Genomic DNA, 144,179 nt, shown 5'->3' with positions numbered 1-144,179 from the left:
GTTTTATGAAGCCAACCTCACACTGATACCAAAACCATGAAAGGATGTAAGAAAAAAAAGAAAACTACAGACCAATATCCCTTATGAATATAGATGTAAAAATTCTCAACTAAATCCTAGCAAACCGAATTCAGGTGCTTATCAAAAAAAAAAAATTCATCATGACCAAGGGCTTCATTCCAGAGAAGCAGGGATGGCTCAACATACGCAAATCTATAAATGTAATTCACCACATAAACAGAAGCAGAAAAAAAGACCATATGATCCTCTTAATAGACGCAGAAGAAACAGTCAACAAAATTCAATTCCCTTTTATGATAAGAATGCTTAACAAAATAGGCACAGATGGGACTTACCTAAAAATGATGCAAGCCATATATGACAAACCCACAGCCAACATTATACTGAATGGAGAAAAATTGAAAGCATTCCCACTAAGACCTGGAACCAGACAAGGTTGCCCTGTATCACCGCTTCTATTCAACATAGTGCTGGAAGTCCTAGCCAGAGCAATCAGACCAGAAAAGCAAATCAAGGGCATCCAAATGGAGGCAGAAGAGGTCAAACTATCATTCTTTGCTGAGAATATGATCTTATTTCTAGAAAACCCCAAAGATTCTGCCATGACACTACTGGAATTGATAAATAAATTCAGCAAAGTCTCAGGTTACAAAATCAATGTACAGAAATCAGTAGCATTCCTATATGCCAACAAGAGTCAAACTGAGAATGAAATCAAAGACTCAATACCCTTCATAATACCAACAAAGAAAATAAAGTACCTAGGAATAACTAAGGAAGTATAAGACCTTCACAGGGAGAACTACAAAATACCAAGGAAGGAAATTGCAGAGGATTTAAACGGGTGGAAGACCATACCATGCTCATGGGTCAGCAGAATCAACATTGTTAAAATGTCTGTACCATCCAAAGTGATCTACAGATTCAATGCAATCCTTATTAAAATACCAACATCATTTTTCACAGATACAGAAAAAATAATTCTACGCTTCATATGAAACAGAGAAGACCCCGTATAGCAAAAGCAATCCTATGCAAAAAGAACAAACTGGGAGGCATCAATTTACCAGACTTCAAACTATACTACAAGGGTATAGTAACCAAAACAGCTTGGTATTGGCACAAGAACAGAGACACAGACCAATGGAACAGAACTGAGAACCCAGATATAAAACCATCCTCATATAGCCATCTAATCTTTGACAAAACAGTCAAAAACATACACTGGGGAAAAGAATCTTTATTCAATAAATGGTGCTGGGAAAATTGGATAGTTGCATGTAGAAGACTAAAACAGAATCTGCACCTCTCACCTCTCACAAAAGTCACTCCACGATGTAGAACAGACTTAAATCTAAGACATGGAACCACAAGAATTCTAGAAGAAAACGTTGGAAAAACTCTTACAGACATTGGCCTGGGCAAAGAATTTATGAGGAAGACGCCAAAAGCAATCACAATATGAACAAAAATAAATAAATGATACCTGATCAAATTAAAAATCTTCTGCACAGCCAAGGAAACTATCACAACAGCAAACAGACAACCTACAGAATGGGAGAAAATATTCGCATGCTACACATCCGATAAAGGGCTGATAACTAGAATCTATATAGAACTCAGGAAAATCAGCAAGAAAAAAAATCAAACAACCCAATTAAAAAGTGGTCAAAGGACATGAACAGAAACTTTTCAAAAGAAGACAGAATAATGGCCAAGAAACATATGAAAAAATGCTCAACATCTCTAATCATCAGGGAAATGCAAATCAAAACCACAAGGAGATATCACTTAACTCCAGTGAGAATGGCTTTTATTAAAAAGTCCCAAAACAACAAATTTTTGCATGGATGCAGAGAGACAGGAACACTCATACACTGTTGGTGGGACTGCAAACTAGTACAACCTCTATGGAAAGTAACATGAAGATACCTCAAAGAACTAAAAGTAGAACTACCATTTGATTCAGCAATCCCACTATTGGGCATCTACCCAAAGGAAGAAAAGACATATATAATAAAGACCTCTGCACTAGAATGTTTATAGCAGCACAATTTACAATTGCAAAGATGTGGAAACAACCCAAGTGCCCATCGATACATGAGTGGTTTAATAAAATGTGGTATATGTATACCATGGAGTTCTACTGAGCCACAAAAAACAATGGTGAGCTAACACCTCTTGTGTTATCGTGGATGGAGCCCTGAGCTCATTCTCCTAAGTGAAGTATCATAAGAATGGAAAAACACATATACTAACCATCTAATTGGTACTAATTGTTGATCAATTAGTACCAATTGATCAACATATATGGTAGTAACATTCATCTGGAATGGGGAAGGTTGGGGGCAGGGGATGAATATATTTACACCTAATGGATGCAGTGCACACTGTCTGGGGGATGGGCATGCTTTTAGCTGTGACTTTTAGCAGGTGCAAATGCAATATGTGTAACCAAACATTTGTAGCCCCATAATATTCTGAAATAAAAAAATAAAGTTAAAAAAATATGTAACACCATATGGAAATGAAGGTAGATATTAGGGTGGTTCTTCTATAAGGCAAGGAATTCCAAAATTTCCAACAAACTTCTAGAAGCTAGGAGAGATGTCTTGAATAGTTTCTCTCTCACAGCCCTCTGAAGGAATCAACCTGCTAACACCTTGATCTTGGACTTCTGGCTCCATAACTGTGAGTTAATAAATTTTTCTTGTTTAAGCCATCCAGTGTGTGGTGGTTTGTTAGGACACTTGTATCAGTCAGGGTTCTCCAGAGAAACAGAACCAATAAAAGGTTTGTGTCTGTCTATCGATAGAGAAAGACACAGACAGAGACAGAGAGAGATATTCATTTTAAGGAATTGACTCACAGAGGATGTAGCATTTAAGGCACCATTTTGGAAGCAGAAACTGGTCCCTCACAAGACACCAAACTTACGAGTTCTTCATCTTGGACTTCTGAGCCTCCAGAACTAGGAGACATGAATGTCTGTTCTATATAAATCACCCAGTCTCAAGTGTTCTGTTATAGCAGTAGGAATGGACTAAGACACTACCTGTTCTCCATCCCTAAGGACTTCAATGGGCTCCAGAGCATGCATACAAAGGTGGCCTTTGAGCTCACCACTCCTGGCTGGTGACAAAGATGAAAATTAGTTCGCATCCATTAGGTGTCCTAGGATCCTCCAGGGTATGTTCAGCATTGTTCCTGGAGCGTCCAGACTTTTATGTCCAAGGATATTGCTGGGTTGCAGTTCAGTGATCTGATGTGAAATTTCAGATGGCATGTCCACAGTGCAACTGCTTGAGTCTAACTTATTCATCTAACAGAGGATGAGTAGACGTGAGGTGTGTAGGGGCTGCAGTGCTAGGGTGGTCCCTAATCTTACACCATAACATAATGCTACCCAACAATGTCACCTGGCAGTGTCTTGGCCATCTACTGAGTCTTGCACCTCCCAGGGTGGGATCAGAAGTGCACTGCCTCTCAGACACAAAGCCTAGCAGGGTCTGGCCTTCTGTATTCCCCTTTCTCAGAGCCAAAGACTCATTTTAGGTCTTCATATACTGGATAAGTTATCTATCGCTATGAAACAAAGCACCTCAAAAATGGGTGGCTTAAAGCAGCAGTGATTATTTATTTTTCATGGTTCTGTGGGTTAGATGGGTGGGTCCTCTACTGGTGTCTCCTGGAAACCACAGCTGAAGCTGTTTTCATCAGAGGGTCAGCTGGGCGGGTCAGTCCCACATGGCCTCACTCACAGGTTCTAGCTCTGGGGTAGGGCACCACCTCAGGGCTCCTCCATCCAGCCCAGGTCAGACTGGGTGGTCTCCCAGTTCCATCAAGGCAAGAGTGAGAGCTGCAAGGCCTCTTGGCTCTGAAACAGGTACTCTGTCCCTTCTGTCACCTTCTGTTTGTAAAAGCAAATTGCACAGCCAGCCCAGGTTCATGGGTAGAGAAATACCTCCACATCTCAATAGAGAGGACACCACCACCACTCAGCAGAGAAGCCTGGACATGGGAAATGTGATTCATTGTGGACCACAACTGACAGTCTCCACAAATACCAAGAAGAGATCTCACCCTTTTTAGCAAAGAATGAAGCTTCATTGCCTTGATGGAGTCCTGGCCTTCACAGCCCACTGGAAGGCAGCTGCCAACTCAGGGTCAGCATGCCTCATTGAAAGACTAAACTTGTACTTTTGTTGTCTTTGCTCCATCCAGAAATGTAGTGACTCACTCTTGGAGCATGAAGGTTTATTGTGGGAAGCACACAGAAATTTTTTGTTTGTTTGTTTTGAAACAGAATCTTGCTCTGTCATCCAGGCTAGAGTGCATGGCATCAGGCTAGCTCACAGCAACCTCAAACTCCCGGGCTCAAGGAATCCTCCTGCCTCAGCCTCCCCAGTAGCTGGGACTAGAGGCATGTGACACCACGCTTGGCTAATTTTTCTATTTTTTTTTTTTTTTTTTGTAGAGATAAGGTCTCACTCTTGCTCAGGCTGGTCTCAAACTCCTGACCTCAAGCGATCCTCCCACCTTGGCCTCCCAAAGTGCTGGGTTTACAGGCATGAGCCACTGTTCCTGTCCAGAAATGTCTATTTTTCTTAAATTCCAGTGTGACAAAGCATGGGCAGTGGGGGGGGGGGGGGATTGGAACAAATTCCAAAAAAATGTAAAGAATTTTCATTTGGACATTGGAGCGAAATCCAAAACAAGCTGCCATTGGAAGTCTAGGATCTACCTTTTTGGTGGTCTTTAAATCTAAGCTAGCGAGCTGCTGGTCTCTATAGAGAACTGAGAGCATGGATCCTTAGCAGGGCCAGTAGCTAGCTTAAAGGCTTGTGCACTGGAAGCAACTCAAGTGTCCACTGAGGGTGATGGAGGGATAAGCAAAATGTGGTCTATCCATACAATGAAATATTATTCAGCCTTAAAAAAGACATTCTGACACACGCTAAGACTTGGGGGAACCTTGAGGACATTACACTAAGTAAAATAAGACAGTCACAAAAAGACAAATACTGTATGACTCCACTTGTGTAAGGTACTTAGACGAAATCATAGAGACAGAAAGCAGAATGGCTGTTTCCAGGGGACGGAGGGATGGGAAGTCACGTGTGTGTACCGGGAATGGAGTTTTCCAAGACGAAAAGCATTCTGGAGATCAGTGGTGGTGACGGCTGCACAAGGTGCATGTCCTTAATACCACTGAACTGCTCATTTAAAATGGTTAGGATGGTAAAATTTATGCTATGTTTCTCTTACCACAATAAAAAAATTGGGAAGGAGACCTCTGCAATCTACCCATGCAATGCTTGCCGATGGTCCAGTAGTCGCCGTAGACTTCTTTCCGACGCGTGCGTCAAGTGTGCTTACTCGGGGTGTAGCCACAGCGCAACTGTCTCTCTTAAAAGCTCAGGGGGTGATGGTTTGTATCAGCCAGCATTAAGCGCCCCTGGCACATAGCACCATGTGAACGCGTGTACCGGAGGGGGCTGGGGGCTCGGGAGGCGGGCAGAAGGGAGAAAACCCAACGCCCACAGGACACAAGTCCCAGCAGTCGTCCGGCGAAGCTCTGCGGAGGCAGGCCGGAGGCGCCTGGCGTCCCTCTGACCTTCTGTCTTCTCACCAGCATCTCGGTTTGCTACCCTGCTTGCTTTTCAGGTCTCCTTTCCCGCGGACTGCCCAGGTCCCCTTGCCGACCCACCCCACGGCAAAGCCAGCCCAGTTGCGTTCCCCTAGCTGGGAAGCGAGGCGCACGTCCGTCTGGTGCACGCTCTCACGGCTGGACGTGCGGCTTCGCCCGCCCCGCAGAAGCGAGCGCCCGAAGTGCGGAGCCCGCGCGGCGCCCCGCACTGAGGACGGCGCTCAGCCTCGCCGAGCGGGCGGGCTCCGCGCAGCCGAAAGCGCGCTCACGCGCCATTGCCACCTCTCCGGTTCTTGCAGAAAAGAAACCGGCCGATGCCCCAGTCGCGGAGCAAATCGGAATACTGCCGCGCAGGGGTAGGTGCTGCCATGTCCACGAGGGCAGCTCCGGCGCCACGGCCACGTGGGGGGCCGGTGCCGGGGCTCGGAACCGCCGCCCAAACGGGTGGCTGCGGCACATTGATTACCTTCAGCTGAGGGCACGTGAGAAGCAGATGCAGGAAGGGCTTTCGGACTCCCCCTTTCTACCAAAAAGCAGGTCATAAAACTTCCCAAGAGAAAGGTTCCCTGTACCAGGAAGAGAACATTCTCGTCACCGCAGACTGGGATTCTGGTGCAATGGACCTGTAAAACAACCTACAAAAACAATTTTTATCTCCCACTAGTTTCCCTCTCATATTTCCCAGTCACTGTCCCCTAATCTGCGGCTTCTCCCTCAAGCCTTTTGTCTTGTCACATGCCCACAATTTATCACTCTTTGTGTAAAAAATGTATATAAGCTTTTGGGCCTGATGGCCTCTTCAGGTCTTCATTTTCCTTCTGCAGATTCCATGTACATGCAAAGTGTTAAATAAATTTGTGTGGTTTTCTCCTATGAATCTGTCTGTGTTCGTTTAATTCTTAGGGCAGTCACAAAACCTAAGAGTGTAGAAGGAAGTGTTTCCTCTCCTACGTGGGCAAGCAAAGCAGAACAGTAAGAAAGCTGAAAAGTATTATAAAAGTGATGCCAAGAAGGCTCTCTTCTTTACACTACAAGAAAATTAATATGTTTATAATTTTAAAAACCCATCGTAGGAAACTTGTATAATCAAAAAAAAAAAAAAAAAAAAGGACACAAAGTGGAAACTAAAAATCACCATCAACACTGTCGTCATGCTAACAACTCTCTTTCCAACATGTGACTTTTCAGAATCTTTCAAAAGCTCCTTCTTAATTAGGTGGGTAAAAAGGAAAACAAAATTGGAGAAAAGAACACAGAGGTCTCTAAGACAAAAATATGCAAAAAGTGAAATTTAAATTGGAGGAAAGTGACTGAAATTTAAGAAAACACAGCTTTAAGATATAATTTACATACCACACAATTCACTCATTTAAAGTGTACAATATAATGGTTTTTAGAATATTCACAGGGTTGTGAACATACCATCACCACAATCTAACTTTAAAACATTTGTGTCAAAAATAAATAAATAGGACCCGATTAAATTAAAAATCTTCTGCACAGCCAAAGAAACTGTCACGAGAGTAAATAGACAACCTACAGAATGGGGAAAAAATTTTGCATGCTACACATCCAATAAAGGACTGATAACTAGAATCTATATAGAACTCAGGAAAATCAGCAAGAAAAAAATCAAACAACCTTATCAAAAAGTGGGCAAAGAACATGAACAGAAATTTTTCAAAAGAAGACAGAATGGCCAACAAACATGAAAAAATGCTCAACATCTCTAATCATCAAGGAAATGAAAATCAAAACCACAATGAGATATCACTTAACTCCAGTGAGAATGGCCTTTATCAAACAGTCCCAGAACAACAAATGTTGCGGAGAGATAGGAACATTCATACACTGCTGGTGGGACTGCAAACTAGTGCAACCTCTGTGGAAAGCAATATGGAGATACCTTAAACAGATACAAGTAGACCTACCATTTGATCCAGCAATCCCATTATTGGGCATCTACCCCAAAGAACAAAAGACATTCTATAACAAAGATATCTGCACCCAAATGTTTATAGCAGCACAATTCACAATTGCGAAGATGTGGAAACAACCCAAGTGCCCATCAATGCATGAGTGGATTAATAAAATGTGGTATATGTATACCATGGAGTATTACTCAGCTATAAGAAACAATGGTGATATAGCACCTCTTGTATTTTCCTGGAAAGAGTTGGAACCCATTCTACTAAGTGAAGTATCCCAAGAATGGAAAAATAAGCACCACGCGTACTCACTATCAAATTGGTTTCACTGATCATCACCTAAGAGCACATTTAGGAATAACATTGATCCAATGTCGAGCAAATGTGGATTGGGGAGGAGATGGGTGTATACATACATAATGAGTGCGATGCACACCGTCTAGGGGATGGACACGTTTGAAGCTCTGACTCGGCCGGGGGTGCGAAGGGCAATATACGTAACCTAAACTTTTGTACCCCCACAATATGCTGAAATAAGAATAATAATAAAGAAAACATTTGGGGCCCTTCAAAGAAAATCTTTCCCCGATCATCACTCCACATTGTCCCCAAAACCTTAGCTCCATGTGACTGCTAATTTATTTTCTGTCTGTATGGATTTGTCTGGAATTTCAAAAAATAGCATCATAAAGTATGTGGTCCTTTATGACCAGCTTCTTTCATTTAGCAAAATGTTATCAAGGTTCATATGAGCTGGAGCATGTATCAGTACTTCATTTCTTTTTATTGTTGAAAAAGTTTCAACTTTATAGTTATACCACATTTTGCTTAGCCACTCATCAGTCGATGAACACTGGGGTACTTGATGAACTTTTAAAATTAATTTCTAGGCTACCTTTCAAATATTTTGACCAGTATGCCATATTTCAATTACCTTTTAATAGTTTTTAAACTGCTTTGAATACTACACAACTGATATGGGCCCATGAAAAATTAAAACACTATGTTATAGTTGATGATAACAACTGAAAGTCCCCTCCACGTTCTCCAATTCCCTTTTCCTTCTGTTTCCAGTGGTTTTCTTAAAGTTTTTTCTCTACAGTTATAAACATATACAGGTGATACTCATTGTTTGTGGATTCTATATTTGCATATTCATCCATTCAGTAATATTTATTTGTAGCCCCCAAATCAATACTTCTCTGTTCTTTCCTGGACATGCGCACAGAGGCAAAAAATTTGAGTCTCTCAGCACACATGTTCACAGCTGAGGTTGAACAAGAAGCTCTCCCTTCTTGATTCAGTTCTCATACGGTAACCTTTTGGAGTCTGTTCAGTGCCATGTTTTTCGCATTTGTGTGCATTTGCTGGTGATTTTGCTGTTTACAGTGGTCCCTAGACATAGTACTGATGGGCTGTCTGGTGCTGCTACGTGCAGAAAGGCTGTGATGTGCCTTATGGAGAAAATACCTGGGTTAGAGAAATTTCATTCATGTATGAGTGTTATCGCTATGGCCCATGAGTTCAAGGTTAATGAATCAACAATATGTATTAAATAAGGTATCTTTAAACTGGAAAACAAGGTTACATATTGATTGATTGACAAAAATTTTGTGACTAGAGGCTTGTAGGAACCTCACTCTGAACTTTCCCTAGGAGCAAATGGCTAGTTCACTTTACAGAACATAGCTACTGGAATAACAATAATCAACTATATATGTGAACACGTTCACATATCATTTTCAAACATAAGTAACATCATAGGATACCTTGTTTTCCAACTTAATTTTGTAAACTAATGGTTCATGGAGACATTTTCATATCAGTACATGTAGATCTAACACAGTCCTTTAAAATAAGGCTAGACAATCTATGGCCCTTGAGTCAAATCCAGCCAGCCACCTCTTTTATAAATGAAGTTTTATTGAAACACTGCCACCTTCATTCATTTAAGTATTGTCTATGGCTGCTTTTGTATCACATTCGCAGACTTGAGTAGTTGCAGCAGAGACAATAAGACCCCCAACCTAAAATATTTACTACCTGGCACTTTTTAGGAAAAACTTGCCAACCTCTGCTCTATAATGTGCCAGAAGATTCCATGGTGTGGATAGTCAACATTTCACTCAGTCATTTCTCTAATTGAAGGCATATAGGTTCTCTTTCTTTCTTTCTTTGTTATTTTTAAGTAATATTACACAGCTCAGTGTGAATAGGTGCAAATACTTTTGTCAAAAATGTTCTTAGAAAGAGAATTGCCAATTGAACATGCATGTGCATTTGAATATTTGAGAGATATTGGTAAATACTCTTCCAAACAGCTTATAATTTACACTTCTACAAGAGTATATTTCCCTTTGCTCTTGCCAAAACTCAAGATTATAAAAATAAATATTTGCCAAAATGATAGATGAATAAATGTTTTTTCTTTCTTGTTTTATTCTGCTTTCTCCTAATTGCTAATGAAGAAGTATTTGTTTTTTAAATTTGCTATATTCTCAATTTCAACACTGCCACTTATGCCTTTTATAATTTTAAGAATCGAGATATTTATGCTTACTCCCCTACCTTTCAAGTCAAACTCACTAGTGGTGTTGTTTTTGTTTTTTTAACTATCCTCATTCCTTTTTTTTTTTTAACCTCTTTGTTTCACATTTCACTGAAGTAGTTGGGAGCTGCAGGTCCAGATTATCTTTTTTTTTTTTTTTTTTTTAAAAAAAACCTCATGCTTCTACTTTTTTAAAAAAAATATTTTTTTTCAAAATATTAAGACGGTACAAGCATTTTTTTTTTTTTACATGGATGAATGATATAATGCCAAAGTCAAGGCTTTTAGTGTGCCTGCCACCAGGACAGTGTTCATTGTACCCGATAGCTGAGTCTTATCCCTCACTCCCCTCCCACCCTCCTCCCTTCTTAGTTTTCAATGTCCTTTACACCACTTTATTACCATGTGTACCCATCGTTTAGCTCCCACTTGGTGAGAACATGTGGTGTTTGTTTTTCCATTCCTGAGATATTTCATTTAGGATAATGGTCTCCAGTTCCATCCAAGTTGCTGCAAATGACATTATTTCATTCCTTTTTATGGATGCATAATGCTCCATAGTATATACATGTACCACATTTTCTTTATCCACTCGTCAATTGATGGGCACTTAGGCTGCAATTGTGAATTGTACTGCTATAAACATTCAGGTACAGGTGTCTTTTTGATATAATGACTTTTCTTCCTTTGGGTAGATACCCAGTAGTGGGATTGATGAATCGAACAGTGGGTCTACTTTTAGTTCTTTGAGGAGTCTCCATACTGTTTTCCATAGCAGTTGTACTAATTGCAGTTCCATCAACAGTGTATAAGTGCTCCTTTTTCACTGCATCCACACCAACATCTATTGTTTTTTGATTTTTTTACTAATGGCCATTCTGATAGGGATAAGGTGGTATCTCATTGTGGTTTTAATTTGCATTTCCCTGATTATAAGAGATGTTGAGAATTTTTTCATGTTTGTTGGCCTTTTGTCTATATTCTTTTGAAAAAAACTCTGTTCATGTTTTTTCTCCACTTTTTAATGGGGTTATTTATTTTTATCTTGCTAATTTGTTTGAGTTCTTTGTAGATTCTGGATATTAGCCCTTTGTCATTTGGATAGCTTGTGAATATTTTCTCCCATTCTGTAGGTTGTTATTTACTCTGTTGATTATTTCCCTTGCTGTGCAGAAAGTTTTTGATTTACTTAAGTCCCATTAATTTATTTTTGCTATTGCTATATTCACTTTTGGAGTCTTAGTCATAAATTTCTTTGCCTAGGCTGATGTCTAGAAGAGTTTTTCCTACAATTTCTTCAAGAATTTTTATGGTTTCAGGTCTCATACTTAAATCTTTAATCCATTTTGAGTTAATTTTTATATATGGCAAGAGATAGGGATCCTGTTTCATTCTTCTGCTTGTGGCTATCCAATTTTTCCAGCACCATTTATTGAATATGGCATCTTTCCCCCAGCGTATGCTTTTGTCTGCTTTGTCAAAGATCAGTCGATCATAGTTATATGGTTTTATTTCTGGGTTCTCTGTTCTGTTCCATTGCTTTATATCTCTACCTTTATGCCAGTACCATGCTGTTTTGGTTACTATAACCTTGTAGTATAATGTGAAGTCAGGTAATGTGATGCTTCCAGATTTGTTCCAATATCTCTTATGAACACAGATGCAAAAATCCTCAACAAAATACTAGCAAACCCAATTCAATAGCACATCAAAAAGATAATCCATGATCAAGTAGGTTTCATCCCAGGGATGCAAGAATAATTCAACATATGCAAATCAATAAATGTGATTCATCACATAAACAAAAGTAAAAACAAAGACCATATGATCATCTCAATCAATGCAGAAAAGGCATTTCATAAAATAAAATAATGCTTCATGAAAAAAACCTTCAACAAACTAGACATAGAAGGAACATACCTCAAAATAATAAAAGAAGTATATGACAAACCTACAGCCAACATCATACTGAATGGGGAAAAGTTGAAAGCATTTCCACTAAGAACTGCAATAAGACAAGAGTGCCCACTATCACCACTCCTATTCAACATAATACTGGAAATGCTAGTGATAGAAATCAGGCAAAAGAAAGAAAACAAAGAGCATTCAAGTCAGGAAAGAGGAGGACAAACTATCCATATGCTGATGATATGATCTTGTATGTAGAAAAAACTGAAGCCTCCACCAAAAGACCTCTAGAATTGATAAATAAATTCAGCAAATTCTCAGGTTACAAAATCAATGTACACAAACCAGTAGCATTCCTATATACTAATAACAGTCAAGCCAAGAGTCACATCAAGAATGCAAAAACATTTACAGTAGCTACAAAGAAAATAAAATACCTGGGACTATACTTAAATAAGGAAGTGAAAGATCTCTGCACAGAAAAACTACAAAACACAGGTAAAAGAAATCACAGATGACACAAACAAATGGGAAAACATCCCATGTTCATGGATTGGAAGAATCAACATTGTTCAAATGTCCAAACTGCCCAAAGTGATTTATAGATTCAGTGCAATTCCCATCAAAATACTAATGTCATTTTTCACAGATCCAGAAAAAATAACACTTGACTTCAGATGGAACCCCAAAGAGCCCAAATAACCAAAGCAATCTTAAGTAAAAAGGACAAATTTGAAGGCATCACATTATCTGACTTCAAATTATAATGTAAGGCTATAGTAACTACTTTTTAAGGAGTCCTTAGTCAACTACTGAAGCCCACTTTATAGCCATATCATCAACAATTATTAGATATAATCCTAAGTTATTTTCATTTCTTTGCTCACCATTATTCTTTGTGTTGTGTGTCATCCTTTTTCCTGAACTTCTTTTTATTTTATTGAAGTATATTCTCAAGTAATTTTTTCAGAAGGGATACAAAAATGTGTAGTGGACATTGTTATATGGCAATCCAGCATCCATTTTCCCTGCCGTCTTTCCTTCTTTTGCTCAGGTCTTTGCCCCTCTCGCTTAGACCATATAACTCAGGTAACAGTTTGTGGATTAATCTGACAGTCAGCACATGCTATGGTGTGGAGGGCACACACAGACTGAGTCGACCCCATTAGATTGAAGAGAAGGCTAAAATTCCATACCTGGAAGTAAAGTTTCCCATCTTTCTCTTCTGATACACATACTAGGAAACGTGCTGCCACAGTTGGAGCAAGTCTTAGAATAAAGTCAATGCTAGTGATGGCAGAAGGGGGAAATGGACAGGAACAGGGTCTCTCGGCTGCGTGTGGCTTCTGCCTTACCTCTGGGCATCCTGGTACTTGCAATCGAACCTTCATGCAGTCAACTTTCCAAGTACAAATTTGTCTTTATTTTCCCTCACACTTTATTGATATTGATATTGTACAGGAGTCTAGGTTCAAAATAACTTCCCCTGAGAAGGAAACCATTGTTTCTTTCCTTTTTTTTTTTTTTTTTTGAGACAGAATCTCACTCTGTTACCTGAGCTAGAGTGCCGTGGCATCAGCCTAGCTCACAGCAACCTCAAACTCCTGGGCTTAACCGATCCTTCTGCCTCAGCCTCCCAAGTAGCTGGGACTACAGGCATGCACCACCATGTCCAGCTAATTTTTTCTACATATATTTTTAGTTGTCCAGATAATTTCTTTCTATTTTTAGTAGAGATGGGGTCTCAAACTCCTGACCTCAAGCGATCCTCCCGCCTCAGCCTCCCAGGGGAGGACAGGTGTGATTACAGGTGTGAGCCACCATTCCCGGCCAAAAGCATTGTTTCTTTATGTTCAAGTGTTTTTCTTCTTTGAAAGTTTTGGGATTTTCTCTTTATCTTTGATGTTAGCTGTTTCTGCTCCATGTGCATCTTTTATGTCTTTTTGCTTGGCACCTGGAGGGTTCCTTAAATCACAAAACTTGAGTTTTTGTTAATTTCCAGGAAATTTTATTTCATAAATATTGTTTTTCTATTATTTTCCATCTAGCTATAGACTTTATTCTCTTCTTCAAAGAATCTAATAGATTTGTTTGACTTCCCTGTATCTGGTAGGTCCCTTAAAAGTTTTCTCTCATTTCTAATTTCCTAGATTTTGCCTAACAGACCACAATTCCATCTTTATTTATGTTCAATCAATAATTCAAACTTGCAAATGAAACCTTCCATTTTAATGATCATACGTATGCATAATTTTATAACAAAAATATAATTTAAAAATGTCTAGCAAATTTTTTCTGATATCTCTTTTTTCATAGCAGCTTATTTTTATTTTATTGCTGCAGCATGCACTTGAATCTTTCTAAGGATCATGCTGATAATTCATACTGATCATGTTTTTTTCAGATTAGTCAAAAGCCACTATATGTTTTTTTTAGTTTCCATTTTGTGTTTGTGTTAAGGGTTTTAATATGAAGAATTAGGAGCTCGCATAACTATTAAACGATAGGGGAATAAAAGTGAGTGAAGTATCTATCCAATAGAAACTTTAGCCTGATACCCCAAAGTGGGTGATTCTTGGGATATTCCCAGAAAGCTGCTGCAATTCTCATGAATCTTTGGAATCTCCCATCAACTTTTGCTCAGCAGAAGTAGATGAGTGGTTCTGTATAGTAACCTGGGGAGATATCCTTAACCAAACATCTAGCCATATGTTTCATTACAAACATCACCTCTGCATAATGGTCTCTCTTCGTGTTCCTAATCTCTTGCAAGTGTCTTTTGTGGGCAGACACTACTTCAGAACCACTCAAGGAAGGAGATTCTGGGAAGTGTGGTTCCTGGCTCTTTTGCAATGCAAAGGCTATCAAGGGAAGTGTTGGTGATGCCTGGTTCACAAAAGGCAGGCAGGCACACATGGCTCCCTTTAGCATCTCTGTCTCCTTCCAAATTTGTTGTGTTTGCTCATCTTGGTTCTTCTCTTTCATGCATTTTCAATGTGCTTTAATGACACAAAGTGGCCAAGGGAGCCTTCTGTGTGCTTCCTTTGCAGACTCCCCATCTGTCCCCTTTCCTATAGGCATGATTTGGGAACAGGTGAGCATGACAGGGATACACATGACTCTCAGTGGGGAGCTTTACTCAGGGGGCAGGAGGTGACATAAATTCATACATTTTTTATTTCTAGAGTGAGGGAAGATACCTTTTTACCCCTTCAATTTCCTGTTAGTCCAAAATTACCTTATTCTTTCTCATGCTTCTCCAAGAGAAAAATACCCATACATCAGAAAGATGTATACATTGTTTAGACTCTAGATATAATTTTGGAGTTTAATTTTGAGACAAACGGCTCTTGTCAGCTGCCACCTTGTTTGAGAGTAGGTAAAATGTTTGATTATCTGATAAGCCCTTTTGCTGTTTTTCAGCAAGCCAATGGATTTGCTCATTTATAAGTTTTGTCTCATTTCAGTGGGATTTATGAGGGAAGAAAGACGATGCTCAGGACACAATCGTGAAGTGGAGACCTGGGCTGGTTAATTTTATGTGTCTACGTATCTGGGCCACAGAATGCCCAGGTATCTAGTTAAAGATTATTTCTCACCATGTCTGTGAGGGCGTTTCTGGGGATTAGCATTTGAATAGGTGGACTGGGAAAGCAGATGCCCCCCGCCCCCGTGTTGGTGGGATCATCTACTTCATTGAGGGCCCGAATAGAACAAAAGGGTGGAGGAAGGCTGAATTCATTCTCTGCCTGACCACTGGAGCTGGGACATTGAGCTCCTGCCCTCAGTACTCCTGGGTCTCAGGCCTTCCGACTTGGAGTGGAATCCACCCACCAGGGAGGCCACTGGCTTGCCTGGGTCTCCAGCTTGCAGGTGGCAGATTTTGGCACCTCTCAGCCTTCATAACTGAATAAGCCAATACCTTCTCATAAATGTCTTTGTGTGTGTGTGTGTGTGCGCGCCTGTGTTTATTATGTTTGTTCTGCTCTGGAAAAGCCCCACTGATACATATTCTGTACTGATCATAGTTTTCTGGAACTGGTTTTCTAATCTGATTAGATTTAAAAGAGCTAATGACTATTTTCAGCAGTAAAATAGAGCAGTAAAGAGAGCACTTATAGTCCGTGGCATAATTGGTAATATAGATATGCAAAATATCTGTATTGGATATTTCTAATCAGCCACTTATAAGAAGCAGGTATTTGATACTTTCAAACACTTTTGGAAAACTAATGATTATAATGACATTGATTGGTTGCTCTTAATGTCATTGGACAAAGTGGTGAAAGAAAAGGATCACCAGAAGTTTGCTTTCAGCTGACAAGGCTGAAACTTTCATTGTCTTGGCTCAGGGTGTATCAGCTCTCTAGCCCTAATTTAGTCATAGTTTAATTTACAAGGATTTTGATCATCTCTCCTTCCCAGAAGACTGCCACTGGTCCACTATACTGATGCCATTATGCCAATTGGACCTAAGAACAAGAAGGGCAAAGTATTCTAGACATATTGGTAAGAGAGTGCGTAATAAATCCAATGCAAGTCTGGGGGCTTTTACCCCAGTGAAATTTCTAAGGGTCCAGTGTTGTGGGACATGTTGAGACTTTCCTTCTAAGGTGAAGGATGAGCTGTTGCCTATGGCCTCTCCTATAACCAAAAGAGGCACAGTGCCTAGTGGGCCTCCTTAAATTTTGGAGGCAACATATTTCTCATTTTGGGTGTTACTCCACTCCATTAACCAGGAGACCAGAAAAGCTGCTAGTTTTGCACAGAGGCCACAATAGAATAAGGCTCTGCAACAGGTCCTGCCTGCAGTCCAAGCTCTCTGCTGCTTGGCACATGACTCAGCAGACCCAGTGGTGCTTGAAGTGGCAGTGGCAGATAGGGATGCTGTTTGGAGCCTTTGGCTGGCCTGTATAGGTGCATCTCAGCACGGTTGTTTAGGATTTTGGAGCAAAGCCTTGCTACTGGGTCTTAGAGATTGAACACTTAAGTGTGGGCCACCAAGTAATTGTGCAACCTGAGTTGCCCATCATGAACTGCGTGTTGTTTGCCTCACCAATTCATAAAGTTGGGTGTGCATAGCAGCACTTCATCATCATGTGGAAATGGTATACACGTGATCAGAACTAAGCAGGCCCAGAAGACACAAGTAAGTTACACGAAAAAGTGCCCAAATGCCTATGGTGCCTGTCCCTGCTATGCTGCCTTCTCTCTCCCAGCTTGCACCTGTGGCCTCATGGGGAATTCTCTATGATCAGTTGACAGAGGAAGAGAAGACTGAGGCCAGGCTTGCAAACGGGTCTATGTGATATGCAGGCACCACCTGGAAGTGCACAGCTGCAGCACTGCAGCCCCTTTCTGTGGCATCCCTGAAGGACAGTGGTGAAGGAATATTCTCTCAGTGGGCAGAACTTAAAGAAGTACACCTAGTTTTCACTGTGCTTGGAAGAAGAAAATGGCAAGTTGTGTGATTATATACCCATTCATGGCCTGAGTCCAGTGGTTTGGCTGGGTGGCCAGGGACTTGGCAGGAACAGGATTGGAAAATTAATGAAAATTTAGGGAACTGGCATGTGGTTAGGCCTCTCTGCGTGGGCACAAAACATAAAGATATTTGTGTCCCATGTGAATGCTCACCAAGGGGTGACCTTGGTAGAGAAGCATCTTAATAACCAAGTGCATAGGATGACCCATTCTGTGGATACCAGTCAGCATCTTTCCCCAGCCACCCCTATCATCATTGCCCAGTGGGCTCATGGACAAAGTGGCCATGGTGGTAGGGATGGAGGCTGTGCGTAGGCTCAGTGACATTGGACTTCCACTCATGGAGGCCAACCTTGCGACAGCCACCACTGATGCCCAGTCTGCCAGCAGCTGAGACCAACACTGAGCCCCAGATATGGCACCACTCCCTGGGAGGATCAGCCAGCTACCTAGTGGCAGGTTGATTACATTGGCCCTCTTCCATCATGGAAGGAACAGAGTTTTGGCCTTACTGGACCAGACACTTACTCTGGATACAAATTTGTCTTCCCCACACACAATGCTTCGGCAGAGATACCGTAACTACCATTTGTGTAGTCACAGAATGTCTCATCCACCACCACCCAGTAGGATTGCTTCTGCTCAAAAAACTCACCTCACGGTAAAAGAAGTGAAGCAATAGGTCCATGCTTATGGAATTCACTGGTCTTACCCTGTTCTCTACCATCCTGAAGCAGGTGTTTTGATAGAACAGTGGAATGGCCTTTTGAAGACTCAGTTACAGTGCCAGTTAGGTGGCAATACTTGGCAGGGCTGGGGAAAGGTTCTCCAGGAGGCAGTATCTGCTCTGAATCAGCATCCAATATGCGGTGCTGCTTCTTCCATGGCCAGGATTCATGGGCACAGAAATCGGGGGTGGAGATGGGAGTGGCAACACTCTCTGTTACCCCTACTGACTCACTAGCAAATTTTTTACTTCCCAATCCTGTGACTTTATGCTCTGCTGGCATAGCAGTCTTAGTTTCAGAGGGAGGACACAGAACAATGATTCAATTGGACGGAAAGTTAAGACTGCAACCCAGCCACTTTGGGTTCCTCAAGCCTTCAATATGCCAAGAAGGGAGTTACAGTGTTGGCTGGGGTGATTAATTCTGATTACCAAGGGGAAATTGGACTACTATTCCATAGTATAGGTTAGGAAGAATGTGTTGAGAATACAGTAAACACCTTAGGGCATCTCTTCATATTACCGCATCCTGTGATTAAGTCAATGGAAAACTACAACAACCCAATCCAGGAAGTACTACTGCTATGGTTTGAATGTGTCTCTCCAAAATTTAGGTGTTGAAACTTGATGGTCAATGTGATGTTATTAAGAGGTGAGGCCTTTAAGAGATGATTAGGCTTTGAGGGCAACTCTCTCATGAAAGGGATTAGGCGCTTGTAAAAGAGGCTTCACACAACCTTTGGCCCTCCTGCCTCCTGCCTTCTGCCATGTGAGGACACAGTGTTCCTTCCCTCTGGAGGATGCAGCAACAAGGTGCCATCTATGAAGCAGACAGCAGCCCTCACCAGACACTAAGCCTGCTGGCACCTGGATCTTGGACTTTCCAGCCTGCAGAACTCTGAGAAAATAAATGTTTGGTTTTTTAAACAAATTACCTAGTTTCAGGAATTTTTTAATAGTGGCATAAAATGGACTAAGACAACTACTAATAGCTCAGACCCTTCAGGAATAAAGGGTGGGGTCACTCCACCAGGTTAAGGATCATGACAAGTTGCGGTGCTTGTTGAAGGCAAAGGGAATACTAAATGAGTGATGAAGAACATAATTATACATGCCAGGTATGACCATGTGACCAGTCAGAAAAACAAGGACTGTCATGATAATTTTTCCTCCTTAGTTTGTTGTTAATATGTATGTGTGTGTCAAATACCTTTATTTTCTTTCTTTGTATTCCCTTATCATGTAATATAAGATGGATTGACTTTATGTCATAGTATTTAAATTATGGGATATCAAGGAGAAGAGTAAACATCCATCAAAGATTTCACCTATTACAGAGAAGGGGTCAGAGCATTTTTGCCTATACACAGTATGGTTCTATCATGTTAGGTAGAATAATGACCTTGTTATTGGTCTTATTTGGAGAATAAATATGGTTTGAGACTGTCTCTGGGTACCAAGTTAACAAGGGGTATACTCGTGATGGTTAATTTTATGTCTACTTGACTGGGCCATGGGGTGCCAGATGTCTGTTTAAACATTATTTCTGCGTATGTCTCTGAGAGTGTCTGGAAAAGATTAATATTTGAACTGGTGGAGTAGGTAAAGCAGATGGCCCTCCCCAGTTTGGTGGGCACTGCCCAATTCACTGAGGACCTGCATAGGACAAAAAGGTGGAGGAGGGTTCAATTCACTCTGCCTGACTGCTTGAGCTGGGACAGTGATGTTCTGCTCTCAGTGCTTCTGGTTCTCAGGCCTTCAGACCCTGTCTGGAGCCTACACAGACAGCTCCCAGCTCTCAGTGCTCAGGACTTTGAACTACATCACTGGCATTTCCAAGTCTTCAGCTACAGATGGCAGATGGTGGAACTTCTCAGCCTCCATAACTGAATGAATACTTTATAATATATCTCTTTGCATGTATCTCCATCTCTCTCTCTCTCTCTACACACACACACACACACACACACACACACACATATGAAATATATATACACTTACATATACACATATATTTCCTATTGGTTCTGTTTCTCTGGAGAACACTGACAAATACAGGACACTAAAGTGCATTTACCCATAGATGGACTTCTTCAAGTCCTGTTTACTAAGCTTAGGGGTAGCATACTAAGCTTAGGCAGAAAAATATGTGAGTTTGGAGAAGGGCCAATTGGTTAAAGGCTGAACTTACTAGAATTTTCTCAGGAAAAAATAAGAAGAGATTCTTGTTTATATTTTTATTGTCTTATCTAGGGAACATCTGGAAAACATCATTGTTACTAACCACTCCATTTGTATTGTTTGCCCAAAAAAATAAAAAGGAAATCTCAGATAATATTGTTCTTTTTTGCAGAGCCAAATATATCTCCTTATTATAGACACATTTAATTATAGACATTGATATAGCTGTTAACATTTGCTAAGCCATGATTATAGTGACTGTATGTTGTTACAGGTTGTTAAATGTAATAATTATAACTATAATTTACAAGTGCTCAGTGAGTACGTCCCATGTATGCTGCATCATGTGCCAGAATGTGGGAGATACAATATTTAAATGTGGTTCCTGCCTGCAGAGAACATAGGATCTACTTGGAGAGAGAATGTCAGTGGTATTAAATAGTAAATTTTGTGGTTCTGACAATAAGATTCAGCAGGAACTCAGAGCTTTAGGGTACTAAGCATACTAAGGTATGTAGGCTGGTCCTTGAAGAATTGGTTTGGCTTGAAATATGGAATTGAGATATGTGGGATATGTATTAGCTATTGCTGTGTAATAAATTATCCCAAAATTTATTAGCTTAAAACAAACACATATTTATTTTTTGAAAGTTTCTGTGGGTTGAGATCCAGGTGCAGCTTTGCTGAGTGACCTGGCTCAGGGTCTCTCATGGGCTATAACCCAGATGTTAGCCAGGACCAGGGTCTCAGTTAAAGGCTCAAATGAAAAAGAATCCACTTCCAAGCTCACGTCAGTAGCTCTTGAGAGGCTTCAGGTCCTTGAGGGTTGGTAGACTGAGGGCCTCATTCCTTGCTGGCTGTAAGGTGGTGGCCACCCTTTGTCCCTTACCACGGAGTCCCTTGTCCCCTTCAACATGGCAGTTTGGTTCTTCAAAGTCATCAAGAGGGAGAACCTTCTAGCAAGATGTAAGTTAGTATTTTATGTAAGCTAATCATGGGAGTGGCATCACATTACCCTTGCTATAGTCTACTAGTTAGAAGCTACTGCTAGTCATCAGTCCTGCCCACGCTCCAGGGAAGGGGATTACATAAGGGCTGTATCTTCTGTGCCTATGGCTGTGGACCATGCTTACAAGAGAAAGATTACTTCTGTATAAAGCACAGCACAAACAGGCCTGGCGGCATGGGACCATGAGTGGTCGCATCAAGCTAGGCAAGGGACAGTGAGCTAGGGAGCCATGAGCATTTATGGACAGGGAGCAGAGGCACAAGACCAATGGCCAAGGACTGGGTGTGGGAGGCTGTACACACAAGGGTCTCCTGTGGTGTTCTTGCCAAAACCATTCTAACTCAAGTTTCACCAAACCTTTACACTTAACTTCCAGTTTACAGAAAATACAGGGACAGAGGAACAGGTGAAATGACACCAAAAGGAAACAATCTGACAAAATCCTTAAAGTAAGACACTTTGCATGTCAACTGCACTGATGTCTTCAACCAGACAATATCATGAAGAAATAAGGGGTGTGTGGGAGGCCAATGTAGATTAAAGCATAATGCAATAATCAGATTCTGGTTTCAAAAAGCAAAGAAAACATTTGGAGTGTGTAATTGTTAAAATTTGAACATGGATTGAGCATTATATTATATTTGGGTATTATTACCTTTATTAGGTGTGATAATGGGTACAGAGGAGAAATACTTTAATTTTTTAAAGGGTAGGATGAATTGCTCAGAAGTAGAGTGTCATGAAAGCTGCAATCCTTTTTGTAATGGTTTAAAAATACATATACTGCTGACCCTTGAATGATGACGCAGTTAGGGCCCCAACCCCCTACTCCCTGTGCAGTTGAAAATCCACATATAAATTTTGACTCCTCAAAAACTTAACTACTAATGGCTTCCTCTCAACTGGAAGCCTTATTGATAATATCAATAGTGATTAACACATACTTTGTATGTTACTTGTATTATATACTGCATTGTTATAATAAAGTAAGTCAGAGAAAAGAAAATATCATTAAGAAAATCATAAAGAAGAGAAAATATATTTACTATTCCTTAAGTGGAAGTGAATCAGCATAAGGTCTTCATGCTGCGTAGGCTGAGGAGGAGGAAGAAGAGAAGGGGTTGGTCTTGTCTCAGGAGTGGCCGAGCTGAGGAAATCCTCCTCTGGGTGGACCCCTGCTGTCCAAGGGCCAACTGTACGGAATCTTATTTTGGGAGGTCATACCAGAAAAAAAAAAAAAATCTATGCTTAGACTTGGGAACATGGTAATACTCTCAAATAGGCTTTCTTAAAAATTCTAAAAAGCATCTTCATTTTTGCTTAGTCTTGGTCAAACTGTGTATTTCGCTTCAAACCCGTTTAGTGCTTGCTCGGAGCAATTGCTCCATAATTTCTTGTTGAATTGGAAGTGTTCAAAGACATTAGGTTTCCTTCCGCCAAAAAGCAATCTACATACTGAAGGGCATATTTTTCTTATATAACAAGAAGTGCAGAAGCGGCAGTTGTTGCAGTAGGTTCGGAGGCGCCCATGCTGCTTCCAGAAATCCAGTGTCTTCTCTATCTCCCTACTCTTCTGTCTTTGGTGTGACGAATCTCAGATTCACATTTGGTGCCTCGGGGCTGCAGATAGCTCCAGCAAGGAAGAAGGGTGCTAGGGAGGAACTCGCCACACCTTTCGTTATCAGGAAAGCTTCCCACAGGACTTTCACTGATGCATCCTTGGCCATAACTGAGTCCCATGGCAAGCTGAGCTGCGAGGGAGCCTGGGAAGGTGGTATTTAGCTATTCTAACCTCTTCTAGGTGCAAGCGTGGGCATAGAGGGTTATGAATTGGGTTTTGGAGGGGCTAGCAAACAGGTTCTGCCTCCAGCCATTCCGTCAATATCTAAAGGTCCTCCTAAGTAGAGTTCCCTGGCAGGTATCTCTATAAAAATTAAAGTAAAACAAAAAGTTGAAAAAATTTTAATTTGAAAAATTATTGGATTTAATATGGATAGAGCATTAATTCCTTCGGAAAACATTTAACAAGCCACTAACTACACACCAGACACTGGGCTAAAAACCCAGGAGACAAAGATGGAAAAAGGATATTCCATATTCTTAGAAAGTTTACAGTACTACAGTAGCAACAGGCCTGTAAATAAATAGTTACAATGTGAGAGAGAGCCAGCCAAAGGAACACTAAATGGGCGATGATAACCTGGTCTGGGGACTGATAATTGTTTTAGAGGAAAATCAGGTGGAAGGGAAGAAAGCAGCCCAAGCGCAGACACGGGATGGGGCCCGCCTGGCACCCCACGGAGCTGCGCACAGCTTCATGTGACGGCTGGATGAAGGGCTTGTACGTGTTACTAGAAGAATTTCCATTTTTCAGATTTGCAGAAAATGTGCAAGACGTGGAGGCAGAAGTCTTCCTCAAGTTCTGCTGCTGATTAACTGTGTGAGATGGAGTTTGAAATTTAAGTCAGGAAGCCCCTCTATTTATCACCGCAATCTTGCAACATTTCTCTTCGCGCCAGGGTGGCACGTGCTCTATGCACTGTTTCTTAGCAGTGTCGCTGGCATGGTGGCTGGAATTGCTTCCATCTGCTAGCACTTGGTGTATTTTTTTTTTTTTTTTTTGCAGAACAAGCCAGACATAACTCACTATGGCAAATTTGTACCTGGAAATCACGAGAATGTGATGGCAGACAAGCTCCGAGGGCATCTGGGAAGGCCTGGCCAGACTATGAAGGGAACGTGTTTGGTATGTTCCGGGTTTCTGAGGACAGACCAGCTTCCCAGGGACCAGCAGCATCAAAACAAACCTTTAGCAGAAGGAAAATATTTAAGATCAGGAAATACTGAAATAACTTTGTATCTGCCAAATTGGGAGAGAGGATCACACAATGTCATCACTATTTTAAATCTATATTTTTCTAATATTGAAAGCCTTCACTTCTTTTTTGGTCACTTAAGCTTTTGCTGGTGGTTTTTAAAATGTCTTTTATCCCATGACATTATAGGAAAGGCACTTTTCGAGCCATAGTTTAGTTATAAATGACTCTCCCACAACTGTTTTTTATTTCCATTTTGTTTCACTGACTGAGAATGTAAATTGAACTTTAGTGCTATTGTGCTTTGTTCTGCCTCTCTTTGTGGAAATGTGTTCTGAATTAAAGTCCACGAATAAACCAGAGCAGTCCCAGATATTGCCCTTCAGCTTTTGAACAGCCTGAGAGCCAAGAAAAGACAGAGCGCGTGGTTTTATGAGCTGCAGATGGTGTGGTGGGTGTCATGCATGTCTCTGTGTGGAGAGGTCACAGGTTCAGGTTCCATCTGGAGCCGTTGCAGAGACATTTCATAGCTAAGGAATAAAGGTGGGGTTTTGAGCAGAAAACGTAGCCCCCTGTGGGGAGGAGACAGGGTGCCTTTCACCCTAAGGTCTCTAGCAATGCCCATGCTCATCTGCATCAAGCGATGTTGCCTTAGACTGTGCACAAAATATTATCATGAATTTTTTCCCCACAATCCTCTGTCTCCACTCACTTCTTCTTTGCTGAGATCCTTGAATTAGCTTCTTTCCTTTTCATTATAGGAAACCCAAACCATCCTCTCACTCCTGAAGTAAGTAGGAAGGTTGGCAGGAATGTGTTCTGGTTGTCCCTGGGCTGTAGGTCTTGGAGAGGAAATAACCAAAAGACAGTTTCTGAGACTATTTTCTGCTTCTCACCAGAGTGAATATAAATTTAGACTTAGTGATGTTATCTATTTGATTTGGCTTCCAAATAGTACCGATATGGTAAAGCCATAATGGATTTGTGGCCATACTATTAACTGATGTAGTTTTTTCCTTTCATTTTAAGTTAAAATATTTTAAATTGTGATAAAATATACATCATATAAAATTTACCATCTCAACATTTTCAAGCTGCAATCCAGTGGCATTCAGTACATTCACAGTGTCGTGCTACCATCGCCACTATCCGTCTTCCAGGCTCCTGCATCTGACAAAACTGAGTCTCTGTCCCCATCAAACAGCAACTCCCCATCCGCCGCCACACTAGCGCCAGCCCTGAGTCTTGCCCAGGGACCAGCTTCTGTCGGACATGGCAGAGAGAAGGGGGATATCTTTGCCAATTTACGTCCTGCTTTCCTTGTACCTGCTGCTCAGCTGTCTCCAGCTCAAATTGATCCTTATGTCACAGTGGCATATTTTGGGGTGGCACATTCTGAATCTCTTCCCTTACGAGTGAGGAATTTCTACTCTCTTCCCCTGCACCGCAGCCTTTGTAAGGGAAGACGGGAACTTTCTTGCTGGGTGTCTAGGGAGGACATGCTGAGGGTATCTGGTACATTCAAGAATTTGGAAGTAACCAGCCATCCAAGACATAGTCGTTGTGTCCTTCTGCCATTCTCAGGGATTGTGGCTGCTCAGGTATGCTGACTGGATGGAGCTGGGGTAGGATATTAAGGAAAACCCCATTAGAAAGTAAGGGAAAAACCCTTTTCTCCAATCAGCTTTAACCCTAATATTAATAAAACTGACGTTTGATCTCTCTCTGACTGCCTTATTGGTTCAGAAATCAGGAAGAGAAAAGAGCGTTGTTATTAGCTGCCCCCCAACCTCAGTGTGAGGGTGAGAACATTGTGATGTCATACATTTTAAAGGACAAACACACTTTAGTCAACTTGCCTGCATATCTTTGAAGATCCCTTTATTTAGGTTTCTGCTTGTCGTATGCCAGCTCTTGGTGAGCCAGAGCCAGTTCTCTTACCGGCACCTTCCTATTTGGCACAGAACAAAGTAAACACATAAAAAGTCCCTACCACAGCTCTCCTGGGGGCTGCACACTCCCTCTTGGGGGAAGCAGCCAGTGGCAGAGCTGCTGCCAGGGACGTGGGACTTGGGTTCAGGTGGGAAGGCGCCATCCTCTTTGCAGCCAATGCTTCTCTCCTTTATGCCTTTGTACCTCAGCATGAATTAATATTGGATTCATGAGAGTTCCTGCACATCCTCACCTGCTCTCCCCAGCATTAACCCAACGTTCACATCCTCCATAACGAGAGCCAAGTGATCAGAGGCAGAAAATTAGCATCCGTGGGGTGCTACCAAAGAAACTGTGGATCATACTGGAACTTTGCCAGTGTCCCCACGGATGTCCTTTGTCTCTTCCAGAATCCCACCCTGGAGCATTCAGTTGTCATGGCTCTTTAGTCTCCTCAGATCTGGGACTGTCCCTCAGTCTGTCCTTGTCTTTCATGACCCAAACATACTGCTTTTTGCTGTTGTGGTTGTTGATTTTGTTTTTATTTTTTAGAGACAGAGTGTCGCTCTGTTGCCTGGGCTAGAATGCAGCATCGTCATAGCTCACTGTGACCTCAAACTCTGGGCTCAAGTGATCCTCCTGCCTCAGGCTCCTGGTAGCTGGGACTGCAGGCACCACCACACCCAGTTAATTTTTCTATTTTCAGTAGAGATGGGGTCTTGCTCTTGCTCAGGCTGACCTCCTGAAGTGAAGCTATACTCTGCCCTCGGCCTCCCAAGGTGCTGAGGTTACAGGTGTGAGCCACTGCGCCTTCAAAAGGCCCCAAACATCCTTTTGAAGAATATTGGTCAGTTGTTTCTATAGCATGTCCTTTGGTCTGGGTTGGCCTGATGTCTTCTCATGATGCAAAAATAGAGGATGTGCATCTTCAGCAGGAGATGGCACAAACACCGCCAGCCCTCCTTCCAGCAGGGCATCCCTGTCAGGGATCATTGCTCAACGTGGCGTCTTCTTGGCGATTTAACCTCGGTCACTCCGTCAAGTGTCTGCTGGGTTTCTCCACTGTGCAGTGTGATTGTTAAAGACAGAGCTAGTTGGAGACAGTGCAAATGTCTTGTTTCTCCTCAGATTTTTCTCCACCAACTTTTGCATCATCCAGGGGTCTTGCCCACAAAAATTATTACCGTGGTATTTGCCTAATGGTGATTTTCTTTTTCCCTCATTTCTTCTACCTTTATTCATCAGAATTCATCTGTAAGAAGGAGCTGTTCTTTCTTCCCCATTTATTTTTTTATTCAAGTTCTCATCTTCATCAGTGTGGACCCATGGATGTTTATGTTATTCTCAGGGTTATAAGCTGTCACTATCATTATTTATCTTGTTGCCCCCAGCGATCCACTGCTTCTAAATGCTGGTCCTCCTGCTCGAGTGATTTTGTGCAAACCAGTTCTGAAGTCAGATGCAGACTTCACTTTACATTATTTACCATTCCAATGAGTGCTCCATGGAGAAGTCATTGGATTTCTTTTCTAGCATATTAGTATGATATTCCATGAATTTACTTTGATTTAAAGATTATATTTCTTAGTCATCAAAAGTGTGGTATTCATGAGAGTTTTTGCCTGGTTTTGAGTTAAGTAAGTACTTGACAAATTGTAGGGGCTCATTAAATGTTAATCATTTGTTATTGTCATTGTTCTTATCACTCATATGCAGTGTAACTATAAATAGGACAATTGACAAAGATGCCAGCAGAAATTCAGAAGAAATTCTTCATGTATGGAATGGGAATAATACCTATCCTAAAGAATTAAAATATATGTATATAAATTAAAATATGTGTATATATGTTTATTATTATTGTCTTTTAAGTGTCGTGTGTACCTTCGTCAAACATTCGTCAGACATTTCTTCTTTAGATGTTCCTCTCCTACCCACTGAACCAACTCTGTCACTAATTATGCTATTGTTTTCAAGTCTTAATAATAATTTATTGGTTACCTCTGTCAGGCAGGATTGGGGGTGATTTTTGTATGTGATACTTTCCTGAATTTTTAAATTTTTAATACAATAAACATATATTTCTTCTATCATAATAAAATGTTATTTTAAATGTGTGGTAGTGTAACCTTTAAGCCTTGCTCAAAATGGAGTGACAATCTCACTTTTTAGAAGAGATGTGACACTTTCTCCTGTTTTTCCTGTTGAAATGCACATTTGTTCCCCCTCAGGCACACATGCTTGTTTGTCTACACATTAGAATGGTGCTAGGTAGATTATTTTGTTAGCGTGTAAAGTATACGCAATTTTATTCATAATTCTCCTTTTAAAAATAGTACCACCAGAAAAATGTGATCAGTTAAAATTTCCTCTATACAGTGAAGAATTTTAATTTACTTATGCTTTAGCTTTGAGAAACAGGATTGCTAAAACAGACTCCCTCAAGACTTTGGAGTGCTGTGGGCCAAGTATTGGATTGTATTAAACAAGTCGTGTTGCCTTATCGCAGTGTCGCTGTGTGGGGTGTCTGTGCTGTATTAAAACATCCTTTGCTCACAGTGGTCCTCCAAACCTTGAATGGAATTCTCACCTCAACTGGTTTAATGCAGAAAACTCTTTCTTCAGAAAGTCAACCTTAAAAGCATTGTTATTCAAGAAAACCTTTGGAGTAAAGCCATCCAACCTTAATTCTGGTGAAGAGGAAGTGAACTGCGAGGCTGTACTGCTCTTCTGGAAGCTCCCCAGAGTCCCTGCTGGCCCTGGGGGGGTCCCCCGCCAGGCCCAGGTTCCAGGCCCTCACCGGTCCTGGTGATCCAACGGGGCTCCTCTAAGCCCTCAAAGCGCTTATTTTCAGAGAACACACATTCCAGTTAAAAATCTCCAGGCTGTTTAGTTGCTTATCCAGGGCTCACTGTGCCCTGAAAGTAGACTGGTGGGATGTGGGAAGACATGGAAAGACCTGGAGACTCCCTGCTCCTGACTCCTTCATCCACACAAGTAAACTCCGCCCCCCACCCCCACCCCCTCCCCCGCCCCTGGGAGCTCCTGTAGTGCAGGGAGCTCTCTCTCTTCATTGCACAAGGGAAAAAGGAAAGTTGCATCTGTAAGTGTTCTGACTGGTGTCTAAGATTTAGACTGGTAGATTGTTTGGTAAATTAACCTTGTTTGGGGCGATGAGCCCCTTTGAGAACCTGATGGAGGCTATGGACCCTCTTTCAGAGGAAGGTCCACAGATGTTTGACATAGGGTATGTGGTCCCTCCTTGTAGTCTCCAATAGCATTTCTTGCTAACCTTTGGGAGATGTGATAATTTTGGGTGTCATCTTGCCTGGGTTAAGGCATACCCAGATAGCTGGTGAAGCACTATTTCCGGGTGTGTCTGTGAGGGTGTTTCTGGAAGAGAGAGGCATTTGAATTAGCAGACTGAGTGAGGAAGTGCCACACCCAGTGGCAGGCACCATCCAATTTGTTGAGGGCTGGATAGGAAAAAAGGGCAGAATAAAGGGGAATCAGCTCTCTCTCCTGAAGCTGGGACACCTTCCTTTCTTGCTCGTGGACAGCAGGGCTCAGGTTCTCCAGCCTTCGAGTTCTGGGACTTGCACCTGTGGCCCCCCAGTTTCTAAGGCCTTCAACCTCGAGCTGTGAGTTCCACCAGCGGCTCCTTGGGTCTCCAGCTTACAGACGGCAGGATGTGTGACTTCTCAGCCCCGTGTGAGCCAATTCCCATAGTGAATCCCCTCTCCTGTATCTCCCTCTGCATGTCCTCTATTGGTTCTGTTTCTCTGGAGAACCCTGAGTGACACAAGACAGGGAACATGGCCTGGGGCACTATGGGACTGGGAGGAGGACTGCAGCGGACTCTTCCGGTCTGGGTCTGTGGTTCCTCTCACCATGGCCCATTGTGATCTCAGGCAGCAACTCTTTGGAAACTTGAGATGGATGTCCTTAAAATCGGCCTTGGCTGGAGTCCTTCCTTGTAAAATAACTGGGAGTGATTATCGGCTCTTTTCAAATGATCTCCTGCAAGACAGGCTAATATAGTCTAGACAATAGTTTTTGTCCTTTTTCTTCCTTTTGTCTAACTGGATGGTTGTGAACACTCCAGCCAGTATTAATAGATTAAGAAGCAGAAATTGTAGCTTTATCATGCCTGCCCATTCCAGGATGTCTTGGGTAAGTATCCCAGCCTCTTTATTTCTCAGTTTTCTCATCTCATCTATAAAATTGGGATAACAATAGCATCTCTCACACCGCATTATTGTGAGTAACCCTCACAACAATAGGCTAAAATGTGTGAAAATCTCAAAACAGCCTGAGTCCATGGTAAATACTGTCTCAATAACATTCATTCAACGATCAACACACTTTGATTCCTTCTTGCTCTAAGAATCCCTGATTCTTAATAACACAAACTTTATCTGAACGTTAATCAACTGCCATGCCCCCGACACTAATGGGTAGTTGATCTGCTTTATTTCACTCAATGTCTCAAATAATCTAATGGGTTATATCAGTAGATAGCCACAGAGGAGACCAATGTTGAATATGTTGCTTAAGATCACACAATAGTTCAATCTCAAAGATGGTACAGACAGAATTCATACCCTCATCACAGACAGGGAGATTTTATTTGCAACATGGAGAATGAAGGATTATATCAGAATACAAAAGAAACTACATATCAGTGAAAAAAAGAGACAAGGAATTCAAAGTATGGGGAATACATGGACCATTCCTAGAAGAAGAAACCCACGAGGCCAATAAATCTGTGATAAAATTCTCAGTATCACTGGGTATCAGCAAATGCAAACTGAAATGATGAGCTATCATTGCATATCCATAAGAAGTGCCTATGAGGACAGAGGGACAAGGGGACTTTTATCCACTACTGGTGATTGATAGTCTTTCTGAGCTTTAAAGATATCCTTCCACTGTCTTCTCATTTTCCATATTGCCACTGAGATGTCTTGTGCTATTCTTATTTCTGATTCTTTGTATGTGTATTAATTAAGATGACTTGGGCAGCTGTAGAAGGAACTATAGAAGAGGAAAAACTTTTCCACCATTTTCTTAGGTATTGAAGTTGGGATCTGTGAATTAAACTGACAAAAGACAGATTAACAAGAGAAGAGGCATACACATTTTCTTTGATGTTAATTTTTACATGTACATAGAGGCCTTCATAGAATAGAAGTGAAGACGCACAGAGAAGGCTAGACCCAGGGGCTTACATGCCATTTTAACAAAGGGTGATACATTGTGGAGAATGGACAAAGGAAAAGGGTTTGTGCTTCTAGGGTGTGTAAATGGTAAGAAGGTAAATATGTGGGAGAAACTAATGGATGATAAGGGTTATTTACTAAGGTCTGTTCTTGCAGTCATCTCAGTACCATCCCCATCCCCAGTGATAAAGGTTGTCCTTCCCTTCCTTGTATGAGAGTAGGAGATGCCTTCAGAAATGGACATTTATGATCTGTTTTTAAGTAGATGGACAGGGTAGAAAGGTTTTCCTGAGTCTTCTGCTTTCAGTTGCCTTTAGCTCAAAATAATCCTTATGCTAAAGTGGCATAGTTTGGGGTGGCACTCTCTGACCCCCTTCGGAACATAGTATCTGACTAAGAATAGCATGGCTACATTGATTGTTTCCTTAAGGAGAGGTCTGGAAATAAACCATCCCAAGGCTAGATTGGCACCTCACCATGCTCAGCAAGATGCAGGCTCCCTCCAGCTCTCTGGTCCTCCATCCTCAGCACGCTGGTGATGTCATGCTTCATTGAGATAAGACAGCTACACCAGCTCCAAACGTCACTACACAAGTCACCAGGAGAGGAACAATAACATCAAACCATCCTCAGCTGATGTCTACCTGGATTTCCTTGGTTAGGACGTGCCATACCATGCCAAGCCAATAGCTGGCTAGGGGCCCTGGATGACTGTGACTGGCGCATCATGATTCCTCCCTCTGGAGGGCCACGCTGCCAGCCTCCAAGTCTGGGTTTTGTTTTTGTTTTTCCAGTTTTGCATTTTTATTTTATTTATTTATTTAATTTCAGCATATTATGGGGATACAAATGTTTAGGTTACATATATTTCCTTTGCCCCACCCGAGTCAGAGCTTCAAACGTGCCCATCTCCCAGACAGTGTACACCACATCCATTAGGTGTGAATATATCCATCCTCTCCTCCCCGCTCCCATCTACCCGACACCTAATGAATGTTACTACTATATGTGAACTTAAGTGTTGATCAGTTAGTGCCAATTTGATGGTGAGTACATGTGGTGCTTGTTTTTCCATTCTTGTGATACTTCACTTAGTAAAATGGGCTCCAGCTCTACCCAGGATAATACAAGAGGTACTAGATCACAATCGTTTTTTATAGCTGAGTAGAACACCATGGTATACATATACCACATTTTCTTACTCCACATGTGTATTGACAGGCGCTTGGGTTGTTTCCACATCTTTGCAATTGTGAATTGTGCTGCTATAAACATTCGAGTGCAGATGTCTTTTTTATAGAATGTCTTGTTTTCCTTTGGGTAAATACCCAGTAATGGGACTGCTGGATCAAATGGTAGTTCTACTTGTAGCTCTCTGAGGTATCTCCATGTTACTTTCCATAGAGGTTGTACTAGTTTGCAGTCCCACCAGCAGTGTATGAATGTTCCTATCTCTCCACACCCACGCCAACATTTATTGTTTTGGGACTTTTTGATAAAAGCCATTCTCACTGGAGTTAGTTGATATCTCACTGAGGTTTTTTGATTTGCATTTCCCTGATGATTAGAGATGTTGAGCATTTTTTCATGTTTCTTGACCATTATTCTGTCTTCTTTTGAAACATTTCTGTTCATGTCCTTTGCCCACTTTTTAATGTGGTTGTTTGATTTTTTTCTTGCTGATTTTCTTGAGTTCTATATAGTTTCTAGTTATCAGCCCTTTATCGGATGTGTAGCATGTGAATATTTTCTCCCATTCTGTAGGTTGTCTGTTTGCTGTTGTGATAGTTTCCTTGGCTGTGCAGAAGATTTTTAATTTGATCAGGTCGCATTTATTTATTTTTGTTGTTTCTGTGATTGCCTTTGGGGTCTTCTTCATAAATTCTTTCCCTAGCAAGTCCAGGTTTTGTTAAGCAGGAGAGGGGAGACAGCTGTTTGGCAGACCATGTGCAGTGTCTGTGGCCATAGAAGACCTGTATTTTCTTCTTCTCTGGAAGTTTAGGATTATCAGCTCTCTGTTGTGTTTTTGTTGGATGTAAACAACTTTAAGCCTCATTTCCTTGAATACAGACTTGGCTAGAAAATATAACTGAAATGAAAGCATTTAATGACAAACCTTGAAAGAATGGAAATCTGTTAAAAGATACTTTTCAAAGAACAGCCTTGAGCTAGACATTAGCTATTTTTTAGCTAGATAAGGAACAGTTCAGTAACAAACCTGTTAAATCTACACTTATTGTGTATCTTATCATCATAAATATAAGCTTCTGGCTAAGTGTTTTTGCTGAGAAGTGTAAGAGCTTTCTTGTACTATTGATAGCCTTGCATTAATAGTTCCCAGGACTGTTTTCTTGTAACCTTGAGACTAGAGTATGTTTGTCACAAAATAGTTCAAGTTTTTAGACTATTTGATATAGACAAGTATAGACTGGGTTTATTCACATAAAGTTATAAATTATATTTTTTTAAAGTCTAACTTTGTCCATCAATCTTGCTGATTCACTATGATTCATTTACTTAGCTCCAATTAACTTAGCACCTTTAAAATAACAATGCTAATTCTCTTAAAATTAGAAACATCGGTCAAGGCATACCCTTTTATGAATATGTATTTATATAAAAAATAACATGACTCTAACAGAACCTCCTGCCCTCCGTTTTTTGGTCTCTGTTGATTAGTCTCAACTGGTGCATGCAGACTTTTGTGTTTCTAATGATATCCAATCATAGCTGTGTATGTAGGTAGAAAACTCTGTTACCTGAATTGTCTCTGCTGTTTGTTCAATTGTCTGGGCCCTCGGTGTTGGTGATCCCTGCATGTCCGCGCAGCCGACTCTTCGTCTGCGGAAAACCTGAGGCGGGGTGGTTCCCTACCGGAGTGGGCTTGGTAGAAAGCCAGTTCTTTCTGTCCACATATCAGCACCGGAGATCTTTTCTCCAAAGAAGGGTCCTTAGAGAGGGTGGCACTGGGCAGTGAGGAGCTGCCTGTCAGACTCTGTAAGAGAGTGCGCTGTGTGGCAATGTGCAGCCCTTGCAGCCCCGCCAGGCAGACCTCGCTGCCCCAGGGGTCCGCAGGGGTCCGCAGGCGGCCTTCAGCCTCAGCCCCTTGGGTCTGCACCCCGGGCAGCCAGGCGGCGCTGGCGGAGGGGCACGCCTGTCGTCTGCAACTGGCATTGGACTCTGAGCGCCCCGACAGGTCTCTTCAGTGTGCAAACGGGAGAGGTGACACAGCCCGGCAGGGACCCCTGGGGGCCCCCACACTCCCAGGCTCCACGCCCTGTGTGAAGCTGGGAGTCACTGCGGGGCTCGGTAAGCGCGGGGGTCTCCTTTGCACACTTTGCGACCGCCACCGGAGGGGACGCTGGCGGTGCCTGGTCCCCGCCCCAGGAGCTGGAGCTGTGGACAATGGCCAGCTTTCTGCTCACCACGTGGCCTCGTTAAGGGCCCCAAACAGGGCTGGGCCCAGTTGCCGCGGCGGGAACCGTCTCACTGATGACACTCCCTGCAGGGACTTGGGTGTCTCCTTTCCTTTCATCTCCCACGAAAACCGCTTGCACTCCAGTCCCTGTCTCGGGGTCTGCTTCTGCCTGGTCTCCAACCAAGACACAAACCGCAGTCAGCAGCGATCCAGCCAGATGCCGGAGCGCGTCCTCGTGGCGAAGCGGACCTGGAGCGGGGGTGGGGGTGGAGTGGAGGCGTTGGGGGGTGGGGGGCATCCTTTCCTGGGGCCTCCCTCCAGTCGGTCTGTGCTCTGGCCACAGCACTGACGCCCGCCCCAAATGTCGCCTCTGTTGTTCTTCAACGGCCAGCTCGACCCCGTGAAGCAGGGTGCATTATCTCATTTCACAGATGAGGAAACTGAGGCTCAAAAAGTTGCCTGAGGTCACATAGCTAAGAAACTGTGAGGCCGGTCCTGAAATTCGGATCTCCCTGACTCCAACCTCTGTGTTCTCAATAGAGAAGAGTCGGCTCTGCGTGGAAAGAAATCAGACAGAAAGCCATTCAAAAATATCCCCAGGAATATTAGTTAACAAAGAGAAGGTCTCAAGACTATAAACACCTATTCTCTAACTTTGTTGTCTATACAGTCATTTTTGATATACAAAAGAAAAAAAGCAGACACTATAATTTGAAGGGAAACCCCTTATATTTAAAAGCAGAAGGTGGTGGGTAGGACGGGGAATCTTACAGTTTAACAGAACAAAGGAAGTCATATTGGGGTAGAAGGCAAAGGAGATTCAAGGGCCCTTTTGGAAATTACAGTTTTTCTAGGATTTTATCTTCCAGGGCTATTGTTAGCCCGTTTCGAATTGCTGTGTGGTAAACAGAGAAGTACCCGCAGTCAATGGAGTCACAGCCAAGTCTGGGCTGTATCCTGGCTGTGGGGTCAGGGGCAAGTTAATTAGTTTCTCTGTCTCTGTTTTCTCACCTATAGTGGATTCTGTGGGGCTTAAATGAGATGCAGTTTATTAGAGAGCTTTGAGACATAATGCTGCAGATACAAATATTCTATACCCTTGGGTAAATCTTGGGGAGACGAGTGAGGAGATCCAACTGGGTGATGCTAATGTACGTGTATAAATGAGAATCTGACTCCTGATCTAAAGAGGGGGCACAAATTTCTTCTTAGTGCAGAATCTCTTCCCAAAATATTTTTTTACAAAGCCCTTTGCAAATATGAAGGCTTCTTAAAATATCCCATTCATGTGTTTGAAACATAAATGCACTTGGAGTTTTATTTCTGTAAAATTGACAAATGACTGAGTGGTATCATTTCTGAAAGAATATAAAAGAAGAAAACAGATAGTTTGTAAACTCTTTAGATGTCACACAAGTGTTTTCTTCTTTTCTTTTTTTTTAAAACCTAGACTCTGATCCTAAAAATAAACATTCCTGAAATCAGAAAACAGTACACATTAGCTGCTGAAAACTGGGGTTGAACCCAATTTTATAACTTCTTGTTTGACTTCACTTAGGGATGGAATGAAAGAGAGTTTTGTTTTAAACTTGTGGCCACTAGAAATGAAAGGAAGTGACGCGCGCAGGTAACCAACCACAAGCCGCCGCCTCACCTGCCTCCCAGAGCACACCCACGTGTTTTTAATGATAGATTATTTTGGAATAATTTTCCATTCATTTACTAACTATTCATGAATAATCTATCTAGCGTCATTTATGATTCTGAGGGATGAAATTAAGTACTAACAAAATGTTTATTTGTGGTGGGAAGGCCATAATTACAGAAACAACATAAATGTTAACATTCTAAAAATTTATAAAAATGAGGTACTGAAACAAGGTCAAGAATTCATATACTATTATTTCTTAATATTTAGAACCCAAATTAATTTCCCAGATCATCTCAGAATGCAAGGTCTGCCTGCAGTAGCAGTTTCGTACAAGAGTGGATGCTGCACCCCACAACCTGATTTAAAATAATCAAGTCCAGCTGCTGTTGCCAAAAAAGAGATCTACACCACTCACTGCCATGACCTGGATCGTATTTCAAAAGTGGCAAATCAAAGCTGTCCCATCAAAGCCTGATTCCTTAATGAATTCCTTATGTATTTCATCTCTTGAATGCAAAAAGTAGGGTATCTGCTGGGGAATAAAATTCAAACTTAAGAAAACAAAACCTAGTGGATGTGATCCTTTATGAAACACACCCCCGTGAAGTTGGTCTCTCACTGTAGAGTTATTTACTGCTTAATTAAGATGTTTTCATTTAAAAAGCCACCTCTGAGAGTCACCACAATATTTACAGAAAAGGGAGTGTGAGCTGAAGGAGACTTAGTGAAAATCTCAACATTTAAATCTTTAAAAAATGCTGATATTCTGTCATGTTAACCAGCACTATTAAGAGTGAAATTTAAAAAATTTTGTCATTTCCATATGTCCTGAAGAAAGATTCCAGCTAAAGGGGTGTTTTCCAGCCCTAACTTATGCTAAGTATGTCTGAATACAAATAGCAAGTTTTCTTCTTTTGGGGGAAGAGAAAAGAATTATCTTCAAAGTGATTAGATAGATGAATAGATATATTCAGATAGACAGATGGGTAGACATATGGATGGATGAATGGATGGGTGAATGGATGGGTGGATGGATGGGTGGACAGATGGGTGGTATAAGTAGGTAGTAGTGTCCTCAGCTTTTGGGAAATGGCAACCTCTTACTTGTAGATTACCAGTCCAACATGATTTTTTCTCACAAGATGCAGCTTTTAACCCTGAGAAATACTTGTCCAAGAATTCAGAAAAAATAGGGCTCTGTCTTACAGATGCCTTAAGTATACTGAAATTGAAGTATGAAAACTCTGTTAATTAATTCATTTGACAAATAAGTATAGAGTTTCCACTATGTACCAAGGCCCAGCGGGGACTTCTGCCACCATGGAATTTACATGGTCCATTTCCATTTTCATTTGTAAAAGCTTAAATGGCACTTCCAGTCCTAGAACAAGAAAGAATAAACTCACTTTTCCCTCCTCTATGTTTCTGAAAAAAAACCTAAATATCCTGGATATGATTCAATAGACAATGATAAAAGAATTCTGAGTGCTTGAAAGAAGAAAGTAGACAGGTTAGAGGCCTTAGGACTTCAGAAATGGTTTTTCCTTTTATCTTTCATATGACTTCAGACTGGGTGCTAGAGAGGTCTGAAACCTCCACAGACACAGACAGACAGACAGACAAGAAAAGCCTGCCTAAAGAACTGGGAAAGAGGAAGCCCAAATGAGGAGCTCTAATGCCCCGCTTCACAACTGAGCACAAGCAGGTGGCCTAGTTTTCCTTCAAAATCCTGCTGGGCTGACCCAATCCTTTCTCCATATCTTGCAAAGCCTAGCTTCTCCCTGCCCTGAGTCCAGTTGCACAAGATACAGGCCCAGTGACTCCAGTTCCTCTCTGCCTCCCACGGCTGAAGGTGGCCTTGCAGCAACAGGCTGCCCAGGGAAGCAACTTCCACTGCTTTATGCAGAACCAGCAGGGATTGAGTGAGGGTCCCAGAAATGTCAGAAGAACTAGGTAAACCAGAATAGAATTGCAAGGGCTCTGAAAACTAAACTGTTGTTTTAGTCTATTTTCTGCTGCTTTAACAGAATAGCTGAGATGGGGTAATTTACAAAGAAAAAAAATTATTTAGCTCACAATTATGGAGGCTGAGAAGTCCAAGAATGGGGGGGGGGGACATCTGGTGAGGGCTTCCTTGCTGTGCCATCCCATGGCAGAAGGCAAAAGGGCAAGAGAGTGTGTGTGAGAAAGCAAGAGATAACTTGCAGACTCAAGCCCTCTTATAATTGGCATTAACCCATTCATGAGGGTGGAGCCCTCATGACCTCAATGCCTCTTATTAGATCTCACTTCCCAACACTATTGCACGGAGGATTAAGTTTCCAATACATGCTTTTTGGGGGACACATTCAGACCACAGCAACTGTCTTGGTTATTGGAACTACAGCTCACAAAAGTAGGCTGGAACCTAGACTAAATTTAAAAAGGGTAACTGTCTGCTAAAATACATGATTTAAGCAGCATCAAAGGTCTCCTGACAGAAAACCAAAGTGCCCGTGGTACAATAAAAATTTACTTGTTACACCAAGAACCAGGAAAACCATACTTTTAATGAGAAAAAATCAACTGATGCCAATACTGAAATGAATATGATGTTGAAATTATTTGACAAGGACTTTGAAACAGTTGTAATAAGAATGCTTCAACAAGAAATTATTGTTCTCTTGAAATAAATAAAAACATAGAAAATCTTAGCAAAGAAATAGAAGTTATAAAAAAGAAACATGGAAATTTTAGAACTGAAAAAATACAATTGAAATTAAAAACTAATCTGATAGACTCCATACTAGAGTGGAAATGACGGGGAAATTTGAAGACAGATTGATAGAATTAATTCTATCTAAAAAACAGAGAAAAATAGCCTGAAAAAAAATGAACAAAGCTTCAAGGATCTGTGAGATAGATAACCAACAAAAAATCTAAAATATCTAACACTCATATCATCGGAGTTCCAGAAGTAAAAGAGAAAAGTATGGGCCTGGGACAAAAAAGTACTAAAAAAAACAAAAAAACAAAAAAAAACAATGGCTGACAACTTCCCACATTTGTCAAGAGTCATAAAACTACAGAATCAAGAAGCTCAGTGAAACCCAACAGGATAAACCCAAAGAAATCCACTCAAAGATACATCATAATTAAACTTCTAAAAAACTAAACACAAAAAAATTTTAAACACAGCCGGAGATAAATGACACATTACCTATAGAGTAAGACAAACTTGAATGAGAGTAGATTTCTCATCTGAAACCATAAAGGCCAGAAGTTAATGGCATAACATTTTTTCAAGTGATTAAAAAAAAAAAAAAGAAAGAAAACACTAAACTGTCAATCATGAATACTATATCCTGCAAGACTATCCTTCAAAAATGAAGAGGAAACCAGACATTCTCAGATGAAGAAAAATTAAGAATTTGTTGATAGTAGACCTATCCTAAAAATTGGCTAAAGGAAGATCCTCAAACATAAAGAAAATATTATATATTGAATCATGTCCCCGCACCACCAGATTCATATGTTGAAGCCCTAACCCTCAATGGGACTGTACTTGTAGACAGACCCTTAAAGAGGTAATTAAGTGTGGGCCCCTAATTCAGTAGAATTGGTATCCCTATAAGAAGGGGAAGGGACACCAGGGCTACACACACAGTGGGACGGCCATGTGAGGACACTGCAAGCCAACGGGAGAGGCCTCAGGGGAAACCAACCCTGCCAACAACTTCAACTTCCAGCCTCTAGAACTGTGAGAAATACACTTCTGTTTTTTGAGATATCCAGCCTATGGTATTTTGTTATGGCAGTAGTAGCAGACTAAGACAGAAAAATGACAGTAGATAAATGATCAGACCTTCAGAAAGGAAAAAAAAAAATGAAATGGGTAAATATAGAAGTAAACATAGTAGACCACTCTTCACCTCTTGAATTTCTTTAACCATACTTTGTGTTTGAAGTCAAAATTATAATGATATTTGATGTGATGCTTAGTGTATATAGAGGAAACACTTAAGACAATTATATTTAAAAAGTTGGAAAGGCAAAGAGATCTAAATGGAAGTAAGGTTTTTATACTTCACTCAAAGAGGTAAAACACTTCCATGAGTTCAGCAAATTTCTGAGATCAACTTACAAAAATCAATGGCCTTTATCTACACCACCAATAATTGAATGGTAAATATAATGAAAAGTAAGGTACAAATCACAATAGCTAAAAGTAAAAAATATCTAGAAATTATCCCAGAATACAAAATCCTTCTGTGGGAAAACTTTAAAGCCCTAGTAGGTAGAGAGATCACTTGAATAAACACAAAGACATCCCACACTCTCAGAGAGGACAACTTACTATAAGATGTTGAATCTTGATTAATTAATCTATAAATGAAGTACAATCTCACTTAAAATTCCCACTGGATTTTTTTCGAGGAACTAAACTAAGCTCATTTAAATATATATAGAAAGGAATAGAAATCTATCAATTTCTATTCAATTTTAGAGAAAACAAATATGGGTCTGTCCTGCAAGATATTAAGTCATGCTAAAAAGCCATATTTTAATAATGACTTAGTGAAATTGGCACAAGAACAGTTGAAAAGACTAAGAGAACATGACAATTTAGAGACTCACCCATGTTTGTATGAGCCTTAATATAAGATAAAGGTATAAAAATCAATAATGAGTAAACAATAGATCATTTGGTCAATGATTTGGGAAAATGGTCTCACTATATGAAGAAGAATTTTCAAAAACTGGATTCCTTCCTAATACCACATACAGGGGTAGATTCTAGATGGATTAAAGTGCTAAATGTGAAAGATAAACCAATGGAGAACTAAGAGCTGAGGAAATCCTTAAAACTACAAAAGCACAAACTGCAAGGAAGAAAATTGGTGTTTCACACCACATTAAAATCCAGGCTTCTGTTCAATAAGACAGGTAATTAATACATAACAAACATCTGATGGTGCAACTGCATAAAACCTACAATGGGTTACTACCTAGCATAAACCAGGAACTCTTATAAGAATGAAATAAAAGGCAGTAATTTGAACAGAAAAATGAGGAAAAGATATACAAAACAAGAGATCCTAGTTACTGCTGAAGGTTGATAAATCAGAACAGAGGGCTGTAATATTACTTATACAAATGTTTGGTTCTTGGGAAGCAATAAAGAGAACATGGTTTAAGTGGCTGCCTCTTGAGAGAGTGGCTGAAGGTGGGAACGCTTGAGGTGGGAATCCTTCAGTTCCGTTGGATTTTTTAACCACGTGCATATATTACTTTGCTGTTTTTTTCTTCTTATTTTAAAAGAATAACGAATAGTGTCAAATAGCCTCATCTGTATCTTTCAAAAAGTTAAAGGGAGTATCTCACTTAAAAGTCACCCAGACAATAATACTTACACTTAATAAGTTGCACAAAAATTTAAATATAATTCCCAAAACAATGGTAACATACTATTTACAAAATAGAAGGAGTCAAATAGGTAAGAATAAGTGTTTATTTAACAAATAAAACACACATATAATAAAATAAATCTTATATTACAATTAAATATATTCCATTTTACTCTATAAAACATTTTTAGCAAGTTACAAAAATATATTAAACAGAAAAAATTAAATTGAGAATGAAATAGATATGAAATATAAAAACTGAAGAAGAGTGCATAAAATATAAATCAATAAATCTTTAATTTATTAAGTACTTTATAGTATCCAAAGCATTTTCCTTTTCTAATATGGATTTCATTTTTAAAAAAAAAAATAAAAGAAGTATATCATTGAATTCTCAAATGACACCAGAAAATTATAAAGAAGCTAGTATTTCTCAACTTTCCAGCATCTGGAAATAGCTACCGTTAACATTAGCTGGACATCACTCCAGACACCTCGCTGTGGGTGTCTGCACCTAACACAAACACACACACACACACACACACACACACACACGCAGCGCGCAGCGGGGGCTGCTGCATGTGTGTCTAGTGTAAGAAAGCGAGTGACCGAGCCGGCGGGAGCCAGACTGCCTGGGGCCTGGGCTCCCTTCAGAGTTTACTTCTTGCTGGCTGGGTGAACATAGCGAGTCACCCCACCTCTCTCTGTGCCTCAGTGTCCTCAAGCATAAATGTGAATTTTTGGGAAAACTGAATCAGTTAACATGTAAAAGTGCTTAGAACAGCATCTGGTACATTGTAAGCCTCCAATCTAGGACCACTGTCTTCTTCGGGGCCAGAAGGTACTAGGGGAGCAGGAGGGAAGGCTGTCCTGGGTCTGGGCTCTGCACTCTGGAGATTCTGTGAGATGTTCTAAGCAGAGGTTCATCCATCATCTGGGGAGGTGTTCTACTCCCTTGGCTCTCAGCCTTCTTCCTGAGACTTCCAGAGATCCTATGGATCAGATGCCTCTTGCATCCACACAAGCCTTTCACGGGTGGTCAGAGGTGCATGACAGACAGCTGAAGAAGATAGTTTTCACTTGTTTGCTGGCTTTTACCTGTATTTCCACCCTTCCTTTTCATTTCATCAGACACGGAGCTTCACTGTAGTGCATTTCCCTAAAACTCTGCCAGCCCATCACACTCATTGCATCCTTTTGGTGCAAGAATCACCCTGTGCAGCAGGCAGCACCTGTACAACTGTTCCTGCATCATTCATGAGAAATCCAGTTGCCATAGAGGTAGAGCCAATTGCTCAAGGTCACACAGCTGCTATAAGGAAGAGCCCAAGGCTTATGGGTCTACACCAGGAGCTCTTTGCTCTTGTCCTAGACATCCATTTATTAAATGCTTACCAAGCACCTTTAGGGACAGGTGACACACTAGGCGGAGGGGGCAAAAGATGAATAAAGTTCAGTCTGTTTGTAAGGACTTTCTGGCTTAGCAGGTTGAAAGGGACTTCCATCAACATAACTGGCTGGAGCATTTTGATCTCACCAGGCAGTTTGTAACTGACAGAATTAACATCTATGGATAGATATGTGTGCAGGAGGGGTGGGTGCACACACAGCCAGGCTGATTTTAAAACATGATAAGTATATTCTAGAATTCTCCTGGGAAAGAAAAAGAGTGAATGTAAGAAGGGCTGAGTCTTTTGAAAAGAGGACAAGAGACTTGTCTTACCAAATACAAAAACATATTAGAAATCTACAGTAGCAGAAAAGTTTTGATATTGGCCAAGAGATAGACAAGCAGCTCACCACGCAGCTGTGAACAGATGGGAACATTTGGAATTGCTGGGGGAAAGGATGGCTTCCTTATAATTCTTGGGTAGAGATAATTTTATGAGCAAGGCAAAACTCCCACCCACAATGTAAAACACTGGCAGATTTGACCAGACAAAAATTTGAAACAGTTGAGAGAGAGACAACAAACTCAATAACAGAGAGGAAAAAATATTTAGGATACAAGATAAAATATTTGTTGGTATCTATCAAAGGCTTTGCAAACCCTTTGACATGGCAATTCCAATTCTAGGAATTCACATCACAAAAATTATTGCAGATGTACATAAAGTTACATGTTCATTTCAGCATTATTTGTAATAGAAAAAAAGAAAAAATGTGTACAAAAAGAAAGGTGGTCAAATAAATTGTACTACATCTGAACTGCAGAATACTCTGCAAGAGTTAAAAGGAATGAAGTACTGGTGTGGAAATAATCCTACATAAAGTCTTTGAAAGGAAGTTGCTCCGCTGATGTTTTTTAAAAAACCGTTTGAATATAGGTATGTATGTAAATGTCTAGAAACTGTTCTTGGAAGATAGCCAACAAACTGTTAATTACCTCTGGGGAGGGGAGTGGAATTGGTGAAAATAGGATTTTCAAGTTTTATTCTTCATGCTTCCTTACTGCTTGGATGTTTAATGTGAATGCATATCACTTGTGTAATTTACAAAATGTAAACAATGGAAAAGCAAGCCCGCTAGTCTCTAGGGACTACAAGGACGGACCTTGCAGATCCATGTTAAGTAGAGAATTAGATGAATCACACCCTGAGCTGGGAGAGCCCACAATGGAAAATCCAAGGTTACCACCCCGTCTTGCTGGGCTCCAGGTAGGGACTGCAGGAGGTCTGCACCCGGGCAAAGCGAACAAAAGAAATCAGAAATTTTGAGAATGTCGATGTGACAGCCCCAAAGATCTTGAGGCTGTGAAAACGGGAGGCTGAGAAGCATATTTATCTGCTCAGTCCTGTTCCAAGTCAGCGCCCTCTCAGAGACCTTCTCGGGACTCTGGATAGGGATCCACGCGGAGGACGCAGGGCACGGGGCAGGGGCTTCCCGCCGGCGGGGCCCCAGGCGGTCTGTGTGGGGGGCCTGTGGGCTGAGAAAAGGCTAAGCCGCAAATAGGCATCTTGATGACCTGGAAGAGGCGCGGAAAGCCCGCCAGTGCACCCCACCCGCTTCGCCCCTGCGGGCGCCAGGACGGGCTCTCCTCCAGCCCAACTCTCAGCGCCCAGCGCCCTGGCAGCTGGGGGACCGCGCCCTGCGGGAGGTGGGGGATGGATGGGAAACCTACTGCTGGGATATCTGGATTTCTCAGCGGAACATCCAGTAAGCTGACTACTAGGCCGTGCACGTGAATGCAACGGGACCGAAATATTCCTTTTCTCGGAAGTCTTCAGTATTTGCAGTGGTTTTTGTTAAGCAGCTGCAGAAAGAATCATGGACTTGAATTTCATGGTAAAGTTCCTACGAGAGGGACTTCCTACTGGGTCAAGTAGGAAGTAAGAGATATATGGAGGTCTTTTTACCAATCAGTCTTAGTCATGTTATCATTAATAATACTAATTAGCATGTTTTTAGTTCTTACTACCTGTCGGGTGCAATTTTAAGTATTTGCATGTATTGCGTCTCCTAATTCTCACAGCAGCCCTGTAGGCTTGTGCACTATTATTCTCTCTTAGCAGATGAGGAAAGTGAGGCACAGAAAATTTTTTTTTTTTTTTTTTTTTTTTTTTTTTGTTGAGACAGAGTCTCACTTTGTTGCCCAGGCTAGAGTGAGTGCCGTGGCGTCAGCTTAGCTCACAGCAACCTCAGACTCCTCGGCTTAAGCGATCCTACTGCCTCAGCCTCCCGAGTAGCTGGGACTACAGGCATGCGCCACTATGCCCGGCTAATTTTTTCTATATAGATTTTTAGTTGTCCATATAATGTCTTTCTATTTTTAGTAGAGACGGGGTCTCGCTCAGGCTGGTCTCGAACTCCTGACCTTGAGCAATCCACCCGCCTCGGCCTCCCAGAGTGCTAGGATTACAGGCGTGAGCCACCGCGCCCGGCCAAGGCACAGAAAATTTGAGCAACTGTGCAAGTTCAGACAGATGGTGGGAGTTGACGCTGGGGTCTGAGCCTGGGTGATCTGGCTCCAAGCCTGCACTCCGGAGCCTCCTTAGGTACCATAGCATCTGCAGAAATAAACAAACAGCTACTGGAAGGAGCTAACAGGTCCTCTGAAGCGGTCCAGAACATTTTTGGCACCTGGGACTGGTTTCATGGAAGACATTTTTACTAGGGGAAGTGGGGTGGGATGGTTTCAGGATGATCCAAGAGCATTACATATATTGTGCACGTTATCTCTATTATTATTACATTGTCACTTGCCACTCACTGATAGGGTTTTGATATGAGTCTGCAAGAAATTGATTTAAACCTGCATTTGCAGCCGCTCCCCAGCGCTGGCATCAGCACCCCAGCTCCACCTCAGACCATCAGGCATTAGATTCTCATAAGGATCACACAGCCTAGATCCCTCTCATGCACAGTTTACAATAGGGTCCGCGCTCCTGTGAGAATCTAATGCCACTAATCTGACAGGAGGCGAAGCTCAGGCAGTGATGCCAGTGATGGGGAGCAGCTGTAAATACAGATGAAGCTTTGCCCACTTGCCCACCACTCACCTCCTGCTGTGCAGCCCTAACAGTTCCTGACAGGCCACTCCTACAGCCCGGGAGTTGGGGGCTGCAGCTCGAGGGAATGTGCAGAAAGAAGGCAGCTGCCAAGAAATTGCTTCAAAGCTGTTAATCTGGGGAGAGATGGTATTGGGTTTTGGGGGACAGAGACACTTTGAGGAATATGAGCAAGAGTTCCAGGCATTGAACCCAAAGTTTGAAGCTTTCTGGCTCCTGCACTTTCATCAAAATAGAACATAGGTTGGAGTGAGCAAGAATAAAAGGGCCTTGGCACTTTCCTAGAGAAAGGTATGCATAGCTATTTCTCAGCTGCTTAGGTCTGTCTGGGGATCAAAGAGCTTCCCACTGTGTGGTCTGGGGAAAACACTGTGCAAAGAGGAGGATTCAAGATAGTTCTGAACAATACAGTCTTCCAGCCCAAGGGACTGTATTTCACAGGTGAAGACTTGTCCAGTGAGGAGCAGGGTCTTGTCCACAGACTCAGGGCTGTTGAGTAACCGGCTACGGAACAGACTTTGGTCTCTAGAGTTTTCTGTTTTAAAATGTGCCTTGTGCTGCCTCTTGTCTCAGTTCTGGTGCACAGCCCCCTGGTGAATGCCACTCTGTCCTATATCATAGACTTCTTTCTAAATGTTTATCATGAACAACCCAGATAAGAAGGTATTTGCTATAATGACTGAAAGAAAGGCAATTCATTAATACCTATGTTCATTGTCTAAGGCTCATACTTGTACTTGAGTCAGTGTTTTTTCAGTATAGTCACAGGGTTGTGCAAGCATCACCACAGTCCAGTTTTAGAACATCTCTGTCACCCCACAAAGATCCCTCGTGCTGGTTTTCAATCAGTCCCATTCTCACCACCAGCCACAGACAAACACTAATCTGTCTTCCATCTCTTTCAATTTGCTTTTTCTGGACATTTCATATATATGGAATCATATCCCATGTGGTCTGTTCCATCTGGTTTCTTCAGTTAGAATGTTTTTGAGATTCATCCATGTTGTACCATTTTGCAGCTATTTTATTTCTTTTTATTGCTGAATTGTATTCCATTGTATGGCTATATCACATTTGTTTATTCATTCACAAGTTGGTAGGCATTTGGATTGATTCTAGTTTGGGACCATTACAAATAATGCTGCTATGAGCATTTGTGTACAAGTTTTTGCATGAACATATGTTTTTATTTCTCTTGGGAGTGGAATTACTGGGCTAAATTGTCTTAGGCCACTTGGGCTGCTATAACAAAATACCACAGACTGGGTGGTGTATGAACAGTGAGATATTTATTTCTCACAGTTCTGGAGGCTGGGAAGTCCAAGATCAAGATGCCAGCATATTTGGTATCTGGTGAGAGCCTGTTTTCTCATAGATGGCACCTTCTCTTTCTGTCCTCATGTGGTAGAAGAGGCCAGGAAGCTCCCCTGGGCCTCTTTTACCAGGGCACTAATCCCATTCCTGAGGGCTCCACCCCTGTAACCTAATCATCTCCCAAAGGCCCCCACCTCTTAATGCTATCATGATGGGGAGGAGGTTTCAACATATGAATTTCAGGAGGATACAAACATTCAAACTACAGCTTATGTGGTAAATTTGTGTTAACTTCTTAAAGAAACTGCCAAATTGTTTCCCAAAGTGATCATATCATTTTGCATTTCCACCAGTTATGTATGAGGTTTCCACTTTTTTCATATCTTGATGATACTTGGTATTATTATTATTATTTTTTTTTTTGAGATAGAGCCCGGCTAGAGTGCCAGGGCATCAGCACAGCTCATAGCAACCTCAAACTCCTGAGCTTAAGCAGTCCTCCCACCTCGGCCTCTCGGAATGCTAGGGTTCCCGGTGTGAGCCACCGTGCCTGGCCTCTATATTTTTGAGGATAGCTGTTCCAGCAGGCGTGTGGTGACGCCTCATCACAGTTTTAATGTGGACTTCCTGATGATTGATGATGTTGAATTACTCTTTCGGTGCTTATTACCGTGTGTCTGGCTCTCCCGGACATGCCAAGTCTTTCCCACTCATTTGTAAATTGGGTTTTTAAATTCTTATTATTGAGTTGTGTTATCTATATATCTGGATACACATCTTTTATTAGCTATATAATTTGCAAATATTTTCCTATAGTCTGTGGTTTGTTTTCCTTTCCTTCATGGTGCCTTTTGAAGAGCAAAAGTTTTAGATTTTAATGAAATCCAATTTATCAATTTTGTTCATTTATGTCTCATGCTTTTGGAGCTCTATATAAGAACTTCTTGCCTAACTCAAGATTTAAAGGATCTCATCCTATGTTTTCTGCTAGAAGTTTTATTGTTTTAGCTCTTACATTGAGGCCTACAGTCAATTTTGAGTTAATTTTTATATATAGTGTGAAGTAGGGTCTTTGTTTTTTTGGCAAATAGATTTTGTATTAATTTCCTATGGCTTCTGTAACAAATTAGCACAAACTGGTGGATTAACAACAGAACTTTATTTTCCCACTGTTCTGGAGGCCAGAGTCTGACATCGAAGTGTCAGAAAGGCTAGACTCCCCCCAAAGGCTCTGGGGAGCGTGGATTTCTTGCCTCCTCCAGCTCCTGGTGGCTGCTGGCCTTCCTTGGCTTGTCACTGTGTCACTCCACTCTCTGCCTCTGTCTTCACTTTGCCTTCTCTGTGCAGTCCCCTATGTGTCTGTGTGTCATCTCCTTCTACCTCTACCTCTAAGGTTACTTGTGACGGTACTTAGGGCCTACCAGTGTCATTCAGGGTAGGCTCATCACAGAATCCTTAACCTAATCATGTCTGCACAGATCCCTTTTTCCAGCTAAGGTTCCATTTGCAAGTTCCGTAGATTAAGACTTGATTCTCTGGGTGGCCATTATTTAACCTATGACCGTATCCAATTCTCCCGGCAATCTTAGTTGAAAAGATTACCTTTTCCCCATGAATTGTCTTGGCACTTTGTTGACAATTAATTGACCATAAATATAAGGGTTTATTTATTTCTGGACTCTCAATTCTGTTCCATTGATGTATCCTTGTATCAGTAACACACTGTCATATCAACTGCCATATTATACTAAGTTTTCAAATTTGGTGATGTAAATCCTCCAACTTTGTTCTTCTTTTTAAAAATTGTTTTGGCTACTGTAGGGCTATTGAATTTTTATATAAATTTTAGGACAAGCTTATCAATTTCCATGTAAAAACCTGCCAGAATTTTGATAGGGACTATATTGACTCCATAAATCAGTTTGGGGTATCTTCTAGTCCATGGAATGGCCCTCCATTTATTTAAATCTTTAATTTTTACAGCAATGTAGTTTTCAGTGTATAAGTCTTATATATTTTTGTTAAATTTAATTCTTATTTTATTCTTTTTGATATTATTATAAATAGAATTATTTAGAAATTTAATTATCAGATTTTTGTTGCTAATATATATAGAAACAAACTCATTTATGTATGTTGCTCTTGTATCTTCCCATCTTAGTAAGCACATTTATTAATTCTTGTTTTATAGTGCAGTCTTTAGGATTTTCTACATATAATGTAATATCATCTGCAAAAAGGAGTATTTTTTTTTTTTTTTACTTCTTCCTTTCCAATCTGGCTGCTTCTATTTTTTTTTCCCCCTTATTGTATAGGCCAGACGCTCCAACTCAATTTTGAATAGAAATTAAGGATATTTGTGTCCGTGTTCATGAGGAAATATTGGTATGTAGTTTTCTTGTATATAATTTGTCTGGTTTTGGAATCAGGGCATTAATAACCTCATAGAATGAACTGGGAGATGTTCCACCTCCTCTATTTTTTTTTAAAAAGAAATTTGTGAATGATTGATATTTTTTCTTGAAATGTTTCATAGAATTCACTAGTGAAGCCACCTGTATCTGGACATTTTTGTCCAGAGATTTTAAATTATTAATTCAATTTCTTTATTTGTTCTATATCTATTCAGATTTTCTATTTATTCTAGAGTTTGTTTTGATAATTTGTGTCTTTCTTGGAATATGTTCATGTCACTTAAGTTGTCTAATTTCTGTAAGATTGGTAGTGATGCTACCTCTTTAGGTCCTGATTTTGGTATCTGTGTCTTCTCTGTTATCTTCTTGGCCAGTCCAGTTAAGGTTTTGACAATTTTGTTGATCTTTTTAAGGAAAAGCTTTTGGTTTCATTAATTTTCTATTATTTTTCTGACTTCCTCTCTAATCTTTATCTCTTTCCTTCTGCCTGCTTTGAGTTTACTTGCTCTTCTTTTTCTGGTTTCTTAAGGTGGAAGCTTAGGTTACTGGTTGGAAATCTTTCGTCTCTTCCTATGCACACATTTAAAGCCTGGATATATTTCCCCTTAACCACTGCTGTGGTTGCCTCACATAAATTTTGATTTGTTGGCTCGGCAGCAGCTGGAGGGCAGAGTAGGAGCTGTGGTGGGGGTCATGGCAGGACAAGCATTTAGAACGTTTCTCTGGCCCTTTGAGTATTGGTTGAAAGGAGTGCAGCTGAACTGTAGCCAAAGGAAGCATTATGCTTCCAGAAAAATCTCAAGGGACAGTATCACAAGGAACAGTCATAGATGTTGGATTGGGGTCTAAAGGGTGGAGAGAGTCAATCAGTTAGTGTGAAAGTTGGAGATAGGAGTTCTTCTCCCAGAATATGGAGAAACCAAAGTAGTTCTAGATGACAAGGATTATTTCTTATTTAGAGATGGTGACATTCTTGGTTAGTGTGTAGACTGAAATAAATCGCTGTTGAAATGGCACCAACATGCAGCTCACCCACTGGAGTTCTGAAATCTCTCACCATGTAAATGATTTCCATGTCTCTCCTTTATAATAAACGAGTGAGGCCTAATTTTTTTTGATACATTGCATTTAATTCGGTCAGTACATAACATTTTAAAAACTTCCTTTGTGTACTTCTTTGATCCATGGATTGTTTAGGAATGTGCTGGTTAATTACCAGATATTTGGGAGTTTTCCAGTTTCCTTTCTAGTGTGGATCTCTGATTTAATCATGTTGTGGCCAGAGAATATACTTTTTATGATTTCAATCTTTTTAAATTTATTGAGACTTGCTTTATGGCCCAGCTGGTGGTCTGTCCTGGACAATGTTTCATGTGTACTTGAGAAGACTGTGTGTCCTGGGATCCCTGGGTGAAGGTTCTGCAGATGCAAGTTGGTTCCAGTTAGTGGATAGTGCTGTTCAGATCTCTGTCCCCTTTACTACTTTTCTTTCTGGCTGTTCTGTCAACACTTAGAGTACTCAAATTTCCAACTGTTATTATTAAATTGTCTATTTCTCCTTTCAATTACATCAGTTTTGCTTCATCTATTAATATTTTAGGACTCTGTTTTTAAGGCACATATACACCTAAGTTTGTCTACAGTAATATTTCTTATCTTAAAGTACATTATCTTTCTATTATTAAGACAGGCCACTCTAGCTTTCCTAAAGTTACTGTTTGCATGATATATCATTTTTTATTTCTTTACTTTCTACCTATTTGTGTCTTTGAATCTCAAGTGTGTCTCTTATAGGCATCATAGTTGGGTCTTTTTTTTTTTTTATTCAGTCCATCAACCTCAGCCTTTTGATTGGTGTTCAATGCATTCACATTTTAATGGGATTATTGATATGGGTTGGGTTTTTGCTATTTGATTTCTCTTTGTTTCATATCTTTTTTTGTACCTCTGTCCTTTTTACTGTTTTCTTTTGTGTTAAATATTATAAAATTTACTATTTTACTCTGTTAATTATCTGCTCTAGTGATTAGAATTTACATTTTAATTTATCATAATCTACTTTAGAGTAATAGCAACTTAATTCTGGTAAAATATAAAACTTTTCTCTTTTTGTTCCCCACTTTGAGCTATTATTGACATACATGTTATATCTTTATATGTTATAAACCCCAAAAGAGCAGTTTTATAATTATTGCTTTACATAATCTTATATCTTTTAAAAGAGTATAGGGAAGAAATGAGGAACATAATTTTTTAAAAATTTACTCACATATTTACCATTTCTAGAAGCCTTCAATTCTTCGTACAGATTTGATTTACTGTTTGTTTGGTGCTACTTTCCTTCAGCTTGATGAACTTCCTTTAGTATTTCTTTTTCTTCTTTTCTTTGTGTGTGTGTGTGTGTGTGTGTGTGTGTGTGCACGCTCTCCCCCACCCCCCAAGACAGGGTCTCTTATGTTGCCCAGCCTGGACTTGAACTGGAGTCAAGCGATCCTCCTGCCTCAGCCTCCCGAGTAGCTGGGACTACAGGCACATGCCAGCCACTATGCCTGAGTAGTATTTCTTATATGGAATGTCTGCTTGCAATGAATTCTTTCAGTCTTTTTCCAGAAATGTCTTTTCTCATTTTTGTTTTTAAATGATTAGTTTGCCAGATATAGAATTCTGGGTTGACAAGGTTTTCTTTCAGCACCACAAATGTGTCTGCCCACTGCATTCTGGCCTCTATTATTTCTGATGAAAACTCAGTCATTAGTCATGCTGTTGCTCACTTTTTTTTTTTTATTTCATCTTATTATGGGGATACAGAATTTCAGGTTACATACGTTGCCCATGTACCGCCTGTCCCCCAAGTCAGAGCTCCAGGCGTGTCCGTTCCCCAGACAGTGCGCGTTGCACCCATCATGTAGGTATATGTCCATCCCCTCCTCACATCCCCCACTCCCCGAGTCAGCACCTTCAAGGGTGACCATTCCCCAAACGGTGTGCAATGCACTCATCATGTAGGCATACACCCATCCCCTCCCCCCACCCCCTGCTGTTGCTCACTTACACTTGATGAGTCATTTTTCTCTTGCTGCTTTCAAGATTTTCTCTGTCTTTATCTTTCAACATTTTGACTAGGATGTGTTGAGGTGTGAAACTCTTTGTGTTTGCTGAGGTTTTTAAATTGATTTTTTAAAGCTCAAATTGGAGACATTTTTGGCCATTACTTCTCCAAAAATATTTTTTGGCCTTTCCCTTTCTTGTCTCTTCTTACCTGCCTCTTGCTTTATAAACACGTTGGTATGCAATACATTATAAATAAATTGCTCCAAAGGTCTCTGACGCTCTATTCATTTTTCTTCCATCTTTATAGTATCCCTTTTCAAATTGGTTATTTACTATTGATCTATCTTCAAGCTCACTGATCCTCTGCTGCACCCCTTTTGATAAGGGATTTTTTAGTTATTTCACATTTCAACTCCAGAATTTCCATTTGACTCTTTTTAATAGTTTTAGTCTTTGTTGAGATTATTTGTTGAGTCATTGTTGTCATACTTTATTAATAGGGTTTCCTATACTTTTGAGATATTTGTAATAGCTGCTTTAAAATCTTTGTCTGCTAAATTAAACATCTGGTGACAATGATGATAGCTTCTTTCAACTGCTTTTTTTTTTTTTCCCTGAGTATAGGGTGTACATTTTCATTTCTTTGAAAATCTTGTAATTTATGAAACTAATTCATGCTTTCTAATGAATGACCAATATCTGTGAAATTCCATGTGTTTGAAAATAAGTTATATTCTCTAGTATCTGGGTGTATATTGATGAAATGTAGCCTATCTATACTATACATCATACATAAAAAATACACCTATGTGTACATATGTACATATGTATATGTGGATATACATACATATATTGCACATATACTATAAAAGCTTGAATTGGTATATAATCTATCTTATATTGTTTAGGTCATCTAAAGCCCACTTAATTTTTGCCCACTTGACTTTTCTTGGACTGAAAACTCAAATCTCCAGTGTGTTACTATTTTCCCTTGAGTCTCCTATAGTATGCTTTGTGAATGTGGGCTGTGTTTCTTGATGCAAATATACTTGTAACTATTCTATCATTATTTTGAATTGTGTCCTTTAGCATTACATGCTTAATGTCTATTGGCCAGAACTCTACCTTGTCGGATATCAGAATTATCTCTGCTTTCTTTTGTTTCTAATGTTTAGTTTTTCTGAGTCATTGAGTTTAAGGTGTGTCTCTTGCATAGCAGAATTTGAATTTTGCTTGTGAACCAATTTGAAAACTTTTTCTTAAGAGTAGAAATTGAGTGCACACACATTTACTTATATGATTAATATGTCTGATCTCGTTATTTTGTGTATTTTCTGTATAAATATATATATTTCTCTATTATGGTCTAATTTTGCTTTTTAAAAAAAGAATTTTGGAAGGTTTGCGTTTTTATCTTTATATTCAAAACTTCTTACAATGTCCATAATCCCCCCTATTCTTCCATTAGTCTAAATAATATCCTTGCACTGAACTCCACTATTATTTACATCCTGAGTTTATTTTGCATTTCTTGATTAGATGCTTTCCCCTAGTAGATTCCTCAGGAAGGGCTCATGAATAAATATCAAATTCTAACTTCAAATTGTTTTTCTATAATTTTGTTACTTGAGTCTGCTTTGTGCATGTAAAATCTTTGATTCACATTTCTTTTTCTCTTGAATCTATGGAAAATGTTCCACTTTTGTTCGCTTTGTGTATTGCTATTGAGATGATTTATTTTATCTGTGCTCGATCATCCTTGAGGCTCCTATCCCACCCTCCTCTTTGCCAGGCAGTAAGTAGGGAAGGATAAGTATACTCTACAGCCTGTACCGCGGGTGTTGGTTATGGATGTTTTGGTTTCATGCCATCAGAAGGACAGCTGTTTTGGGAAGATGTGTGAAGATATTCACATCAGACAGTCATTATTATCCTTGGACATCTCTGTCTTCTGGGACTAAGGATTTATGTCCACAAGGAAAGATGGCATCAGGCCCACACATCAGATGATTACTGTCTTATTTCGTAGATTTTAAGATGTACCTTCTTCACCCATATTATAATATTTCTAACACTGAAATATATCTTACAGCTGATACCGTATTAGAGTTGTTTTCTTTTCGTGGTATGTAAAATTAAGTACATATGGTACAATTAGTGAAGTTCTGAATTTGATGAAATACTGGTATCTTTTCTGTCTCAACTTTGCCTCAAAGCCTCCCTTTTCCTGAGTCGGAACCTAACCCTACACAATAAAAAGGTCATGTGGTTCCCTTCTCCCTGTGGACAACCCTGTTGAGTGGAAATGGGCTCCATGCCAGTCACCCCAAGCGACTGGCTCTTCAAACACAGGATGCCTGACAGGGCACCTCAGAGCTTTTTCAGTCTTTGTAACAGAAATTTGTAACCTGCTTCAGATTTGAGATGACTGTCCTTTCTCAGCATTTTGCTTCAGTTTGATCCAAATTTTACTGTTCCTAGCAGACTTTTTTTTTGAAGTGCATATTACTGGACTATGGTCACTCCATAGTTTTAATATAAGGACTTTATTTTTGGTTCTTTTTGTTTAAAATGTTGGTGTGTTTCAATGATTGAAGTAATGTGCCTTGCTCCACCATCTTCCCCAGAAACTTCTCATCAAACATTTAGATGTTGCTATTTTAACTTAGTACTATAAAAGCTGAAAAGTTACTATTCTTATCTGTTTATAAAAATAATGACTTTGGCATATATATATATATTTTGAGATGGTCTCTGTCACCCAAGTTGGAGTGCAGTGGTGTGATCACAGCTCCCTGCAGCCTTGAACTCCTGGGCTCAAGTGATCCTTCCATTTCAGCCTCCCATGTAGCTGGGACTATGGGCATGTGCCACCACACCCAGCTAATTAAAAAAAAAAATTCTTTTTGTAGAGACAGGGTCTTGCTATATTGCCCAGGCTGGTCTTGAACTCCTGGCTTCAAGTTATCCTCCTGCCTTGACCTCCCAAAGTGCTGGTATTATAGGCGCGAGCCACCGTGCCTAGCCACGACTCTGGTATTTTTGTAGTCTTAAGAGGCCAACGCTTAAATCAGCAGAAACCTAGGAAATTTCAGATATTATATATTCTTGTATATTCACATGGTTGGGTGTAAAAAAAGGAACTAAGGAATTCAGCTGTTCTTTTCTAAAAAAATAAAAAAATAGGCACACACACAAAGACTACTACCCTGGGTTTGCCAAAAAAAGTTAAAATTAAGAGAATATTCTGTTGAATACATTACATATGCAAATAGACTGATCATCAGGAATGTAGGTTTATTCCATTAAAAGGCAAAACAAAACAGATTTACCCCCAAAGAGTACTGTATCCTTTAAAGCAGCAGCAATCACAAGGCACATACATATGTACGAAATACCTCAAGAAAAATAGAAACTGATCATTAAAAAAATACATGTTATTTAAAAAGATGTTGAAGACATTTGTTAATATGAATATAGATTATTAAAATGACACTTCTAAAATAACTTTATTCCTTCACCTTTAATAAGAGAGGGAATAATGGTGTTATCTTGTGGCACATATCACAAACCTTACACCACTTAACTTGGTTTGCTAAAGAAAAAACAGGTAAAGTACAGCTTAAAATTTTTATTTTTAGTGCTTTCACATATTTTTTAGATATTTGGAATTCATAAGCTGAAAAGAAAAATAATTCTCATTTTTCTTAGGTTAGGAAAAGCCTGCAGTTATACATCCCTAGGCAAACCTACTACACAAAAAAGGAATTCATTTGAGATATTCTAAAATGTGAAGGACGTGATTTATATTTTGGGATCAACATAATAACCAACCCCTTCCTAAAACAGACTAGAAGTCAACACATTAATAAATGTAAAGGTCAATTATATTAAAATAAAATAATATTTGATTTAAATTATTGTTCATTTAGGAACAATTCTCTGATTAGGGATACTCAGGTTAGAAATGGTATAACATTAATATTTAGTGTATATAAAAATTCCAGGATTCAAATATATTATAATGAAAAGTTAATAGTAATCACACAGAAAGTGTCCCTTTTAGCCCCATTTAGCTTCAGATGACGATGACTGGGAGAGATGTGATTGAATGAGATTGTTAATAACACATCTTGTATCGTGTATGTTGAGGTGCTCCTCTGAGCTTTATGTTGCTAAGTCGCTTTTCTATGAAATATTAAGGGGCTAAGGAGTGCTCACAGAATTGTTCTACCAGAGGAGAGAAAAGAGAAACAAACTCCAGTTTTAAATGACAACAATAAAGAATACAAAATACTAGTATAATAAAACATTTAAATAGTACTAAACATACAATTTAAATACCAGTTATACTGTCATTAGTTTTCCTCTTTAAAAAATCAGTTCCTGGGCTTTTAGATGTATTTTCTTTTTAAAAATACTAAGCATCCTTCTGGTCACACATCTGGTCCATATCCACACCATTTGGTAACAATCCCACCAAATATCCACGTGCTTGCACTCTCTTCTGGGCCGCTCCCTGGTCAGCAGGAGGTCTGCACGTTGTGTGGCAGGAGGCCACAGTCCTGGGACTCAGCCTAGAGCAGGACAGCCTGGGTCACCTCCTTGATGGTGGACGCAGCTCTTTCCAGTTCTTCTTCTGTTTGTTCCACTGTGACAACAACCCTAATGCTGAGAAACAGTAAAGGATACAAAAATTTATCAAGAGAGAAAAAAATTTACCAAGGTCAACCATCTGTGGCCAAAGAGCCAAATCGAGCACCACCACTTTTTGTAAATAAAGTTCTACTGCAACTCAGTCTGCCCGTCTGTGTACCTGCTGTCCACAGCCACTTTCTCAGTACCGTGGCGGGTGAGCTGCTGTGACAGGGACTCTACGGCCGGCGAGCCCCGGCCTACACCATGAGCGCGCACACAGCCTGCTGTGGGCTTTGCACCAAGGCCAGGAAACAGTGTCCTGTCCCTCACCTACAGCTTCATGCAGTGCCAGGAGCAGGAACTCAACCTTTCTCAAATCAGTGTGTTTGGTTGTTTGTATTTTTAAGTCAATAAGCAATGTGGAAGTTCTGTAATACTCTGAGGCATGGCAGAAATTTTCAAGTTTTCAGGAAACTGAAGAAATATTAGCTTGACAGGACACCACCACCTTGGTCCCCCTCACTTCCCTTTGCAAACATCTGCTTCATGCACTGTATACACTTATTGAGCTGCTCTGTGCTGGGCACAGTCCCAAGATCACACAGCAAAAGCATGGCCCGCCCATGCATCTGTGGTCTGACCAAAAAGTAAACAAAGGATTGTGCGCTTGGATGGGTGCAGTGACAAAGGACAGGGGCGAGGTTTCTAAGGCACCTCGAGCTGCTGCCGCCAGAGTGACCTTCCTAATCCTCATCTGGCCACCCCCGCCTGCCATGTCTGCAGCATTGCCACCCCCAGAGGGCTCTCCCTCAGCCTCCCTGACCTGGTGCCCGGCCTCCCCCAGGACCTGTCTCTCCAGCCCCTCTGCTGCTCGTGCTCTGGGCTCCCAGATGGACTTGGAAGTCTGCGAACCACTGCAAAATCCGAGCAAAGCTCACACCTCACGTGCTGGAGGTGCCCCTGGTATCTGGCACACACAATTGTTTCTCCAGGCTTGGGTTAGGCGTCACCTGCTCTTAGAAGCGTGGGTGTCATCCCAGGGCAGAGCTGGCCACACCTCTCCTGTGACCGCCTGACCCAGTGCCATGTTTGGATGTCCACCTCCCTCACCTATACTATGAGAGCTCTGAGGGCAGAATCCGGTCTCCTTTAGTATCTTTAAGCTTTGCTGTGTCTTGTGGACTCTGCAGATTTTCTCCACCTTTGCTCTGTGTTTCCCAAGGCGCTGAGTGAGTGAATGCTGGATGAAGTGCCAGCAAGGCGGCACGACCCAGACTGCAGGATGGCCCTTGTGGCAGGAACTGCAGGCATGGCACGTGCCACCTTTGCTTCGAGTTAACTGGGAGGGTCCACAATGAGTCCTGAGGGGCTTTTAGTTAAAATTTAAAAATAACTAGTTTAAAAGTGGAAAACGGGTGACATACTATATTTTAATGACAGACATTCTTCCCGATCCTGTGACAGTCTTTCAGAATTTTTCAAAACATAATGTATTTCACAGAGTTTAAGGTAGGAAAGGAATGTAAGGTCATATTTTAATGCCAACCAACCTGGGAGGAGGGAGGCACTTCTCTTCTTTCTCTAAGTAGCGCGCCTGAGTCAATGCAATATTTCTGTTCATGCACTGTGTGAAGAACAAGAAAGATATTTGCAACCTGGTCTTCATCCGTGGTGGAAATTCAAACAGGAGGGTACACCAAGATCCCTCAACAGCAGTTTTCATTCACTTTTCCAACTGTAACTGCTAGAAGACAATACTAAAATACCACAGCGCAGCCTAGAGCAGCCCGGTTCACACAACTTCCTACAGTGATGACTATGTTGTTCTGCGGTGTCTAGTCCTGTCACCATGAGCCTCATGTGACTGCCAAGCACTCGGAGATGTGGCTGATGTCACCGAGAAACTGAATTTCTAATTTTACTTACTTCTACTTAGTTTAAATTTAAACAGCTGTAGGTAGCTAGTGGGTACCATTTTAGACAAAGCAGAGTTAAACACGGGGAAGTAGTATGAGCAAAGCCCTGCAGGCATCAAGAGCCGCACTGAAGACCACCACCAGCAGGACCGTGTCAGAGAAACATCGCTACACTTCAAATAGTAGCAATAATTTGATTTCCACCTGCTACATTTGGGCAAGGTGCTACCAGGACTAAAGAGTCTGGTATTAAATTTTTTGCACAGCTTTCTCATACGCTAACCACTGTCAATATTTCTTTTTTTTCATTAAAACATTCTCTACTAAAATAAACAAAGCATAAAAACCAGAGCAAGGTAGTAGGACACGGGTTTCTTTTTAGGGTGATGAAAATGTTTTTGGAATTAGATAGCAATGGCTGCACAACTTTGTGAATATACTAAAAATCACCTAATTTTATACTTCAAAATAGTGAGTTTTACGGTATGTGAATTATATTAAAAAAAAAAACCAAACCAGAGTAAGGGGTAGTGTAAAGGAAAGCACAATTATTCCACGTGCCTGGTAGGCAAAGCATTGCCTGAACAGGGGTCGCACTCTAGGCCGCAAGGACGCGGAGGAAGCAACACCAGGCCACGGCCACAGCCTCTCACTGACTCTAGATGCTGGACGTGTACTTCGGAAAGTGAACTCCTGCAAACATCTGGACTAGCTCTGTTTCTGGCCCTGGCTGGTTAAGAGACATTATAAACAATAGCTCAGTTTGTAAAAAATACTGTCCTGCCAAGCAACTCGACATAAACTTGGCAAAACCTCTAGTTCTACAAAGCTTAGTTAAAGCACCATGATTCTTCTTTCAAATATTAAAAAGAGGGGAAGGGGGCAAAAGATTTTGAAGATTTTAAGCAAAAGATTTAGAAGATATTAAACTGTAAGATTTTTCTTTTTTTCTTCCTATAGATGAAAAATGTCCACATAGCATTCTGTTCCCCACCCCAGACTGTTCTCTTCTCACTTACTTTTAACACCCAAGACCACTTCCTTAAGACCCAGGTATCACACTGGCCCACAGATATGCTTTTGGGATCTGACAGTTGCCCATGGACTTTCGCTTTCTCTTTGTGCTACATGGGTAATCTATGCAAACGCAATATATTCATATCGAGTCATTTCATTCACTTCTTCTTCCGTCTCTCTTTGGAACAAAGCAGTGGTAAGACTTTAACCACTGCTGTCTAATGAAAAAAGAACAGAGGTGGATTTACGGAATCAGTGCACTGGCATGTAGAGGAGGCAAGTGTCCGGAACGCTAAGCATGTGCAGAGAGCTGTCCTGAGGCAGCTCGAGGGGAGACTCTGAGAGAGGATGAGGAGTCACTGCTCAGAACGCAGCACAGGTACAGGCCGCTCTGTGTGGGTCTTGGCCATGCCACCGGGGCCGATTCCATTCACCTCTCACGCGAAGGCAATGCAATGAATTCGAATTTTATTGGCTTGTTCATTTAGTGTGTATTTAAGTTTATAAAATTTGTTTTGGTTTTACATTTGTATCAGAACACCAATCATACAAATGTTGCATTTAGTTTTGTGTTAGTATAGATATAAGCAATATTATAATAAAAATACCAAGACAGTAAAGCAGGCAGTGGGATATTTTTTCCCTCTAAGGAAGGTTTGTCTTTCTGCATGTCCGCAGAGCTGTGCCCCAGGGGACATCGGTGACATTTCCTCACCCAGCAAGACAAGAAGGCCACCCACTGTATGAAGTTCTTGATGAATCTGCTACTCCATCCAGATTGTGTGGCTCAAACACTCTAGGAAGTGGGATCGCTGTGCAGCCAGTAGTGGCTTTCACACCTGGTCTGCACACTGCACAGCCAAGAGATGGGAGAGCTCGGGCCGGGCCTGGCCAAGGCACACAATGCGCAATGGCTGTCATCATGACCCCAAGCCTTTGGAAAGAACTGTCAGCAGGACAAGGAAGCGGAATGACACCTATTTTCACCCTCAAGTACATACTAGGCGTATGTCAGATTCAACTAAAAGGCAGCGCCGTTCCAGGGCACACGCATTCACAGCGTGCAGGGCCACCGGGCGCCTCTTTCCAAAGGGAGCAGGAGCAGCCAGATTACCATGGGCGGGGCACTCGGGAGACGCAGAGCTACTAAATGGAAAAGGGCAAGTGGCTTTCCTCACGATGCGATTCTTACAACTAGTATCAAAGTAATAATTAGTTGTAAAATGACTTTTGGAAAATAAAGAAATTTAAATAAATCTTCCCACATAGGCATGTTACAAACATGGTCTTCATTCTTGCTTACAAGAGCGTCTACTTCAGGATGACACTCAATGGACTGTCCCTGAGCTATGCTGCTATGCCGGGGGCTCCAGAAGTCAGCCCGCTGTCTGGGAGTGTGTGCGATTCCTACACACAATGCCTCCCCTAACTACACGTATGAAAGCCTGGCTTTATGCATGTGAGCAAGTGAGTTTTCTGCAAGGCTAATTATTCAGAGGAGAAGCCAAGTATGTACATTTAAGTATAAAGCAGCACAGAATGCAACAACTTCGGAGGGAGCTGAGGACTGATCCATGGGAGGACTACAGCCTGTCACTGAGGCCAGATGCTGGGAAGGACCTGGAGCATTAGGACAATTCTGTGTCATGAGCAGGTGACCAGCAACTTCCTTTACACCCACTCTCTTGGGACAAAGAGATCTTTCTTACAAATGATGTAAAAAATTGCTTGGGGTGGTGGCAGAAGTGCTGTGTGGAGATGCACTCAAGCAACCGGACACTTACCTGATCCACAATTTCCTGAAGCAGCTTCACGTCTTGCTCTCGAGACCCGGTGCTGTCTTCCAGCTGCAGGTGAAAGGCTGGGGAGAAGGACTCCCCCACCACTTTCAATCCAGAGATGCTGAAGGAAACACACACATCCACAAACACCTCCAGGCTTGAAGACAGCTCACAACAGAAACCATTTGAAAGTCTACACTGTTGGGGCCCACAGACTATAACAAACTTGTGGCTGATGGGAAGCATCACGTGGTGGGATTCCACTCCCTACAAAGAAAGGTAAACCATGCGCTCTGGGCAGCACTTTCCTGGCTGGGAAACCGCCTGTGATGCTGTTTCTGTGAGCAAAGCACCAGGGTTCCCAGCCCCAGCCTCCTGCCAGGGGTCTGCGCCCACTGCCTGCTTGGCAGGACCCTGGCCTGTCGTTTCCTTGCCCGACGTGCTCCCTGCCTCCTGCTCTCCCCTGTGCTGGCTGCCCGTGCTGGGTCCCAGCTGCAGGGTCGGTGACTGTGAGGGGCCTCCTTCGTCACCCAGCTCAGGGTGGTGCCACTGAAGCATTTCCTATTACTTGTCCTGTCCTGATTCCTTCGTGGACCATGTACTGCAGCCTCTAATGTTACGCTTCCATGCTTAGCAGCTATGTCTTTACTTGGGTTTTGTCTCTCATAAATTATAGGGATGGTTTTTGACATTAAAAAAAATCATATTTTGACCACCAGCAACAGGTTTGGATTGAAAAAATTCCTTATTTGCATGTTTAGTTTTAAATTTTATGTGGATTAAGATTATCTTCTCATTTAGGATTAATGGTACAGAAATCTGCAGCTTCTCAGGGAGGAAGATTTCCTCAGGGGTGAAATCCTATATTTTTAAATGATTATCACAGATACAATGAGAACTCTGTGACACATTTTATTTAGTCAGTTCATTTAAAGGCCATTTTATCCCATAATAAAAAAATATTGTTTGATTTTTGATCTTCTAGGACACAAATGGTGATATACATCTATTTGAAATTGGGCTAAACATTTTAGATTGCTTTCATTTAGTTTGTTTCACCTAGAAAGCTTTGTCTGTTCCTTAGAATGAAATGATCATAAAAAACACTAGGTAGCACAATTGAATCCTCCCAGTTTAGGACTCAACAAGCTTTTACAGAATGACTACTGTGTGCTACAATCACACGATGTACTGGAAGCTACTCTCACTCGGCTTTCAAAACACTCTTGGACATGAGTAATTTGTGTCTCCTTTCTTTAAATGTAACACATCATGCTAGGATCTCTCAATAAAGCAGGCTGAAGGTACAAATCATGAAATCTTAGAATCTAAGGCATCTGAAATGTGAGGGAGCCTTCTAGATGAATTCCTTCACTAATGTAGAAACTAAGCAATACGTTTCCAAAACCCGTTTCTTATGTGAATCTTGACTGTATTAAACTCATATACTAAGAAGTATCAATTTTTTTAGGTCATGTTCTCTTAGAACTTAAAAGATGCTTTTCAAATAGCATTCACATAAGTCAAATGGCCTGGATTTTCCTCAGTATATACAAGATACCTGAAGCCCAAATCTAACTTGTGCTTTGATCAAATGGGTTCATCTCACATGTTGGGTGGGGCAGGAGAAGGAATTAAACAAAATGCCCTATTTCTGGTTGCCTAGATGTTGAATATTAGAAGAGTTTAACTAAACCCAAAGGGATAGAGAATTGTAGCTCAGTTTCAGAAACTTAGAAGCTGTGTTTCATAGACCATTATATACTCTTTAAAGACAAACTTTGGCAAACATATCATTTTATCCAAATGGATAAATACCGGGCACTGGGCTAGGTCCTGGGCAGGGCACTCGCCCTGGCAGCCATGGCCTCCACTGTGTGCTTACAGTCTAGGCAGAGAGCGAGACGCTCACAGACACGTCTACAACAATCTCGGGAGCCTTCCAGTTTCTGACAAGAGGCAAACTAGCACAGGCTGTTGACTTTCTCTCTCAAACTCAATCTCAGAAATGAGAGAAGTAAATCACTGATTAGAGAAAACTGGGGGGAAAAAATTACTTGGAACTAAACATCGAAGATACTAACTCTAAAAAGGTTTACCTTTAATATATTTATTAGAAAATGAGATAAAACTAATAAGCCAAATGTTAGGAGCTGAAGAAGAGTAAGTATACAATGCAATGAAATAAGAGTATATAAAAATAAGGAAGAAATCAATGCAAGGAAACAGACTATGACAAAAACACACAAAACCAAGCTCATACAAATTAAAAGAGGAAACGATATAGATACAGACTATCCTCAACCCAAAGGCACCAAAGGTAGAGAGCCCTAACAGGGGGACTCCACTTGATTTTGAAGAAACATAAAGCCTGGTCCTAATGGCTCCATGAAGTAAAAAGTAAAAAACGGTCAAATCATTTACTGAAGCTACCATAACAATGATTCCTATGTTGCTTAAAGTTGGCATGACAAAAAATTATGGGCTCATTTAAATTATAAATATCAATACAAAAATTCAAATTAAAATATTAGCTAAATAAACCTGAAACTATGGAAAAATATAATCAAGCAGGGGTCTTCTCAGGAACATAAAGATGGTTTAACATCAGAAGATACACCAAGGTAATTCGGCCATGAGACAAATTTATGATTTATCTTAATAGACATGAAAAACATTAATATTTGACAGAGTTCATCTATTTATGATTTTAAAGAAAGATCTTCAAAATTAGGAATAATCGGATAATGGCCATCCACTAAAAATCTATAGTATGATGTTTGATACTTAATGAAGGAATGCTTCTATACTGGGAATAAGAAAGATAAGGATGTCTGCTATTACTGCCATTGTTCAATACAGTATTAAAGACCCAGAACAATTCAGTAAAAGAAGAAAAAGAACTAAGATATATAAGAATTGGGAAAGAGAGAAAACCATTATTGCAGGTAATAGGACTTCTATGCACAACATCATAATAGAATGAAACACATTACTGGAATTAATAAGAGCTTAGAAACACTGATGGATATAAGATCAATTTAGAGAAAACAGTAATATTCTTCTTAATCACGAATAGTCAAGTATAAAATATAAGAGACAAGGGAACCCAGTTCATAATAGCAACCAAATCTATAGGACATCTAGAAATCCCCTTTAAAGGTTCCATAAAAGCACAAGGGCTTTAAGGAGAAAATATTCAAATTCCATTAAAGGACACAAAGGAAGATTCAAATAAATAGATCACATTCATGGATGACAATTCCCTCTCCTCATTAATCAGAAAATTTAATACAATTCCAATTATAATTTTAGCAATAATTTTGGAGGAACCTGTGCTCTAAAACTTACATAGTGATAAAACAGACACACTGATGAAAACAGAGTCTGAGGACTGAGTAACTACACCAATGAAATGGGAAAGAAAGTTCAAAAACAGATCCAGGTCCAAATGTGAAACTGGTATTATGATGGTATCACCAACCAGCAGGAGAAAGGACGTGTTTGGATGTTAATCAGAAACTGACCCCAATAATTCCTAACCTGAGACATTCTTCTCCAGACTCCACTTCTTCCTCAGCCACCATCCAGTTTCTCAGTTCCTCTTTACAGCAAAACTCCTCCAGATGGTTATCTAAGCTGTGTTCGCCTGCTCTCTTCCCAGTCTCTCTGGAACCTCTGTCAATCAGGCATTTTGCCCACCAGTCCCCTGAAACTGTCCATCAAATCACAATTCCCCCCACATGACGAAGTCAAAGGACAGGTGTTCAGTGAGCAGGCCTGGCCTGTCGGCAGCAGCACATCACAGGTTGACAACCTATGAAAGCACTTTTTTCACGGGGCTTCTAGGACCTGACTCTTCTGGTCTGCCTCCTCCTCACTGGCCACTATTTCTGTCTCTTTGGCTGGATTCTGACCTCTTCACATTGCAATGTTTGAAATCGTTATTTATAGGCTAATGACTCAAAAATTTATCTCTAGCTCAGTACTCTCCCTCACACTTCACACCTGTGTACCAGGCAGCTGCTCTCCACTCACTGTCCACCCAGTGTCTGACGGGCAGATTACCATACCTAGCACTGACCTTCCCCAATAAGCTTTCTCCCACAGTTCTTCCCTCTCTCTCACTAGCAACCCCATCTAGTCGCTCTGATCAAAAACCCTATGCTCAACCTGGAGCCTTCTCTTTCCCATTCACCCGGCATGTGAACTTCAGCCAAATCCAGCAGGCTCTTCCTTCAAAATATATCCAGAATCCAAACACCTCATGGACACCATGAAGGTCAGAGTCACCACCATTTTTTGCCTGCATCAATCTTCTAACTGGTCTCCTTGCATCTGTTCCTATTGTCGTACAGTTTATTTTTTTCACATCATGAAAGAGTAATTTTGCTAAGATGTAAGTTCAGCTGGGCTGTCACTTTTTTGCTCAGAATGATGTGGGCCAAGACTCTCATCACAGCCTACAAGGCCTGCATGGGCTAGTCTGTTATCTACCTGGCCCTCATCTTCCACAAGGTTCCCCTCTTCTTCTTGTCACACTGGCCTCTTTGCTGTTTTGTTTGTTGTTCTCTTTAACCATCTAGACACCTGCATTCAAGTACCTCCCGTAACCTTTTTTAGTGTGTTTAGTATGAGGTGCTCGTGGGGTTCTCCCAATGTGGATACTGAGGAGGCAACTGGAATGAGACCTGGAGCCCTGAAGAGTGGTACAGAGTGGAGACAGAAATCAGAGTGCTGTCGACACACAGGTGGCATGAAACAATGTGAAGCTACAGGTGTGTAAGAAGGCAATTCTTCAAAAGGGTAATGAGAAGAAAAGAGGACCAAGGACTACTAAGCCCTGAAGAGCAAGGTGTTGAAAGAAAGCCTTCCAAGGAGACTGAGATGAAGCCATTCAAAGATGTAGAAGAAAACCCAGAAGTGCAGTATAGCAGAGTCCAAAGGAAAGAGTGGTCACCTGTGCTGAAAGCTATGGAGACATCAATCAGATGAGGTCTGAAGACAGTCCACTGCAGTCAGCACCACGGCAGTCAGTGTGACCTCCACAGCAACAGTCTGGGTGAAGTGCAAAGTGGAAGCCAGATCTCAGAGTTTCCAGTGTAAATGAGGGATGAAGATGTGAAGAACGCATAAATAACTCTTGAGAAGGTTAGCTACCCAGAGAGGCAAAGAAATGGGTAACTACCCATTTGAGAAATGGGTAACTAGAGGGAAATGTGGGGTCATGGGCAAGAGGAAGTGCACAAAGTAGACTCAGATGCTCACATAATGACTCAGGAAAGGGGAGAGTCTGAGGACAAAGCAGGGGTGAGCAAAGGCACTCAGTCCTTCAGAAAGAAGAAGGGCCTGTGATGACTGCAGGGATGTGTCTGGGCTATGACAGGAGGAAGGCTGGTTCAGATATCCATAGGTGTGTCCACTTGTTAGGAGAAACGTGAGAGTTCCCAAGTAGACAGCACAAGGCCAGGCTGTTAGCTGAAAATGGGTGGAGTGAAGACAGAGGGTTAGGGATTTTGGAAAGAAGAAAAGCTATGATAGAGCTGGGGAAGGGGAAGATGGAACTTAGAAAACACCCCACCAGACAGATGAATTTACAGGGACTCCAATGTGCTGGTCTGTGTTGGTATATTACGATTTCACAAACCAACATAACTGGAACCAATACAAATATATCTCTCTACCATAAATCATGCAAGAACTTCTGTTACTATCACACAGACACACCCAGAACTTTAATTGTCTTTGCCCTTATTTTATTGTGAACAGCTGTGTCTACTCATTTATCAACTGTCCTTTTAAAAGACTCTCGCTTCCATATTTGGCAACAGAGATAGGACTTTCATGACCAAAAAAGCTTGTTTCACCTTAGGAAAGACAAAAAGAAACACCTTGGGCAATGTTGAGATCACTTTCTATAAGATCAGAAATATGCCTGAAAAAGTTCCCAACCTCAAATTTTTTCTTCAATTTCAGAGGACTCTTAAATAACTATTTTTGTGTAGTATTTTAAAAAAAAGAAACGTAAGGTTCATATCAATTTCACTTGTTCCTTTTTCTTAATTTAAATCAAAACTTGGCAATTTACTAAAAAGGGAACATAGTACGTGCCCGAGGTCATCTAATTATGGAACACAAAAGGACATCCTTCTACCTGTGCAGTCGTGGAGGGACACGCCAGCCTTTACTCTGGCTATTTCTGGTAGTAAGATGCTGAGTTGTTATTTCTATCTTTGCATCTTTTATATTGCTATAATATTTAATTAATGAGTTCGTTTCATTTTCTGAAAAGCAAAGTCACAATTCTTTAAGACAATGACAAAATGGATGCTCTGGTTTTAAACAAATAAACCAATTTGAGTGAACCAAACTTAGTTGCAATTTGGTCAAACTGACCCAAGTCTATAAAATTTAAAACTTTTCATTAGTTAAGTATGGTGCAGATAAACTTTATGTTGGTTGAAAATATATAAAACTTACCCTTGTAAAGCTTTATGAATTTGCTTGCACTTTTCCTTCAACACTGCAAAAATACCTGAATGAAAAAAATATATTTGGTAGTCAATTTGGAACATTTGATAGTACTAACTTAAAAATATTTTTAAAGGCCCAGTTCAAGTTCATCAGTTTAAAATGCTGCAAATCCTTGCACATACTAACAGAGAGCCAGTAACTCTCACTCCCGAACTTCCCCTTTGGTCTTTGGCACTTACTAACCAGCCCCTTCTCACCTTGCTACCCAGCAAAACAATGGCTCTTGTTCTTATCAAGATTCTACAGATAATCTGGCTAAGAATCAAAAGGTACAAATCTATTACTTATTTCTTGATCCTAAACAATTTGGTGAAAAATCAACTGCAGTGAAGTAATTTTTAAAATCTTTTCTTGATATTTTCCTTTTATTAAACCAGATTCAAAAACAAAGGATCTGGTCAGGAGGTGGGAGTGCCAGGCCAGGTAACAAGCAATTGTGAGGGTGCACAGACACACTCACATTTTCTGGTTCTCTGAATTAATACCAACGATGAACATTCAAAAATATGGTACCAGGTGAGACCTGCAAAAGCCTTTCCGTTTTAAGCTTTGGTAAGGTGGCACTATCACAGGTAAAGGCCACGTTTTAAATTCTTAGCTGACTTTTTATTCTGCCCACTAAGTAAGCTCTTGCTGGTAAACCAGGTTTGGTCTCAGTACCAATTGAGGATTCAAAGCCTAAAGGGGAAAAACAACAATATTTATAAAATTATATAGACTGAAAAGCAGCACACTTCAGCTAACTATAAAAACTATAACTATAATAACTATAAAAACTATAACTATAAAAAAGCGATAAACCAAACAGCAACCGGTTTTCTTACACCAATGGAACATGCAGGCCCAGCACTGATGGAGATGGAGAACCCTTCCTCCTCCCAGCATCTCCACCCACACCTGAGCCAGCCTCATCTGGGCTCCAGTTCCCAGCGTAGGAGAGAAGCTCTGACCCCAAGTGCCTGAGGCAGGGACAGCTTCTTCACTGCCATTCTTCCTGGAAATGCCAGATAATGCAATTAAGGGCCAGAGTCTTGTCTCGTAAATAATTTCCTCTAGCTAATTCCTCCAAAAAGCAAACCAGTAATATGACTAACATAACCTGAGATGTCTTTGGTTTCCTGGGTACAAAAGGTTATACCTGGATTCTCTTCCATGATGTTGAGGGCCTCAATTGCTGCAGCAGCTAACAGGGGAGGTAGCGAAGCTGAAAAGCAGTATCCCTGGCCGGAAAGTCGCTAAGAAGAAAGAAACAAGTTAAAAACATATATACATTTTCTATCCTTTTTGAGTAAACATTAGAAAGACACTGATTCTCTACCCTACCTACTTAACAGTGCATACATGTGGTGAGGGGGTAAAATCCAGCCATAAATAAATGTTATACATATAAAAAAAATCGAAGATGTGTTGTTAAAAAGGAGATAATTTCTAAATATAAATATTTAGAGTGATTCTTTAAAAATTGACTTTTAAATAAAAACTGTCATAAACTAAGAGTAAAATTTTATATTTTGAGGTGACCAATGGAGCAATCAGTTTCAGTTTTTGCTTTTGTTTTTAAAAAGAACCCACCTGATGGTCAATTACAAAAGATCTGCCACAGCAGAAACCTCCAATAGAAGCAAGTGAGTTCTCCATGTTGGCGCTGATAAGATCAATATCATCAATCTGTCAGAAAAGTAGGAGTGAAAGTTATTCCTCAATTTCAAGAAAAAAAGGGCAGCTTCAAGCCTAGAGACAAAATTTCAGCATTAAACACATCTGTCAACATCTGGATTCAAACAAACTACCTATATAGAAATAAAGGATAAACCACAGAAGATCTACCTCTACAGGGATGGATTGTATTTTATGGCCCATGTCTGAATCTGTCTCATTTCATACTTTTTTTTTTTTTTTTTTTACCATTTCATTATGCATTGACTACTTGACTCACAGTGGAAGAGATAAGTTAAAAGGAGATAAAATCCAAAATTATTTAATATTAAAACTAGTCAGATAGAGGTACAAACTAAGATGATTTCCTTACTAAAACAGTGGTCTAGATGGCCTTCCCCATGGAATGTACTTGAGATAAATAAAAATAATCTATCAAAGTTTTGAGAACTTTATTCCTATATTCAATTTACCTTTCAGTATTTCATAAATGAAATCAATTTAGCCAAACCTCATGGCAATGGAATCTCTGACCAAACTGGACAGTGGATGAACCTAATGTGCTCTAATGACCTAAGGGCTTCTGAGTTCCCAAGTCTTTCCAACTGCACGGAAGGCTTTTGGTCCTCATCTTCTGCCCTGGCCTCAGCACCAGGTTCTACTCTGGGTACACAGCAGGCATTTAATAACTACATATTGACAGCCATGATAATGGCTTGTCAGATCACATCAATGTATAACATTTTCTAAGAGTTCCACAGATCCAACAGAGAAACCTCTGTATTCTTACTCTTTAAACGTTTTTTAACCTTTTACTACGGCAATTTCAAGCCTATAAAAAGTAGAAAGAATCCCCGTCACCCACACTCAATTATTAACAACTCAAGGACAAACCTGCTTCATTCTACAGCCCTAACTGCCCTCCATCCTTTCTTTGGAGCAAACCCCAGACTTCACAGAGTTTCAGTTATAAACATTTCAGTGTTATTTCTAAAAGATATCGGGCTCTTTCAAAAACGTAATCACAAAACTGTTATTATACTTATTAAACTTAAGATGGCTCACAGAGTTTTGTTTTTTTTTTAAAAAACATTTGACTCTGGATCAAAATAAAGTCCATACATTCTGCACTTTTACTTCTTAGGACCTTATAAATATTATCTCAGTACCAACTGCTGAAAGCATTGAGAAAACTAGACCAGTGAAGCTTGTTTTCGTTTTTAAAGATTTTCAGGCCTTAAACATGGCTCTCGTGTACTGCCACATTTGCTTGAATTGTGTTTCCATGTATCTTAAACTCCTCCATGCATTTAACTGCCAAACTTCAGTCTGTCTCAGAAGAGTGTGCTTCCATCTAACTTCACGTGACAAGAACTCTGCTTTGTTTTTTTTTTTTATCTAGGACTATATGGATAGTGTGATGCAGATAATCTAAGGTGACTTTCTATATTATAATTCAATTTTGTAACACAGGTTGCAAAGCTTTTATGCACACATTTTGGAGAAAAAGCTTCCTGTGACTCTATCCCACCACAGCTGGTAAAGATAGCTGCTCAAGACTGGCCGACTTCTCTCTGCCCTGAGGCCCCCAGAGCACAACCCACTAAGCACTGTGGGCAGTCTGGGTCCATTTCCCTTCACCAAAAGGAAACATGACAAATTCCAAAAAAGGAGAACTTACACTGATTCCATAGTGTTCAGTGACTCCTCGGCCATGCTCCCCTAGGACTCCAAATGAAAGGCTTTCTTCTAGAAAGATTCTTGCTTTGTATTTGTATTTTAACTTAACCTAAGTGTTATATAAAAGACAACTTTAAAATACTGATGATGAGCAGCATATATAACATATTGTGAAGAAAAGAATCAAACTTAAGATTAAAAAAGTATATACAATCGACCCTCAACATTCAGATTCTCTATTTCCAAATTCACTTACTTGTTAAAATTTATTTGTAACCAAAAACAATACTTGGGGCACTTTTTCAGTCATTGACAGACATGTGCATGTGCAGAGCAGTGAAGAATTTGAGTTACCAACCTCACTTTCCTGGCTGAGGTTGAACAGGCCACTGGTTTCAGTGATACTGTAAACAAGTGTCCTTTTCATGGTTGATTTATTGCCATGTCTTTTGCATTTTTGTGCTTTTTGTTGGTAATTTTGCTGTTTAAAGCGGCCCCTAGTATAGGGCTGAAGTGCCGTCTGTTGTTCCTAAATGCAGGAAGGCTGTGATGTGCCTTATGGAGAAAATCCTTGTGTTAGAGAAGGTTCAGGCATAAGTTATATTTAGTGCTGCTGGCCGATCAATGGTAATGCATCAACAATATATATTAAATAAGGCAACTTTAAACAGAAACAAACATAAAACAAGTTATGTACTGAATGACTGACAAAAATGTTGCGACCAAGGGCTCACGGAAACCTTAACCCTAGTAGCAATAATTCAGTATTCCCTATTGCAGTGTTCATAGCAACTGTAGAACATAACCATGTTGACTATACTTTGGATGGTCTAAAATCATTCAATTTAACTCACCAATAGAGACAGCACAATACCAATTTTTAAAAAGAAATATTATGACATTTATGGATATAGACATGTAATCTATCTGTTAAACACTGGTCTGATCATACATAAAAACTCCTGGGGAAATGCAGACATTCTTCCCTCAGTAGTTCTGTTTTAATTTGGACTCACGGCACTTTTTTAATGCAGAAAAGGTTTTCCTTATTAGGTCTTTCGCTTTGTTTTCAGGCTTATAAGAAAGTCCTTTGCCACCAAGGGTTTGGATGCATACTTATCTATAGGCTTTTCTAATTATTTCATGTTTTTAAAACAAACACAATCCAACAATTCATTGGGAAGCTGAAACACACATATTTGTGTATAGGTATTTATTTCCTATGTAACGGATTTACCCATATATGATTTGTACATAATCATTTGACAACCAAATTAAAATACAGCAATCACCACCCACTAGATTTTTATATGTATGACATAAGAAGCTGTTGGGCTCCCAAATCTTCCTCTGACTCATGTATCTTGATGTCAGAATCATACTTAAAGGCTTAATTATTAAGGTGCTTTTCTACTAAAACTACAGAAATGATGCATAGAATGTATAAGATGGTTTGATGTGCCATACTGTAATACTCTGATGATTTATTTTTTAATTATCAAAAGTTTAAGCTGGGCATGGTGGCTCACGCCTATAATCCTAGCACTCTGGGAGGCTAATGTGGGAACATCTCTTGAGGACAGGAGTTTAAGACCAGCCTGAGAAGGAGCAAGACCCCATCTCCACCAAAAGTAGAAAAAAATTAGCCAGGTGTGGAGGCACACACCGGTAGTCCCAGCTACAAGGGAGGCTGAGGCAGGAGGATCGCTTGAGCCCAGGAGTTTGAGGTTGCTGTGAGCTAGGCTGATGCCATGGCACTCTACCCAGGGCTACAGAGTGAAACTCTGTCTCAAAAACAAAAACAAAAACAAAACTTTACTGGCTACTCTTATGCTAATCAATGTCAAATTGGGGGGGGGGAGTCCTTACTACTGGGCTATTGGTTGGATTTTCATTAATAATGAATAAACTAATTTGGACAAAATTACAACTTTTCAACACTGACTCTTTTCCATCCCTTAATAAAAATGAGGTATTATCTAGTTTCTGAAAAGCATGTTTTAGAAAATATTTAATAATATTACTGGCATACAAATAGACAAATCTGTGAAAGAAAACAGATACCCAGAGTCAAACCCTAATTTTTATCATGTAATCTTTACGTACTCAATGCTTATATATACTTGATATGTTCACATGTTATGCTTCACTGTTCTGCTCTATACTTGTCAATCGGCACTGCTTTATTATTGTAGCCCTATAATATACAGTTCTATTAACAGTATCTTTTGGTCTACCACCACCCCTACGTTATTCTATCAGTCTGTGAGAAGCTTACAAAAACAGGAAGAAGAAAACAAAAGCATCTCTGTTATTGATATTTAGAATGTATTTAGATTTCCTCAGAAATAGTGAAAAACTTTTAATAACATATGAAACCCTTATTTTGAATCTTTGTTCATTTAATGAACTCCTAGATTCAAATCTCAAAGGATGAATGCAAGAGTGGTCCAATGTAGGAAAAACAACTGATGTAATATGCCACATTAACAGACTGGGAGGGAAAAAAATCACATGATCATCTCAATTGATGCAGAAAAGCATTCAACAAAATCCAACAACCTCTCATGATAAAAACATTTCAATAAATTAGGAATAGGAAGGAATTTCCTCAACCTGATAAAGGGTATTTATGAAACACTCACAGCTAACATCACACTCAGTGGTGAAAGACTGAAAGCTCTCCCTCTAAGATAAAGCACAAGATACCTATTTTTGCCATTTCTAGTTAAGATGGTTGAAGTTCTAGCGAGAGCAATCAGGTAAGAAAAATAAAAGGCATCCAAATGGGAAAGGAAGAAGTAAAACCATCTCTATTCACAGATGACATGATCTTACATATAGAAAGATCTACAAAAGTATCATTTGAGCTAATAAATGACTAACAGTAACTAACCTAAAAAAGAAATGAACGAAACAGTTCCATTTACAAAAGAATAAAAAAGAATCAAATACTTAGTGATAAATTTAACCAAAGAGGTGCAAGATGTGTACACTGAAAACTATAAAACACTGCTAAAAGAAATTAAAGATCTAATTAAATGGAAACATATTTCATGCTCATGGCATGGAAGACTTAATACCATTAAAATGGCAACAATTCCCTAAATTATCTACATATTCAATGCAACCCCTATCAAAATCCTAGTGACTTTTTTTTTTTTACAGAAATGGAAAAGCTGATTCTAAAATTCAAATGGAATTTCAGGGGACCCTAAAGAGCTACAATAATCTTGGAAGAACAAAGTTAGAGAACCAGCATGTCCTGATTTCAAAACTTACTACAAAGCTGCAATAATTAAGAAAGTGTGGTACTGGCATAAAGACAGACATACAGACAAATGAAATAGAGTCTAGAGATAAACCTATTCATCTATGGTCAGTTGATTTTGACAAGGGTGCCAAGACCAGTAAACTGGGAAAACAAGTCTCTCCAACAAATGTTGCAGGGACAATTGGACAACCACAGGCAAAAGAATGAAGTTGAGTCCCTACATAAGAGCATATACAACAATTAACTCAAATGAATAACAGACCTAAATGTGAAACCAACAACTATAAAGAAGGAAAAACAAAGGAGTAAATCTTCATAACTTTGGATTAGTCAAAGATTGTTAGACATGATACAAAAGCACAAGCAACAACAAAAAAGATAAATTGTACTTCATCAAACTTAAAAACTTTTGTGCATCAAGGAACACTATGAAAGAAGTAAAACAAAACCCCACATAGTGGAAAAAATATTTGCAATTCATATATCTGAGAAGGGTCTAGTATCCAGAATATATAAAGAACTCTTATAACTTAAAAAAAATAAAAAGGACAAACAACCCAAATAAAAATGGACAAAGAACTTGAGAAGATATTTCTTCAAAGATACACAAAATGGCCAACCAGCACAAGAAAAGACGCTCAACATCATTAGTCATCTGGGAAACACAAATCAAAACCACAATAAGATACTACCTCATATCCACCAGGATGGCTAAAACAAACAAACAAAAAAAACCCAGAAAATAGTAAGTGTTGGCAAAGATATGGAGAAACTGGAATCCTGTTTCTTGATTTACATTCCCACATAGCTGGTGGGAATGTAAAATGGTGTAGTCACTGTGGAAAACAGTATGACAGTTCCTCAATAAGTTAAACATAGAATTATCATATGATCCAGCAATTACCTAGGTATATACACAAAAGAATTGAAAACAGGGATTCAAACAAATACTTGTACACAAATGTTCATAGCAGCACTATTCACAATAGCAAAATGGTAGAAATAACCCAAATATCCATTAGCAGATGAAAAGATAAACAAAATGTATTAACCACACAATAGAGTATCACTCAGCATTAAACAGTAATGAAGTACTGACACATGGTACAATATAGATGAACTTTAAAAACATTATACTAAGTGAACGGAGACAGAAACAAAAGATCACATATTATATATGATGCCATTTATAGGAAATATCCAGAATAGGTAAATCCACAGAGACAGAAAGCAGACTGGTGGTTGCCAGGAGCTAGGGAAGGGGGAAATGGAGAGTGACTCCTTAATAGGTATGGGGGCTTCTTTTGGAGTGGTGAAAAGGTTTTGGAACTAGAGTTGACGGTTGCAAAATGTAGTAGAGGCCACTGACCTATACACTTTAAAATGGTTAGTTTTGTGTTATGTGACTTTCATCTCAATAAAGAAAATCTCCATGGTCATGTTTTCTAAAAACATTATATTGTTTTCACTACCAAAAACAACAATTTCACTACCAAAAAACAACACTACCAAAAAGCTGAGTTTTTTACAAAATGCATATTATATGCTTTCATTTAGTAAAACTAATCTACTGGAAAAGGAAGCAGATCAATGACTTCCTGGGGCCAGGGATGGATACTGACTACACAGAGGCATGAAGGAACTTTCTGGAGTGATGGGAATGTTCTATTTCTTGACTGTGGAGGTGGTGGTGACAGGGGCGTATACATCTGTCAAAACTCATCGAACTATACACTAAAGTAGGTGTATTTTATTATTTGTCAGTTCCACCTTGATTAAGTTGGTTTTTACTATTTCAAGGCCAGCACTGGCATTCAGTGTTCATCTCCTTCTCTGGTATGATCAAAATATGCTTGTGATAGCTACTGTGCAAAGCAACGCAGATGTTATACATTAAAAGTGGTCATGAACAAAAGGCACATCTGCCAAATAGTCTAAATACTAAAACAATGACTAAACATGGTTGCTTACCAACTCTGGAAGAGGACAAATAGTTCCAGTATTCATATACAATCCTTCTACCACAATGAAACGTCGAGTTACACGAGCCTTGCGGGGATTCTTTAAAAGAAAAAAAGCAGACATCTTAAATTTCAGTAACCCCAAATATATAATCTGTTACATACTCTGTAGCATTTTCACCTTACAAGATTTATTCATTAAAAAAAGTGTGAATGAATTTAAAGCTCAGTGTTTGAAATCTGGTTATTTTGAAATGAGTAACAGAACTGTCTTCTCTCAGACATGTTTTTCAGTTTACAATACCAACTAGGTGACCTCACACACACACAATTTAGGCATTCTGAGAATACTAAAACACAAATAAAACCCTCCAACCCTAGAATGACTGGGAAGAGGCCCAGGGGAACTTTCTGGGGAGACGGGAATATTTTATATCATGAAAGGGCCAAGATTCCTGGGTTACATGGGTATAACCAGTGTTCAAAATCGTATGGCAAGGATTTGTGTGTTTCAATGTCTGTACATTTCACTTAAAGAACTATAATGAAGAACCACCATCATCACTGTCATCATCATGAAGATGGGTGAAGAGGAGGTGGAGGTATAGATGGTACAAGAATGGCAGAATGTTGATAAAGCTGGAAGAAGGGTACAGGGGGCTTCACTATATACCGTGGTTGTTTCCTTTGTATGTACTGGCTACTTTCCCTCATAAAAAGTCAAAAACCAGACAAACCCTGTTCTCCTTCACCTACCAAAAACAAGATGCAACCCTTTTCCTTACTCCCCAGTGACCTCTCACAGGGACAAGTAAACTAGACTATGATCTAGTCCAGTGACGTTCCCAGGTGGTGGGGTGGAGGGCCCTTTTCAAACAACACTCCCCCCGCCACTCCCCTCATGGTAAGTCTCTCACATGCATTAATCTGTAGATGCTTCAGGTGTGTTGGACTAAAAAACACCGAGATCCACAAATAGAGTTTGCCACTACCTTCCTGCTCGAGGCTTCTTGCCTCTAAGCTTCTGCTCCAATGAACATTAGAGAAAGTATCAAAATGAGAAAGCAGCAGAGCAATGCTTTAAGGCAGTGGTCCCCAACCTTTCTGACACCAGGGACCAGCTTCATGGAAGACAATTTTCCATGGACCAGGAAGGGGGCATGGGTGAGGAGGCGGAGCTCAGGTGGTGATGCAAGTGATGGGGAGCGATTGTAAATACAGATGAAGCTTCACTCGCTTGTCATTCACTTCCTGCTGTGCAGCCCAGTTCCTAACAGGCCATAGACTGGTACTGGTCTGCGGCCCAGGGGTTGCTTTAAGGGGTATCGTAGAACTCACAACAGTAGCACTAAAAGAAATGTGGCTGTTGAGGTACACAGAAGCATGTACCGTTGAGATTGCTCAATCATCTTCACTCCGTCAACTCAAAACTGAATGCCTGGAAGCTTGCAATACTGATCTGTTAGGAGTCACTGATGAAGAGAAGCCACTTTCATTTCAACACATGGGCATCCTGCCTCTGCCTGCCTTTTTAAAAATGAAGTACTTTTCTTATGATTTAAAAGTAATCAATGTAGGAGTCTTGGGAAATGAGAGAGTATAAAAAAGGATTTTAAAAATTAGCCAGTCATTCCACACAGTGGTAACTTTTGTCTTTCTTTCTTGTAAATACATACATTTATAAATTACTGTGTTCAAAATCAGGATTTTATTGTAATAGTTTTAGGATCTGATTTTAAAAAAATTATGTTGTGAGCATTTCCACATTATTTAATATTATTTAAAACATGATTTTAATGGAGATTTTCTACCTTGTGGGTATACCATAAATTACTTAACTATTTCTCTAATGTTCAATTTAGGTTTTTTCCCCCACATTTTGCTTTTTTATATAACATATAAATATCGCTCACACCATTTCTGATTATTTTCTAACGACAACACCCTAGGTATGGGTCGAAGGGTATGGATATTCTAGGATCCTAGAATAGATCTGCCCATTTACCTTCTAGAAAGACAGCACTGATGTAAATTCTTTCCAGTGTTACAGAAGTATCCTTTGTCTCACCACACCTGTGTTGGCACTTATTGTTAAAAAAGAGCCCTAATTTGACAGGCAAGAACTCCTAGCCTAATTTCCTTACTTACTAGTGAGGCCAAATTATATTTTCACTTTCACAGCTATGTGTACTCTATGAGCTACTGTTCATATCTACTGCCCATTGTTTTTACAAGAATTAATATGGGACAAAAGACAGCTGTAGGAAAAGAGATTTAAAATAATCTATGAACCACAACACTTGGAAAATTGTCAAAGAAAACATTCAAAAAGCTAACAGCTATGTGAAAATGAAACTAGAAAAGAATATATCTAAAAACTAAAACGTAAAGTTATTTAGAAAGCCCATTCTCAGCAAGAAAACAGTATAAATTAATTAAAAAAGTAAAAATTATAAAGTAGAAATAACTTTCAAGATACTTAATTATATTTCTTGTTCTTATTCATTAAAAAAACAGTTCCATGGATCACAAATTTTATAAACCACCCCGCCCCCCGGCCACATAAGACTTGAATTGGTATTTTCCAAATTTATACACTGGTCATACTTTCCCAGACAATGTTCTTCAGTTTGGTGGCTAGCACGGTATTACTGAATCAGAATAAGAGACATCTTTTCACAATCTGTAGAAAGAAATTAATCAGTGGAATGATCTCAATTTTAAGATTTTCCCTGTAGATTTTTCTAAACTGTGTAAATATGAAACACTGGGCCATAGTAGATCTAGCATAAAATGGTGAGTTCATGCATATTCATCATGAGAATGTGTACATTCATGAAGTGCTACACTTGGGCTGACACCTAAACAAAGATGAGAGAATCCTAAATGCATAAGGCAAATATTTGGGAAAAGTAGAAATTAACACCAAATTAATGTGAATGTGGTGAGCATTTTTATCAATTATTTTGGTTATGAATGAGTTGCACTGGTAAAGTCTACTTGGAAGTGGTGTTTGAGACAGAGGCTGTGGTGACCAGATTCCCAGTGCAATCCACATATCATGTGCATAGAAACACAGACCAGAGCTACCCTATTCATCCATGTTGTTAGGAGAAAATAAGCTGTAATTCTAATGGTGACGCTCTAAACACACTTCCTTTGTTCCACTCTCTAATCAGAACACCAAGGAGGTACTTCTAAACCACCATCACCAGAGCACAGGTTCCTGGGAAAGAAGAATTGAAAACAGGGCTGCACGCTGTAAGGAGACCATGGACCGTGTTTGGGGCAGTCATTTCCTACAAGCAGCAGCTGTTCAGGGCGTCAGGATAGAGGTGGGGTGGGGGAGAAAGGGTCTCACTTTGCTCATATATTAATATTAACTAAGATTTGCTGTCATTCTTTCCTCCAGGTAATTGATACATGATTTATTCTGATATGAAAAAGCCCATTTTGAATTCACTAGGTATATCTAATTAAGGTCCTAAGGAGTTTTGGTATTGTTATGCCAAGTTGAGGGTGTATTATCTCCCCCACTGATCAAGTACAGGCTGTTTCTCTCCCTCTCTTGATCTCTCTTAGAAAGCTGCCTGGATTACCTCCCCAAAATGTGCCACCTATAATTATGGCAATGACAAGGCAATCACAATCAGACTTGGCTCTCCAACAGGAAGTACATTTAATAAGCAGGAACACCCTTACTTAATATCCAAATGTGATCCGCAGGCAAGTTTCATGACAAATTACCATTTCATATATAATTTAGCTGGTTGGAAAGTACAAAAGAACTGTATAATTTTCTTCAAAAGAATCATACCTTTTGATCTTCAATCTCTTGTTCTTTTAGTAGTCGCTCCAGGTCAGCCATATCATTATGCTTAAATAACTTAATGTCACTACGTGATGCCTGCAATCCTTTCTGAATAGCAAAGCAGGCAGCTTTATCTCTGCAAGGAAGAGAGACCCACCAAATTAGGGTTTAAAGGGCCTTGTCAACATTCTCAGAAAAGGAATGCTTACTTTTGTAAGTTGACCAATTTCCAATTGTTAACTTGAATGCAGCAAGTAAATAAAACATGTTTGCACATTTATACGTCATTATTTGCTCTTCACTCTTTAAGTCCCTTTCACATAACTACCATATTGAAACTATTTCAAGAAGCATATTCTTGCCATATTTTAGCCTCTCTGAAATCGGCTTGCATCTTACTATGGATGATGGCACATCGGTTTATTCACATACTTTCCTCTTTCTAAGAAATAATAAAATATTGGTGCACACCTCACCATCAGTGGTATCTCCAACTCGACTGACACCTTACTCTGCCATTATTTTGCCATAAGAAGCAATACTGGCAGGCCAGCTAGAAAGAAAACTTCTGGACACTAACCACTCTACTGCAGCAAAACACCACAGAAAAACTGTGGCCCCCAACCACATCCACACCAGCAAAGGCTGAGCAGGGAACTAGACTCTGACCCTTGAGAGCCTGTAACAAGGCATCCCAACATCCGTCCTAAGATGATGTCAGAAAAGGCCAAGTAGGGAGCTGGGACTTTTATCCCTGCCAGTTGGTAACAAGTGGACATCCCCACCACCCCATGGTGTCCGTGGCTACCACATGGAGAGTCCGAACTTCTACCTCCACCTGGCAGTAATGGGGGATCCTTCCCACCTCCATTGGGGCCTGGAGAGTGTCAGCACTATCACCATTACTCAGCAACAACAAAGAACCTCCCTGATCCCGTGTCTATGGAGGCCGAGTAGAGACCCTCAAGCGTACATCCCCATGGTAGTAATGAAGCAACATGCCCCCAACCCCTTCCCTTGTTGGAATAGTGTCTGAGAATGCCAATTAAAATAGATGGCTTAAATAAGGTATAGATGATAATAGCATAGTATGAAAATGTCCAGGTTTCAATCAAGTATCACTTATACCAAGAATCAGAAGACATCAAACAGAATGAAAGAAAACAACAAATGCCAATAGTGAGATGACAGAGATATCAAGATTATCTGACAATTTTAGAGCAGCCACGATAAAAATGTTTCAATGAGCAAATTATGAACATGCTTGAAACAAATACAATAATGCAACAGAAAGCTTCAGCAAAGAAATGAAAGATACAAAGAAGAGTCCCCTGCAGATATCAGAACTAAAAAACAAAATAACCAAGATAAGCAGCTCAGTGGACAGGCTCAGGAGCAGAATGAAGGAGAGAGGGGAAAGGATCAGTGATCTGAAGACAGAGCAACAGGAATTATTCACTGTACAACAGAAAGAAAATGACTAGAAAGAAATGAACAGAGCCTCAGGGACCTGTGGGATTACAATAAAAGATCCTAACATTCACGTCATTAAAATTCTAGAAGAAGAAGAGAAAGAGGGTGGGGCTAAAAAAGTACTCAAAGAAAGAATAGCAAAATATCCCCCAAATTTGCCACATGGTTTAAACCTACAGATTAAAGAAGATGAGCAAAATTCACAGGTAAACCCAAATAAATAGATGCCAAGACACAACATAGTCAAACTTCTGAAAACTAATGACAAAGAAAAAAATCTTGAAAGCAGCCAGAGAAAAAGGACACCTTACACAGAGGGAAAAATAATTTGAATGACAGCAGATTTCTCATCAGAAACAATAGAAGCCATAAAAAATTGTCACCATATACTTCAAGGGCTGAAAGAAAAGAACTGCCAACGAAGTCTCCTATAACTAGCAAAAATATCCTTTAGGAATGAAGGAGAAATCAAGACATTCTCAGTTGAAGAAAAACTAGGAGACTTTGTCACTAGCAGACCTAAAGTAATGGCTAAAAAAAAAAGTCCTCTAAATAGGAAAAAAAGCCACAAAAGAAGAACCTTAGATCCTTAGATTATCAGAAAGGAAGAAAGAGTACAGTAAGTTAAAGAAACAAACGAACAAAAAAAGGAAAATACAATAGGCTTTTCTTCTCCTCTAGAATTTTCTAAATTATTTTAGACAGTTAAAGCAAAAAGGTATAACACTGTCTGATGTGGTTCTCACTGTATGTACGGGAAATATTTAAAACAGTCACAATATATTGTAAGTGAGAAGAATAAAGGGATATAAAGGGAGGTAAGGGTTTCTATAATTGAACTGGTAAAATGGTGATACCAGTAGACTGTGATAACATATGTATATAACGTAATATTATACTTAGAGCAATGACTAAAAAAGCTATACAAAGAGAAACACTTAAAAATACTATAAATAAAGATGTAATTCTAACACAGTTTCAATTAACCCACAGAAAAGCAGGAAAAAGAAAATAGAGAAACAAAAAGTAGAGAGAACAAACAAGAAACAAAAAACAAAATGGCAGATTTAAATCCTAAATATCAATAATTACACTAAATGTAAATGAACAAATCCATGATTTAAAGACAGAGCAGGTCGAGTGGACTAAACAATGTGACCTAATTATATGCTGTCTACAAGAAACTCACTTAAAATATAATGATATAGGTAGTAAAAATTATATGTATATATACAAATATATAAAATAAATACATACTGAAAAGGACATCTGATAAAGTAGACATTGGAAAAAAGAAAATTACCAGAGACAAAGACAGACATTATATAATGTTAAAAGGGTCAATTCACTAAGATAATTTGGTAATCCGATATATGCACCAACCAAACAACGGAGTTACAAAATGTCAGCCGCAAAAACTGATACAACCAAAAGGAGAAATAGACAAACTCATAATTACAGTTGGATACCCCACTACCCCTGAACAACTGGAAGAACTAGATAGAAAACCACGGAGATAGAAGAACTCAACATCATTAACCAACAAGATCTAACTGACATTTACAGACACTCCAACAAAAAACAGCAGAATACATTTTCCTTTTAAATGCCTACAGCACATATTCCAAGATAGACTACATCATAAGCCATAAAACAAACTACAACAAATTTAAAATCTCCAAACACCTGGAAAGTAAACAACATACTTCTAAATAATCCATGAGTCAAAAATAAATAAATAAATAAATAAATCAAAGGTGCACACGATGGCACACGCCTGTAGTCCCAGCTACCCGGGAGGCTGAGGTAGGAGGATCCCTTGAGACAGGAGTTTGAGGCCCGCCAGAGCAACATAACAAGACTCTGTTGAGGTGCTTCTTTTAAAAAGAGAGTTGAGAGAGAGAGAGAGAGAGAGACTAAAGGCAAATAAAAAAAATACAATGAACTAAATAAAAATGAAAATACATCACATCAAAATTTGTGGGACACAACTAAAGCAGTGCTGAGAGGGAAATTCACAGCACTAACTGCATATATTAGAAGAGAGAAAAGGTTTCAAATTAGTAATTTAAGGTCCCACCTCAAAATTGAGAAAAAGAACAAAATAGACTAAAGTGAGCAAAAGGCAAGAAATAATAAAATAGCAGAAATCAATGGAATTCAAAACAGAAATACAACAGAGAAAAAAAAAATCAATGAAATATAAGAGCTGATTCTTTGAAAAGACCAATAAAGCTGACAAACCTCTAGCAAGACTGACAGAGAAAAAAAGACAAAGACACAAATTACCAACAGCAGGCATGAAACAGGGGATATCACCACGGACCCTGCAGACACTAGTAATAAGGGAACACTGCAAACAGCACTATACATATAAATTTGACAACTTAGAAAAAAATCAACCAATTCCTTGAAAAATACAAATTATCTCAACTCACTCAAGACATAGATAATCTGAATAGCCCAATAACTACTAAGGAAATTGAATTCACAATTAATTACTTCCAAAAAAGAAATCTCCAGGCCCAGATGGTTTCACTGAAGAATTTTACCAAATAAAGAATTAAAAATAATTCTATACAATCTGCTCCAAAAAACAGAATAGGAGGGAACACTTTCCAATTGATTTTATGAAGTATTATTCTGCTACGAAAACCAGACAAACTATCTGCCTCATGAATACAGATACAAAATCCTTAACAAAACATTAGTAATACAATTCAGCTATACATATAAAGAATTATACACCATAGCCAAGTGGTGTTTACTCTAGGTATAAAAGGCTGGTTCAATATTTGAAAATAAATCAATGTAATCTACCATATTAATAGACTAAAGAAGAAAAAAATCACATGATTGTATCAACCAATATAGAAAAAATATTTGACAAGATCCAACACCCATTCACAATAAAACGCTCAGAAACATGGTGGGTGTGGGGTGGGTAAGGAGATGAGATAAAGAGCATCTATAAGAAAGGTACACCTAACATTATACTTCATAATGGTGAAAAATTGAACGCTATCTCTCTAAGATCAGGAAAAAGGTAACGATATCTGTTCTTGTTACCCTTAAAACACAGTCATAGAAGCTCCAGCCAGTGCAATAAAGCAATAAAAGGTATACAGATCAGAAAAGAAATAAGGCTGGGCGTGGTAGCTCACGCCTGTAATCCTAGCACTCTGGGAGGCCGAGGCGGGTGGATCGCGTGAGGTCAGGAGTTCGAGACCAGCCTGAGCAGGAGCAAGACCCCGTCTCTACTAAAAAATAGAAAGAAATTATCTGGCCAACTAAAAATATATATAGAAAAAATTAGCTGGGCATGGTGGCACATGCCTGTAGTCCCAACTACTCGGGAGGCTGAGGCAGTAGGATCACTTAAGTCCAGGAGTTTGAGGTTGCTGTGAGCTAGGCTGATGCCACGGCACTCTAGCCCGGGCAACAGAGTGAGACTCTGTCACAAAAAAAAAATAAATAAATAAAAACAAAAACAAAACAAAACAAACAAAAACAAAACAAAACCCAGAAGAAATAAAACTACCTATTTGGATATGACATGATTGCCTACATGGAAAACCCTAAAAAATCCACAAAAACAATTCCTAGAACTAGTAAGTGAGTTTGGCAACATTGTAGGATAAAAGACTAGCACACAAAAAAACAAATTTATTTCTAGATATTAGCAATGAACATGTGAACATCAAAATTCTTATTTGCAAACCATGTATCTGATAAAGGACTATTAACTAGAATGATAAAGAACTCTTAAACTCAACAGTAAAAAAAAACAAATAATGCAATTAGAAAATGGGCAAAGGACACGAACAGACATTTCACTGAAGAGATGGCAAACAGACATATGAAAAGATGTTCAACATCATTAGCCATCAGGGAAACGTAAGTTAAAACCATGACGAGATACCTTTACATACCTATCAGACTGGCAAAAAAAAAAAAAATAGAGACAACACCAAATGCTCTCGAGGATGTGGAGAAACTGCATCACTCATACACGGTTGTTGGGAATGTAAAATGGTATAGCCAGGTTGGGAAAACAGCTAGATAGTTCCTTACAAAACTAAATATGCAATACTATCAATTGCACCCCTTGGTATGTATCCAAGAGAAATAAAAACTTTCGTTCACACAAAAACCAGTACATGTATGTTTAGAGTAGCTTTATTTGTAATGCTAAAAACTGGAAACAACCCAGATGTCCTTAATGGGTAACTGGTTCAACAAACTGGTGTATCCATTCAATGGAATAACACCCAGCAATCAAAAGGAATCAAGCCTTCATATAAGCAACAACTTGGATGAGTCACCAGAGAATTACACTAAATTCCAAAGCCAATTCCAAGACGCTACCTTACTGGATGATTCCATTTATGTAACATTCTTGAAAAACCAAAATTATAGAAGTGGAGAATAGATTAGTGGTTGCCAGGAGTTGAAGTGTGGGTAGGGTGGGAGGAACATGGATATGGTGACATGAAAGATCCTTGTGGTGATGTAAATGTTCTGTATCTTGACCACAGCAAAGTCAATACCCTGGCTGCGAAACTGTGCTAGTCCTGCAAGAGGTTACCTGTGGTGGAGACCTGGTTAAGAGTATACAGAATCTCTGTATTATTTCTTACATGTGCTTGTGAATCTATGATTATCTCAATGTACAAAGTTAAATTAAAAAAAATATATGAAGTAACATGAACATAGACTTAGTGGAGTGACAGGAAGACACTTAAATACATGAATGACCACTATGCTGAGACCTACCATTGGCAAAGCATTATCACTGTTTACTGAAAGGAAGCAGCAGACAATGTCTACACCCAATAAATTTATCAAAACCAATTTACCAAACACCGTTTTTACCTCTAGCAGTCCTGCATTCAGGCAGAATATTTAAAATTACGTAGAACAGAATAATTAGGCTGTCTAATGATTCACTGGAAACTGAAATTTTAAGACACTGGGTATAACACAGAAGTGAATTTAGCCTAGGCTTTCTGGTAGCTAAAACAAAAAAGACAATGTAGTGTTTATTATCAGACAAAGGATGTATACACGTTCACCTGTAACCATGAACTTTTTCTGGATTTAAACTCAAAAAGCAATTTATAGTGGGATGCTTGTGGATAAAATGATACTAGATGACACTGCAGTTGTCTGTACTCTGCTTTCACTAAAAACCTAGAGACAATATTTAAATCAATGGCTTTCAAGTTTGTGATGAGTATTTCTGTAATTTTTTTTTTTTAACTTTGCAAAAAATAAAAATGTTTGTTTTCATGGTCACATCAGAATACACTACTACTTAGGCCCAGGCCATTTGCTGCAGTGCTCCCAGGTTGTTGTAGGCTGCGGTGAGGAACAGGTGCCATGTGTCCTGAGAATCCCAGGCAGAGTCAGAATCCGCTCTGCAGAAAGCGCGATGGAAGGGATGGAAGGTTCTGCCACTGCACAGGCAGGAGTTTCAATGGTGAGTGATAAGTAATAGGACAGTCCAGGTGCTGAGGGAGGCCAGGCTCCAACGTTCAGTCACTTGGACCCCTCTTTGGAGTTCTACCTTCCATTCAATCATTTACTGAACTAATGTTTATTGAGCACTACTAAATGATAAATGCTATCCTAAACTACAGGCTCTCAGCAAGAAACAGAAGCAAATAACCATACAGATATAAAATTATGAGCTGTTGTGAGTATTACAAAAGAAGAGTGCAGCAAGTGTGAAGCAAGTGAGCAGACTGAGTGTGTACATGCATGCACATGGGTGTATAAAGGAGGCTCTAGAAGCACAGTGCCCTTGACAGGCAGTGCTGAGTGCTGGTGTGAGCATGGATTCATGAGGATAACAAATACTCTTTTGGCTGTAAGATCTTCCCCACATGCAGCAGGGGTCTTGAACTGCTCTGAGAGGTCGGGGAAGGCCCCTCCATAGAGGCAATGTGTGTAGGATGAGCAGGAATTAACTGGGAGAGGAAAGAAGGAACAGTATTCTAGCATGGGCACTAGCATGTGCAAAGGCCCTGAGGGGAGAGGAAATCAGTGTTACATGGTTGGCAAGGCTACACCTTAACCACTTCAGGGGAAATGGTACACAATTAGCCTGAAAAGGCGTCCGGAACTCACAAGAACATAATAAGAACTTGGGTCTATATTTTAGGAATAATAGAAGCTCTTATACATATCAACAGAGTGCGACATAATTAGATGTGCATTTTTAAAAGATTACTCTAGCTACAGTGTTAAAAAGGAAAGGTGGAAACCAAAGTAAATTTGAGACTGCAAATTAAGAGTCATTTAATAGTCCACTCAAAAGAGGACAGAGGCTTGGGCTGGAGTGGCGGACGCTTCTGACAGGTGTGAGCGGCTGCCTGGGCAAAGGCAGCCCTTCTGTGTCTCCCCTCAGACCTTTCCCTTCACAATAAACAGCAGCCCAATTCAGCGGATTTGGGGCAGTCAGGGAAGTTCCCAATGCATAGCCCCCATGTTTTAATAAGCTTAAGAAGGAAGACCAGCAGAAACAAGGAGTTTGGGGTGAGTGGAAAATGAGACATGGAGTGGCTTTACAAGGCAGTGTGAATGACCATGTTAAGGCCGTGACCATGGACTTACCAGGACATCACACAGCTACAGCTGCACAGGGAAGGCAGATGGCTGGCCTCATTTGGATATCAATAAATAAAACCATAAAGGCAGATAAGCTACCACTGATACCTTTAAGCATTTTCGAGTGAAGGTCTTACAAATTTTGTAGAATTACTTGGCTGAGGTTATTATACCTTTCTTTAAAAACAAAAAATATCAACATTATTTTAGGCAGATAACTTCTATTGACATAATTCTCTAAGATGGTCAGTATTATTTCCAAAGAAATTTTGATTACAAAAGTAGGTAAAGGTTACTTACACAAATACAATGTCCCCTCTCTTGGAGTAAGCAGGAATAGCACTGGCTATGGTGGCAAATCCATATGAATATATAATGGCTTCTTCTGTCTTCATAAATTTTGCCAGGCGGTCTTCCAAATCCAAATGGACATCTATTTCAATAAAAAAGGGTAAATGGTTAAGCCATCTTACAATTCTTTTTCTCTGTTCAAGACTAAAGAAAAGAACATAAGCAGTTTAATTATCAATACTTTCACTTCATGGCCAATACATAACTATTTTTAAATGATAAATTATATAAGATCTATTAAAATAATTCTGGGCCCAAACTACTAAAATACATGAACTGAATCAGCTACTCGTCTGCCTGCATGGCAACTCTGAAGTCTGGGCAATGCACGGCAGGCAGTCTGGACATTCCCAAGTGAGTGTGGCCTGGCAGAATCCAGGCATTTACAGACTTCTTAAAGGACATTACACAATTGTTAAAATGAACTATTTATCCCATTCCAATCAAGTAGTGATAAAACATGAAGCATGCTTCTTTCCCATATGTAAGTTAAAATGTATATAAACGTGGTCTACCATCATATAAAAAAAATGAAGTATCACTTGATGTCCATTACCAGTTGGTTACTTACAATCACTTTATAAAACACTTTTCATTGTAACCACATTAAATAAATGTGGAGTTCTGCAAGAACACAAAGTCTAGAAGAATGTATCCCAGTTAACCTTCAAGTATCAGATCTGTGACATTAACATAACCAAAGTCAAGGCCTTGACCCCTTGTGCCTGACAGCTGCCTTCTGGGAGAGATGCCATCAGTGAATGGTTTCAAGCAAAATCTGGCAAAAAGGAAGAAAACAACCAAGTAGCTGAGCAAGGGTTAGTCTCAGGGGTGTCTTCCTTTTCATCCTTTTTTTTTTTTTTTTTTTTTTAAGACAGAGTCTCACTCTGTTGCCCAGGCTAGAGTGAGTGCCGTGGCATCAGCCTAGCTCACAGCAACCTCAAACTCCTGGGCTCAAGCGATCCTACTGCCTCAGCCTCCCAAGTAGCTGGGACTACAGGCATGAGCCACCAAGCCCGGCTAATTTTTTCTATATATATTTTAGTTGGCCAGATAATTTCTGTCTATTTTTAGTAGAGACGGGGTCTCGCTCTTGCTCAGGCTGGTCTCGAACTCCTGACCTCACTTGATCCACCCGCCTCGGCCTCCCAGAGTGCTAGGATTACAGGCGTGAGCCACCGCGCCCAGCCTTTTCATCCTTGTTAGTGTTCTCTGAGTGCCACCATTCTGTGACCTTTCACTTCTGCATCAGGCAGGTCCCCAACAGGAGACCTCCTAATTATAACGCTGCCTTTAGTTGAGAATATCTACCACAAACCTTCACAATTTAGCTGGCATATGGACATCCCAACCGCAGTGAATTGCCTTCATTTACTGTCTCCATTTCAAAAAAAAAAAAAAAAATGCTATGGATATAGACAAACTATTTTTGCTAACTACTAAAGGGATTTTAAATAATTCTATAGACTTCTTAGCTCTAAATGACTCTTCACTGATGAGTGATAGGAGATTATAAAACTGAATATGACTCTGTTTTAGGGCTTTAGAGTGAGTTTCCCAGTTGATGAAAATGGGCATATTATGAATATTCTCATCATTAAGTACACTCATAACCACTTATACACAGTGGTTGTAAAGTTATAAGAAGAACCTCTAAACAATAAACCAATGACTTATTGGCTCTTGTCTGGCCCCAAAAGTTAAAAAAAGAATGGCCTTTTCCTTCTATCAAAAGACACTGGGTTTTAGCTGATGTCAGCCTTGCAAAACAGGTTTTGTGACAGGTGACTGCAGAACTTGTTTCTCTTCATGCTACTTTGTGCTATGAAGAAACTCTCAACACATGGTAGGGTGAGGCAGCAAGTGGGAAAACTGCCAAGGTAGTTTTCAACTTCCAATGTCCTTAACTTCTATGTGTATGATCCACTTCACCAACTAGGGCTATAGATTTACAAGGAATAAAACTAAAGCACTACATTCTCTAAGCCACTGCTAGGAGCAAACGCAATAGAGAAGAGCCCCTAGAGCGGGGTGCCCTAGAAAGCCTCAGAACACCCCATAGCATCTGGCACTTTCCTGCACTTGCTTATCTGCGTGTCTGGCTCCCTCATCAGAAACTCAGACAGGAGGCCTGGCCACCTTGGGCATCACAGAGCTAGCTGACTGCAACCAGGCCTTGGGCATTCAAACCTGGGCTCTCCCATCACCAGGTGCTTGTTCAAGCATCTGGACAAGCTTGAAACGGCTCTGTGCCTCAGTGCTTTCCTCTGTCTAACAGGGTAACAGCCCTGTTTTCCTCAAGGGTTGGTAGGTGGAATATAGAAGTTAATGCTAATAAAACACTCTGAACAATGCCTGGCATGGAACAAGCAATATGCTATGTAAGAATTTGTTCAATTAAATCAGTATTTGTAGAATAAAAGGTTTTTTTTTTTTTTAAAGGAAAAACATGATCACACTTTAAGCTATCTTTTAATTAAGTTATCTGAATTCTGTAGGGTTAAGACTATCTTCTATTAAGAGTCACAAGGCAATATATATACCTACACATCTGTGCCCCCATAAATTTCTGAAATTAAAAAAAAAAAGAAAAACAACAACAACAAAGAAGAGCCATTTGTTCAGCTTCTCACAAGAAAGAGATTATGGGCTTCTCGGTTGTTTTCCAGGGAAAAGGCCATAAAATAGTCAACTTTAGAACCATTTAGAAACAATGAAACAATTGCATTTTCTCTTAAGGCTGAACTTATAAGGACTTCACATTTTGCACACATACTGTCTTAAAAAAAATTTCTAGAGAGATGGATAATTTTTCTTATTCATTAGAACTTCTATATAGTCCTGAATGTTTTTCAAAATGTTTTCCCATGCAGTATCTTATGTGATTCTTACCAAAATATTCTAAGTTTTGCAAACAAGGATTGTTCCCATCCTACACCTGAGAGAACTATGATCCCATGATTGGTAGGAAGAAGCAGCAGATCTAGGAATTTTATAACCAGATGTTCTTCCTATTAAAGCACGCAGTCATGGATCAGCTGGCTGTTCTAAAACAAACAAGGAAAACAGTTTTGAAAACTACCCAAATGAACAACTGTTTACTCTAGACTGGCTCTAGAACACAATTAAGTACCATTTTCTCTCACAATGAAACCCTGCCACACAATTTTTTTCCTGATCTAGTTTAAGACCCAAGAGCCATTGCACATATAAAACAGCTCCCAGGGCATGAGGGATAAATCACAGGTAAATAAGATGTTAACGGATTTAAAACAAAAAAAAGTTCAACAAACTCTCATAAGTGCACTGGGACCCCTCCAGCCTTAGAGGGAAGGCAGGCTCCACAGCTCGATAAAACCACTTGCTCAGTTCTAAAATACACACAAGTAGTTAGGAAAAAATTCGGATCACACAGCCCTTAAGAAACTATTCTAAGAACCCAGGTAGTTCTACCTGCCAGGCCTCTAGGAATTAGGGGAACATTTAGCCTAAAAACTAGATGAATTTTAACTCTACTGTTGCTCCGTTTTCTTGTTCTTTGTTAATCATCTGACATATGTGTTACCATGAAACAGTAACAGGAGAGAATGTTTAATAAGGAAATTTACTTTTATAAGTAAAATGATTTACATTCATTATCTGGAAAGTTAAGAAAAGAGCTATAAGAGGTAGCAGGCTTTGAAAACAGATGTCTCAATGGGATACTTCTAGGGAAAAAAAAAAAGGACCACAATTAAAAACAACCCAGAGCCCAGAGAAAGAGATCTTAAGCCTTGAACTAACGTCTTCCAGAATACACAAGCAACTACAGAAAAGAGAGAGGCCTCATGTCTGCTTTACTGCTCAGCACAAAGGGCAAAACAAACCTACCTTAAATATTTAGAATAATTTAATTGTACAGGGTATTTTAGAGATTTAAAATTTAGCCTTAGATGACCTTCTCTGATTTTATCTAATGCTAAAATTTCAAGGTAATTTAATATAACTATAACAATTCAAGTAATTACTTTCAGAGTAAGGAAAAACGGAAACAATACTGTTGGAAAACCAAAAAAGTACAAATATGAGATGGATATATAATAAAGAAAGAAAAAAAAGATGACAAGAAAACATGGGCAACTGTTAAGAAGGAAGGAAAACAAGTTTATCTGAAGGACAATGCACTCTAAAAACATCACATATTGCTTCAAGACATTGGTGTCTTGTTACAAAACCGTCCCATTGCAAATTAACTTGCAATCTTTGGGAGCCAGTCTGTATGACCCTTCAACGACAGTTTTAGGAAAAGGATGACTCAGTCAGCAATCAAGTAGTTTACAGAGGGTCTGATACACAACTGTGCATTCATTAGACTGCCTCTGGTGGCCCATATAGGCATCAGAAAGAACAAATCCAATTTAAATTTAAAACACATTCACTTCAACAGCAAGGTACAGAATGGTGTGTATGGTATGCTAGCATTTTTGTAAAAATGGTGGGGGGGAATATATGTATGGAAGTGGTTTGCATATGCTGAAAGAAAGTCTTTGGAAGAATTAACAAGAAGCTACTAATAACAGCTTGTCTTTTGGGAGGGGTGGGATGGCAGTGGGAGGATAGAGCCAGGGTTAGAAGACCTCTCACATCTATCCTTGCACACGTTTTGAAGTTTATATTGTGTACTGAATTTCCCAATCAAGAAAATTAATTTAAAAACCATTAATCTAAAGACTTCATGTTTGAAACCATCAACCATGCAGGTCATGCAAATGGAAAACTGATGGTTTTAACACAACATATTTCACAGCTTTGAGAAAACTGGTCTTGAAAATTTGAAACATTTTTTTCCCCTACAATTTGATCTGGCCATAAATAAATCTCTCACCTATCTTTCCAGATTAAGTCTCAAGCAAGGGCCAAGGTCATATATGTAAATAAAATCCACTAGAAAGAGACACTTTTAAGAAAGCAACTTTTCCCCAGCAAGCAGTCACAGAAAGAAACCCTTGTTTAATCAAATTACAACCAACAATCCCATTAAAAAGAATACCTTTTCTAGTTTACTAATACTTGTCAAGGAGACAATTCCCTACCAATAAAAACCAAGTAAACAACTCATGTTCACATTAGACTAAAGCAAAGTGGGAGACTGATCTGAGCTCATTTCTTTGATCTTGCCATCAAGTCTTGGAACCATGTCAGAATACCTGCTTTCCAACTTTAGGGCTGAAATTAATGAGCTGTGTGATTGTGAGAAAGACACTTAATCTCTCTGGGCTTTCTCTTCCACTTCTGAAAAGGTGGAATGATAGAACACTAGATTTTTAAGATCCCTTCCAGCTGTAGGATTCTTGGGCACTAACTCTTCTCATCTGTTTCTAAAACAAATAATGTAACTAACCACCAAACTAGCTAAGGAATAAAAAAGGTGCTTCCTTACATTAAAAAAAAAAAAAAAAAAAAAAAACACTTTTAAAGCAAAAAACCACAAAAAGATCCAGAAGTGGAAATAAGGATAGAAGACACAAGATATCTCCCTTGCTCTACTTTCTGCACACTCTGACATTTTGTAAGCCAGATGTTATTTCCAGCAATACATTCGTTTGAACAATTATTTAATGACATTTTCAGAAGCAAAAAATAATATACACTTAATAAAAACAACCAAAAAATGAGAGGGTTTTTCTCCTGTGGTGATTGAGTTAGGGAGTTCACAGTATTTGAAATCATATACTCATCGAATATTTACTTAATCCACACACAAGGAAATCAGTGATTCTTCATCTTCATTCCAGAAAGAAACAAAGCTATATAGATTATCCCACCCTCCTCTTGAAATCTGCTCTGGACTTTCTACCTGGCACATGGCTGCCTAGTTAAAGCTGTTTCCCAGCCTTCTTTGTGGCCAGTCACTGCCTGGGGTTACAGTCTCATCAATGGGCTTTGGGTGGGACCATTAAATGCCACTTCCCCTGCATTCTGTGGATGCAAGACACAGAGTGCAATGCCACCTCCCTGAATAAAGGGCACTGTTGCTCTGCATTTCCGGTCCCCATGTGCGACCCCCACACATGCAAACAAGGAGGGTGCCCATGGACATTAGGGTAACAAGATGGGAAGATCCCAGTCCCCGAATGACTACGAGGAGCAGAACCACTCACATTGAACCCTTTACCTTGCAGCTGTTAGGCACAACAGAAACAAACTGTCTTCTTACACCACTGCCCCTTGGGGCATGTGCAACAGCACCTCTGCCTTCACCCTCCTGATGTGGCACAGCTTTGAGGGCTCCACTGCTCCCTTCTCCACAAGTCCCACTCAACCCCAGACCAAGGCATTTCCCACCAGCAGTTCCCAACCACAAAATGTTCTAGAAAGTTAGGTAAGAAATCACACATATCAGCTTAACACCACAACTAAGTGAGGATATGTCTTCCAAGGTGTTCTGAAATAACATTGAATCTTAATTCTTGAAAGTAATAGCATGAAAAAGAACACAACAAACTTACCAAAAGTGCCATAAAATCCTCTAGGTCCACAAGTCCCTACACCATACTTCTTCAGAGATGCTAAAGCTGCGGCCTTTATTAAAGTAAAAAAATTATACTTTAATAATTTATCTTTAAGAGTACAAAAACTGACATTTCCTATTCTTAAACTCACATAGCTCTTTCCTCCTTCCCTTACTTTTCTTCCTTTCTTAGGACTATGATAATTCTAACAGGATATAAAGAAAAGACAGATGTAAAGATTTAGTATATGACTTAAAATATGGGAAAATTATATTAGCTTGATTCTCAAAATCTGGTTAACTTTTCTGCCTTTGTGGGCCTAAGTATCTCCTGAAAAATGCTTATTAGCCTACAATCCCAAGAGGAAACAGAGCAATTTTCCAGACATTTTTCCAACTGTTACTCAGGTCTGGCTTATTCAGTTCTCTGGCTGTCACCCAACACTAAACCAGATTAGACACTCTTGCCTCCCTCTCTGTAGGTCCAGGTCACGAGTCTGTTGGACAAAGAGTAATGGAAAACACTTGTAGAGCCCCTTTCTGATATTCTGCATTTGTCTTTTATGTCCAGTTTCTTAAGTTTGTAATGTCATCTGTCCATGTCAGCATTTTGTGCTACTCACCTTAACCCTAGGGTTATCCAACAATCCAAGAAAATTAAATGAGGCGAAGTTTATACATTCCTTTCCATTCACTACAATGTTGTGGCATGGAGGGCTAGGCAAAAGAGGCAAAGAGAAGTACCTTTTAACACACATTCATGTTACATGTTATTGTATTGCCCTGGTGGCAGGCATGACACAATCAATGGTTGTCATTCTACCCATTGGCATCCTGGTTTTCTCTTTTATTTTTTGTTTTTAAGAAGTCAAATTAGAGAATAGTACATTAAAAATCAGATACTTTTCCACTAATTTTATTTTTAATAAGCTACCCTGTATGACTTAAATAAAAAGAAAATGACCTAGAATTCCAAGATAGAAGAATGGCAAATCTTTGTTTTGGCTTTAAAACTCACTAGAGAAAGAAGCTGCTAAACATTTCAGAAAAAATCTGGAATAAGACAAACAGGGAAGAAATATAAAATGATCAAGATCAAAGGCAAGAATAGGCAGAGAGAGTTACAATCTTACAGTTATGTGGTTTAAAATAAATGTTATCTATAGGCAGTAACTAAAAGAATAAGTGGGATATATTCCCAGTTTCTAAAGTTAACGCTGGAACACTATTTAAGAGGCACCCCCACCCTCTGGGGGTGGGGGGAGAATGAGGATGGCCAGCTGCACGGGAGCTGGATCTGAGCACACTTGGGGCAGGGGAATGGGCTCCGAGGAGACAACTTGTGAAGCCCTCTGCTGACATCTACTCAAGCCAGAAGCCAGGCTTCACAAACCCAGGGTCAAACTACAGGTCACAAACTATTAAAGGGCTGTGAGACCAAGTTAGTTAGTCACAACCAGCCTATTTTAACCGATGGAAACAAAAAGACAAAACAGAACAGAATACAAAATATGAGAAGCATCACACAGGATGAGGGAAAGAACTATGTATCTGTACTGGTCTGTGTGCTGGGTGGCTCCATAAAATGTACCGCAGTCAAAAACGACCGAGAAACACCGTTTTCATCAATACCTTTTAACAGACTTGGTAGTCCATGAGCAAAGTAACACATGATGTTGGGAAAACAGGGAAGGAAAAGAATGACAATTTGAAGTAAACTCACAAAAGCTGATCAATTCACATAAAAGGCAAGAAGACTTAGTGAAAAAAAACGTGGGTTGTGAAGTCAGTTAGAGAGACCTCACTGCATTACGGCTGCTGCTGACTTCAGAAGCAAGGATGTCACTTGGCCTCTGTGATGCCCAGTTTCTTCATCTGTAAGCAGGGGAGAACCTACCTCTCAGGTAATTGTCATAAAAGTGCCTAGTCCATAAGAGACACACTCTACATTATTTTTTTCCTTCTTCTCTGGGGCTTCAAGGGCTTCTCTTTCAACTCTAGCATCCGTCACCTCCTCAACCACCATGATTCTGAATCCATCATGTTATATAGTTTCCCACTTCTCAGGGCTTAAGTTTTCCTAAGTTCCCCCTGATTATAGAGGTATTGGCAGTCACAAAAAGATGAGAAAACAAAACACCTAGGTAGACACACCTTGTAATAAAGGTTGCTGCTGTGAAAGTTGAGACTACTGTACAAAAATTATAACACACAGGAAACAAACTATCAAGTACATTCAGAGCCCCTGACCACAACCCAAAAGCTGTCAGGAAGCAGCATGATGTGATGCAGGGATGCTATTTCTGTCTAGCACTTGGAGTAGGGAAGGAACAAAGCTTCCAGTGAGAACCGGAAGTCTCACACCTGTGCCCCATGCAGGCTAGCAATAATAAGTCATACTTGATACAGGAATCCTGGAGCCTAAAATCCTATAGGGTAGGTCGCAGAAGCAAGTAAAACCAACCAGAAAGACAACTCCACCATCAAGGCCTAACAGGACTCAAAGGAGGGAAAAGAAAACCCTTCTCAATCAAAAACAACACCCCCACTACATGTGAGAGTCAGCAAGCAAAACATGCAGAAGGACCCACTTCCGAGAACTTGAGACACTGGAACATTAGAAAGTGGTGAAGATCAAAAGCATAAACATAATAAAAGTTTAAGGAACTATTAAGGACAGGGAAATCTGTACAATAACCAAATATAACTTCCAGAAACAAAATCTAAGAGTCAATAAAATTAGAAATCCAAGAGATAGATTAAATACCCAATCAGACACAGCTGAAAAATGAAAGAACTGAGAAAATTACAAAGAGATGTCAAAATATGAAAGAGCACATAATGGACACAGAGGATATAAAGAAAAGGTTGGGGCATCAAACAGAAGCTCTAGAAGGAAAGAATGGAGGGAAAATGTGAGAGAATGTTTGAAGAGATAGCTAAAAAATTCCCAGAATTCATACAAGCCAGGAATCTATAGACTGAAGAGGAAAAATGAATCCCAAGCAGGATAAATATGAATTACAGAAGACATACTATAGTGAAACTGCAGAATTCTGAAGATAAAGAGAAGTGTAAAAGCCACTAGAAAAACAAAAGATGGACAACAACTGGACTATCACTAGTCCCACCAGAACAGAGGCCAGAACACAATGAAAGAATTTTCCAAGGGCTGCAGGGAAAGTAACTATCCACCTAGAACCCATTATCCACTGTCACTCAAGGAGGTAAAATAAAAACATTCTCAGTAAGAGATAGAGATCTTCTGCAAATCCCTACTGAAGGATCTGATAAAGAATATACTTTGGAAAAAAAAAATCTTAAGCCCAAAGAAGTTGCATGGATAAAGCAATAAATATCCAAAGATCAATGAAGACATTGGTAAATAGGTAAAGAAGTGGTGATTCTCAAAAATAATAATCCTGGGGATATAAAATAAGGGGAACTCAAATACCAAACTAGGATATCATGAAAGGTGATGTGGGGAGGGAGAATGACTGAAGTAGAAGGAGTCTAGTAAGTCCCTACACTAAGGAGTAGAGAAATATTTATTAAAATTTAGACAAGAAATACTTGTGTTGATTATGAGGGGAAGGGAGGAATGAAAAAAGCGTAATCAAGAAAACTTGATCAAGTAGACAAGAAGGCAAGGGGAAAAAATGAAAAAAGTATAAGTCTTGTATTTAGAAGAAAAGATGATAGAAATAGTGCCTAGAAGACATTTTTTTCCTAGGTATTATCCTTAAGGTAACAGGGAGTGCCATACAGTGTTCTCAGTCCCCTGTGTCACTGTGCACTCCAATCACACTCAGCACAGACCAACAGCTGCCAACTCAACATGTATTCTATTCCTACAATACCCTGGAACAAAAGACCACGTTTGTCAGTTGCTCTTGCAACTAGGTGTGGCCAACACTGCCTTAACCAAGCTGATGGAGCTGGAAGGGGCCTCTTTTCTGCCCATTTGCCTGTCATCCTGTCTTAAGGTGACTCATGAGTGGAAGCCTCAAGGGCAGAGCAACAGGATAGTAACCTGTATCCCTGACCATCTGTGGAGCTGCCTCTCTCCACACTTGCAGGTGAGGACAAACTCCTATCTTGCTTAAGCCATGTAAATTTGGAATTCCTAATCTATGCAACTTAACCCAATCCTTACTAGTTACAACTTCAGCCAGACTCGATCTCTATTAATGCTGCCTCTAGGTGTTTTGAAGAATTCAGGTTTTTTTTTTTTTTTTTTTTTTTTTAAAGAGAGGTGAAATAATTTGACACAGATATAGTATATATGTTCAATTACAGTACATATTCCTGGGAATGGGACTTCACAATGCAAGCACTATATAAGCAGGTAAACAAACCTTTTAAAGACCACAAAAAAAAGCAATACTGCAAGCAGTCAAGTGTAGGAATCACAAATACTGAATGGATATTTGAGACTTGGGTAAAATTTTGAGAGACAGCAACATATACGCATTTAAAAAGTTATCAATTTCAAGTATTCAGACAGAAGTGAAAATGAGAGACTTTGAAAAATATGAATTTTTCAAAAAGTGATTCTAATGATGAATATGGTACCCAAGATCCCTATAAAGAACGAGAATAAAAAATTACTGCACACGGTAAGGGAAAAAGTATTTTCGAACATATTATTTATACAATATGATTTTAAATATATATTTGCAATTAAATTAATAAATCAAGTAAGATTATTTCTGGCTATTTCTTATATATCCCTTTAAGTTTACATATCAAAGTGGCCAAAAAATGGTTTTAAATTTTACTGGGAAAATTGTGAATCACCTTACATTTCAGCAGATATTAGTGTTAATTATACAAATAAGTTGGTAATCATGATAAATGTAAACAGATTAAACTCTTCAGTTAAAAATAAGATAAAAAAGCCAATTATGCACAAAAGAAACAACTACACATAAGGAGACAGTAAAACTGAATACTGAATTAATCACACGCTAACTATATAACACAAAAGCTGCTATAGCTATACTGCTATGAGACAAATGGACTTTCAGGTAAAAAGTATTATTAGAGATAAGAAAGGTTGTTTATAATGCCAAAAGGAACATTAAAAAAGATGTAAAAATGTGAACCTACATACATCTAATAACATACTTTCAAACTAAACAATTTAAAAAACAACACAAGGCCGTGCGCGGTGGCTCATGCCTGTAATACTAGCATTCTGGGAGGCCGAGGCGGGCGGATCGTTTGAGCTCAGGAGTTCGAGACCAGCCTGAGCAAGAGTGAGACCCCCGTCTCTACTAAAAATAGAAAGAAATTATATGGACAGCTAAAAATATATATAGAAAAAATTAGCCGGGCATGGTGGCGCATGCCTGTAGTCCCAGCTACTTGGGAGGTTGAGGCAGGAGGATCGCTTGAGCCCAGGAGTTTGAGGTTGCTGTGAGCTAGGCTGACGCCACAGCACTCTAGGCCAGGCAGCAGAGTGAGACTCTGTCTCAAAAAAAAAAAAACCACAACACAGAATAAATCCACATAGTGGGTAATACTGATCTCTCTACTCTTTCTCATTTATATATCAAACAAACAGAAAATGGCTAAGACTGTGAACTATTTGAACAATCATTAAAATACTTGATGCAACAGATATAAGAGACCCTGAAATAGATATAGAATATACATTTTTGTGATAAACCCATGAAATATTTGTAAAAGTTTACAATAAAGTGAGACATAAAGCAAGTCTCAAAACAGTACTAGCATCATTCAGAAAAGGTATCATCCAGAATATGTTTTCTAACCACCTGGAAATAAATTTTAAATCACTGAGAAGAAAGCTCAAAGAAAACATTATGCTTTGGTCAAAGAAAAAAATCAAAATAAAAATTAGAAATATTTAGATCTGAATACCACATATTAAAAGTATAGGCTATAGCTAGAACAGCACTTAGAAGGGAATTTAAAGCCCTAAACACAGATACAAAAGTTCATTACCCTTTACACACAATTGTTAAAGTTTGCAACAAATTTATCTGGCAGCAAAACCCGTCCTAAACTGATACAAAACTGCTTATTGCTTTTATTTATCCCACTGAATGAAATATCCATATGGGATGCTGCCCCAGACGTCATGAGAGCAATTTTGTAACAAGGAATATATACTTCATTACCTTTTAAAATCTAATAAACTCTGAATTCTGAATTGTACTGTTAGTGTTTTTGGAAAAAAGATGTTAAGTCACTACTAGAAAAGATTAAAAATGTATAAATTAAATGTTCAACTTAGAAAAAGAACAGAATAAACCTAAAAGATATAGAAGTTAAATAATAAAGCATGATTTAATTTCAGAAAATACAACATACTTAATGAAATAAAGTTCATGCGATAATCTTAATAGATGCAGAAATGACATTTGATAAAGTTCAACATCTGTTTATAAATTAAAACTCTTAGAAAACTAGGATCAGAGGGGAATGATCTCAAATTGATAAGACTATACACCTAAAACTTACAGATATTAAGTGGGAAACAATGGAGGCATTCCCTTTAAGAATAGGAACAAAACAGCGGTGGCTCACGCCTGTAATCCTAGCACTCTGGGAGGCCGAGGCGGGTGGATCGCTCGAAGTCAGGAGTCGAGACCAGCCTGAGCAAGAGTGAGACCCCCATCTCTACTAAAAATAGAAAGCAATTATCTGGCCAACTAAAAATATAAATAGAAAGAAAAATTAGCCGGGCATGGTGGCACATGCCTGTAGTCCCAGGTACTCGGGAGGTTGAGGCAGGAGGATTGCTTAAGCCCAGGAGGTTGGGGTTGCTGTGAGCTAGACTGACGCCACGGCACTCACGGCACTCAATCTAGCCCGGGCAACGAAGCGAGACTCTGTCTCAAAAAAAAAAAAAAAAAAAAAAAAAGAATAGGAACAAAACAAAGATGCTTGGTATCTTTTTACTGTTCAGCATTTTATTATACTAAAGGCCATGCTGGTACTCTAAGGCCAAAAATATAAATATACAAACAAATGCACATACACATGGCTGAGAAGAGTCACATTATTGTTATCTGCAGTGCTACGATCATCTTACATAAAAAACTTCAACAGACTCAACAAACTATCAGAATTAGTAATAATAAAGGTTTTATATTTTATTAATACTTACAATATTAAAAAATGTAAAGACAGGAATAAATAAATGATAAGATGTTATGATATTCATTTGAAGGGATGGCTTAACATTTTAAAGATATGACATTATGCCAAAATAAACTATAAAGTCCACACAATCACAATTAAAATTCCTTTAAGATTTCTAATAGAGCTCTACAAACTTCAATAATTACATGGAAGGATAAGGTTCATGAATGGCTGAGTTTAGAAATAGGGAGGAGGGTGCTTTATAAGAAAGAAGCAAATATCACAGACCCCTGTTAACAACAGGTTTGCTACTGGTGCAGGTAGACAAATACAACGAAAGAATCCAGAACACAAGAGAACTGTGTATACACAAATACCTGGAAAAGGATAGCAGTGATCTCATTAAAACTACTAGGTTATACACAAATTTTTCTCAATGAGTTAAGTGGAACAGCCATGTACAAAGGTGAATCCCAGACATATCAAAATTTAAAGTTATTTTAGAAAAGATAACAGAAGAAAATACAGAAGTGTATCTTTGTGACCTTAGCACAGGAAATGATTTCTTAAACAAGTCTCCAGACACATAAATCATAAGACCAAAATGGATACATTTGACCAAGTCAAAATTAAGAAATTTGGTTTAATGAAAGATACCAAAGACAAAGTTAACAGGTAGGTGATAGAGAAGAGACTGATTGCATTTCACTGAATCTAAGATGTCAACAATTATATTTTATCTACCACTAAGAAAGAAAAATACTGCTATTTAAAATGTAACTGTGCTTGCCTATCATGTAGAATTTTTTAGTTTGTATTTAATGAAAGGGTCTATTAGGCATTCTTAGATACAGATTTTTGTCATACTACCTGTGTACTTAGGAAAAGGAAAATACATTAATAACACGATAAATCAATCAAGATATTCCTAAAATCTCTGTACACGAGTTTCGTCCCTCTCCTCTGTTAAGTCATCAGCATCATGGGTATTCATGCTATATTCTCCTCCCTGCTTTCAGGAGTATCCTGGCATTGCTTAAAAGGATGCTCCACTATCACCTCTGAGATCACCTGACATGTTACTGTCACTGGAACTTTCCTATTGGACTAACCTTGCAATCTTGCAATTTAATCTTTCCCCAGTCAAACCACGTTTCTAGAAAGTAAGCTGCTACTATCCAAAGGCAACAGGAATCAGATAAAAAGACCTTCAAAGCCTTGTCATAGCAGCCTGTATTCACCTGCTCAGTGGGTCTGGCCATTTCTTCTATTGTCAGCTGCCTCACTAACCAGCAGTGCACATACCCCAACTAGAGAGCTGACAGTAAGCCTACCACGACCAAGTTCAGTACACAAGCAAGGACAACCACATCACAAAGCCCCCCGCCCAGCTGACAATGGCCCATCAGTGACTGTCAGCAGCCATAGGATTCACTCCCACTTCAGACATCTTAAACTAGGAAAAAAATGTGTATTAGAACAACGGTGGTCCCCAACTTTTTTGGCACCAGGGACTGGTTTCATGGAAGACAATTTTTCCACAGACTGGGGAGAAGAGGGACAAGGGGCAAAGGCGGAGCTCAGGCAGTGATGTGCAATCCGTTTACTAATAGGCCAGGGACCAGTATTGGGGCCACAGCCTGGGAGTTGGGGAACACATTCTTATAATTAATGTAGCAGAATACTAAATAAAAAGTTGACTAAGGATTAAAATCTACAAGGTATCTAAAACCCTTGCTAATCAAAAGAAAGGCTGAGAATCTAGTAGAAAATAGGTCAAAGATATGCAGAGGCATTCACAGAAGCAGAACACTCCAACAGCTAATAAGTAGGTGAAATGATGCTCAAACAGTAAGAGAAATGCAAAATAAAACAATGTTATTATACTAAACAGGGATGTGGGAGAACTGGAAACCCTATACTAACTCAGGGCAGCATAGATGATATACAAAAGTCCTACAGGAAGATTAGGTAGGCATATCAGTACCCATTCTTGGTTCTATATCCCAGAGAAACTCAAGCATAGGTCCACAAGGGAACATTAACCACAGGATTCTTTGCAACACTGGGAAATGGGGGTGGCTTAGGTATCCATCACAAGAAAAATGGCTAAGCAAAACATGCTGGCTGTACACAACAGAAGGATATGCCACAGTCAAAAGAACTGAACCAGAAACACATACAGCAACCCCAACTGTTTACCCTGCATGATATTTCTTCACAGCACTTAATATCAACTAACATTAAAAATCACTTCAACCTCTGATCTCTTCTGAAAACACACTCTGAAAGCACACAGAAATGCCTACAAAGTCTGGGTCTAAACTTACCCAGAGTAGCTGAGGAAGATATGACAAAATGTTGCAAAATGGAAAGCAAATGGACAAACTGTATTTGATAAGTCAGAGAGGATCAGAGAGAAAGCTGAGCCTACCCTGGAAGTAAATGCCTAGCAGTACCTCCAGAAACACGTTTCAAAACTGAGGCACCAGCTTCTTTTAAACATGCAAGAATGGGAGGGGCTGGCAACAGGAGAATTGGCTGGGTACCTGCACAAGAGGCAGTGAGTTATTCCCTCAGATCCCCTCGCATACCCTGAAGAAAGGCTAAGGAAGTGCTCTCTGGAAAGGCTGGATGTAAATTAAAACTCCAAATGACGAGTAGGGCAAAACTGACATTCTGAAGATGAAAATTAAGTGTGAGTTACATAATGAGTAGTGAGACTCTGAGTCTCCTGCCTCACACTTAGCTCCCAGATGTTGGAAACCAGCTTTTTGCCACCAAAGTAGCACACTAAAGTATTCCTCCCTTGGGAAACTGAAAATCAAGAGAATATAAACTGGCCGGGCGCGGTGGCTCACGCCTGTAATCCTAGCTCTCTGGGAGGCCGAGGTGGGCGGATTATTTGAGCTCACGAGTTCGAGACCACCCTGAGCAAGAGCGAGACCCCATCTCTACTAAAAATAGAAAGAAATTATATGGACAGCTAAAAAAAAAAAAAAAATATATAGAAAAAATTAGCCGGGCATGGTGGTGCATGCCTGTAGTCCCAGCTACTCGGGAGGCTGAGACAGGAGGATCGCTTGAGCCCAGGAGTTTGAGGTTGCTGTGAGCTAGGCTGACGCCACGGCACTCACTCTAGCCTGGGCAACAGAGTGAGACTCTGTCTCAAAAAAAAAAAAAAAAAAAAAAGAGAATATAAACTATAAATACTAGCTTGGGGCCCCCCCAAATAAACAGACAGGTCCCTGTCTGATTATCCTAGCATGAAGCCCACCAGTCAAGAAACTCAGCCTACCCTTACCAACCACCCCATGGTAACTAAGTGTAGTGATGAATGTGTTAATTAACTTGATAACTTGATTAATCAATCAATTAATTAACTTGATTGTGGTAGTCATTTCACAATATATGTATATATTAAATCATCACATTGTATATCTTAAATATATTTTTTATTTGTCAATTATACCCCAATAAAACTGCGGGGAAAAAGCCCAACTCATTTACACAAGGCTTCCAATTAGCATTCTAATGTCTCATTCTTGAAAACAGACAATCCTTACATTTATGGTGAACTGATTTTCAAAAAGATAATTCGATAGGGAAGGAACAGTTTTTTCAACAAATGGTACTAGGATAACTGGATATCCATTTGCAAAAAAGATGAAGTCAGACCTCTACCTCACATCATATACAAAAACTAACTCAAAATGAATCACAGACCTAAATGGAAGAGCAAAAACTATAAATTCTTAGAAAGAAACAAAGGAATAAATCTTCAAAACATTGGATAAAGATTTTTAGATATGACACAAAAGCACAAGCAACAAAAGGGAAAAACAGATAAACTGGATTCCATTAAAATTAAAAACTTTTTAAGTTTCAAAGATTACTGAAAGATGTAAAATAGGTTTCTTCCTGGAAGGATGGGCAAGATTGAGGATGAGAAAAACCACCAGGCACAGTGTCTCTGCAAGAAAGACAGATTTTAGAAGAAAGGAAAAAAATAAACAGGCAGACAAACATAGATTGGACAAGGGTTGGAAGGAAGGGTGCCTGAAACTACAAGAGATCCCACAGGAAGAAGTTGCAGAGGAGAACTGGAAGGAGAAAGGCCCCCCAAGAGGCTTGGAGACCAGCGACAAGGGTAGGTGGAGCAGTAAAATTTCCCCTTCCTTAGATCTCAGATTGCTGGTGGGCTCCTGAGCAGTTGGAGAGACCTGCTCCAGACTGCAGGTCTCAGACAGCCCCACATCCCCACACAGAATTTTCAGCTGAGTGGGGCCATTCAGCCCCTCCTTGGCAGCTTTGCCCAGAGGCAGAGAACAGATCTTTGACCCCTGCTAACATTTGTGGAGCCTGAAGGCAGGCTCCCCCACCTGCCCCTACTGAGGGGCAGAATAAGGACACACCTGAAGTCCCAGAGCCCCACCCACCACCTGAGGCACTAGAGTGTCTCTCCCGAGGAATGAGAGCCGGTTACAGGACCCAAAAACAACACTCCAGCCTGCTCCTCCCAGCAAGCGCCACCTACTGACAGGGAGGTCATTCTGCACACCCTTTTACTGCAGCTACTGACTCATCACACAGGGTGTGGTCAAACCTCACCCACAAACACCTAGTGGCTCAGAGACTAAACAGGGTGTGTCATGATCCAAAGGAAAATCTAAAGGTAAGCAGCAACAGCTGATCTAGATGGGAAGGAATCAGAGAAAGAACTCTGGAAGTATGAAGAATTAACTGGAAAGCACACCTCCAAAGGAGTACACCAGCTCTCTAGCAATAGACATCAGCCAAATTCAGAACACTAAAATGACATAAGATTTCGAACATGAATTGTAAGAAAACTCAATGATATGCAAGAAAAAAATGGATAACCAACACAAAGAAACCAAAAAAAAAAAAAAAAAAAATCTGGACTTGGAAGAAAAATTCACTAAAGAAATTAAAATATTAAAAAAAAAATCAAACTGAACTCCTAGAAATGAAGAATATATTCAAGGAACTACAAAACAGAGTGGAAAGCTTCAAGAACATGGGAGATCAAATAGAAGAAAAAAATCTCCGGGACTGAAGATAACACCATTCAATTAAATAAGTCAGTCACAGAGAGAGAGCAGAGAAATAAGAGAAAAGAGCAAAGCCTACAAGAAATGTGGGTTATGCGAAGAGGCCTAATGTGAGCATCATAGGCATCACTGAGGGTGAAGAAGAAAATATACAAGGGTTGGATAAGCTATTTGAGGATATAATAGAGGAAAATTTCCCAGGCCTTGCTAAAAATCTAGATATCCAGGTACAAGAAGCTCAAAGGACCCCTGGGAGATTCATTGCAAACAGGAAGATACCACGACACATGGTCATCAGACTGATCAAAATAACCACCAAAGAGGCCCTCCTACGAGCTGTAAGGAGAAAAACAGGTAACCTACAAAAGAAAATCCATCTGAATAATGACAGACTTCTCAAATGAAATCTTACAAGCAAGAAGAGACTGGGGTCTCATTCTCACTCTTCTCAAACAGAATAATGCACAGCCTAGCTTCTTGTACCCTGCAAAACTAAGTTTTGTATATGAAGGAGAAATACAGACCTTCTCAGATAAGCAAACACTGAGGAAATTCATTAAGACAAGACCTACCCTCTAGGAAGTACTCAAAACAGTGTTACACAGGGATCAGCACAATATACACTTAAGAATGTAAAATCATCCAAAAGCTAAAGGTCAAAGGCCACATACCAGAATTGCTCAAGAGGGTAAACAAAGCAATAAAATTCAACTCAACAGGATAAATAGAAATCTGCCCCACTTATCAATTCTCTCACTAAATGTGAATGGCCTGAACTGCCCACTAAAGATACATAGGCTGGGGGAATGGATAAAAATACATAAGCCAAGTATCTGCTGTCTTCAGGAAACACATCTAACCCACAAGGATGCATTCAGACTCAAGGTGAAGGGGTGGAAAACAATATTTGAAACAAACGAAAGCCAAAAGAAAGCTGGTGTGGCAGTTCTGATTTCAGATAACTTAGTCTTCAAATCAACAAAAGTAATGAAAGAGAAAGAGGGTCACTATATAACAGTAAAGGGTACAATTCAACAAAAGACATGACAATTCTTAATACTTATGCACCTAACCCAGGTGTACCCAGATTCATAAAGCAAATCCTACTTATCTAAACAAAATGATAAACAGCAACACCAGAATAGCTGGAGACTTCATCACCCTGCTGACAGAACAGGACAGATCCTCCAAAAGGAAATTAACAAAGAAACAATGCACTTAAACAGAAATGGGCCTGACTGACATATACAGAACATTTTACCCAAAAACCACTGAATATATCAAAATCTGTGGGACACACCTAAAGCAGTCCTGAGAGGAAAATTTATATCCATAAATGCCTACATCCAAAAGATAGAATGATCACAAATAAACAATGTAATGAGAATCATCTCAAAGAACTGGAAAAGGACAAGCAAACCAACCCCAAACCCAGCAGAAGAAAAGAAATAACAAAGATCAGAGCAGAACTAAATGAAATTGATAACAAAAAAAGCTATACAGAAGATTAATAAAACAAAAAGTTGGTTCTTTGAAAAATAAAATTGACACGCCTCTGGCTAGATTAACGAGAAGCAGAAAAGAAAAAACTCTAATTAGCTCCACCACCAATGAAAAAGGAGAAATTACAACTGATGCCATGGAAATACAAAACATCATCTATGAATACTACAAAAACCTCTATGCACATAAACTGGAAAATGTGGAGGAAATGGACAAATTATTAGAAACACACAGCCTCCAAGGCTTAATCAGGAAGAAACAGAATTACTGAACAGACCAATATCAAATACCAAAATTGAAACAGCAATAAAAAAACCTTCCTAAAAGGAAAAGTCCTGGACCAGATGGTTTCACACCTGAATTTTACCAGACCTACGAAGAAGAACTGGTGCCTATCCTACAGACATTATTCCACAACATCGAGAAAGAAGGAATCCTTCCCAACATGTTTTATGAAGCCAACCTCACACTGATACCAAAACCATGAAAGGATGCAAGAAAAAAAGAAAACTACAGACCAATATCCCTTATGAATATAGATGTAAAAATTCTCAACTAAATCCTAGCAAACCGAATTCAGGTGCTTATCAAAAAAATAATTCATCATGACCAAGTGGGCTTCATTCCAGAGAAGCAGGGATGGCTCAACATACGCAAATCTATAAATGTAATTCACCACATAAACAGAAGCAGAAACAAAGACCATATGATCCTCTCAATAGACGCAGAAGAAACAGTCAACAAAATTCAATTCCCTTTTATGATAAGAATGCTTAACAAAATAGGCACAGATGGGACTTACCTAAAAATGATGCAAGCCATATATGACAAACCCATAGCCAACATCATACTGAATGGGAAACAACTGAAAGCATTCCCACTTAGAACTGGAACCAGACAAGGTTGCCCTCTATCACCGCTTCTATTCAACATAGTGCTGGAAGTCCTAGCCAGAGCAATCAGACAAGAAAAGCAAATCAAGGGCATCCAAATGGAGGCAGAAGAGGTCAAACTATCACTCTTTGCTGAGAATACGATCTTATTTATAGAAAACCCCAAAGATTCTGCCATGACACTACTGGAATTGATAAACAAATTCAGCAAAGTCTCAGGTTACAAAATCAGTGTACAGAAATCAGCAGCATTCCTATATGCCAACAAGAGTCAAACTGAGAATGAAACCAAAGACTCAATACCCTTCACAATACTAACAAAGAAAATAAAGTACCTAGGAATAACTAAGGAAGTATAAGACCTCCACAGGGAGAACTACAAAACACCAAGGAAGGAAACTGCAGAGGACTTAAACAGGTGGAAAACCATACCATGCTCATGGGTCAGCAGAATCAACATTGTTAAAATGTCTGTACTACCCAAAGTGATCTACAGATTCAATGCAATCCCTATTAAAATACCAACATCATTTTTCACAGATACAGAAAAAATAATTCTATGCTTCATATGGAAACAAAGACCCTGTATAGCAAAAGCAATCTTATGCAAAAAGAACAAACTGGGAGGCATCAATTTACCAGACTTCAAGCTATACTACAAGGGTATAGTAACCAAAACAGCTTGGTATTGGCACAAGAACAGAGACACAGATCAAGGAACAGAACTGAGAACCCAGATATAAATCCATCCTCATATAGCCATCTTTGACAAAGCAGACAAAAACATACACTGGGGAAAAGAATCCTTATTCAATAAATGGTTCTGGGAAAACTGGATAGCCACATGTAGAAGACTGAAACAGGACCCACACCTTTCACCTCTCACAAAAATCAACTCGTGGTGGATAACAGACTTAAACCTAAGGTGTGAAACTCGTTAGGAATTCTAGAAGAAAATGTTGGAAAAACTCTTATAGACACTGGCCTAGGCAAAGAATTTATGAAGAAGACCTCAAAGGCAATCACAGCAACAACAAAAATAAATAAATAGGACCTGATCAAATTAAAAAGTTTTTGCACAGCCAAGGAAACTATCACGAGAGCAAACAGACAACTTACAGAATGGGAGAAAATATTTGCATGTTACACATCTGATAAAGGGCTGATAACTAGAATCTATATCGAATTCAGGAAAATCAGCAAGAAAAAAATCTAACTACCCTATCAAAAAGTGGGCAAAGGACATGAACAGAAACTTTTCAAAAGAAGAAAGACTAATGGCTAACAAACATATGAAAAAATGCTCAACATCTCTAATCATCAGGGAAACGCAAATCAAAACCACAATGAGATATCACTTGTCTCCAGTGAGAATGGCCTTTATCAAAAAGTCCCAAAACAAAAAATGTTGGCGTGGTTGCCAAGAGATAGGAACACTCATACACTGCTGGTGGGACTGCAAACTAGTATAACCTCTGTAGAAAGCAATATGGAGATACCTCAAAAAGCTACAGGATGAACTACCATTTGATCCAGCAATCCCATTACTGGGCATCTACCCAAAAGAACAAAAGACATTCTATAAAAAAGACATCTGCACTCAAATGTTTATAGCAGCACAATTCACAATTGCAAAGATGTGGAAACAACCCACATGACCATCAATACATGAGTGGATTAAGAAAATGTGCTGTGTGTGTGTGTATATACACACACACACACACACACACACCCCCCCATGGAGTTCTACTGAGCCACAAAAAACAATGGTGATATAGCACCTCTTGTATTATCCTGCATAGAGCTGGAACCCATTCTACTAAGTGAAGTATCCCAAGAATAGAAAAACAAGCACCACATGTACTCACCATCAAATTGGTTTTAACTGATCAACACTTAAATGCACATATAGCAACAACATTCTTCAGGTGTCAGGCAGATGGGAGGGGGGCAGGAGGGGATGGGTATATATATACCTAATGCGTGCAGTGTGCACCGTCCGGGGGATGGACACACTTGAAGCTCTGACTCGGGTGGGGCAAGGGGAATATACGTAACCTAAACATTTGTACCCCCATAATATGTGGAAATAAAAAGAAAATTGAAAAAAATAACAAATAAGCAAACAAAAAAGATGTAAAATAAAACCCCACAGAATGGGAGAGAATATTTGGAAATCATATTTGATAAGGGACTAGTACCCAAAATACATGAAGAACTTTTACAACTTAATGATGAAAAGAAAACCCAACTAAAAAATAAGCAAGTCATCTAAGTACTGAATGTACAGGTTTTGCATATACTGAAGAAGAGTAACACTCAATTTATTAGCATCAATAAAACGTCCTTCAGTTTTTATTACAGTTTTTATAAACACTTTACATAATGCTCTTGATTACAATGAAAATATACTGCATATTGGGCAAAAAAATGAATGGATGCTAAAGATCACCAGATATTGAGAAGGTATCTAGCAGATCAATAAAGACAGATAAAACCATCAGTATAGTGTAACGGAGTAAAATAAAAAACAATTTTAAGATGTGTAAGGTTTTGAAAAATTCACCTTCTGTAGAACCTGCTCAAGAGTCTATCTATACTCTATTAATATAATGGAGTAAAACAAGAAAGAGGAAATAGCCAACGCAAGCAAGAGACAAAGGGAGCTCCCAAGCTAATGATGATGGGAGAGACTCCAGGGTCACCCTGTGCCACAGCTGTGCAGAGCAACCAGTCAGGACTCGTGCAGGACAACACAGAGTTCACTGAAGAAAACAGAAAATGAACCCAAGAGATAACTAACATATATGAATGTTCTAAACAAGGATTTGCACTCCTGGAGGAAGACAACAGGATGAATTACAGACCGAACTGTAGAACCAAGCAAGTGAGAAAACAAAGTGACTAACTCCAGGGAAAACAAAAGTGTACAAGAAAGAAAGTGTAGTCAGTCACACAGTAATGACTGAACTGAATGATACTAATGAAATCATAAAAATGGAAACACTAAGTAATTTAAGGACACATAATGATATAAATGAACTCTGCTAGAAAGAAGGAAAGAGCAAAGCCCCTGCACGTAGCTGAGCAGCTGGAGTTCTGTTGAGGGTGCCCAGGGATCTGTACCACAGCCCCAGATCCACACCAGGCTGCTGTACTTGCTGGAGGAAGAGCATATTTTCCTAATCCACACAAAGGTAGGACAGGGCCTACTACAGGCCTGGGGAGAGCACATGTAGGTGTGTTTTCAGAGAGCAAGTCTTTCTCTCCCACAATTAATGGATATACAGCCATGTGCTACATAATGATGTCTCAGTCAATGACAGGCTTCTCATACAACAGTGGTCCGTAAGATTATAACACCATATTTTTACCATATCTTTTCTATGTTTAGATATACAAATACTTACCATTGCATTATATTAATAATTGCCTACAGTGTTCAACACAGTAACATGCTATGCAGTTTTGTAGCCTAAGAGCAACAGGCTACACCATATAGCCTAGGTGTGCACTAGGCTCTACCACCTAGTTATGTGTAAATACACTCTGTGATGTTCCTATTATGAAGAAATCACATAATGACAAATTTCTTAGACTATATCCCTGTCATGAAGTGATGTATAGTTGTAATACAAAGTGAGAAAGAAAAAAAATCAAGAAATAATGGCATAAGCTAGTTCCTTAGAAAAACAGAGGTAAATATCAGAAAAAAAGCTAAAGAAATAGAAAGGTAATTACTTCTAGAGAGCAGGAATGTGGAGTGAGAAAGGTAGCATGGAAAACTGCAGTTTTTCTTGTAAAACTTTCAAATTATACATATGTCTAACTAATTAAAAGAACCTATCAGTACAATTTAATATAGTAACTGATTAGAGGAGAAAAGTCATGATTATCTTAATAGATACAGAAAAAAGTATTTGATAAAATTTAATACTCTGATTTAAAAAACTACCACAAATTTCCCTTACCAAACTAGGAAGAGAAAGGAATATCTGCGGTTCAATACAGGTTATCTCTTAACTTTTTAAGGTATACAAAAGAAGGCCACTGTCACCACTGCTATTCAACACTGATTAGAAAGTGGCCTAGCCAGTACATTAAGATAAGAAACAGTTAAAAAAAAAACCAAAAAAACAGAAACAAAAACTCTCTGGTACCTACACATGAATCTATTAAAAGATATGCAATTTCAATCTCCCAGCTGTGATACTGTACTACAGTTATGCAAGACATTACCATTGGGGGAAACTGGGCAAAGGGTATAAGGAATCTCTCTGTATTACTTCTCACAACTTGCATGTGAATCTACAAATACTTCCGAATAACAAGTAGAAAACAAAAGGGTGCCTTTATGACAAAAATTATGTAACTTTACTGTAGGAAATAAAAGACCCAAGTGTACAAGTGATATACCATGTACATGGGTGGTGAAACTTAGTAATAGCAAGATATCAATTCTCCCCCAAATTAATCCTTAAATTCAAAAAACAGATATTTTGGTCAAATCTGATCATCTAAACCTAAACTCATAGTGAAGAAGAGAGCCAAGAACAGCCTAGACAATTTTAAGAACAAGGAGGTGAAAGGACTCACTCTAGTCAAGGTTTATTATAAAGCTGTGGTATTTATGAGAGTCAGGCCCGGGCACATGGAGAGACAAATATACCAAAAGAATAGAAATAAAAGCCAGAAATGGACCCTTTATAAGGGAACTTGGTATACAACTGAAGGGAAATTTCCAGTCAGTAGGTAAAAACTGGACTATACAACCGATAATGTTGGGACAACTGACCATCATATGGAAAACAGTTTAAGTTAGACCTTTGGGGTAGAAAAGGATTTCTTAACACCTCAAAAGAACAAACTATAAGATAAACTATTGATAAGTTTGATTTTAGAATGCATAAAACTTTTATAAGACTAAAGAGATCCACAGAAGGAAAAAAGCCTCTCTTAGATTAGATCAGAATTAGAAGAATGTACTCAGGAGAATATCTCACATCACATTATTAAACAAAATACTAAATATTTTCATGGCAACAGGCATACATCATAAAACTATAAATATAAGCAAAAGAAAGATATCCACTAACTTCAAGACATTGGTTATCTTGTATGGGAGGAAAGAGTAAATGATGGATGGGAAAGAGATTCTTGTTTTTTGTAAAGACAGGATCTTGCTATTGCCCAGGCTGGTCTCAAATTCTTAGCCTCAAGCAATCCTCCTACCTTGGTCTCCCAAAGTGGTAGGATGTCAGGTGTGAGCCACTACAGTGGCCCCAAGAAAAGACTTTCTTAAGTTGTATTTGTAATGTTTTCTTTTTAAAAATAGCTTTGATGTGAAGACAGCAAAATGTTAATGCCTATCAATTCTGGGGATGATTACATAGGTGTCTGATACTTTCTGTATTATTAAAATAATTAATTAACAAAAACTCCTACAATAAAGCAAAGATAACCAATGGGACTAAAAATAAAAAATAGATCAGACTTGGAAATAAGGAGGGAAATGGTATAAGCAAGCTAAAGTTCCATAATTCATATTTTGAGGATCAACAGGTATTGACTATAGCTGATGAATCAAGAAACAGTAGTGTAACTATGCTATTAATATTGAGAGTTATCAAGGTAATCTATAGCAGATCTAAAATTAGAAACAAACCAGGTGGAGAAAAGCTGGAGTCTGTCTTTCATTTTAAGTGTGTTTAACCATTTAAAAGATTAACATGTGCGTGCATTAGTTTGAAAAAAAAAAAAAGAGCAAATGTTAATGCTCAAATTGAAGACTTAAAAAATGCCCATACTATCCCTAGAATAATTTTTTTTATTGGGAACTAAAGTAGTTAGTTATTCCCAAGAATTTCTAAATGTTTTACTTCAGTTAATAAAGGAATACTATATAAGCCACCATATACTGTAGCAAATATACCTACAGGAAACCAAATACAAGTCCTTCAAGTAGCAAAACCGATTTACCCTGAAACTATATTATAGTTGAGAGCAGGATGGTCTTTTGGGATGGGAGGAACGAGAGGTTCTGGTTGCCACTCTTCAATCAGTTCTTCTTTTTCCTACAGGAGAAAAAGAGTTAAAATACAGTGCAGTCCTAGTCACCTCACATTGACTTCAGCAATATCTAAGTTGTTTCTTATATTAAGAAAGTCATAATGAATATACTGCTAGAAATACCATGTCTAGCAGCTCTGGCTAGAATGAAAACACAATGGCTCTTGAGTTCTGTGCACTCACACCCTCACCTATTTCCTCATAACAAGCAAAATGATTATTTTTCAATAACTTGACAATTTACGAAAATTTTATTTCTCTGCTGAACATTTTTTTTCCTTATCATATACATCAAAATTCAGTTTGGAGTGGGTGTTGAGTAGGATTCTTTCAAATATCAAATCTCCTTTAAGAAGACCACAGGGGAAACTTTCCCTCAGGCTTCAGAAACAGTTGTATTTTTCCTGAGCAACTCATGTAACCTTCATATGAACATTCACAATCCAGTAGTTGTCCATGCTTCCCTCTAATCATCTATATGTGAGATGGCTACTTACCCCTAGCAAAGTACACAGGGCCAAACTATGGTATTCCTCTGTGTATTGACTTTGCCCCTAGCTTTCCCCTTATTTTGCCTACCCTGATATTTCATTTCCCTTGATTTCCTTACACTACAGAAAACATTTTAACATAACATAGTTGAGCCACCACAAATCCTTTTTAAAAAAATGTAGCAACTGTAATGACACCAAGTAATAAAATAGAGATTTAATTTCTCACCTTGACTGTAAGATCAGATCGTTCTTGTAATTTGTAAGTTTTAGAGAAAAGGAGTCTGACTATCCAGAGTATTAGAATTCCTTCCAAAATAAGATGGTAAGCAGGAGCCTAAGAGTAAGTCAAAAACAAAACAATAAAAGAAATGAAACACACACTTCCAAAACCTGTACATAAAAGTTAGTACACCTGTATATACTCCCTCTTGTGACCTTTAACCTATTACTTCTTACAATTTACTGTCAAAGCTACCTTAATTTCTACTCATATTCCTTTTCTCATTTCTAATAGCAGGCAATTTCTCCTTCACATGGAAAACCTCTAATACTTTCAGCTTTTAAAACCTCTGTAGGAATAAAAATTAAATTTTAAAAAATAAAATCTAACACAGAACCCCAATATCTAAAACAATATCAACTACCAGATCCTTTAGGTAATTTAAATTTTTACTTGTGGGAAATGACTATAACAAAACATTTCACAGCTTAACAAGACTTCTATCACTTCCATCTATCCATGAATGAGTTAATATAGTCATGTGGAAACCAGTTTCCACAATTCTTAAAGTTCTGTGCATCTTGTACTTTCTGCATCCCTGATGAACTTCTTTAAATCCTTCTTGGAATATGGCAGAGGAAAAAAAATGCTATAATGCTTATTAAATGCTTAAAGGAACAGAAGGTCTTGTTTCTACCACAGTTCCCCAAAAGTACGTAGCATTTTCCACTCAATAGGCATAAAGATACTTTATCCTTCTCAGGTCTTCTTTTCAACTGTATATTTTCTGGATAAAGGTGAGGCTGACTTTTTTGTTTTATATAAATAGACATTAGTGTTGTACACGTGGAAGATTTCAGATATCAACTAAATCCCCAGTCAGTCTTGGAGTGCTCTACTCCAATGGGTTGTCCTTGGAAAAATCACTTAAAAGAGGCAGTTAGAAATGTAAACATAAATTATTTTCAAATGTCAGAAGTAAAGAAAATGATAATGATTCACTACAGTTTAAAAAACAAATCAGAATTTGGAGACTGGAAAACTGCTGACAAATTTGTATGCAAACCTTCAAGTCAATGCATAACTAACTTTAAAACCATACACATACGCTACACACACACACACACACACACACACAGTTATTTCTTTTTGGGGTACACTATACAAGACTCCTCAAATTCTATACACAAAGCGCATCATAATTGGGTCAAGAAGTCTCTTCAAGATGATTTTTAAAATTTTCTAATCCACTTGAATATAATTCATTTACGAATGAGTCTAGATACCCTTTCAGTTTTCTCAATAATTGGATTCTAGCAGGCAAATATCTGCCCAAGCCACTAAACAGCCTGCCCCACAAAGAAATCACTCCAAGAAAAGTTGAGAAACTATTTATCTAGTGAATTAATAAAAATCACAAATGCCACTTCTTTTCCTCCTTGGGAAATGTTATATACAGGAGGCATTCTCCCAAGTCTCACTGTTGGACAATTTCAGAGTATGATTAAGTTACCCTGTCAAACAGTCTTCAAAAATGGAGCAAACAACATATGATATAAAACAATTCACTTCTAAAAAACATCACTTAAAAAATCATTCGATTTTAGTGGCTCTTCTTAGTTGCTTTAATTAACCTAACTGCACATTACTTAAACAATATATGAGCACAGGAGAGAGCCACAACTGCTTTCTTAGCTGTTTTTCGAGAAAAAAATTTCCCAATGTCTTGCAATGGAAGACACCAACATTACGCCTGCCAGTAAACAGCACTATTAAGTTTCAAAAAAAAAATTATCAAAAGAAAAGTGAAATTCATTTTAAATGAATGTATGCTCTATAACCACAGGGCCTTTTGCCTGTTTCTTATCTGTGCGGTCCAATACCGTATGTGGCTACTTAAATTTATATTTAAGTTAAATTAAAAATAATAGCCATATATGGTTAGTGACTATTGTACCCGTAAACAGAAGACGCAGAAAGTGCTACAGGACGGCGCGGGGAATATCAGTTGTTACATGAACATTCTCTGACATTGTAATTTCATATTATCTGAAATAGCTAGCCTTTTAAAAAACTGTTAACTCGTCTTTCTTTACACATTTACTAAAATAGTTGTGTCTTTATGCGACAGAAAATTGGGACATATACGGAAGAATGACAAACTATTTCTTATTCCTAAATCCTAAATCCCTGGATCTCTTGCGCCCCCTCCCACGTGTTCCTTTCCTGCGCTCCGACAGGACCGGGAACAGGAGAGCTCAAACCAGGAGCTCGGTTCGAGCCCCCACCAGTCTCTCCTTACACTCCGCCGCTGGGACTGGGAGCTACCAGGAGCTCACCAGCGAGAGACGCTGAGTCGCTATGGGGCGTGACCGAAACAACCCGGCCGAGGCCTCCACAAATTCACATGCGCCGTCCTACCCTCCCCAGGGCTGGGTGTAGTCGTGGGCCTCTTGGGCCGCAGAGCCCACCTCGTAGAGCGCCTGCACCATCTCTACCAGCACCCACTGCTCCGCCGTGGTCGCCATACTCTCCAGGAATTTCTTCCGGAAGGCAGGACACAGGCACGTCCAAAACAGCGCGCGGCGCGGCTCAGTGACGTCTTCGCTTTTGCTGGGGCCGGGCGGCTGCCGGGACCCGCCTCTTCGCGCTTGCGCACTGACTGGCGGGGGGAGGGGGCGGGGGAGGTTGGAGTCACGTGGCCAGATCCTCCAAGGGTCGTTCACTGTTTGTCCCTGATGGGCCAGACTGGGTGCTGGACTCGGGTTGGAGGGAGTAACAGTAAATGGCCTTTGCGTTGGCAGTCAGTTGAGCACAGAGATAAGAAATCCAGTTGTGCGTTACGATTAAAAAAATAAAGAACTATACACAAAAATAGCCAACTCTTAAATAGCACTTAAAATGTGTAAAGCATAGTCTAAGGCTTTGCGGTTAAATCATAGAGCAGTTTTTGGTGCAGAACCTTTTAGCGCCTTTGTGTGCACATGCACACTATGCACACACATGCACATGCACACGCTTAATTGGATTGGATTTCTTAAATATAATTGGGGCCCAGGACAATATGATTATGTGGAATTTGATCTACAACTTAACTTTTTTCTTGTTTTTCTAGCAGTTTTTTCACTATGTATGTTGTATTTTTAATGGCTGAAGACTATTTTCTTGAAATAATTTGTTGTGTGTATGTCTCCTTCCATTTTATTTAAACATTTCTCTATTGGTGAACACTTACAATATTTATACCTTTTCCCCCTTACAAACAATGCTGCCCTAAACGTTGATGTTCTGTATGCATATATTTCTGTGTATGTCCGAGTATTTCTGACTGGTTTCTTTAAAGTGACATTTTAGTCAAAATACTATGCACATTATTAATTTTGACAAATGCTCCCATACTACTCTTCAAAATGGCTCAAGCAATTTAAAATATTTGAAAGTGTTTCCATGTTCTAGTCCACAATGGATATTAGCTGTCTTTTAAAAAATTTTTTGCCAATTTAATAGAAATAAAATTGAGCTTTATTTTTCATGCTTCTGGTTACTCATGAGGTTGAGCAACTTCTTATATGTCTATTGGCATTTATAGACCTTCTATGAATTGCCAATTCATTTTCTTTATCTATTTTTCTATTGATTAATTTTTTGCTTATGGATTTGTAGGAACTCCATGCATTTTGAATATCATTTTCATGTTTCATATGTGAAAGTTATTTTCTCTCCGTTTCTGTCTACTTGTTTCTGTTCTTTGTCATGTCTTCATTTCAAATTTTATGTGGAGTGATGATTCAGTCTGCTTCTTTATTGCCTCTGACTATGTCTTGCTTAGAAAGGCCTTCTTCACCACACCTGTGCTTTCCTACCATTCTCACATCAGTTTGCTGTTGTTACAGCTCTTTGCTCTGCAAATTATATTTTTGTATGACAAGAGGTACGGGATTTAATTATTCTTTTCCAAAAGAATAACAGATTTATTGAATGCCATTTATTTGAATAATCCTAATCCTGACTTTCCCTAATACTCTGAAATGGCACCAGCACTACACATTACATTTCCACATAGAGTTAGCGTTATTTAGCCTATAATGTCAGTGCTCTGCCCACATTCCCTCATAGGCATTCCAATGCTTGTGCACATTGCCTCCCTTAGGTGCTTTCATTCCAACAGACCACACCTGTGTTTCTCAGAGGCCTACCTCAAAGGCTGCCAGATCCGTGTTTCCTGCTCTCGTGGAGAGTTGGAACTATCTTGAGAATTTATCTTCTCCTGGGCAGTACTTAATAGCATGAATGATTGGTGGTTGCTGGGATACAAATATTGCAGCTTCCTTGCCCCTCATAGCAAGACAACTCTGAGGGGTGAACTTCACCACCTGCCTTGCAATTCTGAATCAGTGATACTGTGTGCAAATTATTTTATACACCCATCAAGAAGTGTAGTCTATGTTTGCTCCCCTCAAGGCTGGGAATATCTTTGTGACAGCTTCTACAATAGAATGCTGCTGCCATGTAGAGAAATCATGGGGGGACCACATGGTTAAGGGGCCACATCTGCTCCAGCCTTTATTTATTTGAATCCTTAGGTGTCAGACACATGAGGGAAGACACCTTCAAGACTGGCGCAGCCCCAGCCGCCATCTGGTTACAACCCCTGAGAGACCCTGAGTGAGATATGCCTAGCTAAGCCCAGATGACCAAAAATGTGTGAGCAAAAGAAATGATTGTTACTGTTTTAGGCCACTGTCTTGGGATTGTTATACAGCAGCAGATAACTGGAACAGATATCCTGTGGGACTTTGCTTGACTTTGCACTCTTGCTTGGCCTCTGTATTAGTTTTCCAGGGCTGCCATAACAAATGATCGCAATCTGGGTACCTTGAAACAGCAGAAATTTATTCTCTTACATTTCTGGAGGCCAGATGTCCAAAATAAAGGTGTTTACAGGGCTGCACTTTCTCCAAAGGCCCTGGGGGAAAATTCTTCCTTGCTTCTTCAAGCAAGAACCTTAGCTTAGTCACATCTGCAAGGAACCTTTTTCCAAACAGGGCCTTCGCATTCACAGGTTCCAGGGATTAGGATGTGGACATGTCCTTTTGGGGGCCACCATTCAACCCTCTGGCCCCCCAAATTCACATCTGTCTCATGTACAAAATACTTTAATTCCATCCCAACACCGCAACTTTCATATAATGTCATAAATATTAATTCAAAAAGTTCCAAATATCATCTTCTAAATAATCTAAATCAGGTATAGGTGAGTCTCTGGGAATGATCCACACAGGGGCAAAATTCCTCTCCATCTATTGACTAGAAAACAAGAAACCAGAAACTAGAAAACAAGTTATCTACTTCCAAAATACTATGTTGGGACAAGTGTATAATATGCATTCCCCTTCCAAAAGGGAGAAAATGGAAGGAATAAAGGGGTCATCAGTCCCAAACAAGTCAGAAATTCAGTAGGGCAAATTTAATTTGGTTTTGAGGCCTGAGAAATAATCTTCTGTGGCTTGAAGCTGCATCTTCTGGGCCCGTGACATCATAGGCCTCTTTGCTCATGGCAGCTTGGTAGGTCTCTGCTGTTGCACCTTCATTCTCTACCCCTATGACCACGACTTTGCCCTCATAGTCACTCTTCCTTTTTCTTGAAGGGCAACACAATGTTTATAGCCAAGTAGCTCTATCAGCCCTGCCTGTAGAATTGTGGAAATCTGACAGCCCTCTTTTACTTTGCCCTGTCTCTGTTCCTTTAGGCCAAGCTGACAGTGTTTCTACTGATAAAACATTCTCAAAAAGTTTGTGAGTCTCCCATGTATGTCACAAGGATCTATGCCATTAGACAAGAGGGCCCTGCACAGATCTTTCCTGGATAACCCAATATATATTCCTGGATCTGCTGAGATGGTTGAGGGGATCCATTAGTCATACATCAAACTTCTTCAGCAAAAGGTTGTCTGGGCATACCCTGGGCCCTCTATCCAGAGCACTCCTTTTCAACAGTGAATTTGCTAATTTTAGCATCCTTTGCAATTTGGATAGGCCAAGAAACTCACAAATCATCAAGTGCTGTTTGTTTTTGCTTAACAGTGCATTCCTCAATTTATCTTTTTCCTTCTGTGATTTATTATAAGCAGCAAGAAGAAACCAGGCCATACCTTCAACACTTGGAAATCTCCTCATCTAAATACCTAACTTCATCACTTACAAGTTCTACTTTCCTCATTTCCTTCTTAGCCTTCAACAGAAATACCTTTAACGTCCATATTTTTACCGTAATAACATTCTGCTCATGTTGAGATATAAATTCTTTACAATGATAGAAGTATTCTCTACTATGCTCTTCACTTCCTTCTGTGCCCTTACCAGAATTGTCTTTAAAATTCACATTTCTACCAGTAGTCTCTTTAGTAAAGTCTAGGAGTTTTCCCTCAAGCATCTCAAAATCCTTCCAACTTCCACTCATTACCCAATTCCAAAGCCACCTTCTACATGTTTGGGTATTTGTTACAGCAGCATCCTATTTCTTGGTACCAAAATCTGTGTTAGTTTCCTAGGGCTTCTGTAACAAACTGCCACAAACTGGATGGCTTAAAACATGAAAAGGATTCTCATAGTTCTGGAGATAAGAAGCTCAACATGAAGGTGTTGGCAGAGCCTGCTCCCTCCGAAGGCTCTAGGAGACTCTCCTTGCTGCTTCCAGGTTGTGCAGGCTCCAGCGTTCCTCAGCCTGTGGCTGCACCACTCTAATTTCTACCATCTCTTCCCATGTGCCTCTCTTTCTTTGTATGTTTCTCCTCTGCATCTCCTATAGAGATATTTCTCATTGGATTTAGGGCCCACCTGGATAATTCAGGAAAATCTCATCTTGAGATCCTTCATTACATCTGTTAGGACCCTTTTTCCAAATAAGGCCACATTCATAGGTTCTGGAGTATATTGGTCAGGGTTCTCCAGAGAAACAGAAACAAAACCAATAGGATATGTGTGTGTGTGTGTGTGTGTGTGTATGTGTGTGTGTGTGTACATATATATATTCTATATATATATATATATAGGCGCATATGATTATGGAGGTTGAGAATTCCCATGATCTGCCATCTGCAAGTTGGAGAACAAAGAACATTGGTGATGTAATTCAGTCCTAGTCTGAAGATTTAAGAACTGGGAGCCCCAATGTCCAAGGGCCGAAGAATATGGATGTCTCAGCTCAAACAGAATCAAATTCACCCTTCATCTATCTTGTTGTTCTATTCAGGCCCTCAGCAGATTGGATGATGCTACCCACATTGGGGAAGCCACTTGTTTTATTTAGTCTATTAACACAAATGCTAATCTCTTCGGGAGACACCTTCATAGACATACTAGACATATTGTTTTACCAGCTATGTATCCCTTAGCCTAGTTAAGTTGACACATAAAATTAACCAACACATGGGGAATAGGACATGGCCATGTCATTTTGGAGTCCACCATTCAACCCACTATATCCTCCTTCCCTTCCTCATTCCAACTTCCCACTCTCCTACCAGTTTTTCTTAAGGATATCCACTAATAAATTACTTTTATGTAATTACACAAATCCTTGTTTCATGGTCTGCTTGTGGGGAAACAAACCTAACAGGGTTTATAACTTGAGTCTCAGATTCCATTAATCTGTTTCTGCCTATACCAATATGAGATTGGATTTTAAAATTAAATTATTTGAGATATTTCTAGAGTCATATGCAGTCATAAGAAATAATGCAGAAATATCTCATACACTCTTTACCATCAATATCATCAATATCCAGTTTCCCCCAATGTTAGCATCTTGAGAAACTATAGTACAATATCACAGCCAGGTTATTGACATTGATATAGTCAGGGTACAGGACCATTCCCTCACCACAAGGATCCCTCTTGTTGCCTTGTTATGTAAATAGCTACACTCCACTCACTTCCCTTCCTTTCTCAGCCCCCAGGTCCTGGTCCTGATACCTACTAATCTGTTCTCCATTTCTATTATTTTGTGTTTCTAGAATGTGATGTAAATACAATCATACAATAGGAAACCTTTGGGGATTAACTTTTTTCATTCAGCAAAATTCCCTAGAGATTCATCCAGGAGGTTGCATGTATCAGTAGTCTGCTCTTTTTTATTGCAGAATGGTATTCCATGGGATGGGTGTACTACAGCTTGTTTAGCTATGTCCATGTTGAAGTACATTTGGGTAGTTGCCAGTTTTAGGCTATTACAAATAAAGGGGCTATGGACATTTATGTATAGATTTTTGTGTGAATGTCAATGTTTATTTTTCTGGGATACTTGCCTAGGAGTGCTTTTTGGTGGATCATATGGTAGTTTTATAAAATATGGCCAAATTATTTTCTAGAGTGGTTGTATCATTTTTCATTCCCAGTAGCAATATATAAATGATCCAGTTTCTCTGCTCCTCACCAGGAGTTGTCACAATTTTTTACTTTGGCCATTCTGATAAGTGTGTAATTATATCTCATGTAGTTTTAATTAGAATTTTCTGATTGGTTAATGATGCTAAAACGTTTTCATATGCTTCTTTGTCATCAAATAAAAATGAATATCTCTATATCCTTTTTGATGAAATGTCTATTCATGTCTTTTGCCCATTTTCTAATTGAACTGTTTGTGTTTTACTGTTCAGTTTTGATAGTTCTTTGTATACTAGATACTAGTCCTTTGTGGGATAAGTGGTGGTGCTATGGACTGAATATTTATGTCCCTTAAAATTCATGTTGAAAATCTCATCACCAGGGTGATGGCATTAGGAGGTGGGGCCTCTGAGAGGTGCTTGGGTCATGAGGATGGAGCCCCTGTGAATGGAATTAGTGCCCCTATAAAAGAGGCTCCAGAGAGCTGCCTTGCCCCTTCCACCACGTGAGGACACAGCAGGAAGGTGCTATCTATGAACCAGGAATTAGGTCCTCATCAGAAACTGAATCTTCCAGGGCCTTGATCTTGGACTTCCTGGCTTCCAGAACTGTGAGAAAGAAATTTCTGTTGTTTAGGAGCCACCCAACTTATGGTATTTTATTATAGCAGCCTAAATGGACTAAGACAAGTGGTTTGTACCATATTGGTTTGTGGGTGTTTTTTTTTTCAACACAATGGTCAAAAACGCATAACATAAATTTACCATCCTAATCATTTTTAAGTGTACAGTACACTAGTGTTAGCTATGTATACATTATTGTGCAACAGATTTCTATAACATTTTCATCTTGCAAAACTGAAACTCTGTAACCATTGAACACCTCCTTCCAATCCCCTCCCATTCAACTTTGTTTCTAAGAGTTTGACTATTTTAGATACTTCATATAAGTGAAATTATGTAATATTGGGCATTTTGTAACTGGCTTATTTCACTTAGCATAGTGTCCTGAAGTCTTATCCATGTTATAGCATATGCTAAGATTTCATTTTTTTTAACCTTTCAAATAGAGAAAAAGACAAAGTTTCACTCTGTCACCCAGACTGGAGTGCAGTGGTACAACCACAGCTCACTGCAGCCTTGAACTCCTGAGCTCGTGATCCCCCTGCCTCAGCCCCCAGAGTAGCTTGGACTCCAGGCTTGTGCCACCATGCCTGGCTTGTTATTTTTTAAGGCTGAAAAATATTTCATTGTAGGTTTATACCACATTTTCTTTATCCATTCATCTGTTGATGGATATTTATATTGCTTCCACTTCTTAGCTATTGTGCACCACATTGTTTTAATAGACTGTAATTTTGTGGCGTTTTTTTTCCTTGGTGGATGTAGCAATTCAGCAATTCAGTTGGCTCATTCAACACTTTATCAATCACCACTCCCGTTGTCTTCCTCTACTATGAAGGAAGGAAAGTTAAATATTTGGTTTTCTTGGCCATCTTTCAGAGGTAGTAATAGCTAAGATTTTTTTGAGACATTGTATTGTTTCCACTTCCAACTTAAAATTATGTTGGACTATTATGAATAATGCTGTTATGAACATTCATGTACAAATTTCTGTGTGGACATCTGTTTTTAATTTCCCTTGAGTATATACTTATGAGTGGAATTGCTGGATCATATGGTAACTCTATGTTTAGCATTTTGAGGAAATGCCAAACTACTTTTCCAAGCCACCAGACCACTTTACATTCCCACTAACAAAAAATTAGGGTTCCAATATCTTCACATCCTCACCAACACTTTTTATTGTCTGTCTTATTGGTTATAGCCATCCTAGTGTGAAGACTGTGACGTGACATCGCATTGTGGTTTAGATTTGCATTTCCCTAATGACTAATGATGTTGAGTATCTTCTCATGTGTTTATTGGTCATTTGTATACATTCTTTAAAGAAATGTCTATTCAAATTCTTTGCTCAGTTTTAAATTGTTTTATTTCTGTTTTTGTTATTGCATCTGCTTTGCACTTTCAATGTGCATAGTTATGTACCTTTCTTCAGTTCTGTGGAATTACTCTTAATAATATCTTTGAGTATTTTCTCTCATCTATTCTTTCTGTTCCCCTCTTTTGAAACTCCTATTAAACGAATTTCAGATCTTCCAAATCTGTCTTACATGTCTCTCAAGTTTACTGCCTGCAACTTACTTCCCCTGTCTTTATTCTTTGATACCAACACTTTGAGAATGTCCAGACCAATGTTTCAGTTGAATAATTCATTTTTAGTCATGATTATTCTGTTATTCAACCATCTATTGAGTTTTATAAATTGGAGTATTTTTTATTAAAATGTCTCCTGTCTGTTATTCACAGCAGCCAGCTCCTCTTTCATGAGACTATAGTGTCTTTTTATTTATGCACCCAATCAATATTTATTGAGTACCCACTATGAGCCTAAGGAGATAGAGATAAAGAAGTGAACAAAATAATAAAAAATCTCTTCCTTCATTGAGCTTATAGTCTGCTGAAGCAACCAGACAGAAACAAGTTAAATAAGTAAAAGATACGGATCATGCTAGAGAGAAAAAAACAAAGCAGGAAAGTGGGATTGAAACTGGGGAAGGAGGCTGGAATTTTAGATAGGATGACCAGGGAGGACTCACTGTGAAGCTGACTTTTGACTTGAAGATCAGATGGAAATGAGTGAGCCAGCCATGCAGATATCAAGTGGTTATCTTTGTACTTTTGTACTATATATTATAAGAAGTTCTCAGCTTCCATGAACTTTGTGGGTAGAGGGGATAGCAGACACAAAGGCCCTGAGGTTGGAGCATTCCTGGATGTTCAAGACATAGTGGGGAGGCCTGTGTAGCTGGACAGGAGTGGACTAGAAGGAGTGGAGCAGGTAGTGAGGTTAAGAGTGAGTAGGGGGCCAGGTCTTGTGGGCTAGTGGGTTCCCCTGAGGACCTTGCCCTTTCCCAGATGATGTGGTGGCTGCTGGAGGTTTTGAACGGAGGAGGGACATGCTCTGACTTGCATTTTGCCAGGATAGCTCTGCCTGCTGTGTTGAGAACTGACTGGTGGGAACAACGGTGGAAGCAGTGTACCAGCCAGAGTCTAACTGGGAGAAAATAAACCACTTGAGTGTTGAGAAAGCACAACCTCTGCGTTGTTCTGAGCCTGGTCCTGCCATGCATTGAGTTTGCACTGGGCTCCCTGTGCCCTGCCTCAAGTTCGTCAGGCACCTTAAGGCCAGCAGCGGCCTTAGCAAGCAGCTCCAGTGCAGCCTGACAGCACTGCAGCGGCTCTGCGTGTGTCTCTTCCTCTCTGGGCAAAGGGGCTGACACCAATGAATAGACGGGGTCGGCACTGGCCTGGCACCCGTCCATATGCAACCAGGACATACCAGGGAATTGACACCCTGTGGCACCCACTCCTGTCTTCCAACTTAAAAAACCAAAACCCAAAAACAAACCCCCAAAATATTGACTTTTTCCCTTTCTTCTTTCACTCAGCCTATCCCACACTCCTCTTCCCCAGGAGCTTGTTCCAAAATAACCTTCTTGGCTGCACACCCTTGTCTCAGGCTCTGCGTTCTGGGGGAAGACAGTTCAGTCAAGAAAAGCCTTGCGTTTCAAGAGAAACTGCAGAACAAAAAAGCAAACAAAACCCAGGAACATCTTACCTTTTCTTAAATTGATCAAGTCTAGTGCTTTGGGCCTATTTCCATTAAGGTTTGACTCCCTAAAGGAAACCAACTTTATTTCTGACTTAATGACCACAGATATATTCATCATATGAGGAAACTGAAATTTTTCCACCAAAGAGAATGAAGAGTAAATTGGCTATGACTTTTCTGTTTATCCTCTGAAATAAATAATGCTGTATCTTTTATTCTGAAAGGCAGTTCTGATATTTGTACTCCCGAGCAATTGTAGGGTTTTGGGTTTTTTTAAAACAATATTTAAAACAGAATAATTTTAATAGAGGCAATGGAAGGAACTGAAAAGAGAGAAAGGAATGGCAAGGCTACCCAGGGGCCTTAGACCTGAAGGACACAGAGAAGAAGGGTCTCACCTGAGTCACGGCCTGATGCCTTGCTCACCTAGGAACTGCAGTGGCCACCTTGCAGGCTCCTGGTGGATACAGCTCGCAAGGCCAGGGCGGCTGGAGCCTCCCGCAGGGCCTGAGAGGGTCTGAGAGCGGCAGACAGGGAAATGCAGCCTGCGAGGACCAGTCCTCTGAGACACAGAAGGAGGCTGTGGTGCCTTGGAGGGCAATGGGCCCAGGAGCTGCACAAGCAGAGTCAAGTCAAGAGCTTGCAGATTAGAATATGTTAAGTTTAAGGAATTTAGGAAGAGGCCAGGGGCGATGTCAAGTACGCAGTTGGATGAACAGGGGAGAATCAGGGCTGAAGATGTAAACCCAGGAGTTGTCAACATAAAGGTGGTGTGGCCCTTAGAGTCACCCCAGGAGATCATCTGGGGGTGGAATGGAGGAGAGAAGAGGTTCAAGGCCTGAGCCCTGGGGAACGGCCAACCCAGGGGTCTGAATTGGAGCGTCAGGAAGGTCAGAGGAAACCAGGAGAGTGTGCGGGACGAGAGCGTGGCTGTGGCGACAGATACCGCTGAAAGGCTGATAGGTGGACAGGTGACTGCAGCTTTGCCTCCAGGGGTGTCAGTGGGCTTGAACAGAGCAGTTTCGGTGGAGTGGTGTAGAGGGCCGCTTGACTGCAGTGAGCAGGAAGAAGACTGGGAGAACGAGATCGGGAGATAGGCCATATAAACAACTCCACTTGTTCCTCTGAGGACACTATTACACTTACCTCAGTATTCCCAAGGATTTGTTTATGAACTCTTTCCAAGGGCATTAGTTTCCTTTAAGGTGTTGGTTTTATTCAAAGGCATGATAATTTTTGGCCACGTATATGTATATTTTTACTTTTATTTGCATTTATTTTATGCTGAATTTAGTCCCATGCCCTAATTTTTTGTTTCTTCAGTTTCTTCTGGAATATCTTTTTCTTCCATGCAGCCTCGTCTTCTGGTTTAGGAATCCATTCCTTTTCAGTAAGGACCATCTCAGTGTGGCAGGGAAGCTCCTGTGTGACTCAGCCCGACTACGAGCTCTGCAAGGCAGCTTGTCTTGGGTGTTTTGTTCACCAAAATAAGCTCAATGACCAGAGAATCTAAAGTTAAACCCTTTTAAGCTCAGCATTGTTCTCTGCATTTTTAAGAGTATGCAGCAAAAATTCAGCATTCTTGGGCCACCAACCCTGTGTCCAGCCGCACTGTCTGGCCTGGGCACACCGGCAGCTCCACCACTGTCACATGGACTGCAGACACGGCTTCTGTGACACAACAGCTTTCAGATCTTGGTGGCCATTGAATATGCCCGCCCTTGATGGTCTGAGCAGTTCCATGTGTGTTCTTAAAGTGAACATGGACATTTGAACCACTTAATTTGCATGATTTTGTGGGGTGTTCTTGGTCAAGTGAATAGCAAACCATTTCCACAGATGCCCTCAGATTGCTTATGGGAAGAGCTGTGTGTTCTTTTTGATGTTTGTTTTCTCCTGTTTGTTTTTCTTTGAATGCTGTGTGGTTTATCTCAGCCCTTTCCAAAATGATTGTCTCTTTCACCAGAATTACGTGGTCCTTTTTGTCCCACGTAATGTTTGTGTCTTGGATTCTGGCTTGTTTGATGTTACAGTTTTGTCAGATTGATCTGTGCCCGTGTAACTTTCTATAATGTAAAACATATACTATACTCTAGAAAATCTTCATTAAAGATAAAAAAATCCATTTACTTTATATATTGGATTTTCCTAGCTCTTAAATATGGGTGGTCATCTGAAAGTCATCACAGAATGGAAGAAAGCCTCTAGCATGAAAAACCAACTCCAAACAAAAAAATAAAAAGAACTTGACAATATTTGCAAATCAGTCTTGACAAATGTGCCACACTAATGTAGGCTATTAATCTGGGAGGAGCTGAATGTCGGGTGTATGAGAACTCCCTGTACAACCTTTGCAATTTTTCTGTAAGTCTAAAACTATTCTAAAATAAAAAGCTTTAAAAAAAATAACTTGGAGAAACAGAATTAATGCAGTGGACAGAAGTAAAGATATATAATTAGTATCTTCAGGAAAAAAAGAAGAATATATTGCATGCAGGAGAAATGAGCCATATGCTATATAAAGAAACATCTAGATAACAAGAAAGAACTTTTGGAGATTAAAAATTTGGAAGCATAAATGAAAGAATGTATTAGAAGCCTTGGGAGGTAAAGTTTTAAAAAACTACCAGAAAGTAGAACAAAACTCCAAAGAGATAGAAAATAGAGATGAAAGACACAAAGATGAGGGAATCTCATCTTGCAGTTGTGAACTGCAAGACTGGAATGTGTACTCATGTTACAGGAAAAGCTGCGGAGGAGCCATCTAAGAAATACCGTGAGGACATCCCCAGAAGGTCATGAGTTTCCAGATTCAAAGCCTCCATCAAGTGCCCAAGACAGGGATCATATTACAAAAAACCCCACAACTAGCTATAGCATTATGAAGTTAAAGAATAATGAGGATAAAGAAAGCGCTAAAACTTCCAAAAGGAGAGATGAAAGGACAGGTCACATGAAAAGGGCCAGTAGAGGAATGGCATCACACTTCTCGTTAGCAGTGGTAGAAGCCAGACAGCAGAGCACAGCCTCACGCTTCTGAAGGAAAGGGTTTCCAACCAAGGATTCTATCACTAACTAAACTATCCATAAATAATAAAAGCAGAATAAAAGACACACAATGCATATCGATCAGGAGAGGTTAGGCTATGCTGTAGTACAAGCACCCCCCAAATCTTTGTGGCTTATAAAAACAAAAGCTTATTTTTTCCTCTTGATATATACTCCTTTGTGAATTTGGGGGTGGAGGGATTGATTGATTGGATTCTGCCAGATGTCTCGTTTTTGCATAACTGAAGATAACAAAACAGACACCGTCCTGAACATTACGTATCACTATATCGGAGAAAAAATGATCTGGAGAGTGTCACACTGGCTATTCAGGGCTCTGTAAGGAAAGTGACATGCCACTTCCACTCACATGGCCAGGAAGTGTAAAGTTAGCCCCTGCCGGGGTGACAGCACCAGCACTATTCAGTGAACAGGACTGATGGCCACCACATAGATTCTTAAAAATGGATCTGCCAGGCATTCTTTCTCAAGGAACTCCTGAGGGACCTGCTGCTTCCAAATGAGTGAGCAAAACAAGAAAAAAGCGGGCCTGGCGTCCCTCTGGATGTGTCACACAGAACAGGAGGGAAGTGGGCCCCAGGATGACAGCTGGGGGAAGCCTGGTGTGACCGACCAGTCACACTGGAGTGAGGGATGGAGGGCAGGGGGAATAAACCCAGCTGGGCCCAACATCAAGGAAATGAGCAAAAAGAGGGGATTAAATCCAGGAGAAAAATGTTCGAGACAGGAAAGGTAAACACTACTTGGCTCAACAGCAAATAGCAACTTTTAAAGTCATTTAATAACGAAAACATTCTAATGGACTTCATCAAAAAATGGGTTAAAACTATATTGAGAAGATGGGTGGAGGGGAAATGTGTTTGAGGAATAATATAAGAGACTTACATCTTCATCTCCTCTAGGAAGTTGTTAATGAACAATAGTGAAAACTAACATATCATCAATATGTGAGCGTGGTCTGCTGTTTACAAATATGAGGAAATTTGCAGAAGTAACAAAAAGATTGCCCTTTGGAAATAAGAATTTGGGGTGGGAAAGAGTGGGCCAGGACTGTTTTTATTTGTTATAAATTTTGTGCTTTTATTTGAATTCTTAAACTATAACATATGTACTACTTGGATAAAAATTAAAATTAAACCCAAATTATGTCTTTAATTTTCCTATTATTAATGTTTTAACTAACATATTTACATTATGTGCCAAGTACCATTCTTAGTGATTTATGTCTATTGAACAGTGGAGTAGCATCTTATTGTGCAGTGCACAAGGATTTCTGTTTGGATCTAAAATTAGCTTGTCAGTATAAGAAAATTACAATTGAAAATTCCTTAAATCTCTCACAGTATATCAAACATGTAGTTTCGTATACACACCCTTGAATCCATTCCCGCAACCTTTCCTTAGTCAGGGGTGGGGAACCTGCGGCCTTAAGACCACATGTGGCCTTCTAGGTCCCTAAGTTCAGCCTTTTGATGGAATCCAAACCTTCGGATTTGTTCTGTAACGTTTGGATTCGGTCAAAAGGCCACACTTAGGGACCTAAAAGGCCACAAGTCGTCTTCAGGCTGCAGGTTCCCTACCCCTGCCTTAGATAATGTTTCTTGAGTACACTCAATTCATTATTCATTTTTTTAGTCTTAGGAGTACAAAATTGATTTGTTCAAATTCTTAAGTTTAACAATAATTTCTAGTTCATTTATTCATCGCCCCGTTCACTTTCCCCTTTCGTCCCAGAGCCCCACTCCCACTCCCTTCCCTTGTCCTTCTGAGCACTTGCTCTAATGTCTTCAGTATTCCTGTAACCTTGCAAAGTATGCAGGCAATCCAGGGGTCCAAATAGTCATGCAAAATTTAAAAAGTGAGGTTCAGTCTATCCCTGGATAACTCCAGTCCTGTGGCTCAACAAAGCCATTGAAGACGCTGGTTCTTTTGAGATCTTTGCTCTGCTACCCACCAGAGTATTAGCTTCCATTTAAGACCAATATCAAAGTCATTGTAAGACCAATATTCCCCATTGGTTATAAGACAGCAGTCAATGGTAACTAATTCTGCATGATTGCCTGTTGGTGTCCAGACAATGAGAGAGACTGGCTTCCTGAGGTTTTTTCCCTTAAAAGCAAGAAACCAGCTTTCTCAGAGACTCTCAGAGTCTGCTCAAGTCTCAACAGCCCTGTGAACAAATGTGAACCTCAAAGAGCCTGTCATTCAAGATGGATCCCAAGTGACTAACTGGGCCTAAATTTAAACTGGAGCCAAGTGGCCATTTACTGACTAGGAGTTACACATGCACTCTGAATTCCCTGAAAATCTGCACTTTTATCTCTGGGACTTTCAGAGCTCACCTGAACCGACCAATCTGAGCTAACCTGCCTTGGCCAATCAGGATTCATCTGTATCCATCATTCAGATACCGCTGCACCAACCAGCCAGAACCAAGCAAGTTTCAGTCTTCATCTGCACAGACAGAGCTGGCTGGGCACCTGTGCAGGAACTTTTGCTGTAAAACCCAAGCCCTTCCTTTGTTCTCTGGAACCCACCTTTGCACCTTTGTTTTACACTACACCATGCATCTCCCCAGTTTGCAGACTGTTCAATGGAAAAAAATCTCTTGCCTCCAAACATCTTTCCAGAGAACTTTTGTTCAGAGCCCAAATCGGTTTAGCTCTGCCCATTGCTGAATTCATCAGTGTAAAGGGGAGAAGGAATGATCCTCACAAGGCCCACCCTGGAGCAGAGATCTATCTTTTAGATCCCATGGCTGCTACCCAGTGGGAGGGATAGAATGGATACTGGGAGTTACTCACAATCTTCTAAAACCACCTCACTATCTCCCCTATTTTATCTTGCTTTCCTCCAATTCATTCAACACAACAACCATCTGTCAATATAACTTGTCACTGAAAATCCTTCAATGCTATGGTGGCTAGTCTTCAAAGATGATCTTGCCACTGAGTTACACCTTCCTGTGTCCAGGCCTTGAACCTGGGTTGTCTTAGTATTTGCTTTTGGCCAATAAGGTATGGTGAAAATGATGCTACATGACTTCCAAAAGTAGATCATAAAAAAAGCCTTACTGTCTCTGCCCAAGCCTCTAGGGACATTCTTTTCTTTGGATACTCCTCTAGACCAGCCACCATACTGTGAGATGCTCCAGCCACCTGAAGGGGTCATGTGCAGGCACAGTGGTTGACAGCCCAGCTGGGCCTCAGCCAACAGCCGGCACCAATCCCCGGCCATGTCAGTAGCCTCCTTGGACATCCAGCCCAGCTGAGCATTCAGATGACTGCAGCCCCAGCTTCCCTGTGACCGAAACTACATGCAAGACCTCCGGTGAGAATTGCCCAGCCAAGCATAGTCAACCCAGAGGACTGTGAGAGACAGGTTAAATTGTCACTCTATGCCATTAAGTTTTGGGGTGGTTTGTTATTCTACACTAGATAACTGAATCAAATGCCTTCACATATATGTCAGTTTAGGTTGCATTTGGCTGTAAGAGGATTCCTGACCAACAATGACTTAAACAAAGTGCTATGGTTTGAATGTTTGTCTCCTCCAAAACTCATGTTGAAATTTAATTGCCATTGTAACAGTCTTAAAAGATGGGACCTTTAAGAGATGATTAGGCCATGAGGGCTCCACCTTCATGTGTGGGATTAATGCCCTTATTAAAGAGTGAGTCTGGCCCCCTTTTGCCTCTTTGCCCTCCTGCCTTCTGCCATCTGAGGACAAAGTGTTCCTTTCCTCTGGGGAACTCAGCGCTTGAGGTGCCATCTTGGAATCAGAATCGCCAAAGCTGCTGGTGCCTCAATATTGGACTGCCCAGCCCCCAGAACTGTGAGCCAATGCACCTGTGTTTATAAATCACTCAGTCTGTGGTGTGCTGTTACAACAGCACAAATGGACTAAGACACAAAGACCCTTATTGATCCCACATGCCAAGAAGCCTGGGGGAGGCAGGTCTGGGGTTCGTTCAGTGGCTCAACAATGTCAAGGACCCGAACTCCGTGTTTCCATCCTGCTATCCTCAGCACATTGACTTCGTGTCGTTAGAACAGTCATCCATTCCAGCTGCCACAGAGCCACATATCACATTAGTGTCAGTAGAGAGGGGCAGGGCAAAAGGGCCTCTCCTCTTGAGACGCTGAGGTTTTGCCTGGAAATTTTGTTTTCCCAGGAACTGTCCAGCAGGCTTCCACTGACGTTGTGTCAGTCAGAACTGGGTCACATGCCCACCCCTGACCAGTCCCTGGAAAATGGGGGATAAAGTTAGCCAGCCAACGATAACTCATCTTCTGGGCCTAGTGCCAGACCTGCCTTCCCTGAAACCAAGGAGTCTCTGCTCACTGCTTGAGTAAAGTGGAGTTCTGCTCACGAAAGTGGTGGGATTGGACAGCCTCTGCCTCACACTCGATGAAGCACGGTCCAACCCCCCTGTGTCCCATACTCCAGCCCCATGAGCCCCTCCCTCCTCAGTCTGTGCGCCTTCTGGCACTCTCCATGCCCAGGACCCCTCTTCTCCCAGCCCACACCCTTACCCTTCAACTCTCAGCCTAGAGGCCCCCTCCCTCCCTCAGGTGACATGCCCTGGCGGCTCTTTGCACTTCTTTGTCTCTCACAATGAAACCTAAGTATTTGCGTATGAATGGATCAACATCTGCGTTCTCTATTGACCAAAGAGTGAAGCTGTGACATTATTTTTGTCACTATTTCTCTAGTATCTTGTAGACACTTAATAAATAATTATCAAATTAATGAACGACTGTATTTTGCTTCCTCAGCGACACCTCCCTATGCTGGTGCTGTATAAACACAGAAGTCATTTTAAAAAGTTATTCTGGATCCTAAATCTTGAAAAAGTTCAGCAGGGTGGTCTTAGATTGTATATACAATAAGTTCCATTTTGCTTAAATGGGAGCTCATTTTATGCTTGGTGAAATTTATGTTTCAGTTCAGGATCCTACAAATAAGCAATTTATAATGATACAGAATCTTATTCATCTTTCAAATCTTGGATAACTATATCACACACTTTTTTTAAAAAGTTCAGATTAACATGATTAGGAGAGTCCCCCTTAAAGATGGACTAAGTTGATTGTTTAAAAAACAAATGTATTTTAGTGATGTATCGAGCCCCTAATGCTCAGGGGTGACCCAGTGACGAGGTTTCTTGAAAGCTAGACTCTTTGGTAGTGGGCAAGAATATTATTTTTGACATCCATTTATAGAATATTGGGTCTATATTACAAAGAGATGTCAAAAATAATATTTTCTTACTTTATTATAAAGAAGTGGAAATACTGTTCTAAGTTACAGTTTGTTCTTACGACTGTCCCTCCTACACATCTATCCGTGTGACCTTGGGCAAGCGCTTAGCCTCTGCGTGCCCAGTTTCCTCCACTGTCAAATGCGGGTAAGACTGTTGTGAGACAGGCCAGTCGGTGCAGGCTGGCTGGCCAGGCCGGGTGGCGAGGGTGGGCGGGCCCAGTGCGGCGTTCGCTGCTGGCTCTGGGAGCCGTCCCAGCGTCCAGCGCAGCAGCAGGATCTCGGTGCACCACCACTAGAAGCATGGCTCTCACGGTTTGAACCAGACTCCACCACTAAATAGCTCTAAGACCTTTAGTCAATTGTTTCATTTCTCTACACCTCTGTTTCCTCATCTGTGAAATGGGGATATCAATATCTACCTGACAAGATGAGGGTTCAATGAAATCAGGCTGTGGCTGTAAGCACCTGGCACACTGCACTGTTCTCACGTCCCGTCCTGTCCCCCGCCTGGGCTACCAGGAAGCCATTGTCCACACCAGGCAAGAGCTCACAGGACTGTTGGGCAGGAAGGCCCTTCAAAAGCCATCAAGATCAAGTTCACTCATTTTTCAGAGGAAACAAGCCAGGGCCTGAGGGAGAGGGGATAATAAGTGATTTGTTCAAAGGCAGCCAACTAGTTAGAGACAGACACAAGCAGAACTGTGTTGTAAATGAAAAACAATCATGTGTATCTGTTTTATGATAACATGTATCAGAATCAGAATCAGATCAGAATTTTTAAATCAACCCATAAAAGAAAATATCAGTTAAATATATTTGGTGGTGATCACACAGAAAATCCAAAAAGGAAAAAAAAAAAGCATTTGTTTTGTAAGCCATCTTTTTAACACGAAACCAGGCTGAAAACAGGCCATTTGATTAGAAACACAGTATGGAAAAGAAACAGAAAAATTTTCTGAAGATAATTCTATGGCACTTTTATCAGAATATGGAGGGAAACACATGCATTTTAGTATTATCAGATAGTTAATCTGATACATAAAATATGATTAACAAGAAAAGGGGAACCAGAAAATCCTTTTTCTGAACACGGAACAAAAATTTAAACGACTCTGATGAATAATGTCTGGGTATACGTGCTGTTAAACACAGACAAAGGCTGAGAATCACCACCATTAGAACCGATGGGAGGTGTGCTGGTAACTTTCAAATTAAAAGATGAAAGTGGGAATTATCATGTCACTGAACTAAGAAATATACCCACAACTCTAACATTTGATTTAACATTGTACAACGTTACATCAAACATCTGTAGCACATTCCTGTTAGATAAACAAAAGTCTGTATGTTTCGGGGGATGAGAAGCTCAAAGACTTCAGTTTAGTATTGGAGAACTGGATGTTAAATTAACTTCAGTATTATTTTCTACCTTAAAGCTAACCTCAGCTTATGCATGGCTTATACAAGTTCTCTGGGAATTTTTTTCCATCACATGCACATCTCACCCATGTCTCCGTACTTATTTGGCATTACAGCGCAAGGAAGAACCCTGATTGGACGTCACCCTTGACTGTAAAACGGGAACAAGGGGAGCTGTCTGGCCAGGTGTCGTAAAGGCCCAGGGAAGTCACATAAGGCACCCAGAATAGGCCTGGCTCAGCAGGGCACTGCTTGCCCTAGGTTTCCTTGCATTAAACCATTCAATGTCTTTTGACATCACACCTCTGCATTTTGGACATTTTTATACTGCATTTTTTTTCTCTCTTACACATTATGGATGAAAAGGAGAGGTGTCTAGTCTGGTTTGCTGTTAGAGAAAAATTCCAACATTGATACATGCTAGCTGTGCGAACTGGGGCAAAATAGATAATCCATTTGGGCCTTTGTTTCCTCATCTGTAAAATGGAATAACACCTACCTCATGAGTTTGTTGTAAGGGTTAGGTTTTATAGTACTTGAAAAGCAATTAGCACTATACCTGGTACTTACTAAGTACTCAGTATATATGTGGAGTGGTGTTAAATGCTATGGAGGGGCAGTAACAATGCAGGGGGCAGACAGAGTGCTGGGGTGGTGCTGTTTTACATAAGAAAGAGGAGGCCTCCCCATAAGGTATCCCATGAGCAGAAAACATGCCATCTGTGAGGACATGTGGGATCTGGAAGGAGAGCATTCCAGAAGAGCAAAAAGCACATGCCAAGGCCCTGAGGCCAAAGCCTGCTTGATGTGTTCAAGAAACAGCAAGAAAGCCCCTATGATCAGAGCCAAGAGAATGAGAGAGCAGGAGGAGAGAAGGGGAGGAAGGGGCACAGACCACAGAGGCCGCTGTGAGCAAGATGAAGGTTTTGAGCAGGGGGCATCATGAGACTTGTATTTCCCTTCCCTGCCCCAACACTGGCTGTTTTAAAGGAGAGCTGTTCTTTATTTTTGCTTGTTTGTTTCCATGTTAATAGGATTGTTCTAGCAGCTGTGTTGAGAATAGACCCTAGGAAGACAACCACAGAAGCAGGAAGGCCTGGAGACTAAAAACTGCAGGGAAGAGGCTTGGGCTGGAGCGGAAGGGGGAGCAGGGCAGAGCAGCGTGAGGAGCAAATGTTTTAGATTCTGGATGTCTAGAAGGCAGAGCCAGGCAGGACTTGCTGATGCATCAAATGTGGGTGTGAATGACAGAGAGGGATGGAGCAGGACTCCAAGGTTTTGTCCTGAACAAACTGCCATTTACCTAGACAGGAAAGAGTGCTGGCCCCAGCCACAGCATCAGCGGCCCCCACGCATTCTGCAAAGCGCGGCAGATGGGAGCCAGGCCGGCCAGGCGCGCGTTGCCTCACTGCTCCGCCTGACTTGGCCGGAGACTCCCGCGGCCCGGGCCCAGGGCCCAGGAGGGCCGGGATGGCCTGATTGCCCGGGGCACGGCGGCGCGGCGGGATTGCAACATGGGGAGCCAAGATGGGAAGCTGAAGAGGAGCGCAGGGGATGCCTCGCACGAAGGCGGCGGCGTCTAGGATGCTCTCGGGCCCAGGGAGGTGGAAGCCACAAAGAAAGGGAGCGGGGCAAGAAGGCGCTGGGCAAGCACGGCAAGGGGGTTGGGGGCGGCGGCGGGGAGCCCGGCAAGAAGAAGAGCAAGTCAGACTCCAGAGCCTGGTGTTTTCCAACCTGCGGATCAGGAAGAACCTGTCCAAGGGAAAAGGCGCTGGGGGCTCCCCGAGGATGTGCTGGACCCCCAGGCCCTGCAGACCGGGCAGCTGGACAGCGCTCACTCCCTGCTTACCAAGACCCGGGACCTCGGCCTCTGGGCCGATGAGACGGGCCTGTCGGATACATAGTGCGCAGACCCTTTTGAGGTGACCCGCACAGGGGGTCCCGGGCCTTCTGAAGCTGGGGTCCGCGGCCTGGCAGTCACCGAGGATTTGGAAACTGCAGCAGGGGCGCAGGATGGACAAAGAACCAGTTCGGGTTCGGACGCGGACATCTATAGCTTTCACTCTGCCACGGAGCAAGAGGATTTGCTCTCAGACATCCAGCAGGCGACCCGCCGGCAGCAGCAGCAGCAGCAGCACCTGCTCCAGGGCTCCCAGGAGCCCTCCCCCTCCTCCCTGAGCAGAGCAGGAATCTGGAAAGACTTGAACAGAAGAATCTGTACGTCAAATCCACAATAGAGTATAGAGAAGCCATAAAAACCCTTTGGGGATAATGGATACATGTACATTACCTTCATGACAGTCATGGTTTCATAGGTATATACACATGTCAAGACCCGGGAAATTGTACACTTTAAATCTTTGTAGTTTATCATTACATCAATTATACTTCACAAAGCTGAAAGAAATTTAAAAATTAACAGACCTTGGAATCTAAGAGCTAATTCCTTATCCTTATGCAATACTATATAAATCATTCTTATTTCAAAATATCACAAAGTCATAATGAGCTACTATGATAGACTAGAAGAACTGCATCTAATAAGGCACATTGACTAAGGTTTTTGAAATACATGAGCTAGATTTTAATATATCGAGGTCATTCTTATTCCCCAATTTCTTTCTTACCATTCTGAAACTCCAAATTTAAAATGCTATCTAAGTGAAAAAATCAGCATCAAATGCAAAAGTATTAAGAAAGTCACAAGGTCCTTAGAAGCAAATGACAATATGGCATAAAAAGTGAAAGGAACAAGGACTGTAGAAATCTCACTTTTAAAAGAATTTTACCTCTTCAGAAAAATTCTCATTAAAATAAATTTAAAAGGCAAATTTGGGGTTAAAATTAGAAACTATTCTTGGCAATAAATTTCTACAGTGGAACTCCAACTCATGTAATTTATCTGTAGGTTATATTAAGGAATACTATGAAGCCATTAAAATCGTCTTTTGAAAAACATGAAATGGCATGGATAAGTGTTTATAACAAGTGAAAAAGTAACTGGGAATACAGGATGATCCCATTTTTGGAAAAACTCTGTATCTAAATTTAGAAGAATGTACACAGTTACATTGGGTGTGGTACTGTCGAATTTCCTCAAATGGTTATTGATAATATAACCAGAAGGATTCATCCACATGCTTTGCTTTGATGTACTATTTTCTTTAACACAATTCATAGCTGTGATGTAGACCACCTATGCACAACACATCCCTCCCTACAGCGTGCGGCTGGTCCTGTGAGACCCCAACTGAGTCTCTGTTTTCTGCCCTGGAATTCAGGGTCTTACTCAGGTGTCCAGTCAATACCCACTGCAATTCTGCACTTGGGAAGAGACCTATTTTTTATAATGCAAGATGAAAAAACAAAGTTTTCCTCTAGAAGAAGGAAGGATCTTACAGAAATTGGTTCTGACCTAACAGCAAGCACATGGGGGTATCTAAGTTTGAATGTCTTCCCCTTTTGCCAACAGAACCAGGGAGCCCCCCGGCGTTCATGCCATGTTCTCGTGCAGCCCCCAGAGGGCGGTGTGGGACTGCTTATGACAATGACATTGCTCCAACACTTTCACAGGCTAGCATTCAGAACAAGTTTTATTATCTTACAGAATTTTTTAAAAAATGTTTATTTGCTATTATCCTTTAATATCATTTGGACATAATGAAAATTTCATGCAAGAAACAAATATAAGGTTCTCCCACTAACTGGAAGATGTATCTCCTTACACATGTAGACATGTAAGATTATGAACGAATGAGTGAAGTTGGATCTTAACCGAGCAAAATATTAAAAATTAACTGAGTATGGCTAAAACAACTAAATTTAAGAACTAAAACTAAAGAATTTAGTAGCTCATAATTTATTCTCAGATCTCACATTAAAGAACGAGTGTGGAGAGAATAAAGCCATTTCCGTGTTCTCAGGGAACACGCAGGGACTGGGGCTGAACCCACTTTCTGTAGTCATGGGCTCGGGGAACATCGTGATTCTTGTGCTCAGAGACACAGAAACGTCCCACATCCATGTTTCACTGTCTGTCCACCCTGTCCCCGTCTGTAAAATCCGACATCTGTGCTTATCTAGGGACATTGAGCTAAGTCAGTTGAGCTCAGTGAGGGCAGTTCCTGATCCCTGGGGGTAGTGTCTTGTGCTCGTCACACTGGGGAGCAGAGGACAGGAGCTCCGGTCCCCACTGAAAGGAGCTGAGAGCTGTCTGCTCCGAATTCAGCCAGGGATCTGTGTAGGTGGGAATCAATAGCTCACCCCACTCTCTCCCCTGCTGATGAGAAAGAGGATGATGCGGAGCAGTGACAGCCCTGGGCTTTATGCACCTCGTCCTGATTCATGTCCACACCATGTGCAGAACGTCCTGCAGAGAGTGTCCCAGCTTCCTGTGTCACAGTCGAGTGCCACAGGGTCCTCTGCATGTGTTTATGTCACAGATCATATCTAGATTGTAGCAACAAGAAGAGAAGCAGCGCAGTGATTGACTGGAAATCCTTGGATAATGTCTGGTTGGGCAACGGGTCTCTACAAAGGTCAAGAACCTGCTCAGAAAGTGATGCTCTGGGGAACACACAGATGAGCTGGGTCCAGTGTCCTGTGGTGGGAGATACCTGACTGCATCTCGCAGCAC

At 40.0% G+C, this 144,179-nt stretch overlaps 1 protein-coding gene across 1 annotated transcript; it reads right to left on the bottom strand.

The window, feature by feature from the left end:
• Window positions 1–56,452: 56,452 nt before the first annotated feature.
• On the bottom strand, window positions 56,453–120,302 carry SPTLC1 (serine palmitoyltransferase long chain base subunit 1). The gene is made up of 15 exons (XM_069473980.1): window positions 120,202–120,302; window positions 117,737–117,844; window positions 116,927–117,021; window positions 96,987–97,080; window positions 96,362–96,434; window positions 89,823–89,955; window positions 81,444–81,573; window positions 77,637–77,726; window positions 72,393–72,500; window positions 70,628–70,723; window positions 70,194–70,290; window positions 69,002–69,056; window positions 62,525–62,642; window positions 59,358–59,431; window positions 56,453–57,840 (listed from the first exon to the last, which is right to left on the bottom strand). Exons 1-15 carry the CDS (start codon window positions 120,256–120,258, stop codon window positions 57,747–57,749), a joined length of 1,422 nt encoding a protein of 473 aa, XP_069330081.1. The 5' UTR covers window positions 120,259–120,302; the 3' UTR covers window positions 56,453–57,746.
• Window positions 120,303–144,179: the final 23,877 nt, after the last annotated feature.

This window comes from Eulemur rufifrons, chromosome 7, assembly GCF_041146395.1.
Source record: "Eulemur rufifrons isolate Redbay chromosome 7, OSU_ERuf_1, whole genome shotgun sequence".
NCBI classification, from domain to species: Eukaryota; Metazoa; Chordata; class Mammalia; order Primates; family Lemuridae; genus Eulemur; species Eulemur rufifrons.
The sequence above is the reverse complement of the archived record's forward strand: the minus strand, read 5'-3'. Positions and strand labels throughout refer to the sequence as shown.

What these genes read in the sequence shown, in the direction of transcription:
- SPTLC1 (XM_069473980.1), bottom strand. Translation starts at nt 120,258, where the DNA reads ATGGCGACCACGGCGGAGCAGTGGGTGCTGGTAGAGATGGTGCAGGCG. An exon ending in CTGAACACTATGGAATCAGT is followed by an intron (nt 70,724 to 72,392) that starts GTAAGTTCTCCT and finishes CTTTTCTGACAG; the next exon opens with ATTGATGATATTGATCTTAT. An exon ending in CTTTTGTAATTGACCATCAG is followed by an intron (nt 70,291 to 70,627) that starts GTGGGTTCTTTT and finishes CTTTCTTCTTAG; the next exon opens with CGACTTTCCGGCCAGGGATA.